The sequence below is a fragment of the Apodemus sylvaticus genome, chromosome 10 (assembly GCF_947179515.1).
Source record: "Apodemus sylvaticus chromosome 10, mApoSyl1.1, whole genome shotgun sequence".
In the NCBI taxonomy this organism is placed as follows: domain Eukaryota; kingdom Metazoa; phylum Chordata; class Mammalia; order Rodentia; family Muridae; genus Apodemus; species Apodemus sylvaticus.
Window position 1 is genome coordinate 13654447 of NC_067481.1, and position 144179 is coordinate 13798625.

The 144179-nt window shown below is 46.9% G+C and overlaps 1 protein-coding gene across 2 annotated transcripts; it reads left to right on the plus strand.

The window, feature by feature from the left end:
- Nucleotides 1-434: 434 nt before the first annotated feature.
- Nucleotides 435-69072, plus strand: Rgs9 (regulator of G protein signaling 9). 2 transcript variants are annotated; one of them, XM_052196377.1, is made up of 19 exons: nt 435-645; nt 14962-15058; nt 19400-19450; nt 20080-20186; nt 20389-20440; nt 20686-20744; nt 22688-22764; nt 26195-26276; nt 34387-34458; nt 44107-44136; nt 45087-45148; nt 45909-46022; nt 47455-47570; nt 52442-52529; nt 53241-53379; nt 55905-55990; nt 57643-57760; nt 66927-67411; nt 68668-69072. In XM_052196377.1, the coding sequence occupies exons 1-19, from the start codon at nt 589-591 to the stop codon at nt 68816-68818; spliced, it is 2043 nt and encodes a 680-aa protein (XP_052052337.1). In that variant the 5' UTR covers nt 435-588; the 3' UTR covers nt 68819-69072. The 2 variants fall into 2 exon arrangements, with proteins under 2 accessions (XP_052052337.1, XP_052052338.1); XM_052196378.1 differs by having other exon boundaries at nt 34387-34449.
- Nucleotides 69073-144179: the final 75107 nt, after the last annotated feature.

A 144179-nucleotide genomic window follows, 5' to 3' on the forward strand; every position in this document is an offset into this window, starting at 1 on the left:
TGCCTCCCAAGTGCTGGGATTAAAGGCGTGCGCCACCACTACCTGGATGGACACTTCTGTTGGATATCATGAAACTGTTTAAAATTTTTACTTCTTTCATAAAGAAATTCTTAGCGCTAACTTACCCAAAGATGCCCAACTCTTCTCCAAGCTGGCACGGGAAAGCCCCGTTCCCGCTGTGCTCTGTCTCACTTCTGTATATAACTTCTCTTAGGTTAACAGGCTCACACACCTTGGGGCAGACGCTCTAGCTTCAGCATCCCTGATCCGGGCCTTCCTACCTGAGGTTTGGTCCAGGTGGGGCCGGACGCCGCCCCCTGGTGGCAGGTGGGAGCCCGCGCAGTGGATGCTAATGAGCGCGCAGCGCTGCTCGCTGATTGGTTGGCGCGAATTCCAGCTGCTTTGCATGTCGGCGGGTGCGAGGGAGAGTCGAGGGGCGGCGGGCGGCTTTCTCGGCCCTGCGCGCTCCGCTTTCTGTGCCTCCCGGTCCACGCCCAGGCTGGGGCGGACCAGGCTGGCCTGTGAACTTGGGGGTTTCCCCTTTCGCTCCCGTTCGTGTTGTGGTCGTGAATTCATCCAGGGTCCAGAATGACGATCCGACACCAGGGCCAGCAGTACAGGCCGAGGATGGCATTTCTCCAAAAGGTACCCCGGGTGTCCCCACCTGGACTCTGGCAAGTGGGCGGGGACCCAGTATGTGGACTGTCCAAGGGAAGACTGGGTAGGGGCAGAGGGCGTCCATCTAGGTCGGTCCGTGCTGCCCAATTCTACTAAATGACTTCTGTGTTGCTATATGTGCTGCATTTAAAAACCATAATGATTGGGTTTTCTCGTAAACTGTTTATAGTGGAGAATTCGAAGGCAGCCGTGATGGTCTGCTGCAGGCCAAAAACAACCTGTTACTCAGGAGGGTGCTTGAAGCTGCGCAGAGATTTGAGACAGCCGATATCGTTACAAGGAATCGGCTATCAAATGCACGTTTTGAACATTTCCTCCAATACCAAACAGCAGGATTTTAAAGTGTGTGTATGCGTGTGTGTATAAAAAGACCAGGAAAATGTGATTTGTGGGATTGAGAGCCTCCCCCAACCCCAGGGTGACAATCTGTGTGTTTTCTGTACAGTTAGAACCTTTTCTTGCGGATGGCAAATGGCCAGCACAGGGTGTCCGTTCCCGATGGACGTGTGGGAGGTGGACTGTACCTATGGGGTAACGTGTCTGGGGACAAGGTGGTTCGTTTTGTTCTGGGCTTTTAAGTTAGAAAGTGTGGGAAGAGTCATTCACAGGATTAAATCTCGGGTCACTTGTCTGCCCCACCTCTGACTCATGCCACTTCTCATGGGATTATCCTGTTGAGGAGAATTAGCCTGATGCTCTGTGACAAGCTGGCCCCTCCCTGCCCAGAGCCCCCTGGAGCTTAGCCACTGGGTGCAATTGGTGACTAACTGTCCTAATCTACAAGATGTTAAAAGCTGGATGGACCTGGGCACACCAGGACATTTGTCACCCCTGGTCATCTCCCCGAGAAGCCAGGTAGAAGAGACGTGAGGGCCATGCCGCAAACGGGAGGGGACACTGTCTCACTCAGAAGAGTAGACAGTGCAGCCCCAGCTCCTGAAAGGACAAGCTGCCCGAGTCTGGTGGTCACAAGGCAAACACCATCTTCAGACAGTGTCTAGGACGGTCTTTGCCTTCTGTGCAGAATGGCCCTGGCTTGGAGGCTTAGAGTACCTCTCTGTAGCACTCATGCCTTTATGGTTCCCACACACCCTTCCCCTCGGCCTTCTGAGTGCTGGTTTGCTCTCCAGCCTCCCCCTCCTCCCACATACCTTACCCCCCTCCCCACAATCTTCCTCAGCTCCTTGGACCTCTCAGCTCCTCCCCCGGAGCTCCTCACTTCCTCCCCAGCCTGTCCTCTTCTCCTCTTCATCCTAACCTTCTTCACCTCTACCTCAGCCTCCCCTTCTCCACTCTGTCTGGTCCCATCTATCCCATCCTGTCTCCCCTTTACTCCCAGCCAAGCCTCTTCTTCCACAGTCTCTGCACTCACCCTACTTCATGGTCCTCACTGACTCTCCCTTCCTTCCTGACACTCTTCATACACGTTGGTTTTCTTTCCCAACATGAATGAGCTCTCTCACAGGATGCTCCCCCGTCCCCCACCCTATTGGCTTCCTAGGCCCACAGGACACTGTCCACCCTCTGCAGGCTGGCCGCTCAGGGCCCGGCTTCCACAATCTCCCTGTTCTTCCTCTCACTCTCCTCCCATGCCTGCCCTCCAAGGAGAACAAAGCAGCCGAGGCACCCTGAGCTGTCACTCAGAATGTCCCCATTTCCCTAGGACCCCATGCCCTTCCAGGACTATCCTTTCTCCCCCTGGGGCCAAATTCCTGCTCCTCCGTGAATCAGGCTTTTCTGATTCCATGGGGAGAGCAACTTCCCTCCTTGGGTCTACAGACTCTGTCCTCTTCACCCACAGTATTGTTTCCTTATCTGCCTTGCCCTGGTAAGGGTCCTGTCTGCATCCCATCTGTGCCCGCTGGGGTCTTGAATTGGATCACAGAACCCCTTAGGTCAGAGGAGAGAGCAGAGGTCTACAGAACCTCAGGAGCCTATGGTAGAAAATCCTCAGCAGTTATCCACTTGAGCTCCATAACCAGGCTTTCAGAAAGAGGCCTGGACTAGCAGAATGTGGGCCCAGGTGCAGGTACATTCCCCACTCCTTCAGTGTCTGAGGTGGCCAGGGCTCTGCACGCATTATCTTGTTTTGTCAGACAGTTGTTATTGTCCTTTACAGAGAGAAGGGTACTGAGGCTCAGAGAGGTTGAGTGACTCACCAGTCACACAAGCATAGGTGGAACCTGGAAACAATATAGGCATGGCCTTGTCTGTGCAATTGTCATACAACAATCAGGGTTTTCTTATGGTGTGGGATACGTGAGGGGGTTGTGAGAAGGCCTGTGTGCTTGGGGGACATGAGTCTGAGAATGAAAGGATAAGTGAGAGAGTCTAGGGGGAGAGAGAGAGAGAGAGAGAGAGAGAGAGAGAGAGAGAGAGAGAGAAAGAGAAAGAGGAGGAGGAAGAGAGAGAGACAGAGACAAACACACAGAGACAGACAGAGGCACAGAGAGAGGAGGAGGAAGAAGAAGGAGGGGGAGGAGGGAGGGACAGAGGGACAGAGATTGCAGGTAGAGGGGACAACATAAGCCAAGGTACAGAAGTGCAAAGACACATTGAATCTGGTGAGCTTGAGGGTCTGTTGGCCCTTGGTAGACATATTCTAAAGCACAAGGAAACAGGCAGAAAAGTAGAGGGGGCAGGGGAGAGAATAATGAGCCCTCAGAATGCCTTGAAGGCGTTTGATTCCCCCATCCACTCTAGGGAATCATTGCAAAGTTTGGAACAGACAGGCAATGTGGCCGATTATAAACAAAGATGACCACCGCGGTGAACCAGACGGGTAACACGCTATCTTCGTTTCCTCTGACTCCAGTGAGTCAATTTGAGGGTCTCCTGTACCTGCCCCATGACTCCAGACCCCCTGGAAATGGAGGGAGGCTCTTCCCAAAGGCGGGAGACCAATCCTGCTCAGTGGGACCTTGTCTCACAGGCCTCCACCTCAAGCTCAGTGCAGTGCCTGGAGAGGACGCCCCTAAGCCAAGTTGCTGGTCATCTGGAATAGCAGAGCTTCTTCAAGATATTGATACCCGGGCATGTTTAGGAAGGCCTGGATTCACTCCTCAGTCCACGCACTAGATATGGTGTGCATATTTGTAATCCCAGTGCTTGGGAGGTGGAGGCAGGAGGATCAGAGGAACGAGGCCATCCTTGCCTGCTGTCTTTAGTTGGGGTTACTGTTGTTGGGATAAACACCATGACCCAAAGCAACTTGGGGAGGAAAGGGTTTGTTTTATCGTATACTTCCAGGGAGCAGTTTGTCATTGAGGGAAATAAGTCATGGCCAAACCCTGGAGTCAGGGAGTGAAGCAGAGGCCACAGAGGACCACTGCTGACTGAATTGCTCCCCAGTGCTTGCTCAGCCTGATGTCTGATAGCATCCAGGACCACTAGCTCAGTGGTGGCACTGCCTACTGTAAGTAAGCTGGGCCTTCCCATATTAATCCTCAATCAAGAAAATACCCTACAAGCTGACTCACAAGCTAACCCTATTGAGGCATTTTCTTTATTAAGATTTCTTCTTCCAAAATGACCCTATCTTGTGCCAAGCTGACATAAAAACTGTCTGTTACAGCTACATAGTGAGATCTTGGCTCAAGAAGACAAGTGTTACAGAAAGGTAGAGGCCCCTCTGCCAGGGCTTTGCTGTGGGATTAGCTGGTGACACATAGCCCCATAGACCCTTACTCTGGTGCTAGTCTGCATATCTCAATGGTAACATGGCCACTATCCCGGCCATTGTAGCTATCAGTGCCCTGGGGAATTTCTTGATGCCATAGGAAGGAGCCCTCTGTTACGTGACTTGACTTTTCTATGGGGCTTATGATAGTTTCTATCTGCTTAGACAGCAATTGAGAAGCAGTGGTGTTAAGGAGACTTGGTGCAGAGGGAGGGATCACGCTCCCATACCATCCTCTTTATTTAGTATACAAAGTGCAGCACTGGGTGCGGGGTGCCAGGTGCACCAAGGAGCTTGGAGTCCAGTGGGAAAGCCATACTGGGTAAGCCATGAGACACATGCTACCTGGTTGTGACAGGCATCGTTGGAGGATGCACCCAGTGTGGGAGAAGTATGCTGTGCTCAGGATTGGAGGAGTAAGGTTTCACAAGGAGGCTTGTAACTGAGTTATGAAAAATTATTGATCTTTTTCCAGGAGGAGGGGAAGATGAGCAACATCTTAGGCGGATATAGAATGCATACATGTAGGATAGCCTGTCCGTATGGAAGACTCCATGAGTCCAGATCAGCAGCCAGAGAGGGCACGGGGTGGGTGTTGAGGTGGGTGGATGGGAAGGCCGAAGGTACGATAGGCTGACGCTGGAGAGCCTCCCATGATGCGGTGAAGATCTGATGCTTTCTGCATTTGATGAGATGCCGTTTGATGTTTTTTAAGACCGGGGATGAATGCTGTGGGTTAGTTTACATGCTACAGGGGTGGTTCTGTTGAGACTGTGAGCTTCTTGATGCTGGCTGCATTTTGGAATCGCTGATACCAAGCTAGGAACTGAGGTATCCCAGGCTGGCCTAAGAATTCCTACGCAGCAGAGAATGACCCGGGCTTCTGACCCTCCCACTCCACTTCCCAAGTGCTGATACTGAAGATGTGTGACACCACACCCAGTTTAGGTGGCATTGGGAATTAAGCCCAGTGCATCACCATGGCAGACGGGCGCCCTACCACCCAAGCTGCATTCTGCCCAAGCATTAGACTTTCTAGAAGAACTTGTTAGGTGGTTTGAATATACATTTGAAACAATAGCCTCTGGGGACACTGGACAACAACTGGATATATTATAGGTACCCAACGGTGAATTTTACCAGCGATGGGATACTAATTAATAATCTACCTTGCACCGGGCAGATCCCCAATAGATAATGTCCACACTCAAAATGTCCACAGGGCACTCTTCCTTAATTTAAGGGGCAGTATGGTCATGGTGAGTGGATGCTAAACTCATCACTTAGGAGGATGAGCTGGAGAACACACTGAACTCTGTGGACCAACTGAGGCAGAGACCGTCGTCCAGAGGACATCAGAGGACTGCCCAATGGGGTTGGATTTAGTGACCAGGGATGTGCATGACACAAAAGCAGAATCTAACCACAGTCCTTAGCTGGGGATGCCTGCTATGCCTTGCTGAGCAAAAAATAGGGTGGAGAAAGCAGATTTTGGGGCAAGACCACCATGTAGTGGCAGAGAGCTGGGATGTCTTTAATCCGTTGAGTTGAGCTGACCATGGCTTATTTGTGAGGTCACAAGCGCCTCAGTTAGAAAAACAACCCTGTGGTTTTGGGTTACTTGCCCCATCTCAATATAGGAAAGCACTAATTACGATTGTCCCCTTGGGAGCCTTCTTCAGTGTTAAGGAAAATTCCAGCCCCTGAGATCTTCCACTATGAGTGACAGCTCCTTAATTTGGGGAGCAGCGTGGGTGTGGTAGGTGGGATGTTGGAGCCATCAAAGCCATCTCTTCTGATCCCTTTATGAGGCTGTGGGTCCCTAGCTCACCCCGAGTCAAGTTTCAGCCAGGAACGTGCATCTAGGAGGCCAACATGGGGTCATCCAGGGGCCCAGCAGGGGCCTGGTTTTATGGTGTTTTTTGTGTGTGTTGCCTGGGAACCCGGCTGATTCTTTATCTTGAGAGGAGCTAAAAGCTGGTCTTCTTGGGAGCAGAGTGGGGATGGTTGCAGCTATTCTTTACCTAGGGATGATGGGTAGTGTGAAAGTTTATAGCACAAGTCCCAGGAAGGTTGAATGGTTTAAATAACAAGAAACACACTTTCTTATAGTCCTGGAGATGGAAATCTGAGTTCAGCCCTTGGCAGGGAACGGCTCCTGAGAAGCCTTGGTGGCTTGGATTGTAGATAGCTGTTCTCTGTCCTCACATTATCATCTCATCTGGGGTCTAATGCATGTGTGCGCATGTGTGTGTGTGTGCATGCTTGTGTGTGTGCGCGCGTGTGCACACGCGCATGCACGCATGTGTTTGGTGTCCCTGGGGATTGAATTCAAAGCTTTATGAAAGCTAGGTCCTGCTCTATCTACCACTGCCTCTTGGCTTGTTCTTCCCATTAAAAATGCTTGTTTTTAAAAATCTCACTTTTTAGTTTATTTGTGGATGTGTACTTACCCCACCACACATGTGTAGAAGTTGAAGGACAACTTTTGAGAGTCAGTTCTCTCCTCCCACCATATGGCTCCCAGAGACTAAGCCTTGGTTGCAAGTACCTTTCCTCACGGGGCCTTCTTGCCAGAATCAGCCCTTGGCTTTTTAATACAGGGTTCTTGCTGTGTAATTCAGGCTAGTGTTGACTGTTTGAGTCTCTGGCCTCTGCTTGTCAGGCAATGGTAGGATTGCATGTGTGTCCCCACACACTTGGCTCTTACCACGCTTTTCTCTTTTTAAGACCCCCCTCTGCTTCTCAAAACACCTCTCTTCAGAGATGCTGAGGCTGGTATATACATTTGGGGAACACTTTTCAAACTATAAGAGTCTCTCAGAGATGGCGCCTTGAGCTTAGAATCCCGTCAGTTTTAAGTGACTGGGGAGACCCCCTCAGAGGGATTTATGGGGGGGAAAGCCTGAGAAAAATTGGTCGGAATCCCAGTGTGCCGACTCCCTCACAATGTTCCCCTAGCTAAGTGTGATGAAACCCCCTCCCACAGGCTTCTCCTTTTTGTGAAGGCTGACACACCTGTTAGAAAGAAATCTGACTCCCTCATTGTAATTTTTAAAATAACTCTCATTATTCCTCCTCTGAAGGTTATTTTCAAATTCTTAATAACCAGGTTTTTTTTTTTTTAATTGCAAAGACAAGGAATCAAATCTGCTGACTTTCTCTTGGGGAAACTCAGAATTTCTAACTTTTAAGGTGGGATCCCGTCTCTTCTCCAATATATGGCCCCCCATTTGCAAGAAACATTGTTTCATCGAACAAAACAATTTTGAAGGTGGAGAAGATAACTCAGTAAAATGCCCAGAGCACATATATATTTAAAAAGGGTCCATGTGTGGTGGTTCACACTTGTAATCCCTGTGCGGGGGAGGCAGACAGGTGGAACCCCCAGACACTGTATTCAACCTGCTTGCAGAATGAGGGACCCTCAGAAACAAGGCAGTGGCTTGAGCGACAGGAGAGAGGTTGTCCTCCAGCCTTCACAGGCACACACATACATACACACACATGCACACATGCACACATGCATATACACATTTATACACACATATACATATACACACATACATACACAGACACACACCACACACACATGCACACATGCATACACACACACACACACACACACACACACACACGCACACATGCATACACACATTTACACACATGTATACATATACATAGACACACACAGATACACACATGCACACATGTATACACACGTGTATACATATTCACACATACACAGATACACACATGTGCATACACACGTACACAAACACACAAAAACACATTTTAAGTGAATTTATCCTTTCAGATTGGTAGCTAACATGAGAAAAAGGAGTATTGGCTTTAGTTTCAGAAAGTCAGGTACTTCTTTATGTCTCTGAGACACAGCTGAGAACTCTTGGAAAGTTAGCATAATAAGAGCGTTGGGCTGGATGTGACGATCCCCTTCCAGATAATCACTCTTTCCTATTCATATGGTGTTCTTGGTCCCTTGGCCAGCTCCCTGGCTGCAGCTGTCACCCAGCTCCAGCTTCAGTCTCTACTGGGCCCTCTGATTCTGTGTCTGCTACTTAACCCCATGGATGACCTCTGACCTGAGACATTTTTAAGCTCTTATCTCACAGAAGGCCAAAAATTCTGAAGCTATAGGTGTGTGTGTTCGTTTGTGTTATGTGTGTATGTGTATAGTTGCAAATGTGTTTGTATATATGCATATGTGTATGGAGACCAGAAGTCAAGGTTGGGTGTTAGTCTTCAGAAACCACCCACCTTGTTTTTGAGACAGGGCCTTGCACTAGGACTTGGGGTTCACCAGTTAGAATAGGCCAGGGACCTTCCTCTCCAGCTTTGGGATTCCATGGATTACACCTGGCGTTTTACGTGTGTGGCAGTGCTGGGCATTGCCCTGGGGTTCTCCTCTTGGTTTTGTGGTTAGCACTTTATGGACTGAGCCACCTGCTCAGACCCTGAAATGCAATTTCCGATCCTGATGGAACTGGGAACTGGGAAAGACAGACAGGAGTAGTAAATGAGGCATTCCTGGAACGGCTGGGTTCCAGCTTCAGGCTGACCTTTGGCCTGCGTGTGGGAGCCTGGATCCTGAATTAGTGGCTTAGCTGCAAATGCTAATGTTGCAACAAAGATGAATACTCCCCAGTACCTCTCTCAGGGCTGAATGAGGACAGCGCCCACGCTCAGGAGAAGGTGGGAGCCCTCCAGCTTCAAGGCAAGGTGGGTGAGTGGGAGGGAGGCAGCAGGTAGGACCTTCAGTTCAGGGCTTCCCCGAATGATCTTTAACCTCCGCAACTGGGTTAGCCTCTCTCTTTTAATTTTAATTTTATTTTATTGTGGTAAGACTTTAGCATGAGATCTAACTTGAGAGTTTTAAGTGCACAGCTCAGCATTATCAACTAAAAAACAAAAAGACAAAAACAAAGACAACTCCCCCGCAAAAAACCCCAATATTGTAAGCATGCTTCTAAGATTTACTCCTCTTAGCTGAAATTTTATACCTCTCAATTAGTAAATCCCCCTTTCTCCTCTTAGACTCCGCCCCAGTCAACCAGCTTTCTTTAAGCTGATTTTGCTTTTAAAGAGCACTTCCTATGAGCAATCTGTCTAATTATGTGTCTGAAGTATTCCTCTACCAAAGTGAATTACGTCCACACTGCTCATCCATATCTTTGAATATTGCAGACTTATCTTCTGGCATATATACATGTGTGTGGGTACATGCATACTATGCATGCATGTGTGTGGGTGCATGTATGCATGTGTGCATGTGCTTGTGTGTTTGTGTGTATGTGTGTGTGACATATTACTTATCTCTTTACGTGTTTATAGCTACACTGCACATTCTTCCCACATCTTGGCCATTGTAAATAATGACGAAGCTAACTTGCAGATGCAGATTCTTCTCAAGATTCCAATTTCATCTTCTTTATATGAATGTCTGAGGGTCAGATGGCTGGATCACATGGAGTGTCCTTAATGTTGAGTTTTAACTTCTTTGAGCAATGTCTCTAGCACCGTCTATTGTTGCATACACAAGAGTGCACGTGTCAGCCTCCCTACTTCCCTGTGTAGAGAGAGAGGCTCAGTAGGCTTCCACACCACTCCCTGTGGAAGTACAGTTCAACTCTCGGGGCAATTCTACCCACCCTCCTCACAGAGTTTTGGGGGTTATTTTAATTACCTTCCCCTTCTGGCTTTTAATACTACAAGCATTGTCCTTATTTATAACTCAGTGTGTAATTTGGGTCTCATAAGTACTACGGCTTATCTTAACGCTTCAATGCCTAATCTCATGTTTAATCTTCACAGCATCCCCATGACGACGAAGGCCACGAGCTCCAGTTTATGGAGATTTGAATGAATCAATAAAATGTTCAGCTTCAGCTCTCTGTTTCTTTGTTTGGCCTCTGGGTGTCAAACTAAGGGCTCCATGCATGCTACGTGTGTGCTCTTCCTCTGAGCTATGCCACCTGCCCCTGCCTAAACTTCACAGTTTAAGGTTTCTCAATTTTAGCTTGGAGCAGAATTTTGAATTGAGCTCTCCTGGCACCCAGATTCCTTGTTTTAAACTAATTTCCATACCACTCTCTGAGGACTGGGCTATGTGTCTGAGTACTATGGGTATATGTCTGAGGACTGGGAGTATATGTCTGAGGACTGGGGGTTTATTTCTGAGGACTGTGGTATATGTCTGAGTACTGGGAGTGTATCTTTGAGGACTGGGGGTGTATCTTTCACTGTTTTGTGCCATCCCAGTACTCAATAAGTACCTGAATTTGTTTCAGTGATGGGGTTGAGTTTTCACCCACAGATGTCTAAACAGATCAGTTGCTGAGTTCCACAGATGCATTAATTGCATGCATGCTACTTTCTTAAAGGGATGTAAGCGTGACAGCTTATACTCCCAGAATTCCTAATGAAAACAATCTAAAAACCTGCAACCAAACATTCCGGAAGCCAGTTGAGTATCAACCTGATGCCACAATCAAAAGGGTACACACACACACACACACACACACACACACACCTCCCTGTAAAGCATTCTAACAGTCACTTAATTAGATATCAAGCTATTATCCATCCATATAAATTAGTGAGACACATGTTGCTGTTTTGGAAAAGGGGAAAGAGACCCCATAAGCTCAAATGGGCTGCCCCAAGTTCTTCAGTTAAGAGAGAAAGGAATCCCAGGAGGGGGGGCTGAGAATCTGGGGCTTATTTTGCCTCTGACCACAAGCACCTTCAAGGTGCAAAAGGACTTGTCTATCAGAGCAGCTGCTGAGAGTCAGAGGCACTGTGCTAGCATCAGGCTTGTTAAATTGAGAAGCTACTTGCCTTGGGTGTTACCGAGGATGGGTGTAGGCTAGTCCTGAGGGTATATCCAAGTGTGTGCAGCTCACAGACTTCAGGATAGAGCTGTGGACCAGGGAAAGACAGAGGGGTTCTTTGTTCTCATTTGTTGGTTCAGGTCCCAGGCCTTTGATCTAGCTTCCCTTTAGCCTAGAGACACTGTATCTTCCATCTGATCTTCCTATTACCCACCTTCTGGGTGTCTTGTAATATTCACTCTGGAAGCAGAGCCTCCCCAGCTCTCTAAATGGCTTGTGTTCACATGATCCTTTGGACTTGGTCTTCATCATATCTTGTTACAACATTTTCTCCTTATCAGCAACTTCAGTTCTCTTCATTGCTAACCTGGGATCAACCTCAGTCCAAACATGATAAACAGGTAGTGGGAGAGAGAGAGTGGGGGAGCGGGAGGGGCAGGCAAGGCAGGATGTAGCTTGCAGGGACATATCTCCAAGGACTCTGCTCTCCTCTCCACCCTCCCCCAAAGTTCCCATCACCCCCAATAGTCTTTTAGATTATGAACCCATAGATGAATTAACCCGTTGGTCAGAATCCTCATGACCCAATTGCTTCCCCAAGGCCCTACTTCTATAGACCAAACCAGATGCAGGCCAGAATACTTCCTGTGCATTCTATATAAATTCAAGTTTATCATTGCAATGTATGTTTAGGATAAATGAACATATCCTGGATGTAGTCTGTATCTTTAACATCTGCTGGGATCTTGCAATATCTTCCCAGAGGATAGAGATGATTGTCCAGTGCAATCTTAGACGTAAGAACTACCATTGTTCTTTGGTTTCCCAGCATTCCCCAGGGATATACCTCCTTGCTAAACAATGATAGCCACTAGAATCATTGATGGTCTAGAGAGAGGCTGTGGTGGTCTCCCTATTAATGGGAACTTCTTGAGGAGGTGACTCCTGAGACTTAGTATCCCTGTACATGAGACTTAGTATCAACCATAAACACCAAATAGTAATAGAAACATCTAGGCCATTTCTTTTGCCCATAGAAAACATCTATTCTGCTTAAAACTATCTCTCACCTGATTTTATTTCCATTTAGTTCCTCTCCCCCAGTGGAAATATTACTTTGTTGCATTTGTTGTCATATTTTTGTTTGTTTGTTTTTTGAGACAAAGCCCTACTATGTAACCCTGGCTGGCCTGGAACTCACTATGTAGAACAGTCTGGTCTCAAACTTGTAGCAAACTTACTGCATTCCTCTTCCAAGTGCTAGGGTTATTGTCATGTGTCACCATATTCTGTGGTGAATATTATATTGACTTGTAAGGTGTAAACACGTTCTTTGTTACTTGTGGGTCTGTGTGTTGGGTGGGGTGTTTGGTATGTGCGCCACAGTACATACATGGAAATCAAAGGACGACTTGTAGAGCTGATTCTCTCCACCCACCCTTTTGAGGGGTCTGAGGCTCAAAGCCAGGATCAAGTGTCTTTACTTGCTAAACCATTTTTCTGCCCCTGCCCCCTATTTAAGTTTTACTGGGACAGGGTCTCACCATGCAGCCGTGGCTGGCCCGGAACTTGAAATGATCCTCCAGCCTCTTAATTCCAGAATGCAGGTGTTACAGGCATGTGCTCCCAAGCCCAGCAGAAGATAAGAGTCTTTTTAACAAAAGTGAGGCTAAGGCCTCTCCCTGGGATGTCTTCTCTTCCCATGCTTCTAGTTTCCTTGGACTGCTTGTCATTTTTCTTTGGCTTCCACGCTCTCCTGTCTACTCATTACCTTTTGTCTCCTGACTCTTGCCTTTTTAGTACTCAGGGCAGTCATCTCCACACAGTGCGAGTCTCTCAGCAGCCCTGTGTAATCGTGCCAAGGCAGAAGCGATACATTTCTCTTCTCTCCCCCTACCCTCCCTCCATCTTTCCTCTGGGCTCCCTTTCTTCTCTTCTTCTCTCTCCTCCCCATCTGTGCATTGGGGTTAAACCCAAGACCTCCACCATACTAGGCAATGCTCTTACCCAGAGCCATATTCCTAGCCATTCTTCGGGATTTTTCTTTTTCTGGTAATTAACTGCTCTAGTCAGGTAGGACCCAAACCTTAGCATCATTACCATAAGCCAGACACTCTCACTCAACTATCCAGACACTGCAAATGTGGCCAGTTTTCGCTTTGTCAGAGTGTTCAGAATCCTGTCTCCTTTCCGTCTTCCTCAGGTTGCCTTTGTTTGCTTATTAATGTACGTGTCTCATGCTTGTTTAGCACCAGCCCTACGTAAGACACTCCTTCAGGCATTTGGAATACAGGAGGAAGCATCAACAGAGAAAGACCAGTCTCCAAGAGCTGAGTTTCTAGGTGCAAAGGGGAGACACTCAATAAACAACAGACTGAAGTAAATTGCTCTGTGTGTTAGGAGGTGAATGCTATAGAAAAGCAGCCAGGGGTCAGGAGATCTGAGGATACTGAAGTCACAGCTTTGAGTAGAGTGGTCAGGGTAAAGCTCCTGGAATATTAGAGGAGAAGAAGAGAAAAGGATCCCAGGAACTTGTAGCTGCTCTTTGCTACTTTGTGGGTTCCTCTTTTGCCCACCTTTTATCACTCTCTATCACTAGATAGGAGAAAAAGAAGGATAGAGGAGGGAGAGAGGAAAGGAGGGAGGGAGGGAGGGAGGGAGGGAGAGAGAGAGAGAGAGAAAGGGAAGAAGGGAGAGAGAGTCCCTTGATCTTAATTTCTTTCTTCTTGTTTCTTCTTTGAGCATGATTACTAACAAACCACAACCAACCCCCAGCCCCAGTGACTAGCACTCACCAACCCTGCCTCCCCAGGCCCTAGTATTTATATATTGCCTGAAAGATTCCCAGACTTCCAAATGATACATAGTTGCAGACACTATCTACAGCTGGGAAAACCATGTCTCTGCTAGAGTATGAGGCAAATCATAGTCAGACACTTCAGACAGTGCAAAGCAGCCCTGCATCCTTACACCTGGAGTTCTTATAATATTGCCTTTTCTATCTCTGTCTCTGTCTCTGTCTGTCTCTGTCTCTGTCTCTGTCTCTGTCTCTCTCTCTCTCTCTCTCTCTGTTTTAAAGAAATCAAAATCCCAGAATTCTCACTACAGGAACCATTCTAGTTGATTCAGAAGCGCATCAGCTTTTATGCTGGTACAGCTTGAGGGCGTGGTCACAGGGGAGGAAGTCCCATGATTTTTTTCCTGGACAGTTGCAGTAAATCTGAATGGATCAGGGACGACCTCACCCCTTTCTACCTTGGAAAACCTCTTTCTGCTTCCTTGTCTTTGTGATGGACACCCTGCTCTCCAGTAACCACTGCTGTTCCAAAATCTAACTCAGGAGCAGCCTGTGAGGACCACTAGGACCTGGTCTCTACCTGCCATTCCCATTTCAAATAACACTTCATCCCTTTCACTTCTCAAAGTCACGGGCACTGCCTCCCACAGTCTCTGCTCATGGTGTTCTCTCATTTTCTGCCCACCAACGTCTTTCTTGTTGAGGGCAGTCTGCTCCTGAGCCTCTGCACATTCCCCGGGCCAGAATCCATCTCTCTGGGTTCTCCCAGGCAGGGAGGCATCTGTCTACAGAACACACATGCGGCTCTGGTTGTACTGTAGCTGCTTAGAGTCTGTTTGGCTCCTGCACCAGGTTGGAAGCCTCTGGATCCCCTTTGCATGTTTGGATCTTGCTCCTGTTATGAAAAGCTCCTGGAACAGTCCGATTCAGCGGGTTCTTCCTGTTCTGTTTTTCAGATCGAAGCGCTCGTGAAGGACATGCAGAACCCAGAGACGGGGGTCAGGATGCAGAACCAGAGAGTCCTGGTCACCAGTGTCCCTCATGCCATGACAGGTGATGTGGCTTGTGGCTTGGTTGTGACTTGAAACAACCCCCCAGGGGGCACTGGCAAACTTGAGCACACAGGATGTCCTGGTTGCTTTATCATCATCACCACCACCACCACCACCACCACCATCATCATCATCATTATTGTTTTGTTTGTCATTGTCAATTTGACTCAAGCTAGAGTTAGCTAGAAAGAGGAAAGTCAACTAAGAAAATGCCTCCATCAGATTTATCACAGCAATAGAAACCTATCCAAGACACAGCCCAACGGCCCACAGCCTGCCTGGGTGTGTGAGTGAAGTTTTATTTCTGTTACATGCAATCTACGGCTGCTGTGTCATTCCAGCTACAGGGCTGGAATTTATGGCTGTGCTCAGACAGCATGAAATCTACCAAACTAAGATATTTACTGCTGTGTGGCTGGGAAATGGGGCTTCTGTCTTTTTCTTCACCCTTCCTCTAATCCACACCCAGACTCTCCTGAGCTTTCCTGATGGAGTCAAATCCTTAGTCCCTCCTTGTGTGAAGGTTTAAGGGCACTCCAGAGTATCGCTTGGGGACATTTGTGTGTGGGGTGTGTGTGTGTGTGTGTGTGTGTGTGTGTGGTGTTGGGTGTGAGCATAAGGATGCATTTTGCTTTCTCAGTTACCCATGCTTTGTGTCACAGCGAGGCATGTGACCCGCAGAAGCAGATGGCTTCTTGGGACCAGGGATTTGTGAGCCTGTGCTCTTGACCTATCCATGACCTCACTGAATTTCTCTCTCTTTTCCTCTCTTCCCCCTGCACATGTATGTAAAGGATCAAGCTTGGTGTTGTTCCCTAGACATTATCTACTTTGTATTTTGACACAGGGGCCCTAACTTCCTTTGAGCTTGCCCATCTGTCTCCACACCGTGCCTGCCACCACACTTGGCTTTAAAAACAAAACAATCAGTCAAACAAACAAAAAATCCCAGGTCTTCAAGCTTGTGTGCAAAGCACTGGACCACCTGAGCTGTCCCCAGCACTGTACCACCTGAGCCGTCCCCAGCACTGCACCACCTGAGCCGTCCCCAGCACTGCACTACCTGAGCCGTTCCCAGCACTGCATCACCTGAGCCGTCCCCAGCACTGTACCACCTGAGCCGTCCCCAGCACTTGGCCTGTGTATGCATTTGTTCACACAAGGTGCCTTACATCGCAGAGTCGGGCTGTTCCCCCATCATCCCTCTGATCGCTTGGAATGTGCTGCGGTTTAAAATAAAATCATCACGGCGCTCGTATCTATCCTGACTTTCTTACAGGCGCTAACGGACATGAGAAGGGATAGTTCAGGCTTTTACCACCCATCAGTCATCGGCTGCATGCCCGGCCCCTGAACAGCACAGGTTCATTCACTCCTGTGACATTTCTCTCAGACAGGGATCACTGCTCATGCCTTACAGTGAGACAGCCAAGACAAGGGTACCGCATGTCAACGACAGGGTAATGCCTGTCAAGGGTTCCTCCCAGCAGGATTAATGGAAGACCCACTCTGGCTCATTGAGGGAGAGATAGGAATTAATTGGAGTGCTTCAGAACAGCTCAGGGACATACAGGAGACTGGGACTCAGAGTGGCCCTGGGCATCCAGAGAGTGGGGGACGTCTGGGTCGGCTTTTCCCAGTGTTTAAGAGGCAACTGTCCTGAAAGCCTGTCTGTCATTTCTGCTCTGAATTTGTTCACTCTGGACTAGAGGTCCCTCCAGTGGGAGGCTCTTACGTTGCTTGTTGGTAACCCCAGGGACTGAAGTGACCACGCGCATAAGGATGCTAATAAAAAGATTTGTTATAGGAATACGTGAGTCGGTTTTGCGTTAGCTCTGCAGAGAGCCCTAGACATGAGTGGAACACCTGGGGTTTAATCCCTCGAGCACCCTTTGCCAGCCATGACCTCATTCTCTCACTATCAAGTGGCAACAGAAAAGCCCGCTCTGAGAGGAAGGTGGCAGGGATGAGAGAGACCATGCTTGCTGCTCAAGGGCCCATCGTGTGGCAGATGTGTCACAGCTTATGAGAGCTGGCAGTTCCCTCCCTTGTGTCTGCCAACACCCAGGATAAACTCAGGGGTAGGTATGACAGCTCCTGTTCTACAGACGGGGCTATAGCTATGTAAACACACCCAAGCTGGAGCTGTGGCTCGGTGGTACAGCTTCCCTAACATGCATGAGGTCCTAGGTTCAATCTCTAGGATTGAAACAATAAAGAGGCTGAGAGCTACTCTCTATGGCACCGAAGGTGTTCAGGAGTGACCTTGAATTTGAGTCTGGCGGGGAGACTTAGACTCCATCTTGTCCCATGTCAGTGTGTGTGTGTGTGTGTGTGTGTGTGTGTGTGCACCTTTTCTCCCTTGCACATGGGTTATATGTGATTTCTGGATTTGGGTGAGATTGCCCATCTGCCCTGACTTCACTTGAGTTCCACCTTCTGTAGAAACAGACTGCGAGGGAGGGAGCCCCCCTCCTGCCAAGGCAGAGCCAATGATAACAAATGTGCGTACGTAGGGCTTCTTCGATGGCAGGAGCCAGGGCTTCGGCTGTGGTGCCTGAACAGCCAGCCTGCCTTGCTGCCAGCACAGTCCCCTCGGTGCAGATGCTGGCGGCACCATAAATTCATTTGGGCTATTTCAGGAAGCAGTTAAGTGGATGAGAAAGCCCCGGGCTCCTCAGTGGAGAGGGCCAATCAGTCTGATGTCTGCCTGAGGCGGTCTTGCAAGCCTTATGCCTTTAAAGAGAGGCACGGCGTGGAATGCTGCTTGGCATGCAATGGGCCTAGGATTTTAAGCAGAATTTTAGATGGAGAATCTTGCTTGGGAGCAACCAACTTAGGGTGAGTCAAAGCTGAGAGGCACAGGAGGTGAGGACGTTCGGAGGCAGCAACATGGCGTGTGGGTGCCGACAGAGACAGTGGCTGGGCATACATCTCAGCCGACAGAATACATAAGGGAGAGGTGCAGGTGTGTGGGCACAGGTCGATCATGCTCAACCACAACTGTATCCGGTCATTATGTCCCGGGAATATAAGGAGATCATAATCAATCTCTTTGGAAGGCTATAAAAGAAATATCTTTTCTCTATCTCCAAAGAGGAAAGTATCATTTAGGACTGCTAGCTATAAAGACACAGATGATAGGATCTCAAGCTGTGACCTACTCTGAAATGTTTTAGGGATCAGTTCCCAGGCGGGCAGGGACCAGATTCTGCCTTTGGGAATCAGACTGAAGATGTGGAGAATGTGACTGTCTGAGCTGGGGAGTTCAGTTTTGGGCATCTCGTCTTTCTTTGGAGATGCCACTGCTCTTGCACAGAAAGCATCTGCTTGTGAGGCCTCTAGAGGCCCCAGGCCAGGAAATAAGCTCAGAACCCCCGCAGGTTCTCTGGCAGCCTGAGACTTCTCTGGGCTTACGTCTCCACTGTGAGATAAGCGGAAACGCTCATGGATGTGTAGCTGACTGCGCCGACTCTCTTGACCCATCCCTGCCTTTTGTTTTATGCAGTCTTAGCTCTGTGCAGTTCCCTGGCCAGAACCTAAGATTTGCAAGGCCCAGGGCAAAAGCACAAAGGGAGCCTACATTCTATGTTCCAAAGTTTTGTGTCAACCTACAAGATGTTACTAAAATAGGTTCCCTCCTCCACTCGGATAAAAGCACCTTCGCAGCAACCTTAAGGTTTGAATTTGGATTTCTCTGGCTCTTGACTGTCATATCTGAAGACTTAAATACAAGAGAACCATCCCTGTCTTCAGCCGTCCTTTAACTCCAATCCTCCGTTCTGGTTCACTCTCGTGTGGTTCTGGTTTACTCTCATATGTCCAAACTCCATTCAGAACCCTAGCTGGCCTAGAATCAATTGTTTTCTTCATGCTTAGACTCAGCCTGTTTACTGTTTACTTGATGGGTGGTGTTCTTTAAACCATTTTATGATTAAAATGATAAATACAGTGACTGAGGTAAAGACTGAGTATGGCTACTTAGGAGATGGAAACAGAATTATGGGTTCAAGACCACCCAGACTGTATAGGGTGATTTCATGCTCAGCCTGGGCAACTTAGTAAGGCTCTGCAAAAGGCAAGCAAGCAAGCAAGCAAGCAAACACTGAACACGCTTATCAATAAAAGACAGTGTACAGTGCAGGAGAAGCTGCGGATCTGGTGGGCTCATGCCAAACTGGATATTAACTGTTTTGAATTATTTGAATGAGTGGGAGGGGGTCACTCGGGGACAGGACCACCACCAAACAGTGAAGATGGATGCACTTTGTGGTGGTCATGGTGGTCCTGGGCTGGGTTAAGAGGTGATGAAGTTGATCAGATCTGTCTTTGTTTTTTGCAGGAGGTGATGTTCTGCAATGGATCATCCAGCGCCTTTGGATCTCAAACCTGGGTGAGGCCTTTGCCCATGTAGTTGCCATGCATGCAGTACTAAAGTCAAAAGGAGGCTTTGCATGCATCACTAAGAAATGCGCATCTGAGTTGGCCAGACAGACCTTCATGGATAAAACAGCCTGAGTCAGAAGCAAAGGCATGGGCTGGGGATATCGCTAAATGGGTAAAGTGCTTGGTATGTAAATGCAAGGACCTGAGTTCAAACTCCTAGCAGTTGCATAAAAGGTGGCACAAGTCTCTAATCCCAGCACTGGGAGGAGTTGGAGGTAAGTCAGGAGAGATCTTGTGGGCTCACCAGCCTGCCACTTTGGCTGAAACCGTGAGATCTAGGCTCAGTCTGAAAAAATAAAGTAGAGATGGACAAAGACACCTGACATGACCTCTCACTCACACACATGTACATGTTCATGCATGCAAACCCATATACTACATACACATCCAGGTACATGCACATAAGAAATCAAACAAATCTTAAAAAAAGAAAAAAGAAGAAACTCTGTCCCGGGCCTCACAGGTCCTATGCCGTAAGGATGGGCTGTTCTCTTGGAGTGTGGCGGTCACACACTGAACCACACATTCTTGCTTTGGTTCTATTTTAACTTTTATCTGGAAACTCTTTCCCCCCAGAGGCACAGAACCTGGGCAACTTCATTGTCAAGTACGGCTACATCTATCCTTTGCAAGACCCCAAGAATCTTGTCCTCAAACCAGACAACAGTCTCTACCGATTTCAGGTGAGCTTTAATCCTGACCTTCTGTGGTAATGTGAAGTACATCTTCCTTGGGAAGTTAACTAGCTGGCTCTATGCCCTCACACATCAGGAATCTAGAAATGGTGCAGAGGTCTAAGGGAGGGTTATCCTTCTCATCCCAGGCTAGGGATCCACGAGTTCCCAGCTCTGTAGGTAACCATGGTTTTCCTGCTTTCTGTTGTAGACGCCATATTTCTGGCCCACTCAGCAGTGGCCAGCTGAAGACACAGACTATGGTAATACCTCACTTCCTCCATGCCTTGCTCTTGCCTAACACGCTGCTTATTTCTGTGCTGCATTTGGGTGACATTTGTCTAGCTGTCATCCTGACCTTTACGGCAGCTCACATCTGTATTGGAAGTATCCCTGGAGGCGTGGGTGGGGGGAGAGAGAGGGAACCTAGTTAGCTCTTTTCTGGCTACCTAAGGGGAAGCCATTGGAATATGACAATGATGGAAAATTCCATTGTTTTCCTTTCCAGCCATTTATCTAGCCAAGCGAAATATCAAGAAGAAGGGGATTTTAGAAGAATATGAAAAGGTACAGAGTTTTTATAATGAAGTAGAGTGTAGTCATGAGATACTTTCTTTCTTTTCTACATTACTACATCTATCTATACATCTTTATCTATCCATCTGTCCTCCATCTATGCATTTCATCCTTCCATTACCCACCATTATCCATTCATCATCCACTTATCACCCATCCAACCATCTATCCATCATTTATCCATCCATCTATCATCCACCCACCATCTATCCATCCATCTGCTATCTACCTATCATCCATTTACCCATCATCTATCCATCTTCCATCTATCTATCATCTATCCATTCATCATCCATCCATCTTTCCATCCATCTATATCTACCTATCATCCATCTATCATCTACTTATCATCTATCTACCATCCATCTATCCATCCATCCATCATCTACCTATGATCCATGCATCCATTCATCTACCATCCATCTATCTATTCATCATCCATCCATCCATCATCTACCTATCATCTCTCTATCCATCCACCTCTCATCCATCCATCTATTCATCTATCCATTCATCCATCCATCCATCATCTACCTGTCATCCATCCATTTACCCATCCATCATCCATCTATCATCCATCCATCTGCCTGTCCATTGATCTGTTTACAGCTTACTGAAATATATCCTGTTCTATGTATAGCTTCAGTTCTCTCCTGCTGTAACGTAAGCCCTTGCCTTGGTGGTTACTGGGGATATTGTATCCATCCTTGTCCTTTGGTTGCACTCAAATGAGATAACTTAATATACATAATAGCACACAGTCCTGGGATAACATATTTAAACTTAAATTTGTGATGTGAAAATAATAGGAAAGACATATTTTTGGCTGAGTGAATCAGATTTCCCAAAGGACATGCTGGAAACTTCAGAAGGTATCTTAGTTTCATTCTATTGCTGTGATAAATGTCATGAATGAAAGACAACTCTGGGAAGAAAGCTTATACTTCCTGATCACAGTTACTGAGGGACATCAAGGCAGAAACTGAAGTAGAAACCACGGAGGAATAATACTGTCGACTGACTTTCTCACTGGTAATGCTCGACTATATAGCCTTCTGTATAGTTCAGGATCACCTGCCTAAGAATGGTACTGCCCAAAGTAGGCTGGGATTCCCATATCAATTAACAATCCCAGAAGACAATGCCCTACAGATATGTGCTGTAGCCATTCTAATCAACTGAGACTCCCTCTTCCCAGGTGACTCTAGGTTGTATAAAGTTGACCGCAAAAGTTACCCAGGATACGAGGCTGACATATCTGGTAGAGGGCAATAATCTTTATGGGTTTTAATTCTTTAAATTTGGTCCACACCTATCCACATCCATCCATCATCTCAAGTCAGGATTCATCTTTGCAAATTCTTTATTAGGATATGTTAATAGTGCAAAATATTGTATTACATTGTGATGGTTTCATACACACTTTGAAGGCCTTCTTTCCTCCCCTCTCCTCCCCTCCTTCCCTCCTTACCCCCATTCTCCCCATCCCCCTTCCTAGTAGACTAGTGTTCTGAGCCATACCCTCAGTTCGTTTAAAAACCTTTTTCTTTTGAGACAGTGTCTCGTTGTATTATTCAGGCTGGATCCTCCTGTCTCAGCCTCTTGAGCAGCTGGGATCCCAGGTCTGTGCCACCAGGCCTGCCTCATTTTCTAGATTCTTGAGCCCCATGGTCGACTATAGTTTCCACCCTCCCTTCCCCCTCCCTTCTTCCCAATCAGATCTGGGATGCAGTTATTTTAAACAAAGCCAAGGAGACCCGCTGCAAAGGCATTTGAGAGTTCTGTCTGTCCCCTTATGAGTGCTGTTTGGAGGCGGTGGGTGTTCCTGGGCCGTGGGGAGCCATGGGTATCCTTTGCAGGCTTGATGCCTTCTGCCCTGCCATTTGTGGCCTAACCTGTGAGGCTGACTGTCTCGTTTTGTCTTTCTCCTCTAGGAAAATTATGATTTCTTGAACAAGAAGATTAATTACAAGTGGGATTTTGTCATCATGCAGGCCAAAGAGCAGTACCGGTGAGTAGGGAGCGGCCCCCCGGGTTGTCTCCTGGCTGCCCCTCCTCTCTCCTTCCTGGCTCCTTTCTTTTATTTAATTTAGTCTTTTGGTGTGTGTCCGTGCTTGTCTCTGTGTGTTCTCAGGCTAGAAGATAACTTTGCTGCTCCCTCAGGTGCCAGCTCCCTTATTATCTGAAGCTGAATCTTCCATTGATTTGGAACTTTCTAGTCCCAAGTCGTCCAGGCTGGCAGGCCAGAGAACTCCAGGGATCTGTCTGTCTCTCCCTCTCCAATGCTGGAATTATAAGTACATGAAACCAGCCTAGCTTAAAACATTTATTTAACTATTTTTAGATGGGAGTTGGAGGATCCGACTCAGGTCCTCATGCTTGCCAACTGATAGGGCATCCCATTCCCCTGTTTCCTTTGATCACAACCAGCCTATAATGAACATCTGTGCGATGAACGCCAGGCGAGGGCTAGGGAACGAAGGTCACAGCCCTACAGGTCAGGCAGGTGAGGGAACTGGCCAGCGCACAGTACTGTGACATCAGGGTAGAGGGAGCTATGGAAATAGATTCTCTAAGCTATGAGGATGCTGGTGGTGGGTGGAGGGGAAGGAAGAGGAGGAGGAAAAGGAGGATGTTCTAAGCATGTAGAACTATGGAGGTAGGAGAGCGTCCTGGGTGGCCATCTTTTGTGGATAGAGCAGAGTGTGAAGTGTAGGCTGGGCAGCACCTTACGCCTCTGAAATCATGGCGCAGGTGCATGAGGTAGCCGGTCCCCCTGTGGCCGCCCTCAGGAAGCAGAGTGAGATGACTGTGTGCTCAGCCTGCCTTGACGTTTCTGTTCAGTCCAGGCCAGGCAACGGTGCAGCCCACACTCAAGAGGGGTTTTCCCACCTCAGTCAAACTTCTCTAGAAACTCTCTTGTGGTCACGACCAGAGTGTTGCCTCCTAGGTGATTCTAATCCAGTCGAGTTGACAATAAAGATTGACCGTCATGCTCCCGTGGGGGCACTGGTAAGAGATCTGTCACGGCTCTCTTAGCCACTAACCTGTTCCTGTCTGACGTATTTGAGACAAAGCAACGTGGAGGGGACTTTCTAACATGCCATTGACATCTGTTTTCGGGGCTTCATTTGGTGTTCACGGATGCCATCTTATTTGAAATTGGTGTGGCAGAATGCTCAGGGTCCTAGTCATTGTCCCTTCTGATCATTGGGAAATGGAGGCTCGGAGAGGCTGACGTTACTTGGTCAGGGTCGCTTGGTTGGGCTAGAATGATTACATTCTATTAAGCACAACACTTGTGTTTCTAGTGGGTTCCAGCCCTAAACTGGGCCCAGGAACACCGAGATGGAATTGTGTCTCTTTTCCCCAGCCCCCGCCCCCATGCCCTACTCTACTTCTGCGCTCTGAGTGGGACAATCCCAGCCACCCGCACACCCTGACAGAACCCTTGCAGGAGCTGTCGCTCAGAGATGTCTCAGTGGTTCCCACTTGCCTCCTCCAGAAGCCCTAGATATGTCTGAGAACCCAGACTCTTTGGAGGATCCTCTTCTTTCCTCTCCTTGCACCAGGCACCACGGGACAGGGAACTCCATGACCTAACTCCTGGATTTCAGATTTGGGATCCCACCACAAAACTAGATGGACTGAGTGGGTTTGCCTGTGGGGGTAGTTTTTGTTGCACTGAGCCCCTTCCACTGTGCGTGTGTATGTGTTCTTCCTCTTCCTTTTTTTCCTCCTCTTGTGGCTATGTGACTTTTCTTTTGTGGCCCAGCCTCATAAATTACACACGCTGTGCCCAACACTCTAGTGGTGGAAGGCAGCACAAGACTCCACCTGGTTCTAAGGGGGAGGGGAAACAGACCCCTCCATCCACAGGAAGGGCGTGGAGACACATTTCAGAATCACCACAGAGACCAACCATCCTTGTTTTTGCTTTTGTTTCTACAATGTTTCCTCACACTGTGAGCACAGCAGGCAAGTCTGTATTTACTTGTGTACTAACGCTTAGGCTAAAAGCCACTCGAAGGCTGGAGGTATGTTTTGACTCCCAGTAACTGGAACTTAGTAGGGGGATCAATAAATCCATGAATGAACAGGAGACTAAACAAATGGAACTGTGAGAAAAAAGTCATATGAGCAACTAAATGAGTTCCTTATTTAGTGGCTGCTTGGGACGGCAGCTGTCATGGCTCTCCTGTCCTCTGCACAGAGTTGCCGATGAGCAAATCCAGAGAGGCTCACTGGGCTCATTAACGATGGCTCTATTTACAAGACTGACGAGCATTATAGAAACCACGCAAACCTCAGGGTGCTTGCGGTCCGTCCTCCTGAGGACTCCTGCTGGTTAAGCTGGTGGAAAATCCATTAGGTGGTTAGGGGGGGGTCGGCAGCAATGTTTCTATTTGATTTCCAGAGGAGATTGGTAGAACACCCTCCTGGAATGGCACTGCTCACCCATCTGTCTCTCTGGATGCTATTATGTTCTTCACAGAACATTAATGGGGAAATAAATCCACCACCTCTGTCTCGAGGAGGGTGTGTGCGTCATCTCATGTTTCCCGTTGCCTGGGAAAACAGACGTTAATAAATGTGAGCACAGCTAGCCTTGGAAGTGGGACTGGTGCCCTTGGCGTGATAATGAGTGCTTTTCCCCTTCCGGACGGGGGAGGCCCAGCATCACTTCCTCCTGTGGTGGCAAAGGGGAGATGGTTAGACAAAACAGGATAACCTTTTATAGTCCCCAGCAGGACTAAGAAAAAGCTATGACTTGTCACCGACTCACCGACTCACCGGAGGGACAGAGAAGGACAAACAGGAGAATATAGGATTTCCTGAGACCCTCATTGCCCCAGCACAGTTCTGGTATGGATTGATACCTGCCTGTCCAGATGTTGATCATATTGTTTACCAAAGCAGGGAAACCAGTATAAAGCCAGGGAGGCCAAAGATAGGGTCACATGATCATGTCTGCTAGTTCCACAGTGACTTTGGTGACATATCTGATTCTGGAGCTGGTCATGGTGACACCATCTAAATCATTGCAACCCAGTTCCATGAAGGAGAAGTGGAACACACCCTCGACTTCCAGAGAGGACGTAGCCCCTGCAGGGCCTTCAACTCCCACTCTTCCTTCACCTTTTGTACTTAGCACTGACGGACAAGCCATAAGGACCCCACCAAGACAAGGGACCTCACCAAGTTGTGAGGTTGGGAAGGTCCCTGGGAGAACTAACTAGGATGCAGTGAGTCCACGCATGTTGGTATGGTGCCTGGAGCGTGAGTGAGATGTGGTATTGGCGGTATTTGCTGTGTTTGTTACCATTTGCAATCTTTGAGCAGGTGGGGAAAGCGGCCCAGGTCATCCTGAATGGAGACCATCTTAGGTCTAAAGAAGGGCAGCTCTGCTGGCCCTGAGCATAGTCTTTGTTTTGTTTTAGGACTGGAAAGGAAAGGAACAAAGCCGACAGGTATGCACTGGATTGCCAGGAGAAGGCGTATTGGCTGGTGCACCGAAGCCCTGTGAGTATGGGGTCCCTCCCTTCCCTGAGCTCCCCGCCCCCCACTCTCCTGTACTCACAGGGGCACAGCTGCCTCTGACGTCTCACATTCTTGTTGCCAACAAGAATTGGATTAGCTGGAGGGTCTGTCCGGTGTGGGCTGCTTTGTGCTGCGTCTCCTCGGTGAGGTCCTTACAGTTTGTCTGTCAGCGTTAAGTACCAAGCAACTGGAACCAACTTGTCTTTTGTGAGGGTTTGGAATTTTTGTTGCTGAGGTTTCTTTTTTGGGGAAAGGAAAATACTATCCTGGTTCCTGGTGAGAACGAAACAAGACACTGAGGTCAGACAGAGATGCCTCGCGCGTCTCCTGCTCTATCTTTTCCTCCCTGGTCCAGGTCAGCAGCTGGAAGGGGGAAGACAGAAGGACTGACTGTGCTTGCGAGCTTCCCATTGCTTGGAGCATCTTGCTTCTTTGGCTTTTGGACTTCTTTTTATTTTATGTGTATGAGTGGTTTGTGCTCACGCATGTATGTGAGTGCACTAGGTGTATGCCTGGTGCCCCCAGAGATCAGAGAAGGGTGTCTGATCCTTTGCTGCTGGAGTTACAGATGTTTCTGGATCACACCTGTGTGTGGTGCTGGGAGTGGAACCCAGCTCCTCCGAATGGGCAGCAGTGCTGTTAACCCATGAGCCATCTCTATGACCCGAATTTGGGCTCCAACTTGGCCTCCAAGAGACAGGCTGGCCATAACGGATGTAACCTGTCCCAGCTCAGTACAGGAAATGACAGTCCCATTTCCCAGCATCCCACTAGAATTATCTCAGCTGCCTCAGTTTCCCTCTCAGCTACAGGAAGTGGGAGAGGTTGACAGAGACTCAGAAAAGTGAAACATTCAAAACAAATGTTCTTCCTCCTCCTCTTTTATTGACTTTGCCTTGCAATGACCAGAGATGCTCAGAACAGGAAGTGAATTGAATCAGGTGTGGTGTTAAGGCCTGACCACTCTCCATTCAGAGTCTGGCTGGCTTGCCCATCCTTGTCTATTTCCAACAGGTTTTCCTTAAGGTGTAACCACCATGGTGCATGATTTTAATGTTGTGTTGCTAAAGTGGATGTTCTGACAGAGTGGAGAAGGGGTCCTCATTGTGCATGCAGAGTCCGTGATAGGCACCCATGTGGCTGCCATTTTTACAACATCCCAGTCAGGCTGCTCAGTGAGCTGTGTAGGACTCCCCAGCTCCCTACCTTGGTCGCCTTATCCAGAAGGCCCAGAGAAAAGAATTGAGTAACAGACCATCCCGTTCTCCTTAGTTTTCCTCTTAGCCTCCATCGGGAGAAGTGACTGAGTGGTTCTTCATGGCCGGATAAATGAGTTCATAGGATGTGGAGTCTGCACGGCCACCTTTCCCCGTCTCTTCCTCTCATCTCTAGCAGCATGATACCGACTCACCTCTATCACCTCCTTCATTTATGTTTTCACTACTGATGCCATGATTACCATCACCATCACTACCAGCATTAGCATCAGCATCACCACCACTGTCACCACCACCACCACCACCATCACCACCACCTTCACTACCACCACCACCACCACCACCATCATCACCACCAGCACTACCACTAGCACCACCACCAGCACCAGTACCAGCACCACCACCACCACTACCACCACCACCACCAGCACCACCACCATCATCACCACCAGCACCACCACTAACACCACCACCAGCACCAGCACCAGCACCACCACCACCACTACCACCACTACCACCAGCACCACCACCACCACGACTACCAGCACCACCACCACCACCACCAGCACCAGCACCAGCACCATCACCACCACGACTACCAGCACCACCACCATCACCACCAGTACCACCAGTACCACCAGCACCACCACCATCACCACCACTACCACCACCAGCACCACCACCACCACCACCACCACCACCATCACTACCACTACCACCATCACCATCGCCATCACTACCACCACCACCATCATCACTACCACCACCATCACCACCACTACCACCACCACCACCACCACTACCACCACCAACATCAGCACCACCACCACCATCACCACTACCACCATCACCACCATCACCACCACCACCATCACCACCACCACCACCTCCACCACCACTATTACCACCCCCACCATCAGCAGCACTACCACCACCACCACTACCACCACCATCCTTGCATCATCCTTTGTTATCAACATGCCCAGACTGAGTTGAAAATTCACACCTCACTAAGTCTTCTGCTCCTGTTCCTTTATCCACCCTTTGTTGTTCCTCATGGAAAGTGGTGTTGTTCCATTTTACTGACAAACCTACTGGTAGCTCAGGATGTTGTAAGTTGCCCAGCTACACATCTCATATGTGCTAGAGGATCTGAACCCACACCCTTAATGACTATGCAGCCCTCTCTCTTAGTCCCTGTGCTTTTTTTTATTGCTTTTGGTGACAATGTCACCTGATGTCCTCTGTATTCTAGTTTGTTTATAACCTTCTGAGTCACCGATGCTCTATAAACATAAAGGTTTGTGTTTAAATAAGCTGGCTGCTTTGATAACATGGGGGTGGGGGACTAGTTTAGAGCGAAGCTTTGAAATGCTTGGGGCAGTCTTAAAATGTGGAGAACACAGAACTGCTCCCCCTGCCTGGTCTCCCTCACTGTTGGGCTCCTCAGTTGAAACCCAGGTAGCATCAGGAACAAGGCAGGACTGTATTGGGGTCTGCTGTCACCACCTCTTCTCAGATATTCTTCACGTCTCGCTGGACAGGACAGGGAAGATGGTGTTCTGTCTAAGGAACATCTCTGCCTGGAACAGAGCAATCTGTCTGACAAGCTGAGGGAGCCCTGGAGCCCACAGACTGCCAGACTGTCTCCAGGAGACCCAAACAAACCTCAGCGCAGTGGGAAAAGAGCCAGCTGTAGCAAGCCAAGCATTTGGCTTGGTGGATGCTGAGCGGGAGCTCTGTGGACCTACTGTGGCCACCTGTTAAAGTGTGACATGGTCACAGTTACCAGATGATCTGCTAACTTGGTCATTTGTCATGTGTGTGTTCACGTGAGTGTTTGTGTGTGCATGTGCATGAGTTCATGTGTATGGGTGTGGGTGCGTGTGTACATGCATGTATGTGTGTGTATGTTTGTTTATGCATGTGTGTGTGCACATGAGTGTTTATATGTGTGCACATGCATGCCTGTACATGTGTGCATGTGTGTGCATGTACATGTGTGTACACATGCATGAATGTATGTGTACATGTGTGTGCATGCACATGTATGTGTGCACATGCATGTGTGCGTATGTGTGTGGGTACATGTATGTGTATGGGTGTTTTACACATGTGTATACATGTATGTACATGTTTGTGCATACATATATGTGTGTGCACATGTGTGGGTGTGCATGCATGTGTGTATGTATATATGTATGTGTGTATATGTGTGTGCATGTGTGTGTGCATACATGCATGTGTGTGTATGTGTGTGTGTGTGTTGTATATATGCATGTTTGCTGTTTGTGGGTACACACGTGTGTCTATATGCATGTAGAGGCCTGAGGTTGATGTCAGAAAGCATCCTCTCTTGGTTCTCACCTCACTCATTGAGGCATGTTCTCAAAGTCAAACTCAGAGCTCACTGATGTGCCTAGTCTCACTCTCCAGCTTGCCCTGGTGTCCACTTCGCTGTTCTCCAAGCCTGGGATTACAGGTGGCCTGTTGCAATCCATCTATCATTTATGTGGTTCTAGGGCTCTGAAATCTAGACCTCAGGCCTGTACAGTGAGAGCTTTAACCACTGAGACTGCACATTTGTCTCGTTCTTATCAGAGAAATCCTTACTGACCCTCGACTGCCAGAAAAATAGTGTTGGGCACATAATACCAGATAGTCAACATTGAGTTTGTGTTGTGTGTGCATCTGCAAAGAAAGGACTCCTGTCTGATGCTGTATCCAGAAAAGCATCCCAAGTAGAAGGCATTCAGACATGGGCAGTAGTTGTTCAGTCATTGAGTTTGACCCAAATGGATCAAAATACAGATCTAAGCATGATACAAACAATATAAATGAACAAGGGAGAAATGGTTTCCTTATATAGCTAAGGATGACCTTGAACTCCCCATCCCCCTGCCTTTATTTCTATACCCAGTTTATGTGTTATTGGGAATGGAACCCAGGGCTTCATGTATGCCAGGAAAGCACTACCAACTGATCTATACCCCCAGTGAGACAAGATTCTTGGAACAAAACATTTTGGTGTTTGCCATGACTTTGCTGAGCCTCCTGGGCAACACCAGTGACTTGGTGTCTTCTGAGGGTCCAGTCCATCCCCCAGGCCTGGATTTCTGGGGAGAAGGCAGCTTCTGGCCTTCGTTCCCAAGGTCACGTGAATGAACACTAAGCAGTCTTCACTACAGTCATGTACAGAGACATCAACAAAGAATGTATCTGCTCTCCACTTCCTGCTGAGGTTGTGCTAAATGCCCCGCAGTGGAGAACGGCAATGTAGTTTATATCAGATGCAACAGGCCATTGTGAAGCTATTAAAACAATATAGACAAAGACCATTCATTAGCCTAGAAAATAGTCTGAAATGTAGTGTTGTGCCACAAAACAGTATGGGACCCTTGAAAGACACTGATGGTAATTTAACAGAATCAACATAACTTTTGGATGCTTATTTTTATGGTAGATGATCTTGGGGCAATAGGGATATTTAGCTTTCTGAGTCCAGGACAAACACGATTCATGATCTCAAGGAACTTACGATAGGACAGTGGAGTAAGCGATGACTAAACCATTATGCAAATGAGCGAATGGCATACAGAATGCCACGCAGTCTTGTAGAAGAAAGGCATCTTGCATCAGACCGGGCGCCAGGAGACACCTCCCCACAGAGCTGACACTTCGAGCTGTGCTTGGAACAGACTTTACCTCTTCAACCTAAAATTGTCTCCTCCATTCAGCCTCATTTTCCCTCCTCCCTCTCCTCATTTTGCTATGTTTATAAAACAATGTACTGTTGTGTTTATCCTCTCAGACCGATGGGCCAAAGGGTCTGATGCTTTAGGGAGCAGAGTGGTGACCAGGAAGGGGATTAGAGTGGATCCTGTGACTGGTAGAGGACTGGTGCCACCCTGGTGTGCCGGTTCCTGCTGATGTCACTCTCAGATTACCAGGCATTTAGCAAATTGCCACTTTTGCTTATGCCCAAGGGATGTGATGGTGACGTCATACCCTGGTGCTCACAGTTCCTCCAACTGAGGGAAGTTCATAGCTGGCACATCTCCAAGGGGCTTTCAGTGTCAAGACACCAGGGTAGAGGTATCTGTTGGTGGTACCTCAGTTGGTTATCTTTATTTATTTATTATTTATTATTGACAGTTGGCTCTGGGTAATCTTCAATTAAGTACTCACTTGTGCACCAGTAGCTCTGGTGGTTATTACAGTAGGATAAAGGTTGTACTGATTGCCTGATGGATGAATGAATGAATGAATGAATGAACAAAACTTGGAATTTCTCATAATTGTAACCATCTGGGGAACTATGGATAGGTCAGTGGTTGGGATTATAGCTTCTTCAACTGGGACTTAACAAACTGCTACCCACAGAGAGACCAGGATATGAAGGCACAGGTAGAGGAGGGTGTAGGGCTGGCTGTCCCCCAGAGCTGGTGAGGAAATCCTCAGGGGTGGGGTGGTGGCAGTGAGCTAGAAGTGGAAAGACAGTGGAACAACAACACTCAGAGATGACTGTGAGTCTGGGTAGCAGAAGTGGCCTTGGAACTAGTTTCAACTTTGCACATAGTACAATTGAGGCCCAGGACACCTCATTTCTGGAGTCTGTGGGGTCAGCTCTACGGAACAGCTGAACAGTCAACTCAAGCCTGGAGCAGGTGACCCCACGGAGTTGCTCAGGCAGCTAGGGCCCATGAAAGGAGCAGGACAGTGACTGTAGGGAACTGGGGGCTGAGGGTGGGGGTGGGGTCCGAGTGTGCGATGAACATGGATGAGTATGTGTAAATGTGTGGGAGCCTGTGAGTGCATATGTGTCTATGAGTAGGCATGCGTGAGTTGAGAGGGTGTGTAGGTATGCTAGACAACACAGCGTGAACGTCTGTGTGTGTGTGAAACTCCTCTTCAGTTGTGCTGGTGCGGCTTACTCTGTAGCAGGCATTGGGGGAAATACCTGGAGCCCATTTTAGGTGAAAGCACTTGTCTGATGGCCACACCCTTCTCTTCTCTTTCATATGAGGTTAGGCCGTCTTGAGGGCTGTCGGGGACTTCTGCACTTCATGACAGTCACCATGACACTTATCTTGTTGTGACCACTAAGGGACTTCCCCCTCCCCAAGACTGGAAATAGTTCCCTATGTCTTCTGGGGGATGCCACCCAAGTAGGAGTCTCACATCATATTCAACAGTCTCTCAAGACTTAGCACGGTGTCTGGCGCATGTGTAGTATTGATTGAGGCCCACAGGTAACAGAAAGGGTGAGGTGGGAGCTTCCTCTCCTCATCCTCCTCGCATGCATCTCCTGGATAGCTTTCTATCTCTTCCTTTTGCGGCTAGTAGGCCCTGCCTCTAAGGCAGCCTGCTGACCTAGGCTGTCATATTTAGCAAACTGGATACCTGGTTTTGCTTTTAGACAGGGTCTCTTCTTGCCCTGTTGATTACTCTAGACTTGCTGGCCTGTGAGCTTCTCCTGACTGATTCTCCTGTCTCTGCCAACCATCTCTCTGGAGGAGAGCTGTGATTCCAGATGTGCACCAGGCTGTGATTCCAGATGTGCACCAGGCTGTGATTACAGATGTGCACCAAACTGTGATTACGGATGTGCAGCAGACTGTGATTACGTATGTGCACTAGGCTCTGTCCCCCACCCTCCATGGAAAACACAGAAAACAATCGCAAAAGCAAGCAAGCAAACAACAACAAAACCACCAACCAAGCAATTTATATCCTCACTCCTCCTAAACTCTATGGGACATGAATTACTTGTGTTTATCTGAAGTTAACCAGATGTCCTAGATTTTAATCTAGCAGCCCTACCTCTAAACCAGAACTGCTTTCCGTGCAGGTGATGGGACTGGGTCTGACGGAGAGCGAGCCTTGTCTCTGCTGTTGTGAAGTCAGCCTTATTAATAGTATGTGCTGACACTTGCCTGTCCACAGGAAGTGAAAAACCTCAATTGTTGGCCTTGAGTAGGTGAGAGGGCCCAATTGAGACTGGGTGCCGGGTGGGGTTAACCGGCAGAAACGGGAACTGACAAAGAGAGTCAGGTAGGTTTGGTTGCACTTTTGCATGTGCACGGGCTTGGTTACACCTACACGCATGACCTTAAAAGAGCCTAGCTCTTGTTCAATGATAACTAATCAATTCTGATGGTGGTGTACTTCGTCTTGCTAAATCCTCAAAGTGCCTGTTAGGTAGGAGGCATTATCTTTGCTTCTCAGGTGGCCGGGCCAGTAAAGACAGGGAGAAGTATCTTCTAGGATGTCTGCCACCTCTGGAAAACATCAAAATCGGGGCAGGGATGGGTTAGTGCCTGCCTGAAGCAAGGCTGGCTTCCTTCTTCCAACTCAGGCCTGGCAGCAACTGAAGGGTGTGGTGGAGGAGACCTGTAGGAGGAATCAGGAGTCCCATCAGTTGCAGTGACGTCTTATTGAGCTTTAGCGCCATTTATCCACCCAGCCGATTACATCTGTCATCTGTATGTCCATCTGTCTGTCCACGGTGCATCCCATCTCTCTTCCATCCTCCTTCTCCCCTTCCCTCCATCCCCCCTCTCCTCCTCTCTGTCTCATTCTCTTATACTGAAGGAGAAGCATTCATCTGTCCCTTCCTCCCTCTGTCCCCCCCCTCTCTCTTCCTTCCACTACATCTAGTGCTGAGGATCTGTGGTAACAGACTAAAGAACAGTCGGAAAGCTCTCTGGCTCATTTGGGGGGGGGGGTTACCTCACCTTTCTTTGTGGGCTAGACCACAAGCCCTTCTCAGCTCGACCTCTCAATCAGCAGCTTGGCCAGATCCGAAGCTGCTCAGAAGCTAGAGACGTCCTGTGGTGACCCTAAGGAATTGTTCTTGTTCTTCTTCCACTCAGCCCGGAATGAACAATGTGTTAGACTACGGCCTGGACCGCGTGACCAATCCAAACGAAGTCAAGGTAAACCAGGTATGTCTGCTGCCTTCTGAGGTTGGGAAGGTGTCCACAGGTCTGGCTGTGTGTGTGAGGCAATGGTATCTCTCCTTGGAGGCTGCTGTTGACACCAGGGTCTGTGGTATCAGAGTCAGGGGAAGAGGAGGCTGCGGCAAGGGTCCTGGGTAGAGAGTTGTCCTGGTGAGTGAATGACGAGTGAAAGGCAGGCCACGTGATGTCCGAGTCATCTCACACTTGATTTCTCTACCCAGTGTCCCATTGTTAGGACTTGACCTCGAGGCATAAGTGAGGACCTGGATGGGTGTGTCTGGGTGAGAGGAAGATGGAACTGCTGGGGAGCAGAGAAAGGAACAGGATGGGGTCAGTAAAGTAGCACCACTGTGGTGTACAGAGAGACTTAGCATCTCCAGAGAGCATCACCAGGGGCGTCATCTTGTCCATGACAACCCTCCCTTTGATACGCTGAGGGCGCGTCAGCGGGCTCTCAGCTTACCGTTCCCCCAGCAGCCTCTTCCACGCTTTCTTGTCAGATAGCAGATCAGTGCCAAGGTCTTGTAGGCTCAGTTGCTATGGAGACAGAATCATCGAGTAAAACTCAGAACCCGGGTGGGAGAGGCTCTTTTTTATTTTTTAATGGATAATGTACTGCTCTGGAAACCTCTCTCCTGTGGAGGAGGGGGAAGTGGAGGCAGTGCGGTCGTCACCAGCTCTGACGAGCCTGGGTGGGGTGTGGGGACTGACTGAAGCTCGGCTGAGGGTGCGTGGGCTGTGTGGAGGTCAGAACACGACCTTCACTGAGTCAGTCTGGGAGAGTGGACTTGGAGCTGTGCTGTTCCATCCATGCTGTGGATGGATGACTTCTGAGGAGTGCGGCCAATAGGCCTTCTCACCGAGGAAGCATCTTCATGCGCCCCCGGCCACCCGGAAGGAGGCAGCTTTGCCTTCTAGCGTTCAAAACCCTGAGTGTGCCAGCTGCTGGCAATGCTAGTAGGGAAGTAGAGGATAGACCGGAAGCGAGGCAGAACGCAGGCACGCGGTGGTGGGTTCTGCGTGGGCTGTGTGGTCTTTGCTGTATACTCACCTCTCTCTGTCTGTCTGTCTCTCTCTCTCCAGCTCTCTTTCTCCTATGTGTGTGCACACTGGCCATTGTGAAGCAGTAAGAAGAAAAAGAACGCAAGCTGCCCCCACCCCCCAGCAGCACAGTGCCCAGCACATCCCCTGCGCAGGGAGGGGTTGGGGCAGGGGCAGGGGCAGGGGCTGGGGCAGGGACAGGGACAGGGGCAGGGGCAGGGGCAGGGGCAGGGGCAGGGGCAGGGACAGGGGCAGGGGCAGGGGCAGGGGCAGGGACTGTGGCTGTGGCTGTGGCTGTGGCTGGGGCAGGGGCTGGGGCTGGGACTGGGGCAGGGGCAGGGGCAGGGGCTGGGGCAGGGACAGGGACAGGGGCAGGGGCAGGGGCAGGGGCAGCGGCAGGGGCAGGGGCAGGGGCAGGGGCAGGGACTGTGGCTGTGGCTGTGGCTGTGGCTGTGGCTGTGGCTGGGGCAGGGGCAGGGGCTGGGACTGGGGCAGGGGCAGGGGCAGGGGCTGGGACTGGGGCTGGGGCAGGGGCTGGGGCTGGGGCTGGGGCTGGGGCTGGGGCTGGGGCTGGGGCTGGGGCTGGGGCAGGGGCTGGGCTCAGTGTCATGGCAGCATTTCTCACAACCAGGAGACCCTATTTCTTCCTCTTCCTTCCCTGAGAGGAGAGGGTCACAGAATGCTTGGAGTATCTTCCATGAGGCCTTAGGAAGGCAATGATTTGATATTTGTCTCAGCTCAGGGAACTCGTAGAGTGGAGAACAGGGTCATTGCTGAGAAGAAGGAAATTCTTGAGCTCCGTTGTCCCTAAGCAGAGGCAAAAGCCCATTGAGTGTGAAAATGGAGGCTGTTAGGCCAGCAGATATCCAGGGCCTCGGGCTTCACCAGATGGTGGCCACTGGTTGGTAAGGCTGCCCAGGATCTAGTCTCAACTGGGAGCCAACCCTAGTATGTATTTTTCTTTTAGTTCCTATACTTTGAGGGCTGCCATACAATGTCACGCCCACCCTTGCTGACAAGGAGGACGCAACACCAGGGAGTTTCTTCCTTCTTATGGTTTATTTCGGGAACCTTGAATTAAGCTTATTTCTTCTTTTGGCGGCCCCCAACTCTCTCCCTGCCTGACCTTATATAGCCTACTCAGCCCCATCTGCCAAGAGAGATAGCCAGCCGTTTCCTCATTGGTGAACTAAGTGAGTTCTTCATTAGCATGTAAGTGTGATAACGAATACAGTACACTGCACATGTACTAAAGTAATTTACTACCAGGGAGCTGCATCTGGCCAGCGCCATCTTGTAATAGAGATGAACAAAAGGTGGCTTACTTCAATACAAAAGATCAAGTGTGGATGCCTCCCCACTACCCTGTTTTATTCCAAGAATATTTGGCCCTACAAGGAGAACCCTGGATAGCGGCTGGGCTCTGGTCTGGTTGTCAGCCCTGTCTTATTCTGGACCTGATCCTCATTTCCTCCACCCCAGGGCAGGTTACACTGCCATCTAGTGGCGCCATCTCATGGCCGGGTCACACTGTTACCCAATGCTGGGGGCGACACTAAATGCTGAAAAGCATGAGCTCAGGCCCTCAGAAGGAACACAGCTCTGCCACTTTTGGCCAAGCTCCCAAGCCTTTCAGAACTCAAGTGTCCTAATCTATTTCTTTCTATTTCCTACACCTCAAGTTTCAGTTCCCACACCTGGTGTTAGTTCCTTAGGAGATTAAGCAGGATCATATGTAGAAATGTCCAGGATGATACACGACCTGTGAGACACTCGCCGTAAGGGTAGCTGTTACTATTATCTTTAGAAGATGTCATTGTATCGTGAAGGAGGTGGGTTATGGGGGCCTCGCCTTCTTATGCATGTCTTTATTATTCTATTTAGTTTCAGTTAAGATTTAAAGTTAGCATACAGAGCGATGGGTTTTATTATGATACTTCCATATATACAGTATATATGTATATGTATGTATGTATGTATGTATGTATGTATATATATGATATCCTTATACTATGTTCTTATATATCACCTCTCCTATCCTTCCATCCCCCTTTCCCCATTTCATACTGGTCCCCTTCCTCTACAAAATAGTTCCCCTTTGTGCTTTCATGTCCTTACAGACCTCTGACCCTATTTTGGGGATGGGTTTGGGCCACTCTGTCCTTAAACCTTCTCATGCTTCTAGCCTAGGAAGAGGTGGGGAAGGTACAAGAGGAAAGTCACACCATCCCGTCCTCTCTGCCTCTAGTTGAATACTCTGTCGTGGGAGCAGCATAGGGCACATGGGTGTGCATGCTTGCTTTTGAGAACCATATGACTCTTGGGTATTAGATGCTATGGGTTGCAAGTCACTTAGCCCAGAGTCTCCACTGAGCAAGACCCTCGTGTTCCTACCGACGGAGACTGCTTTCTTCCCATGACTCTCTCTGTGATGGTGGCCAGCTAAGGACAGTGCGGCCCTGATGTGCGCTGGTGCCCCCCTAGGCCATGCATGGGGAGAGTGCTCCTCACCTATCCCTGGCTCAGCGTGTGCTGAGGGCGGCACAGAACAATGAGGCTACCCCGTTAGTAGATGATGCAGTTCACAGGGAGGGAAACTCATGTAAAGACGCATAGCTTGGCCATAGTGACCTTGGGATGGGAACCACCCAAAACCTCTCCCAAGTCCTGCCTGCCTGGTGAGCTCCGATGCCTAGCAGGTGGGTTTTTAAAGAGGCTTTATTGAGGTCTTGATATAATATCAGTTTCATTTCTCATATGACAACCAAAACAGAGAAATCTAGCTCTTTGTCTAAGGCTAAGGTTGTAATATAGAACTTACTAAGTACCTCATCTAACTCCTCCCATCACCCAGCCCAAGTACCTCATCCAGTTCTTCCTCCCATCACCCAGCCCAAGTACCTCATCCAGCTCCTCCCATCACCCAGCCCATGGACTGCATCCAGGATCACCCACAGGTAGGGTGCCTGATGCCGGCACCAAAGTCCTTATTCTCAGGATGGCCTTGGCTGATTTAATGTTCTGTTGCCATCTTAAAGTTCTTTACTCTCAGGGTTGGCGCGATAGCTTGGCTGTGCAAACATGGTAATGTGTGGTTGTCATCTCAGCGCTAGGGAGGCAGAGACAGGAGGGTCCTGGGTCTCACTGGCCAGCCAGGCTATTAAAGTCCCTGTCTTAAAAAAAATCAAGGTGGATGGCCCTTGAGGGATGATACTTGAAATTGATCTTTGGCTTTCTCTCTCTGTCTCTCTCTCTGTCTCTCTCAGTCTCTCTGTCTCTGTCTCTGTCTCTGTCTCTGTCTCTCTCTCTCTGTCTCTCTCTCTCTCTCTCTCTCTCACACACACACACACACACACACATACACATTTCTTTACTGTCTTTGCCAGGAGAAGCATTTTTATTTTGCACCTGGCCCTTCAAGTTCTGAACGAGTTATCCTGCCTCTCGGTGCTCAGGAAGTACCAGGTAGACCAATGTCTGCTCACATGATCACTGCCTCAGATCCTGGATCCTCTGACTGTTGCCCTCTCTCCCCTTTCCTGTGTGTTTTATACTAACAACTCCAGTTTCTGGATTTTCCTGTTTGCAATTTCTGCCCCACCCCCACCCTTTCAGTGCCTGACCCAGGTCCTCCCCGTCCTCCCGGGTAGTGTTCCACATCACTTCTGTTTGCGGACTCCTACCAGGCTGCCCCACCCCTAGCTTGTCTGTCTTCTGGCTGCTCTCTTCTGTCTGGTAGGGACCCAGTGCCTCCCTCAGGCATAGCTCTGACCCCCCTAACCTCCTCTGGCAATTCGTCCTGACCTCTGAGGGCCATGAGATGTATAAACAAGTCTGTCTCTATTTGGGAAAACCCCACAAGAAGAAAATAACAAATTGTTAGAATTTCAGGAATGGAGAGTTTGCAGAGTCCGCAGGCAGAATATTCTTAGTGTAGGGAAGGGTACCCCTGTAAGTGAGACTATGATTCACTCTAGAAGAACCCATTTCCAAGAGACAAGTAGCTATCTGTGTGAATTCCAGGGTTAGAAAGAAGAAAAGATTGCTTCACCCTATTCAGTAACCAGGTGGTTTTCACTGAACTGCAGAGTGCGTGGGTGTGTGTCTATTTTCAATAACTTAAGCATGATGTTTTTATGACCTTTTTGGCTAAGTAATAATAATATTGATAGTGGGCTTGCAAGTTTAGCAAACAGAAAACGATTTCTAGTTAAATTCAAATTTCAGATAAATGGTGATCATGTCTTTAAATATAACTAGGTCCTGACTATTGCCTGGAACTGTATTTTATCTTGTAATGAGAGCGGACATCACATCCTTCATGTGTTATATTCAACAACAGCATGTTTAACCCTAATTAGTGGCCACTATATAGTGAGTCTCTGAAGTATGCCAACTGCCTATGTGAATCATCCCACTTACACCTCCATCTTTGGAAACAAAGGGCTTTGAGATGAAAAAAAAAAAAAAGCCCTACCTGTTCAAGATCATGTAGCCAATAACATACAAAACCAAGATTTCCATTTTTGCCTGGACCCAAAGCCCACCTGCTTCCTCCATCTGCAGGTCAGATCCATACTTTAGAAAAGTCTAGAACCTTTGCCCAGCGCTTCCTCATTTTGCACACATATCATTATGTGCATATCTCAGTATACACACAGGATACACGTGTATCACTCATGAGGTGACTAATCCTATGGGCAAGTGTGTGTAGAGCTAGAATTAAAAACAGATTTGCGTGGAGAAGCCAAGATAGAAATTAGGATGCCTGGGTTTCAGCTAGATCCTGTCATAGGCTGAGCACCCCCAACTCAAAGGTCTCCCAAGTCTGAAATGTAGAGTGCCAGCGTGATGCCACAGGTGGGAGAGCTTACACAGAGAAGCTTTGTTGGGGATGGACATGGTGGTGTGTGTCTTTAGTCCCAGCACCCTACAAGATTGAAGCCAGCCTGGTCTACATAGCACATTCTAGGTCAGCCAAGGATATATCTATCAGAGGACCCCGTCTCAAACATACTAAGTTTGTTTTATGTTGAAACTATCCTCTAAATTATCCTGTAAAATTATGCTCAGGCTATGTGTAGAAGGTCTAGGTGGAGCATAAATTGATTTTCTGGTTAGACTTGGGCCCCATCCTCTAGATGTCATGTCTGGGTAAATTTCCAAAGATCTGAAAAAATAATCTGAAGTCAGAAATGCTTATAGCCTGCATTATTTAGAGTATGCAATCCCTACCCCGTGTTACAGAGTACACTGAAGGCTGGACCCCCAGAAAATTACTGGTAGTTCTGGGAAACTCGAGAAAGAAAAATAAGCCACGCCAGGGGTAGAGTTCTGAAAAGATAGTAAAAGCAAAGAAAGCGAGTGAAATATGAAAATAATTAAAGGTCTGAGGATGGAGATGGTGTAATGGGTAAATACGTGAATCCACAGGGAGATCGGCAGAGGGAGAAACACGCGTGCACACATGGCTGTCACTTCCAACAGCTCCCTGTAGGGCTTAGAGAATGACAGGACAGCCAGAGCCCTGCTCCTTTCTTCTGTGTTTGAGCACTGAGGCCCCAAACCCCAGGGCAGGCTGTGGGGCAACAGAGGATGGGCAGTTTGAGGTGGGTCCGAGGTTCTCGTACGATGACGTCTAAGATACTGGCCGCTGAGCATAGAACTAGCCGCCGGTAGGTCTTTACCTCATTATGGTAATGAGTTGTGTTTCTGTGTTTCTGTGTCGTCTCATGGCTGAGGCTTTTGTTCCCCATGTTTTAATTATAAATTAAAAGTCTGGGCAGCCACACCTCATTCTGTAGTATCCCTAACTCATGGCAAAGGCAGGCAAGGCTGTGGTGCAGCAGAGCAGGCGAGGTGGAGAGGCGCATTTGAGTTTTGGTTGAGCCAATGATGGGCCAGCAGCAGCTGCCCTGGGGCAGGGCATTAACACCAACAACCGCCCTGAGCTTCGGGTCTCCTCAGCACAGAATCAGTCGTCCAATCTTTCCCCTTTAAGCTTTTTGACAGTTCAAAGGAAGCGTGAATTGCTTTGCGTTTGCTGAGGGCTAATTACTATGCGAGTCCAGCTCCTCCTTCTGCAGAGGTTCTAGATCACCAGATCCTATTACTAGCATCTACTTCAACAGAACTCTGAACAGAGGCATCTGATTATACTAGATTTCAATGTGAGTCTACTCTGGTCCCAGGGTCCCTTTCTATCTAAAATATATGTCTTCTAAGACAAAGCCGTATGTTGAGAGAGAACGGGCGGGGGCGGGGCAAGGATAACTATGATCCCCAAGACTCTACATCAGCGCTTCTCAACCTGAGGGTTGTGAGCCCTTTTGGGGGGGGGGTGATTGTCAAATGACCCTTTCACAGGGGTCGAATATCAGATATCCTGCATATCATATATTTGCATTACAATTCATAATAGCAGCAAATTCACGTTATGATGTAGCAATGAAAACAATTTTATAGTTGGGGTGGGGGGGCTCACCACACTGTGAGAACTGTATTAAAGGGTCCCAGCATTAGAATACTTGAGAACCATGGCTCTAGACTATCTGTTGAGTGTTTCCAGATGTTTAAGAGGAAGCTTATAAAATGTCTATCTTTCTTAGCTCCCAAGCACACCAGAGCCATCATTGAGTTGGTATTTGTCAAGGATCTGCCCTGGGTTAGGCAAGATTCTAAAGGAAGTGCCTGTGTTCTGGGGGTGGGGGGTAGTGGTATGCCATTTATATTGTAACATATAGTCACGTAAGTAAAACTTGTGATGATCTGTGAAAGAGAAGGTCCGATATGGCAGTAGAATAACCCCCTCCACCTTGTGCTGCCGCAGTAACAATTCGTAGATTTCCTGTGAAAAGCAATGGTCTAAAATCACAACGAGTCAAAGCGATATCCTGCCTGAACGAGAGGGGAGAGCTGTGTTCTTGACACCCCGTATTGGCCCCTGGGAGATCCTGTGCCTCTGAGGCAGTGGGACACTGCCTCCCTTTGCAGTGTCTAAGGAGAAGCAGGGCCCTTCTAACACATGCGACCCTATTCCTGATGAAGACTTGGTTTAACTCGGCAACATCAATAGTAGGCAGGCAAGAATTCTGAGGCTCAGCTTGCAGGATGAGAGGCAGCACCAAACAACCCTTGAACATAACCGCACATCAGAAAACCAAGACTGAGATACCCACAGTGCCAACCTCAAAGGATGGCATGGGGCAGAGAGGTGGACCCAAGAAAGCCCGCTCCTGTGGCTTGTAGCCTGGGAGATTTCAGCTGGAAAAAGGCAGGGAAGCCTCGGAGCCGTCCTTTCCTCGTGTCTACTCAGAAAGTCCAGACAGAGGCTGGGGCTGACCCTCAGTGTGAACGTGCTTTGCTAGCAAGGGCGCAGAGCCCAGTGTGATCTCCCCACATTACCGCCTGACTCTTAAGTCCAGGCTGTGGGGTTTATTTTTTTACTTTTTGTCTTATGCTTTGGTGTTGGGAACACGACTATGTTATTTTCTTTTCAATTTGTGATGTCAGTCAAATTGTTAGAATGCCTGAGAGTGAATCTCACAATCTATTCAAAGCTCCTCCTGGTGAGAAGAGAAACACACGCTCAGGGTCCATGCTGGTTTCTCAAAGATAGAGATCTTTGTCCCTCCGGCTGTGTATCACGGAGAGGTGGCTTCCAATTATCCCGTTTTTATCTATCTTTAGTGTGTGTGTGTGTGTGTGCGCGCGCGCGCGCGCATATGTTGATGCATACTTTCCACAGTGTCGTAGGGTTCCTATTGCTGTGACAAAACACCAGGACAAAAAGCAACATAGGAGGAGAAGGCATGTTTCAGCTTATGACTCCTGGATCAACAGCCCATCACTGAGAGAAAGCAAGGCCGGAATGAGGAGGCAGGAACTGAGGCAGAAGCTTGCTTCTGAGGGTTGCCCAGCTGACCTTCTTATGCACAGGGGTGGCACTGCCCTTGATGTACTGGGCCCTCCTACACCAGCCATTATTAGTTAAGGCTTACAGGCTTATCCACAGGGCAGTTGTATAGATGCAGTTTCTCAGTTGTGGTCCCCTTGGTTCAGATGACTCTAGCTTGTGTCAAGTTGACAAGCAAACACATGGCGTATATGTGTGGGTCAGAGAGCAACTTTGTGGAGTTAGTCCTCTCCTTCCATCTTTACAGGAGTTCTAGGGATCAAACTGAGGTTGTCAGCCTTGCAATAGTAAGTACTACTGAGCCATTGTCTACTGAGCCATTGTCTTAGCCCAGGTTACCCTCTTTATCTTCAATTTTCAGCTCTTTCTGATGGGACAGAATGGGAGAGCAAAGCCAATGCCAAACTTGGTCTTTAATTCACCTTAGGCTTTAGGAATAAATCTATAGTGGTAAATTATATCCCTTCCCTGGCCACTCATTTTGCTGTTAGTCTTCTTTGATGGCACAGAGTAGGGTGGAAGTGGTAGAGACAGTGGCGGGAGCAGGGTCCTGCCTTTTGAGTATGAGGAGAAGAGCAGTTTCCTCACGGGCAATGTTTTTTTAGTTTTCAAATGGACATTTGAACTGTATGGGTTTAATGGCACCGAGTTAACGGTTCTTCTTCTTATTTTTACAGAAACAAACTGTCGTTGCTGTCAGAAAAGAGGTAATTAGTCTCACAGCTCCAGTGAAGCTTGGTTTTAAGGTCTTCTAACAAATTATGTGTACTCTTGCTTCATGCTCCACACCGAGTAATGAAAATGAAATCCATGTGTAATGTTCAGACAATCGTTTCCCAATTAATGGACAGCAAAGGATCCTTGGTGAGGTCTGAATGGAGCAGATGCCGTGGCCTGGGATCTGAGGTGTCCCTCGAAGCCACACATCTGAGGGATGGTCAGGGAGGACTGTGGGAGTGAAGGCTGCACATCCTAAGCTGGACCCTGCTCTTACAAATCCATTTGGAATCCGAGCAGGCTGACAAGCTGTCTACTTTGGCTGGTCTCTGCCGGACTTCAACCTGTATCTCTGTATCTCACTTTAAAACCCCTTTGGACAGTCTGTCCCCCAGCTGCTGGCTTTTCTCAAACTGACATGTGATGGGTTAAGGAGGATCCTGACTAGAAGCCTGAGGTGTGAATGGGAGCCCTGACACTGTTAGTATGGATAAATGGCCTCGGGTCATTGGATCCCTGTGTAATATCAGAGTTAATCGTACTCAAGGGTGGGGAGTTGGAGATTATATTCCTTATCTTGTTGCCTAACCAAAGCAGCTTAAGGGTGCAAAGGGTTTGTCCGGCTCACAGTTCTAGGGGATACAGTCCACCATGGTAGAGAGCGGGAATCACAGCAGCACAGCAGGAGGCAGCTGGTCACAGGGCACCCGCAGTCAAAAAACAGACACGAATGCCGCTGCTGCTCAGCTGACTTTCCTGTCTTCACTCTGGGAGTCCAGCCCATGGCCTGGTGCTGTTCACCTTAAGGGCGGATCCTCCCATCACAACCCAATCTAGAAATCCCCCTGGAGGTCTGTCTGCCAAGTGATTCCAGAACCTGTCCAGTTGAGAGTCATGATTAACAATCGCGCTGTCTTCTAACGGCCGTCTCTCTTCCCAGATCATGTATTACCAACAGGCCTTAATGAGGTCCACGGTGAAGTCTTCTGTGTCCCTTGGAGGGTATGTCTTTGATTTGTTTCGCTAAATCACAAACAATAGGTGTGTAAGAGAAAGTCTGCTTTAAATCAAATGTAACAAGTCACGTGAAGACTGACTTTAGGTTCCCGTGAACCACATTTTGTCACTGCTGACTTCCAATATTAGGTTAGGGGTCAGGTTCTCGTAAAAATCTTCAGATAGTCTTTATACCTTTCCAAATTAATATTTTTTTAAAGTGAGCCATCCTCCCTAAAAGAATGCCTACAGCTGTGGGCAGCATTCGTGGCAAGAATCTGTGGTTCTTCCTCGCACACAGATAAGAGCATTGCTTCTGTCTCAGACGTCAGGAAATGCATTAACTTAGAAGGTCCCACTTAGCTTGAGGCCAAGGGTTCCAGCAGGGCACTGAAGCTCCCAAACACAGACATTATCTGACCAGAGGTGGAATCCGGAAGATCAGTGGTCTTGGTTCATCTGTGGCAAGTGTAGCTTCCCAGGTGGACACCAAGACACAGATTGAGTCAGCTTTGGAATGTAAAATCTTCCTAGATGATTTTCCTAGATGAAATCATCCTTCCTGGATAAAAACAGCACCATTTCCCAAATATACTAGGACAGAGCTTTCCAAATCGCTTCCCATCCCAGGGGCTATGGCGTGTCTTTTCCGAGAAGACGGTGATAGGCGTGTAACTAAATCCATACCAGAAGGGAGGCCAAGCCAGCCAAGAACTCCATGGAGTTATCTGGTCTCTAGGAATCTCCCTTTCTATCTGCTTTTCAGAATTGTCAAGTACAGTGAGCAGTTCTCTTCCAACGACGCCATCATGTCCGGCTGCCTTCCCAGCAACCCTTGGATAACAGACGACACCCAGTTCTGGGATTTAAATGCCAAATTGTATGTATTTTGAATGTTTGGATTTTAGCAAATCTGGTTTTGTTTTTTTGTTTTTGTTTTTTTGTTTGTTTTTTTTTTTTGGTGAGTGTATGTGTGTGATGTGTTTGCATGTGTGTATGAGTGTGTCCATGTGTGTGGGTCCATGTGTTCATGTGTATGGAGGCCTTAGGCTGATATCAGGTGTCTTCCTTCACTCGTTAACACTTTATTTATTGAGCCATGGTCTCTCACTGAGCCCATAGCTCTCTAGGTCTGGCTAGTCCAGCTAGCTAGCTTTTCCTAGGGGTCCCATCTCTGCCTCCTGAGGGAGGAGATTACAGGAGGCTACCATACCTGCTAGGTTTTTACATGGGTTCTGGAGACCCAAAGTGGTCTTCACATGGCAAATACTTTATCCAGTGAGCCATCTCCCCAGCCTGAAATGTGCTTTATTTTAGAGTGGTCTGTGGTTCAGTTGGTGGAGTGTCTAGAAATCTTGAAGCCCCAGATTTGATCCCCAATACAATATAAGGGTGCATCTGTAACCCTAGCACCTGGGAGGCAGGAGGATCAGCCATTCAAGGTTCCTGAGCTACATAGCAAGTTCAAAGCCAGACTGGTATACACCAAGCCCTTTATCAAGTTTGAGGGGATTTTTTTTAGTTATAATTAATATATCATACAATTTACCCATTTAAAGCATACAATTACATTTTTGTTATATTGACAGAGGGATGTAATCTCTATCATAATGTTTTAAAAGAAATCCATACCCTTTAGCTGTTGGTATTCTCCTAGTCTAGATGTTTCTTGTAGATGACATCACAGGATATGTGGTTTCTCGGCAGGCATTTTCCACTTCCTGCTAAGCTTTCAGAGTTTATCCACACTGCAGCAGGAGTTAGCATCTTGTTTCAGTTACGTATAAACCAAGCTGTTTATATGCTTCACGCACACCCATCTGCCTGCGGAAGGACATTTGGGTTTTTCCCGGGTAGTAACTATCATGACCAATGCTGTCACAAACTTTCTTGTACGATCAGGGTGAAAGGGAAGGCTTGGTGAGTGACAGGTGCTGATGGCAGCTGTGACCACAGCATCCAGGGATCACTATGTCACGGGAATTCTAGCCTAGCTTGAAGGTGGTGGCCTGACCCTTCACAGATTGTTTTAGGACTGGGATCTTTCCCCTGAAGGGTTTTAGGACAGGATCCACTGGGTTGTGACTTTCCCTCAGCTCTGGGAGGCCACATCTCTGCTGTGAACCCCAGAGAACTTACTGGCTGCATCCTCCTAATAAGTGGTGACTTGGATTGTGCGTCTATGCAGAGGCTGGGGGCAGGGGAGAGCAAAACCGATCAGGTGGAGACACTGGTCAAGGACCTCATGAAGGTTGGTAGACCTATCGATCCCACCCAGGCCAGCACAGAGTACTGTGTCATCATCCTTGCAGGGTGGAGGTCCCAACCAAGATGCGGGTGGAGCGATGGGCCTTCAACTTCAGCGAACTGATTCGAGACCCCAAGGGTCGGCAGAGCTTCCAGTACTTTCTCAAGAAGGAATTCAGTGGTGAGTTCTCTCTCTCTTTCTCCCTCCCTCCCTCCCTCCCGCCCTCCCTCCCTCCCTCCCTCCCTTCTTCCCTCCCTCCTTTCCTCCCTCCCTCCCCTTATCCCTTTCTCTCCCTCCCCTTTCTTCCTCTCTGAGACAGGATTACATGTAGCCCAGGCTAACTCTGAACTCTCTATGTAGCTGAAGATGATTGCTAACTCTTGGTTCTTTTGACCCTCTGTCCCAAGTACTGGGAAAAGGAATGAGACACTCTGAAGACTGAACCTAAGGCTTGGTGGGTGCTTGGCAAACACTCTAGGGACTAAGCAGCTTCTCCAGCATGATATCTATCTATCTATCTATCTATCTATCTATCTATCTATCTATCTATCTATCTATCCAACATGTATGTCTGTATACCATATGTATGCAGTGCCCATCGAGGCCAGAAGTGGTGTCATATTCTCCAGATCTGGAGTTACAAAGGGTTGTGAGCAACCATATGGGTGTTGAGAATTGGACCCAGGGCCTCTGGCAGAGGAGCCAGTGCTCTTAACGCTGAACCATCTCCCTCCATAGATATGTTTAAACTCGTGTTTACCTGGACCCAGACCAGGTAAATTGGTTAATTGGATTGAGTTGCAGTCACTGTGGTCTTGAAAGCTCCCCGGATGATTGAAGTGTAACCTCTTGCCCTGGTTTCTTCTGAGCCTTCAGAGGATGTGGACTTTAGTGGAGGAGGTCTGTTTCCAAGTGTCTCATCCACTGAGAAACATCCCGGAACACAATGAGGCCAGATTAGAACCAATTACACGTTAAATTTCTTCACCACCTTTGCCAACAAATTGGCTTTTATTCGGTTTATTTATCTGTTTGTCTAGTCCCATCCCTGGGGGGAGCTTCATGATTGGATTTGAGACTCCAAGGCTTATTATCCTAAAGCAGTTAGTCTGGGGACCTGCTCCTGAAGCAAATCATACTGGACATGCTTTAGTCTGGATGGCGGCCCGATACAGAGCATTGCATTAGAACATTGCTTGCTGTAAATCATTCTGTCTAAACAAGCCGAATTGCATAAATGTAATAACCCTCCAAAAGATGGATGAGCAGGGGCAGGCTAAGTGCCCAGTGACTAAGTGGAAATGGTGCCATCTAGTGGGCAGTAGATAGAGTAGCAGGTTGAGTTTCAACCATCAAGATGCTTGATAAAAGGAGGCATCTAGAAAAAATTTCCTTGCATCTCTGAAACTATATTATATAGTCATTTTCCTGAGGAGATTCAGAAGGATTCATGTGTGGATAGGGAATATAAAGCATCAGTTATCTTATTTAATTAAAAACTTAAAATTTAGGTATCACCCATATGAGATTCATCCCCACCCCACCCTATCCCACCCCACCCTATCCCACCCCACCCCACCCTACCCCACCCCACCCCTGTCTTTAAACTGAAGTTTCATATAACCCAGGCTGACCTCAGATTCACTATGTCATTGAGGATGAACCTGATGTCCAAATCCTCCTGTCTCTGTCTTCCAAGTATTCTTTTGTTGTTGTTGTTTGGTTTTGTGACAGCAGGTCTCTGGGTAGCCCAGGCTGGCTTCAAACTTGTGATCCTCCTGCTTCAGTTCCTGAAATGATAGAATTGTGTAGCCCACCACCCTGGGCTCAATCCAGTGGCTTTGCTGTCTTGCTTGGTCTTATATGTTCACTGAGCGATACAGCTGCCAATACTAGCAAATTCTGTAACAGCTCAGGGAGAAACGCTTTACCCATCGTAAGTCATTTCCAGCTCTTCCCTCGCCCCAGCATGCTGCCCCCGCCTCTCCCTTTGGCCCCGTGGATTTGGGTACCCTGCATGCTTCTTGCAATGGGGACCGACCGACCGTACAGCGTGCGACCTTTTCTTAGTGTTCTGCATTTTTCTTTATGGCTGCAGCCGGTTCCATGGTATGAGCATACCACCTGTATTCATCCATCCATTAGTTCATGGGGCCTTTAGGTTAATTTTTTTAACTTATGTGCATGGCGTTTTGCCTGCCGGTATGTATGTGACTCTGTGTGCATGTCTAGTACTCACAGAGGCCAGAAGAGGTGAGCAGATCCTCTAGAACTAGAGTCATAGATGGTTGTGAGCCACCATGTGGCTGTTGGGACTTGAACCTGGGTCCCCTGAAAGAGCAAAAAGTGCTCTTCTTACCCACAGAATTATCTCTCCAACTCTTGAATTTGGATTGTTTCGGCTTCGGGCTTTATGAATATGGCAGTGAACATTCTTAGATGTGTTTTAAGGGGTTTATTTAACGTTTAGAAACGAGTGTGTATAAATACTCCTGTGTGTGCATAGATGTGTGTGTGTCTGTGTGTGTGTGTGTGTGTGTGTGTGTGTGTGTGCTTGAACACATGTCTGCCATTGAGTGTGGAAGCCTGAGAGATTGACCCCAGGAGTCTTCTTTGGTCTTTCTCCATCTTAGTCATCAAGTCAGGGGCTCTCAGTTGAACCCAGGTCTCACCGACATGGCTAATCTGGCTATCCAGCTGTCTCTACCTCCAGAAGGGCAGTATCACAGGCTGGCTCCCATGGCCACCTTAACTTTTTTACTTACTGAAAAATATATAACACAAAATTTTGCCATTTTAACCATATGGGTGTATTGTTCAGTGATCAATAAGTGTATCTGCATTTCCAGAACATTTTCATCATCCCAATTTGAAACTGTGTACTCAACCTCCTATTCCACCCACCCCGAGTGACCACCATGTCACTGCATGCCTCTCTGAGTTTGATGGCTCTAGGTTCCTCATGCAAGTGTAATCATAGGATTAATCCCTTTGTGTCTGGCCTGCATCACTTAATATAACCTCTGTCTTACTCAGTATGCTGTTGCTGTGAAGAGACACCATACCACAGCAACTCACAAAAGGAAGCATTTAATTGGCACTGGCTTACAGGGGTTTAGTTCATTGCCAATATGGTGGGGGGCATGGTGGCATACAGACGTGGCACTAGAGAAGTGGCTGGGAGTTGTCCCAGGCAAGAGTTCAGTCAGCCACTGGGTTCGCATTCAGCAGAAATCTCAAAAGCCACCCCCAGAGACATACGTCCTCCAACAAGGCCACACATCCTAAACTTTTCAAATAGTAACACATCCTGATGACCAAGTATATAAATGGATGATGCTACAGGGGTGGGACATTCTCATTTAAACCACCACCATGTCTTCAAGGTTCATCCATAGAATACCATGTTCTAGCTTGCTTTCTGCTACTATGATAAAAAAAATCACTAAAAACAACCTGGGAGGAAAGGTTTTATCTGGTTTGTATTTTCAGATCACGGTCTGTCACTGATGGAAGTAGAGGCAAGAACTGGAGCAGGAGCTGAAGCAGAAACCATGGAGAAATACTGCTCACTGGCTTGCTTCCTTATACAGTCCAGGCCCACCACAGTGGGCTAGGCCCTCTTCTATCAATAATCAATCAAGAAAATGGCCCACCTATATAGCACAGGGCAATCTGATTGAGGCAATTCCGTCCTCCCCTGTAGACATTCCTTCAGATTTCCAGTTGGTAGCTGAAGCTAAGAGATTCTTCCATGGCAGACGTGTCTGTATACCACGGGTGTCCCTCCTCCGTGCCATTGTTCATTTAATTTAGTTATAAGTGATTAACTCTCTATAAGCAAAGGGTATGGGCATCTGATCAATAGATTACTAAAGAAAATCATTGGCCTGTGATTAATGTCCAAAGGATATCTGCTTCTGTCTTTGCAGGACAAATTCTAGCTAGTATAGAGTTGTGCAGCCTCTATGAGTCTGACATAACTGGGGGCTTTCAGGAAATACTGTGGAAGCAGAGAAGGTCCTCTTGTCCACTAATTGTCACTACAGCACTTCAGACTGTGAGTGTGTATGTACAAGTACACACACACACACACACACACACATGCACCATTATGTTACTTGAGTACTGATGACACCAGCTTTATTTCCTCAGGTATAATTGATACAAGGCTTCATTAGAATCCTGATGCTTTTGGGGTTCAGCTAATCACTGGGGAGTGAATGTGAAATTGGGAAGAGATTAAGGATTTTGGGGGGTCTGGTTTTTTCCTCTCTCGCTCTGGTTCTCATGATACTAAGCACCCCTAATAGCCAGGTATCTTCTAAGCATCTGCTATCAGCTTTCAAATATTCCAAGGACTTTTGGGCCGGAAGATGCTGGCATGATGTGCAGGAGGTGGACATCGGTCAACTAAGGCAGGCAGCCATCACATGGGCATGAGACACAGCAGAGTGTAGGAAGCAGTAGAGCGGAGTCGTCCATGCTCACGAGCCTGTGTAAATGGTTCAGGAAGTGTTTGCTGTAGATAAGTTCTTGGCCAGAAAGAATATGGGAGCTGGTAAGATGGCTCGGTGGGTAACGGTGTTTGCTGCTCAGCCTGAGGACTTCAGTTCAATCCCTGGGACCCACATGATGGAGATGACCAATTGCATAATTTGACCTTTAACCCCTACACCCGTGCCCACCAATAAACAAACAAATACCAGTTTAGAAAAAGAACACGGCAGTTATTAGGTTGTATCATTGGAGGGCGGAATAGTGCATCCACCTAGTGAGTGGATAATCTCTGTAAACATGGTGGCAGACAATCCAGTTTACAGCTCATGAGCCCCGCCATTGCTGGGACCCAACGACTCCCTCACTGCAGAGGTGAGACATGGCTCCTTCTCTCCATCGACATGTAGTCGTTTGATGTCCCAGTGCTCAGTGACACATATTGCAGGAAAATGTCCAACACATCAGTGGAGCCCACCTGACCTTTCTCTCCTCTTCTCTCCTCTCATTTCCTGCGTGGTTGTCATCTTCGTGGGGCTGTCTCCCTCATTCAGGGGAGAACCTAGGATTCTGGGAGGCCTGTGAGGATCTGAAGTATGGCGATCAGTCCAAGGTCAAGGAAAAAGCAGAGGAGATCTACAAGTAAGGCCTGGCTGAGTCTTGGGAGACTCTCCCTTGCATGCACCGGGTGGAATACCATTGGGGACAGTCCCACACCCTGGGGCTGCTGAGCTCTGGCCAGCAGCAGCCCTGGGACCTGCTGTGACATAAATGTCTCCCCGATATTTAGGAGGTTTGAGGGTTTCTCTGAAGGAAGCCATCTGAAATGGATGGTGGGATTTCCTATTCCCATTGGCTTGTGTCCAGGGATTATGAGAGCAAGCCACCCTGAACCATAATGCAATTTGTGTGTGTGTGTGTGTGTGTGTGTGTGTGTGTGTGTGTGATGGGGAGGGAAGGTGGGGATAATCTATTTCACAGGAGTTACTGGCAGTTGTGAGCCATCCAATATGGGTTCTGGGTATTTAACTCTTGGTCTTCTGCAAGAACATTAAGTGCTCTGTTGAGCTATTTCTCCAGTCTCTCTAGAAGTGGATTCTACCCTAAATTGCAAAGGTCTCACTCACCTCCGTCACCCCACCAGCTTCTGGCTTGCTCTCCTGGAACATCAAGGTTAAACATTCCGTTCTCAAGTCTGCCATGGCCATATTCTGGCATCTGGGAAAAGTTGATCAACAACCTCTTCAAAGTGTAAACTCTTCAGTATCTCCTAACCAGTCCAGCTGGGCCTGTCTGGGGGCTCTTTACCTTCGCATCTGTGCACCTTTGACGGACATTTCCCTTCCTCTGCAGGCTGTTCCTGGCCCCGGGTGCGAGGCGGTGGATCAACATAGACGGCAAGACCATGGACATCACCGTGAAGGGGCTGAGACACCCCCACCGCTATGTGCTGGATGCAGCGCAGACCCATATTTACATGCTCATGAAGAAGGTAGGATGCCGAGGATACTCAGTGGCCAGGGAGCCCCCTTCACAGTTACCAGGAAAGCTCCTTGGATGTGGGAAAGGGCAGGTGACAAGTAGATACATGTGTATACTTTGTTGCTAGTAGTATGAGACAGGACGGCCAGCTGTTTCTTCCTCTTAGCTACCAGCCTAGACCTCCTCGAGCGCCCCAGCTCCTCTGGCCCCATAGAAACTGTATCTGTGGGCTCCTTGTACTGAAGGTATGTTGTAGGTAGTATCAGTAAGACAGATTAGGGTAATTGCTGAGAGCTGTTGAACGCTTATGGGGCAGAGTCTCTGAGTAAAGCAAGACATTTGTCCTCAAAAAGATCCGAAGGGAGGTCCCTCCAGAGTCCAGGCTTGTCTAAGGTCTCAGCACGGGTGGAGACAGGAAGCCAGCTCCTGGTCTGACACATCCCGATGCCTGGCTCTTGGTCTTTATTGTAGATGGTCACACTTCTCATGGCCCCGGTTAAACATAACGCAGGAGGGTTTAATGTCTAGACATCAGTACGGTTGAAGTTAAACCTTGGGAGAATCCAGGTAGTTTCTGGGTCATTTTGAAATGGAAATGGGCTAAGGGCTTCCAAGGACTTATCATGAATAAAATAAGAGAAACCTGAGAGAAAAAAATCACTTTCTGAAAAATATTCCAAGAAATTAATTTTGTGTATGTGTGTGTGTGTATAGGGATATGTGTGTGTGTATAGGGGTGTGTGTGTATAGGGGTGTGTGTATAGGGGTATGTGTGTATAGGGGTGTGTGTGTATAGGGGTGTGTGTGTATGTGTGTGTGTATGTGTGTGTGTGTATAGGGATATGTGTGTGTGTATAGGGGTGTGTGTGTATGGGGGTGTGTTTGTGTATAGGTATGTGTGTGTATGTATAGGGGTGTGTATGTGTGTGTGTATGTGTGTTTGTAGGCATGTGTGTGGGGTCGGAGAACAACTTCATGGAGTCAGTTCTTCTCTGTTGCCATGAGGGGATTCAGGTTATCATGCTTGTTGGCAAATACTTTGTCCACTAAGCCATCTTCCTGGCCTAGATATGCCTACTTTCCTTAAATTTTTAGTTAATTGATTAATTGTATGTGTGTGTCTCTATGTGTGATATGTGTATTTGTGTGTGTCTTTGTGTGTGTATGTGTGTGTGTGTGTGTGTGTTCTCTCCTTTTACCATGTGACTCCTAGGACCAAACTCAGGTCGTGAAGTTTGGTGGTCAGCACTTTTACTAAATGTGACATCTTGCTGGCTACACAAAATCTCAAGACAGGGCTTTTGTGCACTTCATTGATTTGCCACTATGATAATTATCCCCTGTGGCACGGTACCTCCAACAGCTGTGTTACATGATATAGATTGGTGGGAATGGCTAAGTATTTATCACCGTCCTTCTTTGTACCTTGTCTCTTCCTGTTATAAAGCAGTGTGTTTACTTTGAAAACATCATCACTTACAACTTTCAGCAAACTACGTCCGCCAATTTTTTTTACCATTGTTTTTTTCTCATCAGTGTGGTCTCTTTAATAATAGTCTCCCTTAAATTTTTTTTTTTTTGCCTCTTAAAAAAAATGTAGCTTGCAGGAACTTAGGAGGGGCTTAGTAGGTAAAGTGCTTTCTGTCCAAGCATGAGGATTTTAGTTCGTACCGCCAGCACCCACATCAAAAACTGGAAGACAGAGGCAGGAGGAGCCCAAGGGTTTGCTGGCCGGGGTAGCTGAGCGAGTGAGCTCCTGGCTCAGCAAGAGCCTGTCTCAAAAGTAAAGTGGAGAATGGCCGAGGGAGGCACTCAGTGGACTAGCCGGGATGAGGCAGGGGCATCTCGGGAAAGGAATGCTGTATGTCTGTAGTCACTAGGATTTAACAAATTTTTGAGACTATTCTCAGTTACTGAGTTGTTGTGGTGGGCATTTCCATGTTAGTTGTGAGTGGAGTTTCCAGCTGCCTCAGAGGTTGCAGACAATTGGGGAGAGACTTCGCTACCCAGCTCAGATCCTAGGAAGCACCGCCCCCATAAGAACAGCCGAAACCCTGGTCCTTTCAGTATTTTACACAGTATCATCTTCCTTTCTAACCCCAAACACCAGGCAGATGTGGTGTGAATGGGGTTAGAAATGGGCTCTATCTTCGTGGCAGCTAAAGATGGGAAGTTAATGCCATCTTACTTCCTGTTAGCCTCAACACAGGGAGGATTTTAGTGTTGGGGGATGGATATGAATTATGGGCCTAAAGACACAGGTGGTTGTCCCATCCTTGGGGTTCATGATTAGGTAGGACCGGGGTGGTCCCGAGAATGTGCATTGGAGTTCTCTGGGAGAATTTGGCATTGCCTGGTCTTGGGTACCACACGGCTCTCCACACACCTCTCCCACACCCGGCATTCAAGGAAACAGATGTCCCTAACGTGGCTGTCCTACCAGGGAAAGAGCTCAGAAGCCACAGCACACTGTGCTCTGCCCGACGCACCCCTCCTCCTGGCTCACGGCTTCTGCTCTCCTCTTGTTCCCACCAGGATTCTTACGCACGCTATTTGAAATCTCCGATCTATAAAGAAATGCTGGCCAAAGCCATCGAGCCCCAGGAAACCACCAAGAGAAGGCAAGTGGAACAACTTTAATCGCTGGCTGCCTGCTGTTTGCTTGAGAGACTTGAGGCTCTCTTTCCATGAAATGGCTAGAGTGGAGCGATTTGCTTGATGACAATGTTGGGGGGCTGGAAAGGCTTGTGCTGGCAGAATGAGTGCCTCATTTGCTTAGAAATTCCCTCCAGCAAGATTTCCCTAGTAATTGTCTCCAGTAAGTTAAGTTTTGTTTCTCTGAAGGGCCCTGATTATCAGACCGATAATTATGGAGTGTCACAAATGGAACATCTGAGTGTTTGTTGTTGTTGTTTTGTGTTGTTTTATTACCCCACCTCTCTACCACCAAACCTATGCATAAGAATTAATTAAGGTATAGGCCCTTGTATCGCTATTGTTTCCAGACCAGAGAGAGGGGTGGGGAATTGCATTCAAGGAGAGAAAATGCCTGAGAGAAAATGCTAGGCAGGAGAAGCAGACCAGAATATTTCAAGTGTTGGTACCTCTGGGGACTACTTCTTAGAAGTCCCTCAACTAGTTGGAGATTTCTATCACCTCATCACCAGGACCCTGGGACCATGATGCTGCCACATTCTGAGGAGCAAATTGAACTTTTTTTGTGGGGAACATAAGAATGATTTAAAGAGGAAGGAATGAATAACAGCTTGAACGAAGCTGTAAAACTCTGCCAGAGGATTTTTTTCAAAACAGTCATTTGCAGGCCGTGTCCTTCCCCCACCCCCACCCCTGTGGTTAATAAATATTCTTGTTTGTTCAACCGATGCTGGGGCCAGTTCCAGCATCTTCAGTCAACTGAGACATGGGGTATGGGTGGGGTGGGGTGGGGTGGGAGTGAGCCAGACTACGAGAGAAGCTGCTGAGAGAATAGGCCACCTTGTCCTTGAGGATGACAGTCCTGAATAAATCCTGTTCTATACTATACCGTCATCATTGTATGCTGGTCCCTTAAGGGGAAGGGGTGCCTCAGCATGGGTCTGCAGGGGCAATCCCTCCCCCCACACCATACCATACCTCCACCACACATATCCCTGACCTGCTTTCCTTCTTCTTCTTCTTCTTCTTCTTCTTCTTCTTCTTCTTCTTTTTTTTTTTTTTTTAAATAAAACACAACACTAACCACCACACTGGGTTTTTTGTTTGTTTGTTTGTTTGGGTTTTTTTTTATTTTTTTTTATTATTATTTTTTTATGAGTTCTGGGGACCAAGCTCTTGTCCTTACCCTGTCAATGGAGCTAACTCCACACCCTTGGAGGTTGGCTTTTGAAACAAATGCTGAACCCTTCTTCTTCCTCAAGACTCAAGCTCTGGGGCGCCAATCACCCAACCCCACCGTGCCCACTTCTTTGAAGATCTTTCAGAGATCACATTGAGATCTTGAAGATCTTGCACTGAAGTAACATATTGATCGCTCATCACAGTAGAAGGTGTGTCTGTAACCATTATCATCATCCAAAGAGTCTTTCTCTTGCCTCGCCTGAAGTCAGGTGGCAGTTGTATTCATTATGGTCCCATCCTCTGTTGGGCCATGGTTTTGAAGATCTTGGAAGGCCACCAGGAAAATGAGGGGACATGTCCAAACTTTAACCCAGTGGGTGTCACTTGGGCAAGCGATATGGTTTTCTACCAACCACTCACCTATCTTTCTTTGTAGCTCCACCCTCCCATTTATGAGGCGTCACCTGCGCTCCAGCCCAAGCCCTGTCATTCTGCGGCAGCTGGAGGAAGAAGAGAGAGCTCGGGAAGCAGCCAATACCGTGGACATCACCCAGGTCATGAGCAAGCTGGACCGCAGGAGCCAACTCAAAAAGGACCTGCCTCCTAAATGAATGTCTGATTCCTGGGGTCGGGGTGGGAGTCGTGCACTTAGGAGAGGCACTTACACTTCCCCCAAAGGGAGTAGCATTTAGAAGGTTCATTCTTTACCAGCAAAATATAGCGTTCAGAGGAGACTTCCAGATCAAGAGTTAGCTGGCTTTGCTTTCCTACTCCGGGTCACCACATTAGTGGCAGTGCCGGGCCACATTGCTGTAGGGAGCACATGTGGGAGAAGCATAGGAGAAAAGACATTGCGTGCTACCTTATCAAGAAATTGACCCCCAGGCTAATTTTCCGGGAGTGTGTATTTAGAATAGCTGTGTGAAACTTCTCACCCCCATATCTCTCCAATTTAGATGCCACTTCTGAAACAACTTGTGATCTTTCTACATGGCTCTTATAAGGCCCTTCCCGGGTCTCCCCTGCTACATCTGCCTAGGGAGAGAACCTTTCCTAGAGAGCTTGTTCTTAGCCATGGTTACTTCTTTTCTTTCTATCTTCCCTTGGGCATCATGTATGGATAAATAGCTTATAGGAATGAAAGACTCAGGCCAGAGGAGACAAGGAGAAATGTCCTGTTGAGGGTATCTTTTTGGTCAAAGAAGACAGAAAGGCAATGATGGTCGCAACTAGGGGGAAGGATGGTGGATATCAGATATACTTCGGGCAATATTTTCTAGATTTTGGAACTACCTTTCTCTATAGCTATAGACTATGCTATCTCAGCACTCGGGGGAGAGGGCATCTCAGTCCATGATTCTGAGATCCTGCAAGGTTATTTTTGAAGATAAATACCCCCCCCCCTTAATCATACCTGCGTGCAAAGGAGAAGGAGACCAGTGTAAGACATCGGTCTTCTAAAGTAGGAACACTCACACATTCCACACCCTTCCCGGGTACCTACAATGTGCAGGGCTTGAGTGAACAGAAGCAACACTGTTCTTCTCTTATAGAGCTTGTGGTGTCCAGGTCTGACAAAAGAAGTTAAATTATCAGGTAGCGTTGGTGGCACAGCAGAGGGCCACAAACTTGAGCATATGGATGAGGGTCCTCTCTGCGGCCCTATTGTTCTTGGCTTGGTTTCCCCCATGTCTGGAGTTTGACTTACAGAAGCTGCAGCTGGAAGAAACAGGACATGTCTGCTGTGCTTCCATTCCTCATCCTCCAACAGTCCTGTCTAGGCGTGGTCTTAGGGTGGTGGCAGATTTACAAGGGACAAAATAGCATGCCTATGGCTTCCCATGGTCTCACCATCTTTTCTTGGCCAGAGAAAGCCACGAAGTCCTCCTAAGTTAAAGGAGTGAGGAATCAGAGCTGGGGATTCAGATGGCTGCTTACAGTGCTTGCCTTCCATACATAAAGTCATGGGTTCAATCCCCGGCACCATATAAAACCAAACATGGTGGTGCACACCTGTAATCCCAGACCTTGGGAGGTGAATGAAGGACTGTTATGAGTTCAAGGTCATCCTTGCATGTATAATAAATTTGAGGCTAGCCTGGGCTACATGAGACCCTGTGTCCAAGCAGGGAAAAGGAATATGGAAATGGACTCTACTCTTTTTAGTAAAAATATGTCAGAGTCCCATTGAAAAATACATGGATGCAGGAAGTGTATAGAATTGTGTTCACTGTAGTAATTGTTAAGTAAAAACAGGATAAAACTCATTGAATAGGTTATGAAGGGAATGAGTTTGATACCATGATAAGGAAGCTGTGTTCCGAGTAGACTTATACGCCTCTTTGAAACAGTTCCAGAGAGACTGTTCCACAGAGAGAGGGACTAGAAGGACAAAACCCAGGTGTAGAAAACGATTCAGAGTGAACTGAAAAGCCAAGAGGATGAAGTCTAGTGAATGAGGAAGAAATGACCCAGGGCAAGGAGAGGTGGGCGGGGTAGAGAGAGATAGGAAGGGCTAGCCAAGAGGTGTGGGTGGAGCCGAGAGGTGTGGGCGGGGCCAGATCACTCAAACCTGTCTAGGCAGTTCAAGTAGTTTGCAATCATTGGTTCCATGCTAGCAAGATAATCCCATCCCCAAAGAGTAGAATAAGTATTTCCAAAGTTCACAAGTTACTCTGAGATGCCACCAACCAAGAAATGTGTTTTTTAAATATTCTTTTGGATATTTGTATCTGCATTCCCCAGCAGAAGCTTCAGGTTATAAACTAAGTGGTATGAGGAGAGGGACAAATATCTAGCTTCCCTCTTGGAGTCTAATGTCCAAGACGTAGCAAGTTCTACACATGTGTGTCACATGACTGGATGAATGGATGGATGAATGAATGGATAAATGAATGAGTGAGCAGATGGATGGATGGATGAAAGAATAAATAAATGAGTGGATGGATGGATGGATGATGCATGGATGGATGGATGATGGATGATGGATAGATGGATGAAGGATGGATGGATGGATGATGCATGCATGGATGGATAGATGGATGGATGATGGATGGATGGATGAATGATGGATGGATGGATGATGCATGGATGGATGGGTGAATGATGGATAGATAGATGGATGGATGGATGAATAAATGAGTGAATGGATGGATGGATAGGTGGATGGATGGATAGATGGATGAAGGATGGATGGATGGATGATGGATGATGGATGATGGATAGATGGGTGAATGATGGATAGATGGATGGATGGATAGGTGGATGGATGGATGGATGATGGATAGATGGATGGATGGATGAAGGATGGATGGATAGATGATGGATGGATAGGTGAATGATAGATAGATGGATGGATGGATGAATGATGAATAGATGGATGGATGGATGGATAGATGATGGATGGATAGATGAATGATAGATGGATGGATGGATGAATGATGAATAGATGGATGGATGGATGGATGGATGGATGGATGGATAGATGGATGGATGGAAAGAGCTATGGATTCTGAGATTCTTGGGCCTGGTCCCAGTTCTAACTAACACAAGCCATATAGTCCTGAGTAACTCACAGGCTTCTCTGCTTTCTACTCATTTGTGGAAAGAGAGGCTGTCTCAAGATTACTTTCCAAAACTGGGATGCCAATTTTACTTGAATATTTAGAATAGGAGGAGGAAATTTAGGTAATTTTTAAAAATTTACATTAAAACGACCATAAATATATTATGAAATAGAATGCAAGATGCGCATGAATTTTTAAGGCTAACGTTGGAGACATCAAAGTCATTTCATGCTTGGCTATGCAGGTTCAGGCGCTGCCCCCCTAAGACTCCTGGGGGATGCGTGTTTACCCGGCTCTCCTGCTGTTTGGCCTACTTAAGTGGGAAAGTTGGAGAAGCTTGAAGCCAAAGAATGTTTGCCGTCCCTTCTAATCAGTCCACATGAGCTGAGATCACGCCAGCAGCATGGTGGAGCCGATGAGGTTGTCACGAACTCCTCAGGGCACCACTGCCTAGGTCCTGCTCACCTTCGGTCTCTCTGTCTGCCACCCTGCGCCCTAAGCTTGTGCTTCTCAAATCTGTCATTCTCTGAAGGACAACAGTGTGCTGTTTCGGGTTCTGTCCCACATATAGGGGAATTTGCTCAGTGCTGGAGGTACAAGGTCTTAGGAATCAGTGAGAATCATGGGCAGTAGAGTAGGTGAGCATTCTCTACTCAGTGACTGAAGATATAGAGAGAGGTCTGAACATTATCCAGAGGACAGGTACGAGAGGGCAGCAATTAGCAATCCACAGTTAGAGGAGGAGGAGGAGAAGGAGGAGGAGGAGGAGGAGGAGGAGGAGGAGAAGAGAGTGTGTGTATGCAAGTAGAGACTAGAATGTATATGTATACACACACACACACACACACACACACACACACACACACATATATATATATATATATATATATATATATATATATATATATATATATATATACACTTAGTTTTGAGGAAAGGTCTTAATAAGCATCTCTGGCTGGACTAGAACTCCCTATGTCTACTGGAGTGGATTTGAACTCACAGAACTTTGCTTGCTTCTGCCTCCAAAGTACAGGGACTAGGGTATGTACCCCCCACAAGTGACTCTTTTTTTTTTTTATTGTTATTTATCTTTTTAAAAAAGATTTATTTATTTATTTATTTGTTGTATGTAAGTACACTGTAGCTGTCTTCGGATGCACCAGAAGAGGGCGTCCGATTTCATTTCAGATGGTTGTGAGCCACCATGTGGTTGCTGGGATTTAAACTCAGGACCTTTGGAAGAGCAGTCAGTGCTCTTAACCGATGAGCCATCTCTCCAGCCCCACAAATGACTCTTTTTGTTGTTGTTGTTGTTATTGTTGTTGTTGTTTGTTTTGGATTTGTTTTTTGTTTTTTTTTTTTTTGTTTTTTTTTTGTTTTTTTTTTGAGACAGGGTTTCTCTGTGTAGCCCTGGCTGTCCTGGAACTCACTCTGTAGACCAGGCTGGCCTCAAACTCACAAATCCTCCTGCCTCTGCCTCCCAGAGTGCTGGGATTACAGATGTGCGCCATACCACCTGGCCCCACAAGTGACTCTTAAAGAACATTTTTTTTTTAAAAAAAAAATAAGGATCAGTAGAAGATGGGGAATAAAAATATGCAAAGTGGTCTTTGTCCTCAGGAGATTCATAAAGATGCATGGGTGTAAATGGCTGTACTATGAGCCAGAGTGTGATTAGGGATTTGTCTGTGTTTAAAACTTAAGGCAGAGTAGGAAGAGGATCGTTTGGTCTGAGAGAAATTTTCAGAAGATGTGTCAGGTTTAGGTCAGGCATGGTAGTACATGCCTTTAAACCTAGCACTTGAGAGGCAGAGGCATGCAGGTTTCTATGAGTTAGGGCCCAGCCTGCTCTACATATGGCTTCCAGGATGGCCAGAGAGGCATAGTGAGACCCTTTCTCAACAAACTCAAAGGACAAACAAGGAGGAAGAGGCTCGGGCTCCGTCACCAGTTTTCTTCCGTGTGTTACAGCCACCCAGCCTCCCACAATGCTCTCCAGTCTCTGTGACATGCCAAGAATTGTACAGGCACTGTGGTCAGGGACTGGGGTGAGGGGAAGAGAGCAGAGCATGCACAGTTGACTTACAGGGAAGCCCCATGATGCTTTGGGAGGTCATAGTAGGAACCACTAGCCTGTAGAAGAGTAAAGACTTTAAGGTGACTAGAGGGGCCTTAGGGTAGGTAGTTGGTGTGCGTGATTAGGACCAGTGGGTAACCTGGACTACCCATCCTGGAAGGCCCCTTTAATCATCCAGCTCCCAGGACTTCACATGTCTGTGTGGCCTCGGTGTACCTCACCTATTAGCTTCAGCTCTTCCCCTCTCTCACTCCCGCCTCACCCCAGTGTCAGAGCCTGAGTCTGATGGTGTTGTCTCAAGGTCTATAGAACATTCACAGGCTTGGTGGAGGAGCGGCCGGATATTCCTTTCTAGTTTTTAGGTGTTGAAAGAACATCTGTGGCTGCTGTCATGGCTCTAGAGGGGGCAATGGCTCCTGCTAAGTTTTTACCATGAGCAAAGCTAACAGCAGCCCCTCAGGGCCCATCTGTATCTCACCTAGCACATACTCAGATAATGATATTACTGTATTTAAATCACTACAATAGCATTTATTGTGTCAGGTTCTCAGACACCCTCTCGATTTCTTAATGGCAGAATTTAGCCACACCATGAGCTTCTCTGCCCACAGGGGCTAACTACACTGGATTATATTATTTTCTAAAGTCCTAGCATTTCCTTTGTAGAATCCTATTTTCCTGTTTGGCCTTTACAGAAGACATTGGTTTTGTTATGGGTATTAAGTCAAAGACCCAAGAGCCAGGGGCAGGAAAATCAGGGTAAAGTACTTAGAATCATAGCCAGCACTTCAGAAATGCTCAACAAATGCTGGTCACTGCTACGCTGTCACTATCAAAATTATTACCCTTACCATCACTACTGGCAACATCATTATCACGGCTATTACCACCATCACCATCTTGTTACTGTCATCATCACCACCATCATCATTGCCACTCTAATCACCATTGCCACGCCAATCACTATCCCCATCCTAATCACCATCACCATCCCAATCATCATCACTATGACAGTCACCACCAAGTCATCACCATGTCAATCACCATCCCAATCATCACCGTGCCAATCTCTATCACCATCCCAATCATCATCACCATGCCATCATCATCACCATGTCAATCACCATCACCATCCCAATTACCATCACCATCTTCCTGCCATCATCATCACCACTAGCATCATCACCATCCCAGTCACCATCACCATCAGTACCATTCCATTGTCATCACTATCATCACCATCGTGGCCATTGCTGACATCATCATCACCATCTCCTTGTCACTACCATCATAACAATCCCATTACCATCACTCTCCACCATCATCCTCACCACCCTCACCATCAGAACCAACATTACCACCACCACCACCACCGTCACTACTGCCATCACCACCACCATCACCATGATCACCACCACTACCCTTACCACCATCTTTAGTACATTACCTGTGTGCTTCACTGTCTCCTTGTCTGCTGATTTCTTCTGACAATGCTGTTCAACATGGTGGCCCGCCATTCTTTCTGGTTTACGTATAAACTGAGGCATATTTAAATCATTATCATCCCAAACCATCTTAGCTCTCTGCTGCCTCAGTGTCCTCTGCGCTCTCTAGATAGCATTAGGTTCTGTTTGAGGTATTAACCCCCTAATTACAGTTTCTAAGAGAGGACCCATTAGTAATAATGTCCGGACCAGAAGACCTGTTGTCTCCAAGTTCTATGGCTGAAGTGAGGGTCAGTCCCAGCTAGGATGGTCTTGCGGTAGACTAGCCAAAGAAATGATGTGATCACCTAAGTTGTCTTTTATGGGACCAGTTTTGCTTGCTCTTGGAGAAGAAGGGAAGGGGACAACAGGGAGACACTGGGGGGCTGGGTCCTTGCATGCTGAACGCAGCCACCGGTCTTTGATTTCTCAGCTAGATTCTGACGGAACAAGAATGAGTAGAGGTGCTGAGCCATCTGCTTTGTCTTCCATTAAAAACTCTGTGATTGTGTCTTTCTGTTAATGTGCCACCTCATTCCACGCTCCTGCCATCCCTCTCTCTCTGTTCCCATGCACAATAAAGAAGAAAACTGCTCGCACCAGTTCTGAACCAGGTTCCACTTTGTCTGTGTCCTGTCGCGTCCCTGCGTTCTGCACCGCCTGTCATGCATGCCACTGCTTTGCTGCTCATATCATTGGTAGAAGGTGCGTGAACTGGAGGGCAGGGCTATAGAGCACAAGCCCAGGCCTCCATGGGAAGGAACAGAGTGGAAACTCATGGCTTCCTTGTGAGAAAGAGCCAGGGAGAAAAAAAAAAAAACTGTCCAGCATCCACCAGGGAAGTGGCCATTTGCTCAGAAGAGACCAGCTCAGGCCAGGTAAGTGACGAAGGGAAGACAGTGGCGGACTCCCTTATCTGTCTTGTCCTCCATCCTGAAAGGAAGAAGGCTCTAGGGAAGGAGTGAGATGGGGGAGGGGGAGAGAGGGAGGGGAAAGGAATGGTCAAGCCACACAATCTTGGTGAAGTCCCCTTATCTTCAGGAGCCTCAGACTTCTTATCTGTAAGATGGGGTGATCTCAGGAGTTCACCACACATTCCAAGGCCAGAGGTTCAAATGCTCTTAGTAGGCTCCTTACTCCTCCCTCTCTCCTCTTTCCTCATTTACTAAGTTCTCTTTCCAGGATATAGAAACCATAGAGGCAATATGATTGCAACACGTGTTCGTAGGCACAGTGGGGGCTTTTGGGTCACACACCTAGACTCTGAAGCCTATTCCGTCATTGTCTTAATTCTCGATTGCTGTGTAACAAATGAGCGCATTCTGCTCAGCTGTCCTCGAGTCCAGCTGACTTTACACTGGGCCTGGATTGTTCGAATGACCTCGAGTCCAGGCCTTACTCTGAATCCAGTAGCCTCCTGCCCAGGGCTCAGGCAGCCTTCTTCAGACTTAGGGTCTGAGCAAGCCATCTGTGTGGTTGTTGCAGAGAAGGTCTGTTCCTTATTGTAATTCTTTCTAGGCCTCTCTTGGAAGCAGTAGTGGTTCAGTTGCTCCTTAAGACACCATCAGCTCTCCTCAGGTGTCCATGCCAGGCTTTCCTGTGGTCAATGACTATAGCAGGCCTTTAGAAGGGACCCGGCAGCCCACACAAATTGACCCTTGTGACCTACAAAGGAAGAGGTGACAACGAAGAGCTCAGCGAAATCTCAGCTTTAATTTCCTTGCTCAACTTGGGAAAAGCTCCTTTGGGTTCCCTGAGCTGAAGAAATGCCACACCCTCCCCTTCTGCCCAAGTACTCTGGGCTCTGAGGCCGCGATGGCCCAGACAGTGAGATCCTTCCCTTTTCTCTGCTGAGTCACAGAATCAACTCCTCCTGGAGAATTGCTTCTTTCCTGTTAACTCCTCAGGTTCTACACACAGCCTTTTCCCTTCTCAGTTTCCCCTGCCCAGTCTGAGGGGGTACCTGGGCAGGTGCTATGGTTGGAGCCCCTAAAACATTGCCAGGGGCGACACAGGTGAGCGTGGTCTCAGGCATGGAGGCTCAGCAGGGCACCAGTTGCAGGCCTCCCTACTTGCACTGACCAGTGAAACTGTTGAAGTTAAATGTCTTTGGTTAGGGATGTCTCCATGGGAAAGCACTTGCCTAGCATGGGCAAAGTCATAAGTTCAAATGCCATCAAAACACCTCTCCCCACCCCACACACCAAACAACAACAAAATAGTGTGAAATGCTCCAGATCTAAAGCGATGGTCTTCAATGAAGAGGTGACCTGCTGTAGGAAGGACAAAGGGCAGGCACCTGGAGACTTGTTTTGAGGGGTAATCAAGTTTAGCTTGGTTACACTCCAGCGTCCCAGGACTGGAAGAAGGTCAGTTTGTGGCCGATGGATCCTGGCAAGAGGTCTTTGTATGACTGGCTGTGCCAGTGTCACAGATACCTCGGGATAACCTTTACAATCAGTCCCTCCAGGAGGTGTCCAGGACAGCTCAGGATCATTGGAAGGAAACTGAGTTAGATGAGGATAGCCCATCAGCCCTGGTGGCCGGGGACATGACTCCTTACTGAACTTCCTTTTCTCCTTTCCCACAGCCAGGCCAGCACTTGGCTCCCAGCCCTCACCTGGCTGTGTATACAGGGACCTGCGTGCCTCCCTCTCCCTCCAGTCCCTTCTCTCCATCCTGCCGCTCCCCCAGGAAGCCTTTCCCTTCCCCAAGTCGCTTCATCCGGCGGCCCAGCATTGCCATCTGCCCCTCGCCCATCCGAGTGGCCTTAGAGGGTTCTTCAGGACTGGAGCCCAAGGGGGAAGCCAGCTGGTCTGGTGCCAACTCTGGGCCCCTGGTTGCTGAGAGCAGCGAGCCCTCGGTAGACCACTCCAGACCACAGGGCCAGCCCAGAGCCCCTCCCAAGGCCCGGGCAGCTCTGTCCCTCGGCAGGTTCCTGAGACGGGGCTGTTTGGCATCGCCAGTTTTTGCCAGACTCTCACCCAAGTGCCCCTCTGTGTCACACGGGAAGGTGCAGCCTCTGGGGGACATGGGCCAACAGCTGCCCAGGCTGAAACCCAAGAAAGTAGCCAAGTAAGAAGCCGAGGGGCTGGTGTTGTGTGCATGTGGACAGTGGGTGTGGGTGTGGGTGTGGGTGTGGGTGTGGACTGTGGCTTCTTGGTGATGACAGAGACATGGGGCTGAAATGAGGATTGTGGGGACCAGTCAGTCACTAGCAGCCCAATCACATCCCTAAGTGTCTGAATGCCGCACCAAAACCCAGTCCCTTCATCTTTCTTGGAGATGGGAAAGAGACAGGAGTCTTTTTATTTCTTTATCTGTCCATTTTCCTTCACACATCTGCCCCCTCCCAAGACTGTTAATCAAGTAAAGTCACTGCATTTCAAAAGGGCTTTAGCACTTACCACAGGCTATTGTGTTCCTAAGACATGATTCCCCAGGGACTCCAGCCCTTTCCTATACCTTAGGTATCTCCTTGGTCCTCTCTGACACCTGTCTGCTCTCCTAAAGGTCCTCAAAAAGATACTTGTTCCCGCAGTGGTTTAAGATCAGCTTCCAAGTCTGAGATCCGAGGACCCTGAGTGCCCTGAGGCAGCCACTGTGTGCACAGCAAATACCTAGATGAGTGTTTGGGAGTGCCTGGATTCACAGCTGAGAAGCAGGACAGTCAGAGGCACCCCCAAATCAGTTGACACAATCCTACATTTGATCCTGCCTGGTTCCAGAGAAAGAAATGCTATGCAGGAGCCTTAGGTTGCTATGGAGACCCAGAGAGCGTGATCTCTGCAGTGCAGTGAGTGTGGGGACAGCAGGGAGCACTGGCTACTGTCCCCTTCTTGCCTGTGGCTGGAAAGGGGTTAGGCTCTGTTGCTTTAAGAAATGATCAGGATGAGTTTGTTAATTCTCCTCAGCTGGTCCTGCTGGGAGAATCTTCTAGTCCTGCAGCTACTGTCCCAACTTCATATGTGGGCATGGGGCCTTGAAAGGGCTTCCTTCCCAGTGTCCCCAAGGGATAGTTTAAAGGGGTTGAGGATTACATGCTGGTATGTCAACATGACGGGGCAGGCTACAGTAATCAAAACCATAAAGATTGAAAAACTAAAATAAGGCATATTTGGGATTGTCTTTGATTCAACAGAAAGATATAAATCCCAGTCAAAGGAGTCTGCAGAGCCGGTGGCTGCACATGCCACTCTGGGTCAACGTCTGTGGCATGTTCGCCCTAGGGACTGTCAGGATCACGTGGGCATGATTACCTGCCGTCCCGCGATCACGTGGGGGATTGCCTGCCCTTCTGTTTCTTCACTGTTCCCTTTTTGTGTCTGAAGCTTTTTCCAGATCAAAATGGAAATGCCTACGGATAGTGGGCCCTGCCTGATCGACTCGGATGACCCCGGAGCAGGAGAGTCTGGTGACCAGACCACAGAAAAGGAAGTCATCTGCCCCTGGGAGAGCCTGGCAGAAGGGAAAGCGGGCTGAGCAGGGCCGTGGGCCGGGAAGATGGTCCTGGCAGACGCCATCAGACCTGGGGCACACTTGCTCTCAAACCCAAGTGCATTAGGATGATATTGGAGGACTGGAGAACGCAAATGGGGTGGAGTGCAGGGACGTGTGCTCTGGCTGACTCCCAACGGCCACCTTTTCCCTTCCCTGCTGCCTTTCCCTCGCTTGGCCAGACAGGCATGTGGGCCAGAAGACATCCCTTGCTGCCTTAAAACCAATAAAAGGGTCATCTGGAGGATTTTCTTGGATTGGGAGCACTGACATATATATCCCTGGGTTTATTAATGTTCTTTTTGTTTGTTTGTTTTTGTTTTTTTGTTTTTTGTTTTTTTCGAGACAGGGTTTCTCTGTGTAGCCCTGGCTGTCCTGGAGCTCACTCTGTAGACCAGGCTGGCCTTGAACTCAGAAATCTGCCTGCCTCTGCCTCCCAGAGTGCTGGGATTACAGGCGTGCGGCACCACCACCTCCCGGCTTTATTAGTGTTCATAACCTATGACTTGTGAGTTAAACTTATGTCTTCAGTTTTGTGGGCAAGGGGCACCGATTCACTTCAAAGTGTTCCCTCTCTGTCAGAACTGATTTGGACAGGATGATTTGGGTGGCATTGCCCAGAAAGGACAATAGCTAAGCCAAGGGTCACTTGGAACACTGTATTCTCAAAGATGTTCACAAGACAGGGTTTGTTTGGGAGAAGGTAAAGCATTCAACCTTCCTTCCTTTCTTCCTTCTTCCTTTCTTCTTCCTTCCTTTCTTCCTCCTTCCTCCTCCTTTCCTTCCTTCTCTCCTTCCTCCTTCCTCCTTTCTTCCTTCTTCCTTCCTTCCTTCTACCTTTCCTTTCTTAAAATTATGTGCATCTGTATGGGACTCTGTTGGTGTGCGCACATGTAAGTGCAGGTGCCTGTAGAGTCCAGAAGAGGGTTAGATATCCTGTATCTGGAGTTATAGGCGTTGGTGAGCTGCCTGACATGGGTACTTGGAACCAAACTTGGGTCTTCTGGAAGAGCAGCCAACAGGTGCTCTTTACTGCTGAACCATCTCCCCAGCCCTTAACCACTACTCCTGTTGCTTTGTCAAAACACCAGTCAAAAGCAACCCAAGGAAGAAGGAAGGGTTTATTTTGCCTCACGGTTTGTAGATGCTTGTGCTGGAGACATCATGGTGGCCAGAGTTTGAGGCAGCTGGTAGCATTGTATCTGCAGAGAGAGCTGGATGGTAGCACTCAGTGCACCCTCTCTTTCTATTTAGTCCAGGACCCTGACCAAAGGGGTGGCACGTTCATATGAACACTCATATTCAGGATGGGTCTTCCTTGTTCAATGCAACTTCCCTGGGAAATGGATAAACACAGAGGAATGCTCTCCATCCAATTGACAGTGTGGGTTAACCATCCCAGAGTGGGGCCTGGGTGAGAAGGGAAGAGCTAGTGGTCTGAGGTGGAGAAGGGTCAATTTTAAGAGTGCTTTGGACAGGCCATCCGTAGGGAATCCTCAAATCAAAATCATTGTCCGAGAAGTCATACGGGGCCTGAGAGCGGTCCTACTTCAGTCTTCAGCTGTGCACAGTTACTGGCTGGGACCTGCAGGGTTGTTGGAGGGACCTGTGACACAGCAGCCAGATCTGCAGTCCTCTGCTCCTGGCATCAGGAGTGTGGAACACTCATTCTTCTCATCTACTGCACACAGCCAATGTGTGCACCTAGCACACGTTGTTCACTTTCCCTGTAGGTATTCATCCAACAGATATTTGCGGACTGGGTCCCTACTGGGTGCCTGGCACTGTGCCAGTTCTGAGGAGATAAATGGTAAGGCTTCATGAATTCATCTACTGGTTCTCAACCAGGTCAATTTTGTCTCCCCCTGTATGTTGGGCAGTGCAGGAAACAATTTGGAAAGTTGAGATTGGGGTGGGGAGTGGACATTGCTACCAGAGGCCAGTAAGTAAAGGCCAGGGACACTGCTTGATGCCCCAAACTCCTAACAAAAGACTATCTGTCCAAAATATGAGAGTCACCACTACTGAGAATTCTTGGTTCTTATTGGATGGTGAGGAAGGGACACCATAACACAATCTCTTTATCCCTCTTCCCAATATGACTATATCGAATAAGTCTCCTTTTTTTTTTTTTTAACATTTTTCACCAGGAAAAAAAAAGAGAAAAACAAATGATCAAAGAAACAAATTTGGGAGTTTGGGCTGTACCCCTGAGTTTGGTTTCTGCCAGCTCTGAAGCACTGTCCCACTGGGACCTCCAGGGACTGTGGTGGGATCTGACCACATTGTGGTGGACAGAACTAAATGCTGAATAAAACAGCTCTTGACCTCACACGGAAAGTCCTTGAAGGAGAAGAACTTTCAGTGGTTTATCAAACCACTCCTTACTTACTCCCTTTTAGCCCTCAAGTGCAGCCGAATCCAGTTAGCAGATGAGAGTCCTGGACTTGCTTTCAGTCTCTGGCAACTTATCATATGGGAGACACAGAGAGTGGAGCTGCTCAATAGTCTTTCTGCCATGAACTTCTAAAAATGAATATTGGGCAGGTATGTGAGCAAGACGTGGGCTTGCCAGCCCCGGCAGGGGAGCTGCTAGTGCTTCATCTCCTGGGGGCCACTGCTCATTTTAGATTCGACTAAATCTCTACCACCAGACGCACAAGACAGTCACTCCTTGCCTTCTGTCATTGAAATCGTGGAGTGAAGGGGGGAGGCTGGTTTATTGCTTTGGTTTGTAGAACCGCCTTAAAATGAGATTGTAGGTGATGACGATCCAGACTCATAGTCCACCCTCAACCAGCGTCCAGAAACAAGGGGACTCTCAAGTCTGGATGTAGATATCTGTGCTTACAGGACAATACTTCTAAGCCTTCACGATCCTGAAGAGAACTGAGCCATTCTGGATGACTGGAGACCTAACCACAGAAGGCTCCGGAATCCACCGATTGTACCGGTAACATCTAGTCTAAAGTTCAGTAATAAACAGACCCCAGAAGGTAGGAAGTGGTTCATGTCTGGAGAGTTTCCATCTTAGACATGTAGCTACCTGTCCAAAGACAGGAGGGTCCAGTGCAAGTAGAGTCAAAAGAAGAGAAGACACTCAGTTTGTGTCATGATGACAAAACACTAACCAGCAGAGCTGGTTTTCACTGGCTTAGGTAGCATAAAACCTCAACAGCTGACAAACCCTGAGAGAGGTTCCGAGTCTAATCCCAGGAGTGGGGCTGCTCTCCTTGCTCTGGGGTCAGCTGAGGAACTGGGTCCCTGAAGGAACACAGACAACCTCTTCCCACCTGAGAACATTACTTCACTTCACTCATCTATGCACTGTGTTGTGTCTGGGATTGCTCGGGAGCATATAAATGGTCTCCTCAGCAAACTTAAGAGAGGGTAGAGCACCTTTCTCATTGGATGAGTTTGTGAGTGACTTCCAGACCTCCATCTTGGCTAGGCCTGCCCATTAGGGGATAGGTGGCCGGTACCTCCAGTGGGTTCTTGCTTTTTAGGTCACAGCAGAATTAGGGGCAGACTTTGATCTCAGCAACTAATCTCATTTTCCAGAGCCTCATAGAGATACTTGTTTTCCTGCTCTTGACAGTTACAAACACAGAAAGATTATCCAGGGACCCCTAAAGCAATTGCCCCTTTGCCCTCTGGGTATTGGACCTCTGGATGGCCCAGAGAGAACTCTGAATTCCTTGAGCTGAGTGGACGGTGTGCTTATTTGCTAGAAATAAGGGAACTATAAGGAGTCTGTGGTGGCCATGTTTTGGGGTCTCGGGGTGCTGGATGGGTTGCCTCAGGAGGGGGAGGGGTATGGGGATCTCTAAATACTTCTGACTCAGAGGCCCAGCCTGCCACGGTGGTGTCTGTCCTCACAGTTCACCAGAAGAGGGAGTCTCAGGCTCACAGATCCCCTAACTCTTAGAGGCTGGGAAGTCTCCAGAAGAAAGGAGACTTCTTCCATCTTTGCCCAGTAGTGCCCCAGCCTTGGAGAGATGGGTAGTGTTTCTCTGTGTCCAGCAGGAAAACCCTGTGCTGAAGATCAATAGAGTCTCATTCATGGTTGACTTTCCAGCCTGAGGGCTTCATGAGCTCTTCTGTTGAGAAGGGAAGGGGGGAATTGGGAGAGCCAGGCCAGCCAGGCCAGCATAGGGCAACAAGAGCTGCTTTTCAGCCTCTCAGCGAATGGGAGGACTCTCTGTATAAGAGAACGGGGACACTAGACTGTTCCGCTCTCGGGGAGGAGGATTCAGAGCCCCTGCCAAGCCCCAGCATTGGGGGAGTTTATGTACACAGGCTCTCTGGCCGTGCATACATATCCCATCTATCTGCACGAATGGCGTGTTGGTGTGTTCCATGTGTGGGAGTGTGTGCCTGTGAACCTGGCTGGTTCTGGCCTCAGCAGAGACACTGGGCTCTGCTCTGAAGAAAGGACTCATATGATCTCTAGAGAGACCAGAGAACCCCAGAAGACAATAATAACTCAGTGGTAAAGTTGGGGTCTGGATGCCCTGGGTGAACATAAGCCAGAAGTCTGGGAAGCTCACGGATGGCTCGGTAGCTGAGGTAGCTACCACAGAATGCACAGGAAAGAACGGTTGTCAGTAGTCCATCTACTCGCTTCTGTCCCCAAAATTCTTTCTATAGGTAGTTATCAAGCAGTCTTGTTCTGCAAGACTTGGTCTCCAGGAGTTAGGAAGTTGGCCACCCACAGATTGTAGATTCATGGAAAGAGCCCCTTGTGAATTCCCATGCGCATGCCTTTATTCCTCACTCTAGTGTGGGACAATAGCATCACTGCCCTTATGCTGCAGATGTGACCTCAGCATCATCAGTGATAGAAAGTCTCCAATTTCACAACTGCCTGCAACCCCAGCTCCAGGGGATCCAGCATCCTCTTCTGGCTTCTGAGGATACCTGTACACTTATAGAGCGCAGGGAACACACACACACACACACACACACACACACACACACACACGCATGCACCCACGTGCATGCACTAACGGGCACACACCTGGGGGTGAGGGCGGGAGAGAAAGAAAAAATAAAAATAAATCTTAAAAAAATTCCTTAAGCGGGGCATGGAGATCTGGCAGAAAAGCAGGGCAGAAAGAAGGTAAAATGCACACATAAAAGAAGCGAGATTGGAAACCCTTCCCACCTAAGGCTGACCTGTGACAGAGCATGCGCAGATACAGCTGGAGCGCTATACAAATGATCCACAAGGGTCACGGTCAGAGAGGTGGGAGTGCTGAACTTCCAAAGCTCCCTTTCCGCTCTAACCCATCTCCGTCTTTGGAAGCTCTCCCTGTCATACCAAACTTCACCGGGTTTTACCACTCTGTGGATCCTTGTCTAATTGTCCCAGGAAACAAGACCTGAAAAATCCCAGTGGGCTCCAACCATACTCTGCAATCTTACCTGCAACTGTGATTCATGTCTGTGGTCCTAGCACTTGGGAAACTGAGACAGAAGAGTTGCTGTGAATTTGGGGCCAGCCTGGGCTACGCAGCAAGTTCTGAGTCAGCCATAGCTACATGGCAAGATGCCATTTTTCAAAATAAAACTTAAGGCAAAAGCTGAATTGTTCCCAGGTTTTCGTGAAAACTAACAATGAGGCAACAAGCATCTCTGTTGATGCTTCTGAGTCTTCCAGGACAGAAACTACAAAGAGGCATCAGGATATCTGTGTTACAAAAATGCTGCCTATTTTAATCAGCCCACTACAAGGGACTGGCTCTTTGGAAATCCGTACTAATTAACATTCTCCCAGTGATGGATATTTGTTATCTTACATCTTGGCCAGAACTGTCACCAGCACATCGACAATGTGCCAGCATCTACTGTAACATGCAAACATCTAAGGTCTGGCATGTCCCTCTAGATGCCAACAAGGCTTAGGTCCTGCTCCCTCTGTCAGTTTGTAGCCTTAGGAGGATGTGGTGAGTGGAGATGACCAGAGAGACCTCCAGCCATGTAACTCCCTGCCGGTCCTCTGGATCCTTTAGTTTCATTTTGTTATGGTGGTAAAATACTCTGACAAAAAACAAACAAACAAACAAACAAACAAACAAACAAACAACAACTTAGAGAGGAAAGGGTTTATTTGGGTTTACAGTTCTAGTGAGCGAGTCCATCATGGAGGGGGTAAGCACGGACAGGCAGGCAAGGTGTGTCGGCAGAAACAGGGGAGCTAGCTGATTACATTCTTTTCCCTCACGGGGGTGGGGTGGGGTGGGATGGGGGAGGAGGAGCGTGAGCAAGACCCCGGTTGGGGCGGGGCTATAAAAATCTCAGAGTCCACCCCTAGTGACGTACTTCCTCTAGCAAGGCTCCACTCCCTTATGCTTATATAACTTTCTTACTGAGCGAGGCCAGCCTGGGACGACATGTTAAACACATGAGTCTTTGGGGGGACATTTTACTTTGAAACCACAAGAGCATCTGCACCCAGGGAGGTGACCCAGCCTCAGTGGAGTTCTGGCTGTTGGTTTGTTGTCGTCATCTCCGTTCTCAGCACAGTCAGAGAATCATTATGCCATAGGTTACGCAGTCTGTTGTCTGTCTCCCAGAGTGTTGTGTCTTTGAGGTTGGAGACTATGATGACCCTACAGACATAGAGGAGCCTGTGTTTGAGGAGAGGGAAGTGGCATCTCTACCAGTCTCTTTATTCGGGTTCTGCCTCTGAGGCTGCTAATGCCCTGTATCTTCCCTAGTAATGGTGTGTCTCTGGAGATATAAACGAGATACCACTCCCCTATCCAGGCAGGCCTCAGATGTCGGCCACAAGGTGAGCTGGCCTGCCCTCCAAAGATGCTTCAGATGCCTGGGGCCCACCCTGACCCTTGTTGTGGGGAGTCCCACCTGGAGAGGCTGGCTCTAGGGCTGCTGAGATTGAAGAGACTGTTCTGCTGGTGACTGCTTAAAATTCACGTTGCCATAGCAGCATGGCATTAGGCCGTGGTGATCCTTCCTGCCTTACAAAGCTTTGATCTCAGGAAAGGCAGGGTTTCTTTTGCTCTTTGCTGGTTCTAAGGGGACGCTGCCTTGGGACCAAGCTCTGCCTTTGCTCTGGGGCCGGAGGATCATCCCAGAAGCAGAAAGCTGAGGACAGAGGAGCCGCTCAGAAGTAGCCTCCGCTCTGAGATTCTAATCTGAAGGAGTCAGCTCAAAACCCTTGAGGGCAAGCGATCAGGGTTGAAGGAAGAGGGGTCAGATGGCTCTGTAATTAGGGGATGTGCACACACAGACTGACATCCAGAGGCAAGCTCAGATGAGGTGTCTGTGTGGGCCGTGAGGAGCGGAGCTGAAGAAGAGATAGGTTTATAAATACATGTGGGTTAGCTCAGCAAGTCTCAGCCATCACTAATCATTCAGCCATAGAGTTCAGAGTCCCAGCACCAAGGTAAAAGCTGGATGTGGTGGCATCTGAAATGGACTCTGGGGAGGCAGAGACGCCTGTGGACCTGGAGCTCGCTGGCCACCCAGTCTGGAAGAATCCGTGGATTAGATGTTGAATGAGAGAGGTGAAGTCTGACTGGAGACTGAGGAAGATGGCCAGTGTCAGCCTCTGGTCTCCGCATGAATGAACATGTGCACACATGAGTACACAAGTCACATACAGACACACAGGCACGAATACACACATACATACACAGACACACAGGTACATACTGATATATAGGCCCACACACATGCATACAGACACATGCACACAGACAGACTGACAGACAGACAGACACAGCCACATATAGACACACAGGCATACGCATACAAGCACACAGGCATACACAAACTCATATGCATGCACACATACAGACATACACATATAGACAGACACACATGCACACATAGAAGCAGACACACACACAGAAACACAGACAGACACACAGACACACTGATACACATGCACAAAGACACCTACACTCATGCACACACCAACACACACGCATACACACAAAGACACACTGACACACACAGACACACAGACATAGGCACACACATATACACACACATTGACACACATGCACACACATATACATATAGACACACACACACATGCACAAAGATACCCAAGAAAACACACTCAGACCCACTGACAGACATGCACACACACATATGCACACACAGAAACACAGGCATACACACACTGACATACATGCACACACATACATACGGACACACATGCACACAGACAGATACACATATATAGACACACACATGCACACAGATATATATGCACACACAGATACACACACACACACACATACATGCATGCACACACCAACACACATACATACACATACAGACACACTGACACACACAGACACTGACACAGACATATACAGACACATAAACACATTGACACACATAGACATACTGATACACACAGACACATACAAAGAAGCACAGACAGACACACACTGATTTATTCATTCATCCCTAACTCATTAGTTAAGGACACATTGTGTGATCAGTAGTGGGGGGTGGGTGGGTGTGTGCAAATGTCTCTCATGATTCTGACCTTAACCCTCAAGGACTTTCCCAGTAGCCATGAGAACTAAAGTGTATTTTAGAATGATACAATACAGAGCACAATCATTTGCTGGAAAATATAGCAACTCAGCACAGGGAACTGACGCTTCGGTGTGGCTGGAGTCTTTACAGGCAAAGTTGGGTTGAAACATCAATGACATTGAGAAGAAAGGGGGGTGTTGTGCTTATTCAGAACCACCTTGGCTGTGTTGTAATCAGGGTTTCTATTCCTGCACAAAAACATCAGGACCAAGAAGCAAGCTGGGGAGGAAAGGGTTTATTAAGCTTACACTTCCACGCTGCTGTTGATCACAAAAGGAAGTCAGGACTAGAACTCAAGCAGGTCAGGAAGCAGGAGCTGATGCAGAGGCCATGGAGGGATGTTTCTTACCGGCTTGCTCCCCCTGGCTTGCTCAGCCTGCTCTCTTATAGAACCCAAGACTACCAGCCCAGGGATGGCACCACCCACAAGGGGCCCTCCCCACTTGATCACTAATTGAGAAAATGCCTTACAGCTGGATCTCATGGAGATATTTCCTCAAGGGAGGCTCCTTTCTCTGTGATAACTCCAGCCTGTGTCAAGTTGACACAAAACCAGCCCATACAGGCTGGATTGGACAGGTGACAAGGAGCCACAAGAGGCTTCCAGTCACGCAGTGACTGGTGAGAAGAAGGAAGCAGAAGGGGAATGAGGGAGAGGCTGAGAAATGAAGAGACTGTAAGCTCAAAGCCTCCAGAGAAACAAATATGGAAGGGATCGGGTGCCGAGACAACCCTGGAAAGGAAGAGGCAGGCGAACAGGGGGGGGAGTGTAGTATGGGCTCTGTGAGCAGGAAAGCATGAAGGCGGGGTGGGGGTGGGGGTGGGGGTTTGGGGAGATGAGGCTGAGGCCTAGTCAGTCAGGGACTGGTGCTGCCCTTCGGGGGAATCAGGAAAGCGGAGAGGAGGAAGTTAGGGAGATATATTCGTGACCCCGAGTTAGCAGACACTGAACTGGCTTCCAGGATGGAAGATAAAGCTGGCGTCAGAGCCTCGGGGGACACGGAAGGACAGAAGGAACAGGGGAGAGCCGCCGGAAGGTTGTGAGGAGCTGAGTAATGGCAAAGAGAAGACACACAAAGCTCGCGGGGAAGGCCATGGCGGAGAAGGCCAGAGAGGACCGATAGAAGCTCACAAAGATTCAGTCTAGAATCACCCACTCACGCCTTGCATCTCCAGCGGGGAGGGATGTCAAGGGGATGAAGTTAGAAAAGGCGACTGGTTATGCGCACCTCAATCTCCTGTCACTTGGCTCTCGCTGCCTTTGTACAAGCTGAGAACTGGCAACTGTGCCAGGGATGCCTTCCCCTAGCGGGCGAGAGGCGTGGCAGGAAGACGGCTTGTATTCGGATTCTAGAACACCAAGTACCGACTTGAAGGGAAGGGAACATTAGAAGGGAACTGGGAAAGGGAGAGGAGGGGCAAGCATTATGAGTCTGGCTGAGTGGCCTGGAAAGACATCTCCTAGAAGACCCATTTGAGATGTCCTGGACCCAAGGGGAGGAGAACCATTGAGAACACTCTTAGGGGAAAGCCATGCCAGCTGGCCTGCAGGGCTGCTCTCCTCTCTCTCCGACTACTGTGCTGAGACCGATTGTGAAGGTGGAGTGGAAGTGGTGATCAAGCTAAGGGGCTGCCGATGCCAGAGTGAGAGATGATGATGATGATGATGATGATGATGATGTGACAGCAGAGTGAGTGAAGGGGCAGGGTGTGTGTGTGTGTGTGTGTGTGTGTACATATGTACCCATGGATATGGATGACAGAAGACAACTTCAAATGCAATTCCTCAGTTATTTCTCATGCTGCTCTTTAAGAGAGATCTCTCATTGGCCTGACGTTTGCCAAGTCATCTAGACTGTCTAGGGTGCCTCAGGGTCTCCCCGTCTCTGTCTCTCTAGCGCTGGAATTGTAAGCATGCACCACCACACGGGGGTTTTCACATGGGTTAAGGGGGACGTAACTCAGGTCTGCATGCTGGTGTAGCCAGCAGCTGATTGGCTGAGCTGGCATCGCACCTCTCTGCTTTGATGTTAAATCCCTTGGCGAGTTGGTTATGGGATATAAACACAGAGCTGGCTGAGGAGCAGCTCCACAGTTTGGAGGAGGAGCAGAGAAACAGGCACACTTGATGACATGGCCCCCTGTGGCTGGTGGGAGTGGGTCAGAAAGCACTTATTGAGAAGAGAGGCTCAGGCGTTTCCTGTTACATGTAGGTCTCTAGGATACACCTAGTAGAGAAATTAGTATCAGTCTAGGGCTCAGGGGAGTCCTTTGGACCTGAGTTAAAAGCATGGGAATTTTCCATAGGTAGGCAGGATCATCAGTCGAGTGCTGGTTGGCTAGAAGGTCTTTAAGGTTGTCCTGAGGCACTCTGTGGAGGCCAGGGAGCACCAGCCAAGAATATTGAGAAGGAGCACTAATGGATGAGGGGGACCCACGAAAACAGAGCACTGGGGGCTCAAGAAGGAAGTGTTTCACAGAGAGTGACAGCCATGTTCAATGCTCTTTTAAAATTGTTTTCATGTTTTAAATTTTTTTTTTTTATGTGAGTACACCATCGCTGTCTTCAGACACACCAGAAGAGGGCATTGGATCCCATTACAGATGGTTGTGAGCCACCATGTGGTTGCTGGGAATTGAACTCAGGACCTCTGGAAGAGCAGCCAGTGATCTTAACAGCAGAGTCATCTCTCTAGCCCCCCCCCCCCCCTTTTCATTTTTTTAAGGCGGGGTCTCATGTGTCCCAGGCTGGCATTCAACTCACTATGTAACCATTGGCTTTGAACTTCTAATCAATGTTATTGTGCCCGTGCGTAAAGATTATCCTTGTGTCATTCAAAAGCTAACTTCTGTGCTCCTGTGTCTGGCTGCAATCCTTATTCGAAGAATCTCCTCTCTCAAAGTTGTGCAAGCAGCAGTCCCCAGTTAGTTATTCCCGATTGGTCAATAACACTAGTTGATCAGCCAATGACTGAGCAGGGGAGAGAATAGGGCTGGACTTCCTGTCAGCCGCAGGAGAGAGGGGGGAGGGGAGCAGGAGAGAGGGGGTAGAGGGGGCAAAAGAGGGGGAGAAGGGGAGAGGGGGAAAGGGAGTGAGTGAGGGAGAGAGAGAGAGAGAGAGAGAGAGAGAGAGAGAGAGAAGAGAATTAGCCAAATTAGCCAAGGGAAGAGAGTCCAAGAGACAGCATTAGAAAAATATCTGGAGCAGCAAAAGCCATAAAATGCAAGTATGATAGGGATTTTAGCTAGGGGATAGTCAGATTAGCTTAAAGGATTAAAATAGAGTAACACTGCTCAGTTGTGGTGCCCTTAACGCTTCATATACTGGAGTATAATACTCCAGTCTTAATTAGTTGGGTAAGAAGAAAACTGTAACACTTTTTATCAAAACCTATTAACATGCTGGCCTCTTGTGTGCTGGGATTGTAGGCAGGCACCACCACAGTAGATGCTCAGGATTGAATCCAAGGTTTTCTGCATTTTGGGTAGGTATTCTATACACTGAGCTGTGCCCTTAGGTCTGCCCAATGTTTTTGATAGGTCAAATAAGGTATGGCTTTGGTGATGTAGAGGGCACTGGTGGCCTTGATACTGGCAGCTGCAGGTGGACTGAGGGGCTTGCAATGGCCAGAGGACTTTTTGATTTAAGAGATAGAGAGGTAACGTGAGGACGGGGCATCAAGAAAACTTTCAAGAAGTTTTGAGGATGAAAAAGAGAACATCACCCACCGGACTGTGGAACCAGGAGAGGTTTCAAGGTGGGAGGAAAAAAAAACAGCTTGCTTGTAATTTGGTGGGAAAGATCCAATAATTAAGTGTGAGATGCAGATAGAAAAGGAGAAAAAAGGATGGGTAACCATGTCCCTTACTGTGCCAGAGGGGATGAGACCTTCTGCATAAAGGGTGACCGGCTTCTGTTGGCGCACAGAGAGATTGCCTTCAAGAAGAAAGAAGGGGGCCGAGCTCACGGGCATCTCTGCAGAAAGCCATGTGATAATGTAGCAGGATTCTGGGAGAGCTCTCTGCCTCTCTGGTGGCCTCTGTTTCCTCAGAGAGGAGACATGAAGGAAGGGTGACTGATGGGGCAGGGAGAGAGGATATGTAGGCAAGTCTTGGAGGAAAGCAGGAGCCAGGGCAAACAAGGTAGCTTCTGGGATTCACTTGTAGTTGGAAAACATGTGCTTATATTCTGTGGGATGACACTGCTGTGTCAACAATTTCCACAGGCAAATGCCTTGGCCTAACTCCAACAACCCCACTCCTCAGCAGGGGACACATTCCAAGACCATCAGTAGGTATTGGACATCATGGATAGCATCCCTATACCCTCAATACACTGAGTTTTATTCTATATATGTTATATACACTGTGGTGGTTTGAATAAGTTTGGCCCCCATAGGCTCATGTGTTTGAAAGCTTGGCCACAGAGAGTGGTACTCTTAAGAGGTGTGGCCTTGTTTTAGAGTGGGTGTGGCCTTGTTGGAGGAAGTGAATCACTGTGTAGGTGGGCTCCTATGTTCAGGCTGTACCAGTGTGTAGAATCTAGTTTCCTCCTGGCTGCCTGCACAAGTCAAGTTTCTTCCTGGCTGCCTTCAGATCAAGATGTAGACCTCTCAGCTCTTCCAGCACCATGTCTGCCTGGATGCTGCCAAGCTTCCCTCCGTGGTCATAATGGATTAAGCCCTCTAAAACTGTAAGCCAGCCCCAGTTCAATGTTGCCCTTTCTGGGAGTTGCCTCAGTTGTGGTGTCTCTTTATAGCAGTGGAAATCCTAACTGAGACATACACCTAACATGATGTTTCAGTGAATGGCTTCCCTTTAGTACATGTGATTGAGTGTCGCTGTGCTCACAGGTTGGGTGTCATTAGAAAATAAAAATAAGAGATTTATTTTAATTACATGCTTTCTTTGGTGATTCTGCATATAACAGCCCACTAGTTGCAAACTGGAAAACATTCAGAAAACAACGGTACCTGTTGAACATGCACAGAATTTCCCTCTTTTTGTCATTCTTCCCTAGGCAGCATGGTGGACAAGCTCTTCCGTAGTATTCATGTTATATTAGGAAATAGAAGTAACCAAGATGAATGAGCCAGACAGAGGTGTGGATGAAGACACTTTTCCAGATATACAGGGCAGAGTAACTCACAGAAACTGGGGCAACATTCACAAGACCTGAACAAGCTCAAGCCAGCTAAAATCCCAGCATGGGTTGGGTGTGACTGTGGGTAATGAAATCACAACCCTAGTCAAGAAGCTATTCACAAGTGATTCCTGTAGGGAAAGGAAAACAAAATGAGTTTTCTTCAAAGGAGGACGGTAGGTATATCCACCACCCAACAGAGCAGGACTCATGCCCAGAAGGGGTTAGGCAACACAAACTGAACACGATGTGTATGATCAAGGTGTATCGTATTGCTAAGGCCCACCCCGAGCATATCGGCAGCCATTTTGTTCCACGCCTGCCAGCTATTTCATATTGTTGCTGTAATATACCTGCCAGTCACTGACGCAGAAAAAATAACTTGACCCGGAGCAGGGTCATGCTGACCACATAGCCTTTTATGTTCTGTATGTTATGAGGTTATAAGAAAAAATCCACATCCATAAGCATCATGTAGGACCCATCAAATTAAAGGTCAATAAGAACCATTATGTCTAAAATGGCTTGAGTCAGGGCTGACCACTGGGCAGCACTTCCAGCACCTGCATATGTGCTCATTGAATGTGGATTTTGCCGTTTTAGCCTTTAGAAGCTGACAGAAGAATGGTCAGGGTCTTAGCTTCTGCCTCAGAATTCTGAGCTACTGCCCTGATCGATCAGTCTTAGGCTGTCTGTTCAATAGACCATCCCTGTCTGACTGAGATCAGTACCGTGATCTGCGGGGTGACTCCTGGACTCCTAAAGAGCACAACATTTACAAAGAATAAATAAAATCATTATTTTAAAAAGTAACCTAGAGGTGGGTTAGGCTTACTTAGGGTCTTGAAAGATGCATGTAGGCGCCGTGCAGACCGTACACTACTTTATTTGAGGGACAGGGCTGAGAACAAGTCCTTACAAAGTAACAACAAACAAACAAACAAACCAGAATCATAGCAAGCATATATGGGACTTGAACACTCATAGATTTTGGTATCTTGGGGTGGGGGAGGGGCAGGTTCTAGGATGAATTCCCTGCAGCTATTGAGGGAATGACTGAACGATTACCCAGTGCACTCTGACCCCCTCTTTCCCTTCCCTTTCCTCCCCTCCCCCTCCAGTCTTCCCTTCCTGGTTTGTTTGGATGGTTCACTCTTGGATGCTAGTTCAAGATCTCATTCCTGAAGTCACCAAGTTCAGAATCACACTGGCAATCTGGGAATGAGGCTGTTCACTGGGAAGCCAGTGAGTTGCCGAGGGCACCCAGAAGGCTTAGAGTGGCGTGAGGGCGAGGGCGCCTCTGCCTCATTGAGTTTCAAATGGACACTTCTCATCAAGAGGCTCCTTCATTGGTCTCTGCTGACCATTTTGGCACGAAGCCCAGTGGAGACAATGGTGCCCTTTTCTCTGAACAGTCCTTTGGGTCACCTCAGAGAGGGCCAGGGCCGGGAACTGAGGGTGGGGAGAGCGATTAGGAAGGAGGAGATGTGGATTTTCAAAGGTCAGCCGGAGTATGATTAACGTCGCCTGGAGATTTATTCCGAGTGCCTTTCCTGACTAGAAAAACAACAATAAAAGGGAAAGAAACCCACCCGAGCCCACAAGTGGCGTAGAAGTTGAAGAACACTTTAATTCATGAGGAAAAGGGCTTGAATAATTGATGCTACCGCCCTGCCAAAGATAATTTCAGCCCAATCCCTCTATCTCACAAAGACATTTAGCATTGATGGAGATCAAAGTATCAAGCACCCCCGCTGCTAGGCTGAAAGGCAAAACTCGCAGCGGCCTTTCTCCGCTCTGATAATGTCGTCTTTATGTAGTTAATAAACTGCGCACTTCAGTCAAACTATATCATTACAGAAGACTTAGGGAGCTAATAATTTAAAAGCAAAGAATTGCCTCTGTTCCTCACTTTGAACTAAACAACATTCTGTTGAATGAGGGGGACATCAAAGTCTTGTCACTATTACCCAGTGTGGCTCTAGCAGAAGGCCCCACAGAGTGGGTACTTCAGTCATCAAGGGGAAAAAGAAAGACAGAAAGGAAGGAAGAGATTAAAGACATTGGCTTACCCACCCAAAGGCGGTACCAGGTGTTTTGATTATCACTATTTGTCCTGGGCAAGCATCAGGTGGCTCTAGTGTCAATGCGTGTCCTTGTCCAGCTGACATCTATGAACCCAGGTCAGACAGTTCACTTTTCACCTTGGCCTTGCTTTGAACCTTGTCCTGATGCTATCTCTGTTCGCCTTTAGCCTGTCAGCCCTGCAAAGCGCCTTCGCTTTCTTGGGTCCTGTTTAGGTGGCGTGCCGCTTGGTTTCTCTTTGTACAGGGTCCGGCAGCATCATAGTCTCCATCCAGCGCTGGCGTGCTGCTGGTCATTAAGTGACACACAAGCTCCCATTTGGCTGGGTGATGGGATCTGCTGCGTATCCACGTGAGGATAAGCAGGTAGTTCTGAGCTAGACAACCTCGGGCTTGACAGGGAGGGCCAGGTCATTGTTTTAACCTCACGCATTTCCCCAGGAATTGTTCTGAGAATGGAATCACTCAAAACAGGGATTCTCATGCAAATGGTTTGAGAGATAACTCTGGGCAAGAGGCTCGAATCAACATAAAGGAAGCAGATAATGAAGAGAGGCCTTTGCAGAAGCCAGGTTTTTTTTTTTTCCTCTTCTGCACCGGAGCTTTGTAATATGAATGATGGCTCCGTTGGGGCAAGGAAGCTGTCCTATGCATTCTCTATCCACTGACTGGTTGTGGCTATAGTAGTGGGGGTGGGGGGTACTGATATTTAGACAGATCCAATCTAACTGGTTCCTTAGGCCAATGCCAGTTTTGCAGATGACAATTGGGGCTGCTCTGAGCCCTTTGCTGTCAGTTCTCACAGCAGCTGGGAGATGGAGTGCCAGCCTGCAGGGGGCATCTGGGCAGCATGGGTCTGAGGGCAAAGCAAATTATCTCCCAAATACAACTAGAAATTTGCAAAGTATAAACCTGCATCTCAAGGAAGACGTACATGTATTTAAAAGAAGTTCTGCTGTCCCCTGGGCATGGTGGTACTGATGTGTTTATAAAAAGAAAAAGAGAGAGGTGGGGATATATTCTATGGAGGAATAGTCAGGTGTGGGGGAAGGGAGTGCCTCTGTGGGCCCGTGCTGAGGCATCCCTTCCCCCTATACTATATTATACTTCCCCCTATACTATAGCCACAACTATAGTATAGAATAGTTTATTATAGTATGTAATATACTATATTATTTCCTCCCCATGCCCTTAATAAACTCTATTCTATACTATAGTATATATTATAATATAGAACTCTATTCTATACTATAGTGTATATATATACTATAGTATAGAACTCTATTCTATACTATAGTATATATATATACTATATATATATATATATAACTCTATTCTATACTATAGTATATATATAATATATATATATAACTCTATTCTATACTATAGTATATATATATATATATACTATAGGGTAGTAGAGGCAGAGAAAGGCAGAGAGAGGGAGAGAGTAGAGAAGTAGAGACTGGCCATGAGCATGTAGTGGAGGGAGGGGAATGGGGAGAGAGGGGAACAGAGTGGGAGCAAGAAGGGAAGAGCAAGAGGGCAAGAGAGGGAGGAGGGGGCAAGAAGCCCCTTTTATAGTGGGTCAGGCCTCCCTGGCTGTTGCCAGGTAACAGTGGGGTAAAGTTTAGACAGAATGCTAACAGGTACATTCCTAGTGTATAGGTAGTAGAATTAAGAAATCACCAAAACTAGTCTTAGCTACATGGTGAACTGAAGGCTAACCTGGGCTAATTCTGGCTCAAGGACAAAATAAGACACGTTCTATTGTTTGTATTCTCCGTCTTAATCTTCTCCAGCACCCTTGGTCAACCACGCCTCTTCTGCACACCTTACATCTCTCGTCTCATTTCAGACTGAAGCTCGCTGAGATTCTGAACTGGTTGAGCAGGTCATGTCCAGGGATGTTAAGTGCTGTGTTGTTTATAGCCATTGAGGTTTGGGATCAAGCTATTTCTCCAACACTGACACAGCAAAATAAACACTGCCTCTATAGAATGTCATGATGTGCAGTTGGTAAGGATTCTATGATGACATGAGGGGTGGAGCCATAGTGCATTATGGGATGGAAAACATAGGCCTTTGAGCTTCATGATAGCAGTGTGTGTCAGTGGGTAAGGTGCTTCCTGAGCAAGCACGGGACCTGGATTTGGCTCCCGTGCACCTACATAAGTGCTGTATGTGTGTGTGTGTGTGTGTGTGTGTGTGTGTGTGTGTATGAGTGTGTGTGTGTGTATGTGTGTGTGTGTATGTGTGTGTGTGTGTCTGTGTGTGTGGCTGTGTGTGTGTGTGTGGCTGTGTGTCTGTGTGTCTGTGTGTGTGTGTCTGTGTGTGTGTGTCTGTGTGTGTGTGGCTGTGTGTGTGTGGCTGTGTGTGTGGCTATGTATGTGGCTGTGTGTGTGTGTGTGTCAGCAGCCTGTAATTCTGCTGCTTGAAAGGCAGTGGCAGAGAATCCTCAGAGCAAGCCATGTAGCTAAATCAACCACAATGAGTGAGCTCTGGTTCAACTGAGAGACTCCACCCCCATGGCTAAGGTGTAGTACCACAGAAGCAAGCCTCCTGATGTCAACCTGGGACCTTGAGATGCACCTGCACCAATGTGTAGACGTGCCCTGCCATGCCCCATGTGCAAATGCACACATTCATATCTGCACACCGCCTGTTGTCAGTGTGGATGTGAGTCCTGGAGCAGCTGTGAAGTATCCAGATGGGAAGGAAATCCCCAAAAGGCACTGGGCCATGAGCCACAAGACCAGTCACAGGACCCTGACATAGTACCCGCCCTTCCTTCGTTCATATAGCATATACTTTTCCAGGCATGCTCTGTTTATTGTATGAATCCCAGCTGGGGAAGGGCATCTAGTGTTTTGCTACTAACAGGTTTCTTTCATATGTTAATACTAATGCAGCCTTTCTCTAGGCTTTAGTCTCAAGCCACATACATACATGCAAGAAAAAGAGTGATTAGTGGTGTGTGTTTGTGTGTGTGTGTGTGTGTACACATGTAGGTGCACATGTGTATGAAGGTGTGAATGCCAATATGTTTGGAGGTTAGAAGGCAACCTTGGGTTGTTATGCTCAGGAATGTTGTCCACCACATATGTGTGTGTGTGTGTGTGTGTGTGTATGTATATATGTGTGTATATACATATACATATATGTATATATGTGTGTATATATGTACACATATACATATGTGTATGTGTGTATTTGTGTGTGTGTGTGTGCCCGGTGTTTACAGACGATAGAGTGTCATTTACCCTGGAATTAAAGCTACAGATGGTTGTGAGCCACCTTGTGGGTGCTCAAAACTGGGTGCTCAAAACCAAACCTCAGTCCTTAGGAAGAGCAGCAAGTGTTCTTTGCTGCAGAACCATCTCTCCAGCTCCATTTACCTCTTTTGAGACATGGTCTCTCTCACTGCCTTAAAGCTCATCACTCAGGCCAGTGTGGCCGCCCAGGGCACCCACTCCATGGATCTGCCTGTCTCCTCTTCCCTGGGGACTGTGGGGTCAGTCCCTGGGGTACTGTGCACTGCCCAACTCAGTAGTTTATAAAGGCTCTAGGGATTGGACTCAGACCTCTATACTTGTGATGCAAATGTTTAATTAGCTGAGTAGTCTCTTCAGCTTTTTTTTTTAATGTGCATTTTTTTCCCCAACATAAATTTTGAAGTTTGGAGGAAAAAAGCTAATTTAAAATTTTTCTCCTCCTCCTACTCCATTAAGGGGGACAGTAATAATGCTAACTTGTGTTTGTTAAGGACTCTTCAGATGGGGTAGGTGCTGAGAGAGCAGAGGCTTGGGAAAGTCAAACAACTGATCCAGGGTGGCGAGAGTCAGGCAGCGTGAGATTCGGAGTCCTGTGATCTTTCTGTTTCATCCACTGTCTATCAGCGGAACTTTATCTGCTAACCTCGCCAAAGCGTCTGGGGAAGGGGTTAGAGGCTGCATATAAGCATAGGTACTGAGCAGGGCTGGCCCCGATGATAAACAGCAGAATGCACACAAAGGCCTGGTCAGCGTGGGGCCCAAGGCCACAGCTGTCTGTGCGGTGGGAAAGACGGACATGCCTGATGCATGACATTGATGTCACCATGAAAGGACCATTTTCTGAAAGAATGCAACTGTTATTAAAAGGCAAAGGCACACGAGTCACAGAAGCATTGATCTGCTCCGTGTACTTTTTGAACAGGCAGTAGTTTTTGAAAGGTACGTTGTCATTGAAGTCTGACACAAATAAAAAAACAGTGCATAGAGCGCCCGGGGTACAGCTTGGTGGATCCTTCACAAAGAGAACTCGTTTGTGTGAGGCCTTCCAGCTCTTCTCTCTTCACCCAGTGATGTTCCCTTTAACAAAAGTAGCCATGACCCTGGTGTCTAATACTTTAGATTAGTTTGGTGTGTTTTTTGAATTTCATGAGGATCAGACTTCTTGAATATTATCTAAATGGATCACAAGGTATGTTATCAAGATTTATTCATGATATCTATAGAAAGTGTTGATTCATGCTTAGTGAGCAGATATTTGTCTTTCTATCATCTATCTATCTATCTATCTATCTATCTATCTATCTATCTATCTATCTATCTATAATCAATCTATCATCTGCACACACTTAAACACATCAGAATAGAATTTGATATTCCATTGAGTGGATACATGTTGTGTGTGGTGAGTGTTGAAAATAAAATTTACAAATTCTGTTACCTATCTCCCATTCCCTCCCCTCCCCTTGTACATTGCCTAGGGAACAGGTCTGTACACTTCTGAGGAACAGAATGCTCCATTGTTGGGTACATGTGTGCTCTACATGATCCATTACTATCAAAAGTATTGGACCAAGCTAGGAGTATGTACTTCTTCTATTTTGACCCTATATTATTTTAAGGAATTTAAACACATAATTTTTTTGTGGTAGTATTGGCTGCTTGGACATTCTCTTTTTATGAAGTCCTATGCAAGTCTTTTGTAGACAGTACTGTTTTTAAATTTTGAGTCAGAGTCTCACTGTGTATCCCTGGTTGGTCTGGAACTCACAGTGTAAACCAGGGTGGCCTCAGACTCACAGAGATCCACTACCTCTGCCTCCTGAGTGCTGGGGTCAAAGGTGTGTACCACCATACCCTGTGACAATATTATTTTAAACAATACTTCATCTTTTTGTAAATGGTAGAAATTCAGCTTCCTCTATTGATTCTTTTTTTTTTTTTAAGACACTGGTCTAAGTGAGTTTTCTCCCTTGCTCAAAAGTTCATGTGGGGATCCCTGTCACGGCTCAGTGAGTAAAAGTGACACCAGGCAGTTTAAGCCTGACAACATGGATTTGATTGCTGGGACCCACTCCACAAAGTTGTCCCATGACTTATACATGCATGCCATAGCGTATACTCCCATATCACACAGCATGCCATGGTGTATACTCCCATATCACACAGACACACAGTCAGAACTTAAAATTATGATTTTTGGGTGTGTGGGTCTTTTGCCTGCTTGTATGTCTGTGCACCAGTTGCATTCAGGATCCTTGGAAGCCAGAAGAGGGTTCGTGATCCCCCGAATCTGTAATTACAGGCAATTTGGGTAAGTACTGGGAATCAAATCTGGTTCCTTTGAGTCAGTGCTCTTGAGTGCCAAGCCATCTCTCCAGCCCTCCTCCTCTCCCCAATTAAAATAGCACAGCTACCCATTTTCGCCAAGGTACAATGTGTCTGCATTGACTTCCTTCGCACTAGGACATTAGCTATCTGCCTAAACATGTGCATGATAGCAGGGAACAGAATGAAAACCATGGCAGGTCCCTTTGAGTAGTATGGACATGAGGTATGTTCTGGTTACCACATTTAAGGGAGTTTGATATAGGGGCATAAAGGCAATCTAGAGAGACAAGAGGTATCTCAGCAGTCCCAGCCAGGCCTCATGAGAGTCAGTCGTGACATCCTCCAGTCTGCCAGGTGTTTTGACAGCAGCTCCTTCGTCCAGCAGAGGCTTGGCTGTATTGCTGCCTCTGAGCTGAAGATGTCTGTGGTCAGCTGCACAGCTGGTGGATGCCTGCAGCTGTGATGCTCTCCTCCCTCTGGCCAGATGCTCCCACAGCCTCTGTAAAAAGTCTGTGTCTCTCCAGGTTGTCCCACCTCATCTGTTACATCTTTCCATTTCTCTGTAAGCCTTGATTTCAGCAACAGCCATGTACGTGCATACGCACTTCCCCAGCGTATCCTTTCTCACTGTATGTCCTTGGCTAACCTGTCAAATCAGTTGGGAGGCTGAAGCAGGAGTATACTTACGAGTTCAAGGCCAGCCTGGGCTACAGAGTGAGCACCAGATCAGTGTGAGTTACAGTGTAAGACCCTGTTTCAAAAACAAACAAATACAACAAAACAGCCCCCCCCCAAAAATCAATACCCAAACAAAACAAACCAAAAACCTACAAAAGCAATGAAGAAGAAGACAAACAACAATAACAAACCCAACCACATATGTGTGATTTTTCCATGTTCCTGTTCTGTTTGGTTAGTTTACTAATCTTCTCCTATGCTAATATCATGGTTACTTTTAATTTATTCTTTGACAATTTCCTCCATGTAATGGTGTCTCTTGATCATATATATCCGTGTCCTAGTCCCTCCCCCTCCAGATGTTGCCTGCCTTTAAGCCTTCCCTTTTTGTTTTGTTTCTTTGTTTCTTTGTTTCTAACTCACAGAATCCAATTAGTGCTGCCCACATACACGTGGGTATGTGACTATCCACTAGGGTATGGACAACCTACCAGGGTTTATTCTTCTAAGAAAACCTCTCCCTCAGCTGCCTCAATCTCCTTAGGTGGAAGTCAGCCTCAAGTGCCCCTCCCCCATCATGCTGACTGTTGACAGCTTGATCTTGTGCAGGTCTTATGCAGGTAACCACAGCTGTTCTTCCCCACCCTCTGCTCCCCTCCTCTTCTGTAAGGCAAAATAAATTCTTCCTTTGATTAAGTCATAGTATAGAAGTCTTCCTTCTATGAAGTCACAGCTTCAGTTTCTGCGTCTGGATTCCTGGCCCTGCTTCCCTCAGTGACAGGCTGTAACCTGTAAATAGAAATAAACCCTTTCCTGCCCAGGTTGCTCTTGATCCCAGTGTTTCTTGCAACAGCAGAAAGCAAGCTGGAGTAGTTCGCCTCTGTGTAAGAAAGACCTGGTAACTCCCCTGTCAGGCTGCATAGCCCTGTCTGGCTCCGTGAAAGCTAGCCAGATGGGAGTTTCCGGGTCTGTTTGATTTCACTATGTCCTCCAAGCAAACTGTGTGCCATCTTCAGGAGCACAGTCTTTTACCTAGTGATGGCGGGCATCTAAGCATGCTCCTGGCTCGCTATGGCTTTAGACTAGTTTTGTACTGAGTCTGAGATCAGAGAGTGTGGCACTCCCAGCTTTATTCCTCTTCATTCAGATTCCTCGGACCAGTCAGGAGTTTGGGGGTTACAACCAAATTCTATGATTACTTTTTCTCTCCTTCTACCGAAAATGCCATTGGAAGCTGTGACGAAGAGTGCACTGAATCTAGAGATCACTTTAGGTGTCAGTGTGGACATTGTCACAATACGGCGTTTGCCAGTCTGTCTACACGGACTGTTTTGCCATCCATCCGTGCCGTTAACTTTCTCTGCCAGTTTTTAGTACGTAGGGTTTTTTCACCTTCCTGGTAGGCTATGCGTATCCACTGGAACCCAAAGCAACAGGTACACTAAGTAATCGCCTTACCACGGAGTTAGATTCTCAGTGCTTTTCAAAGTATTCTTACGTCCTTACATTTTTTATGAAGGCGAACATATCCAAGAAGAAGTGGAGGGAAACATATGTGGTCTGTGGCAGAACAGATAAGTGACTGTAGTAGCCAGAAGGCATTTTTGTGCCCTTCCCCCCATATTTTTCCTTCTGGGTGTAACATCTTCCCTCTCTCATCTTTAGAGTGACTCCTCGTTCATTCTTAATCAACTGTCCATTGATTGGGTCTGACCAATCAGAATACTCCCTCCAATTTTCTCCTTGTAATGATTGGCTCAGGAACGGGCACCTGATAGACCCTGGTCTATAGGGTCAGTGGTGAGACAGAAAACCGCCAAGAAAGACATCTATACTTTTCTCCATGGTCATTGGCTGAGAGGACTAAATGATTCCGTGCTATTTGCTACAAAGTATCTTTTATTGTTGTTTCTTGAGACAGGGTTTCTCTGTGTAGCCCTGGCTGTCCTGGAACTCACTCTGTAGACTAGGCTGGCCTTGAACTCAGAAATCCGCCAGCCTCTGCCTCCCAAATTCTGTGATTAAAGGCATGCGCCACCACTGCCTGGCTGGGCTGGAAGTATCTTTTTAAGGCTACCATTTTAACAATCTACCAGAGAAGCCTGCTAAAGAAAGAAAAACACATGTGGTTGTAGGGAGAGAGTGAGTTTGCTCTTTAACTTAAAAAAGAAAAGAATTCTGTTTTCTCCTGTATGGGTGTTTTGTCTGCATGTGTATCTGTGTAGTCTTTACAGGTCTGGTACTCAAGGATGTCAGAATACAGAGGGGATTGGGAACCAGACTTAAAGACAGCTGTGGGTGCTGAGAATCACACTCAAGTCTTCCGGCAGAGCAGTCAGTGTCTTTACCCAAAGAGCTGTCTCTCCAGCTCCCAGGGTTTGCTCTTTAATTATTTATCATCACGCATTAGTTGTGCATATCAATCTGCTTCCGTGGAATATTTCCACATATGCAAACGCTGTGCATTGGTCAAACTCAGCTCTCCTTTTCTACCCACCGGAGAGAGTAAGCTTCTGACTGTGATGTTCACAGACTTGATTTCAGCCACACAGGAAGCCAACTGACCCCTGGGCTTTTAGCTTATGTGCACTGATAAATTCATGTGGCTTCAGCAAGGCTGAGTTATCTCCTATAACCCAAAGCGCTCTGATTAATACAGCACGCTGTCCACATAAACATTCATGTGAAGACGGTTGATCAGACGTTGCTATATTCTCCTTGGAGTATTTTCAAGGTTTTGAGAACATAAAAATTCTCGCGTGTTCCTCCTCTGAGTACATGGGGTGGACCAAGGCTGGGCCCTGAAGGAAGAGAGTTCTGGTTGAGCAAGACTTTAGATGAGGCATCCTGGGTTGGTTCCCCCTTGTTTCTGACAGTTAATTCTCCTCAATTTTGTCATCCATCCAATTGTCTCAGTCCATCTCTGGCTGCTACAAGAAAATATTGCAAACCACGTGGCTTGTGAATACTGGAAGCTACAGTCCAAAATCACAGCCCCAGCAGATTTGATGTGTGGTAACTGTACTTTCTGCTTTGTGGACGGTGCTTTCAAGTTTGTCCTTGAAATGGTGGAGGTGGAAGGGGCAGGGCTGATGTTTGAATATTCCACAGGCTTCCACACTCAGGATCCAAACATTTCCCAAAGGTCCTGTCACTGATGGATAGTTTCAACATAGGAATGAGGAGGAGGGAGGAGGAACAGCTGGGAAGAATAGAAAACACTTATCAAGTTGGATAGTGTTTTTTCCACCCACCCATCCATCCATCCATCCATCCATCCATCCATCCATCCATATGCCTATTAACTAAAAATTTCCTGAGTTTAAGGGCTAAGTATAAGGCTTCCTGAGAGATTTTGACTGGGCCACAGGTCAAACTGATTAGACACTTTTCTGTCTAGAAGATGGGCTTCATTCGGGTGCCCTCTTTATTGCTTGCAAAGTGATGAATTCCAACTGAGTTCGTCAAGTTGAACAGCCCTTTGAACTCTATTACTTGATGACTTACACATTTTTCAAAACAGGTAACACCCGGAGGGCTGTCTGGTTCAATTTCCTCCCGAAATGCAGACTCGGGGATTTCCTTAAAGATCCGCTGTTTTCTTCCTTCTTGTGGTGAGCGATTCATCAGTGGCTGAGGAGCCCAGACCGATCATGGACAAACGCCACAGATACAGGCATCTGGTCCAATTAAGATCGGAAGGAGCTTGGGTGGGCGTGGGAAGTGGGGGGGGGGGTGAAGGGGTGCAGGATATCTGCCGCTGTTTTTTCTTTTTCAACAGCGAATCTTCAACAATTTGGGTAGATTTAGAGTTACCTAGGAGACACACCTTTACGTGCGCCCGTGAGAGCGGTTTCAGAGAGGTTTAACCAAAGAGGCACAATGGAGCGGGAATGTGTGCCGTCCTACCTCATAGGCTGGTTGGGGTCCTGTGGCTGAATAAAAACGTAAGGGAAAGCTAACTGAGAACCAGAATTCATCTCTCTGACTCCTGACTACAGAGGCAGTAACCAGCCAAATGCTCCTGCCGCCACGCCTTCCCACCATGAGGATCGCCTCAAACCCACGCAGATCCAAAAAAAAAAAAAAAAAAAAAAATGCTTCCTTCAAGCCGCTTTTTCCATCATGAGTGCGTCATAATGATCACCGAATCTTTTCTCCCCCGCCCTCTGCCCTTCCGTCGCTTCCTTCCCTGTCTCTGTCCTTTCCCCTTTCCCCTTTCCCCACTTCCTCTCCATTTTCCCCCCTTTTCCATCTTCTTCTTTCCTCTCTTCCTTTTCCATGCAATTGAAAGACAAGTGTGTGGACTTCCAAAGGAACCAGGTCCAGCTGCCTCGTAGAATGCTATTTCTGAGCAATGTCTCCCGAGCATGTGAACGCAGCCTCCCAGAGGCTCCGGGCGCTCTATCCAGTAGCTGTTTCCCTGGCTTCCCCTTTCCAGAGAGGAAATGGCTGGCGTGTTTCTGTTTTGCTCAGGACCAGGGATTATGGAGTTTAAACTCTCTCCTCCAAGCCACGTTCAAGTTTTTGACTTAAAAGGGAAATGTTTCATTTTCGGCCAAATGTATCCCCCTCTTTCCCCCTCTCTGGAAAGAGAACAAAGCAATTCAAATCAGAAAACACAGGGAACTCCCTGCACACTGTCCACAGGGACCAGGCTCCCAACTGGATCCCACGGAATTTGATTGAAGTGCAACTGAACCCTCTGCGTTTGTTCAAATGTCATTTAAATAGAAATGTTTCAAATCTCTGCCAAGGAACTGCCCAGGGGGTGACACTGGATGGAGTCAGCTCTCTCTGCTCTGCAGGCAGCTGTAGGCCCAGACTGCAGGGGCGGGACCCAGGCCAGGTGGGCTCAAGGAGTTCACAGGGGAAGAAGCAAAGTGGTGGGAAAGAGGGGAGAGAGGAGGCGGGGAGAAGGAACCGAGATAGGAGAGGACCCTGGGCAATTTATACCCTGAGGATACCAGCTACAAAGGAGGTATATGAGATGCCTGCATTCTGGCATATCCGTTCTCTCGGTCTCTGTCTCTGTGTGTGTTTCCATATCAACCCTTACTCTTTTCCTTCTTTTCTTAAAAAAAAACAAAACAAAAAAAACGACAAAAAAAAAAACCCCACAAAAAAAAAAAAAAACAAACCAAAACCAACCAACCAAACAAAAAGCCCAAACAAACATGACATACATACTTTCAAAGCCTAGGTTTGGTGAGCAAACCCTTTCGAGGTTCATCAAATCATAAATCACTCAAGGCTGGTGCCCCTGCTCAGCTATGTTGTTGTTGTTTGTTGTTGTTATCATCTACCTTGCCAGGGCTTTGTCAGGGCAGATGTATTCCTAGGATATGGTTTGCAATTGGGGCTGAGGGTCCAGGTATAGCCTCCTGACTCCGTATGGTCAAGGTGACTGACTGACTATAGGGTCTGGCATCTGAGATGCTGCTGGTACTCATTCCTGGAAACCACTGGCCAGCCTTGTCAGTTTCCTAAGATGTCTAACAGGAAGTGTCAGGTAACTCATCTATTGTCCACTAAGTTGTGGGAAATGATTTTTTTATTGTTTTGTAGTTCTGATTAAACGTATGTGGGAAGATCTGGGGACATGGCTCAGTGGTTAAAGTATTCTTTAGGCAACGGTTAAGATAGGAGTTCAGGACTGCAGAACTCCCAAGTGGGCATGGTGGCCTGCTATTAACCCTAACACTCAGGGGCTGGAGCTGGGGATCCCCAGAGAAAATGGGCTAACCAGACTAGCTGAATCGGTAAGCTCCAGCTTCAACGGAAAGACCTCGCCTCAATAAATAAAGTGGGGAATAAAGATCTAGGGAGATACCTGTTATCAACCTCTAGCTTCTATACACACGGAGCCTCTATACATGCAAACATACTTATGTGCATACCACTTATATGTGAGAAAAGTATAAATAGTAATAAAGGTACTTTAAAAAACTTTATGGCAAAAAGTTGCTACTAACACAATCACTGAAGTAGATATTTCAGTGTCGATAGTTACAATTCAATAGAGGTAGGAGCTGTGATGGCCAGTTTTGACTGTCAGTTTAACATGCTAGAATCTCATGGAAGACGTTTTTATTGAGGGACTGTATAGATCATGTTAGCCTGTGGGCATGTTTTTTGATGGATTATCTTGATTGTGGTTTTTTGGGGGGGATTGGAAGACCTGCCCACTGTTGGTGGCACATTCCCTAGGCAAGGTATCATGAACTCTGTGAGAATGGAGAAGTGGGGTGAGTACACATAAACATGTGTGAATCCATTACACTCTGATACTGACTATGCATGTGATGTAACCGGCTCCTTCACATTCCTGCCGCCTTGACTTCCTGCCATGACGGACTGTGACGGGGCTTTCTCCTTTAATTTGCTTTTGTTTGGGTCTTTTTATCACAGCAGTAGGAAGGAAACTAAGAGAAGAGTGGAGGACGTTCCTTTATTTCTGAGGCTCCGTGCAAATGGGATGGGGTTGATCTGCTGCATTAGGAAGTTCCCAAGATGGCCGCAGTAGGTCTGCCTGGTTGCGGAAGAGCTGAGTGCTGACACCATGAAGCGTAGAACATCTCTGTCTGCAGGTGTGGTCCACATCAAACCATTGCCCTGCGATTACATCAAATGCCTTTCTTTGTCTCCTTACCTTTTCCCACAGGAAGGCCCTAAAGCAGTGGTCCTCTGTATTTCTCAGAATAAGAACAGGTTTTGAAATAGCAGAATGTTCTTGTGGAACTTTACAGATTTGGTAGTTGGACTTACTTCCTCTGTGGACCAAGATTTTATATATATGTGTATATGTATATGTATGTGTATTGTATGTGTATATGTATATACATACATATATTACATATTGCATATACATATATTATACACACACACATATATATATCACTCTGAATATAATAATTCTTCAAAGCACTCTTCCATGTTGTTCCTATATCTACTTGTCCTTGAAAACCATTGTAAGCTTATGTAATGAAGACAGACAGGTACAAAATGCTCCCCGTGGTGCTGATTCATATAAAGCCACTCACACCATTCGCCTGTCACTGTGAATCAGAGCCCTGTTGGCTTCGTTAGCCTCAGAGAGAGCATTGCCTTGAAGGACAACTGAATTTCAAATACCCACCAACTGAGGAATTAACAAGGTGAAGCATTATCTATAATGAAATGCTTTTAAGTTCTAAGAAGGGAACGAGGGCTGAGGAGATGGCTCAGTGGGTGAAGTGCTTGCTGCTCAAGAGTGAGGTCCTGGGTTTAGATTCCCAGAATGCATGTCAATCTGCCATGCACTCCTTTGGGGAGAGGGAACAGAAGCCAGGAGGACCTCTAAAAGTTCATGAGCCTGTAACCTAGACTGTCATACACAGTGGTAAACAAGAGACCCTGTGTTAAAAAGGTGGAAGGCAAAGGCTCACACACACACACACACACACACACACACACACACACACACAGAGAGAGAGAGAGAGAGAGAGAGAGAGAGAGATGCTACTGCTTAAAAACATCATGAAAAGTTAAGAATTCAGACCCAACAAACTACATTTATAGGGAAGGTCCAGATTAGGTGAATCCCCAGGAACTTAGAGGAGATTAGTAGTTTCCAAGGGCTGAAGGGTTGGTGGCAAGCCAGGGTGACCACTAATAGATGTAGAATGTCTTTTGGGAGCAATAAAACAGTTCTGTAATTATTAGAAGTTTCATAACCTACTGTATACACTCCAACCTGGGAACTATATACTTTCACCTACCAAGTTTCATTGTCACAGTTAAGGTTTCTATTGCTATAAAGAGATACCATGACCAAGGCAACTCTTATAAAGGAAAACATTTAATTGGGTCTGTCTTACAGTTTCAGAGATTCAGTCCATTATCATCATGGTGGGAAGCATGGCAGCATGAAAGTAGACACAGATGGTGCTTAAAGAGTGGAGAGTCCTTCTACTTGATCCCAAGGCCGCCAGGGGTAGAGTGATCTCTGCAGGCAAGCAGGAGGAGGCTCTCTCTTCCACACAGAGTGGGGTTTGAGCACTAAGAGCCCTGAAAGCCCACATCCACAGTGACACTTCCTCCAACAAGGCCACACCTCCCAATAGTGCCACTTTCCATGGGCCAAGCATGTTCAAACCACCACATCAATGGAGTGTGAGTTATGGATAGGTGTCTTAGTCAGGGCTTCTATTCCTGCACAAACATCATGGCCAAGAAGCAAGTTGGGGAGGAAAGGGTTTATTCTGCTTACACTTCCACATAGCTGTTCATCACCAAAGGAAGTCAGGACTGGAACTCAAGCAGGCCAGGAAGCAGGAGCTGATGCAGAAACCATGGAGGGATGCTTCTTACTGGCTTGCTTCCCCTGGCTTACTCAGTTTGCTTTCTTATAGAATCCAGCCCAGGGATGGCACCACCCACAAAGGGCCCTCCCCCCTTGATTACTACTTCAGAAAATGCCTTACAGCTGGATCTCATGGAGGCACTTCCTCACCTGAAGCTCCTTTCTCTGTGATAACTCCAGCCTGTGTCAAGTTGACACACAAAACCAGCCAATAGGTTTAAAGAAGAAACCATGGAAACAGATTTGGGCAGTGACTTTAGACCATCAGCAGGAAGATGCTAAAGAAGCATCAGGACTTAATATGAATCACTCCAGGATTTTTTTTTAATCGTCCGATGTAAGCGGTACCTGCCAGCTCATTTGTCAAGAGTGTCCTTGGTCTAGCTCATGCTCCTGTGCTTTGCCCTCTATCTTTCGTGGCTGGGTGATTTTCATGTCTCTAGACATCTGATAGAGAAATGTTCATCTCTCTCTTTCCTTCCTTCCCTCCCTTTCTTCCTCCCTCCTTCTCTCCCTCCCTCTTTCCCTCTGTGTGTGTGTGCATAAGTGCATATGCATGCACACAACCATGTTTGTGTCTGAGTGGAGGTGCACACACGCCCAGGACCACCTTGGGCGTCAGTACTTGCCTTCCACCTTGCATGACACAAGGTATTGCTTATTATTCTGTACGGCAGGCTCCCCAACTGTCACCCTTCCCCCCTTCCATGTTGCCTGAGGACCATGTTCTCCCTTTTCTGTATCGAAAGAAACAATGTGAATCCCAGAATCTCTGTGTTGGACTCTGGTTCTTTCTTGGCTCACCAGGAGACTTTGGTCTCCCAAACTCTCAAATTCATATCTGTGACAATGGTGGTGGGCGGACTTGGTGGCGAGGGTGTAGAGAGAATCTCTTGTGCAGTGAGAGGATTCTTGGAAAGAGGCATTGGAAGAGGATTCAACTCCTTGACACAGAGGAAAATGATCACATGAAACTGAGAACCAGGAAACCAGCCACATGGCAGAACTTAGAATAGAATAACAGGATTATGGAGATAGTTGGGAAACTGAGCACTTGCTTTTGGTCTAGGTATTTATTCATATACAAGAAGTCTCAGGGTCATTATTTTGCAGAACAAAAGGGCTGTGTGGAAAGCACCTGCTTACACCAAGCAGGTGGAGCCTATGGCTGTTAACACCTTGCTTTCCCCTTCTTCTTTTCTTCAGGGTGATAAGCGCTTGGTGTCCTTGAATGAACACAGGTGTTGAGGGAAGCTGGTTGAAGACGTAGCATTCATCTCCTCTACTCCCTCACACAGCATGTGGTCACAGCCAAATGCCGTAGGTCCTGATTTTGTCTGATGACAGTCCCCCGTGGGCCTTCAGGGTGACCAACATCTTGAACCAGAAGATGTGGAACTGGATGAATTTCTGAAGCCAGCGGTTCTAGTTTCAATTCTGTTGTTCTGCTAAAGCACTCAGACAAAAAAGCAGCTTAAGAGAGAAAAGTGATTTTATCTGGCTAACAGTTCCAGGTTACTGTCTATCACTGCAGAGAAGCCAGGGGCAGGATCTAGAGGTATCTAGTTGCATCACATCTACAGCCTGAAACAAAGGGAGATGCGAGGCTTTCTGCTTGCTTGCTTTCTCCTCCCTTACATACCTGCCTAGGGAATGGTGTTGCCCACAGTGGGCTGGGTCTTCCTATACCAATTAAAAATCAAGGCAGTCCCCCTGCTGGCATGCCCACAGGTCAACTTGATCTAGAAAGTTCTTTAATTATGACTTTCTCCTCAGTTACTTCTAGGTTGTGTCGAGTTGACACTTAACCAACCATCACCCTAGGTAATGACAACAAATGTCCCCACCTTGATGTCATCCCTTTTCCTTGAAATATGGAATGCTTGCAGGACTCCTTGGTACCTTCATCATTATGTGGGTGTTACCTGAATTACCTAGGGACTCCCTTTGTCCTCAGTAAGAAAGAGAGGAAGGAAGGAAGAGAGAGTGAGAGAGCGCCCTCAGCAGAGGCAGAAATCAAGTGAGACACTTTCTTCCAGAAGCCAGCCGCGTCTCTTCATCCTCTCTCCTTGCTCTGACCTGCAAGCCGACTTTTATTCTTTCTGTCTCTCAAATCCTTCCTAACACTTGTCAAAAATTAAAGTGGGACCTCCCTTCAAACACTCTAACTGCCTTTGCCAAGAAGGCAAGTCTGTCACCAAAGAATTTACATTAATATTCCAAATTTGCACCGCTCAGAGACGAAATAACGTGTTCTGCTTTCAAGCAGGGTTTGGGTGACCTGTGCGCTTTAATAGTCTCAGCAAAGTGTCATGTGGCAATTCAACTGTATTCAGAAGGAAGAGAAAGTGAGCGTGCCCTCGCAGACGCACCAACTCTACTGCAAACGGGGTGGATGGGATGTAGCTCAGGGCCAAGTCCTTTATCCTTTTTCTTTGTGATTTCTGCTTTGGCTAAGCAGATCCACACGAAGCTGTGTGTGTGTGTGTGTGTGTGTGCACATGTGCTCATGTGCATAGGTACACACACACATATATATATTACCATACAAAAATGGAGGACAGAGTATAATTTTGGGTGTCAATCTGCTTTGAGACAGGGTCTTTTTTTGACTGACACACTGTATGACAGGTTAGCAGGCTTGCATGCTTTTAGGAGTCACCTAAAACTTGTTCCCATTGCACCATAAAAGTACTAGAATTATGGTTGCATGGTACCACATCCAGGTTTGTGGGTTCTGGGGACCCACACCAGCTCTAAGTGGGCTCTTGGGACTTGAACTCAGATTCTCACAGTTGCATAGCAAATATTTTATCCGTGGAACCAGCTCCAGAGCTCCAACACAAGGGACACATTCAGACACACAGAATTAAGACTAAGGATTCATTTCCACATACAAAAGCATCCCAAAGATGTTCTCCCTCTCCCCTACCCCTTCTCTGTCTCTCTCTCCCCCATCCAGCTTAGTAGCCCAACATTACCTCGTACCAGCCCCCACTGTAAGGGAATCTCAATGCAGCCAGGCCACCTTAGCCTTGCGAGAATGAGGAGTCTCTGCTTCCTAGCTGTAATAAAAAAGTGGTGAACAGTTAGGATTAACTGGCCCTTTTCAGGCCTGGGTCATGCATGCTACCCTGGGCCAGGGAGCTCAGAGGTTGCAGCTTAGAGTGCAGTCCCTCCAGACGCCAGGAGGGGGGTGTCTTGTGCTTCAGAAGTCCCAGCAGATGGTCAGCTAGTCCTCCTTGCTATCCAATCTTCCCTTGACTGGAAAGGCTCCTTCCCCGCAGAAACACGGCATTTGCTCCGCGGACAGCCTGCAGATCCGCTTGCCACAATAATCAACTCTGCCCTAGGCTGCGCCACCCAGGTCTCTTTTTACTTAGAAGTTAGACGAACTGCGGGATTTCTTGCGATGGCCTCAGTCATCACCCTGGCAGGCCTGTGGGCATGCCACTGGGGGCAAGTTTACACAGATGCCTGCATCCTGGCACTCAGAGCAGGTGTCCACTAACCCCACTCGGACCACCCTCCCGGAAAAGAGCCCCCCTTGGGTTTGAGGGATGACAGGTCAGTCTTTGGAGTGGCCTGCAGGGAAATCCACTACCTGCCTGTCATCCACCAGTGAGCCTGTGTGGGAGGCTTTGAGCAGATGCTGGGGGAGCAGAACTCTGGCTTTGGTTGACTCTGGGAACTTGATACAACACTGCCCTGATTTGTCATGACGACCCTGAGGTACTTCAGGGCTGCTCAGTTGCATATAGGAAACAGGCTCAGATCGATGACAGGCTGTGCCAAAGGTCACCAAAGCAGCAGGTGGCAGAGCACTGGCTTGCTTGGGGGCCCTCAGAGCCCTGGTCCACGCTGGTGAATCTGCCCCACCTGCACAAACAGATGGGACCTTGGAGGCTGGCGAAATATCTAGCCCATCAATGCTTTAAAATGTTTAGGACTTTTCCTGTGTGCCTCTACTTCTCTTGTTTTGGGTTCTCCCAACAGATCGTTACTGGTATGAACAGGAGGGACATTAGACCTGGATGTCAACCATGTTAGACAGGTCCTCCTTCATCAACCCCTGTTTCCCACCCCCCAGCCCCCACACCAGGCTTCATGACTTTTATTTAAACCCTAAAGGTCAGAAACTCGCCCATAATGAACAGGAATGCAGTTGAATACACAGAAAGGCCACCACTTGGCACATAGTTCTTAAGTCTTGGTGCTTCTAGAAGCTTCCACCTCTATACCTTTCACCCAGAGAGGAGGGATGATGTCTAAAGATTCCTCGATATGTGCTCTTTTACTTTTGTAAGTTTGTGGAGGACTGGCAAGATCAAGGCAACTGTTACCAAGGCTGGCGACTTGATCCCAGTCTCCAGATACCACAGAGTACTGAAAAAGTTATCCTCTGACCACAACGGGTGTGCCATGGCTCACATGTACACAGCACACAATCAATCAGTCAATCAATCAATAACATATTTAAAAATTAAAAATTATGTTCTGTATCACAAATCTTTTCCTTTTAAATGTAGCAAAAAAATATGTGTTATATAACATTTAACATTGTAACCATTCACAACTGTATAATCCCACAGCACTAACTACATATGTACACAGTCATTTGCTGTCATCTACCCACAGAATTCTCCTCACCTGCCTAATAGAAACTCTGGCTTGATTAAAGAGTAACACCCACTTCCCATTGCCCACTCCTAAGACACCGCTCTACTTTCTGTCTGTAAGAATCCTTACATGTAAGACTGCATGTGTCTCGTGTGCTTGGATTCAGACCAGCATCTGTCTCTTTTGTGGCTGGCTTAGTTCATTCAGCAGAGTATCCTCAAGATTTTGTCCACGTTGCAGCCTGTGGCAGGATTTCCTTTCCCTTTGGGAGTGAGTAGTATTCCACCATGTGTCTTTATCATATTTCATTAGCCTTTCAACTCGATTTTTTAGAGACGGAGTTTCTCATAGGCTCTAAGCTCCTTGCTAGACTATGCTGGGCTCAGACCTGGTACTCTCCAGAGAACGTTCTATTCAGGACTACTCACTCCTGGTTTTCAGACAGAGCTGAGTCTAAACCCTCTGGCCTCCTTCAACAAAGCTGATAGACTCTCTAGGAACCCAACATCAACAAAGGCATATTGGGATTTTTAAATGTCTTCTTCCCTTGATCTAGACCACCCACCACCATTACTTTAAGCAAGCAGGGATGGGGGAGTCAGAATCCCTAACCTTATCATCAGGGAAATAGTTACTGACTGGTGTAGTAAGTCATTCTGGTCCCTCTCTGCCTTCTGTAGCATACAGTGCTGAAGTTCTAATTAATCTCTCTTCCAAAGTCTACTACAGAGGCATGCCTGGAAGGATGTTGAAAGTGTTTCAAATGTACCTGTGTCCTCTGAGATGAATCTCTTGGTTGGGAAAAATAAAAAATAATAAACAAACAAACAAATAAATAGTCCTACTATGTTGCATACTCAGGCTGGTCTCAAACTCACTACATAGCCCAAGCTGATCTCAGCCTCACAGCAATCCTCCAACCTAAACGCTCCAAAGAGCTGGGATCATAGGAATAAGCCACCAGGCCTGGCTTATCTTCTTTACATGAAATAAATTGCTACTTTCTTTACTAATGGATTATTAACATTATAATCTAGGGTTGGGATCCGCAATCTTATCTTTAAGGACCAGACAGTAAATACTTTAGGTTTCATAGACTGTTTTAGCACCTGTGGCAGTCAAACAATCGGGCAACAGTGATGTGGCACCATGGTTACCACAAAGCATATGTAAATGGATGGGTAGGGCTACCTACCAATACAAATTTAATTACCAAAAAAAAAAAAAAATGGCAAGTGGGCTGGAGTCAGCCCAAGGTCAGCGATCTGCAGATTCTGTGAAGTTGATGAAAGTAGTATATAAAGCACAAGCTTTAGTGTTGGGGGATGAGTAGGTTTTCCTTTTCTCAGTTCACAAAAAATTATTTCTAGCTTGATTGTGACACACAAATGCAATCACAGTACCCAAGAAGCTGAGGCAAGAAGATTGTAAGTTTGAGGCTATCCTTGGCTACATGGTAAGACCCTCATCTCAAAACTCCAAGCAAGCCAGCCAGCCAGCCAGTGAGTGAGCAAGTGACTGACCAACCAACCAACCAACTAACCAACCAAATATTTTCTTCCTCAATAGCCACAATATTCGCCAGGCACCACATTCTGTCCAGGACTACTCACCCCTGGTTTTCAGACAGAACTGAGTCTGAACCCTCTGGCCTCCTTCAACAAAGCTGATTGACTCTCTAGGGACCCAATGCTTCTGCCCAGCCCCTCCATTCCAAGTTGCCCCTTAGTTGAAGGCCTTAGTTCTTACATCATCCCAGATGGGCTCACGTGGGGAGAGAGGAAGGGCATTGAGGATGTGAGTATTGGAAGCACACTGCCACCCTGCCCCAGTACAATCTCTGCATTTGCTTTCAATCCATCCATTTCCACATTTGGAAGACAGCCTTCCTCAAGACACATGATGTTTATGTCTCCCAGAGAAACTGCTCCCAAGCCAACATTTTTGACATCTTATGCCTGATATCTCAGAGTAGGAAATATGAATTTGGGCACCAAATCAATTGTACAACCTGCAAGACAAGGTTCCAAGTTGGGGTTTCCCTTCTATCTAGAGTCTTAAGCCATTAAAAAAATTTACTGAGAAATAATTTACATACAATAAGCTGCACATAAAGTCTACAATTAGACAAATTTTGACTATGCATACTTTATATGAGTGGGTTCATTCAAGTGTTCATGCCATAAAACCCAACCTACTAACTCTATAAATCAATCAATCAATCAATCAATCAATCAAATCTATCAATGATCCCTATTAATCTCCTTATCCATATCTACTTATCACTGATCAATATCTATCATCTGTCTACCATCTATCATCTATCTATCTATCTGTCTATCTATCTATCTATCTATCTACCAAATATATCTCTCTCCCCCTCTTTTTCTCTCTCCTGATCTACCTGTATCTGAGAACTCAGTCCACTAATCAAGATAAATGATTCATCATCTCCTATGATCTATATCTGCCCACTTATTCATATCTACTTATCACCGATCAATACCTATCATCTATTTACAATCTACCTATTTATCTATATATCTATCTATAATCTATCTCTATATTTCTATCATATATTTATCATCTATCTATGCCTATCTATATATCTATCATCTCTATCTATCTATCTATCTATCTATCTATCTATCTATCTATCTATCATCTATCTATCATCTACCTACCATCTCTCTCTCTCTTTATCTACTGGTCTATCTCTATCTGAGAACTCAGCACACTAATCAGTATAGTTGTCTCCTAAAGTTTCCAGGTTGCACAGCCCACTCAGGCCCAGATCTCCCTCTCTACTTTTTCATTCCTTTTTCACCTCAGACCAGGTTTCCAGAATGCAGCGCCTATGTCCTGGAGTCTCTGTGTCCTAGAGTTTATACACAGGCCTCGCTTTGACAGCTTTACACACAGTTCATCCAGGCGCTCCATGCAGAGGAATGGGCCCCGACACATGTTGCTGGGCTTTCTGAAACCTCAACCCAAGTCCCCTTACTCTTGCATCTTGTATGCCTCCAAAGCCAGCACCTTGTAGATGATATCAAAGTCTGTTGCCATCTTGAGATTGGAACATCCATTGGAAGACTGTTGAAGCAGGATCTGAGAGGCTTCCTGGGTGAACCTAAGAGAACATTTCCTGTTGGGCAAGATAAACTGGGGGCACTGCCTATTTAGGTGTTCTCTTTGCAAATGCTATTTTCCACGTGGGCCTGCATTCTTACGGAGCTTCCAATGGATGAGGTCTTTCTTTCTCCTATTGCCCCAGGGCAGAGTGTGAAATGAGAACTCAACTGCACTAGTTTCCAACAATTACACTGCTCTGTCTGACCCTGCGTCCTGGTCTCTCCCTGAAACCTTAACCCTTTACCAAACTGTCCAGTGTTCACCCGACTCTCCCTTTGTGCCACCTTGTGATTTGAATTCTCACTCTATAATTAAACCTCAGGAAATTCAGCAAGCAGCAAACCATGCCATAGCCTGGCTAAGATGCGACACTAAGATTTCCTCGGCCAGATGACTCATCGAGTTACTTTTTCATTCACCTTCATCCCAGACTTTCAGGACATGGGCAGAGCATGGCCAGATCCTTTCTCAGAAGGTAGCATGAATGGCCTAGGGTGCCATGCCTGGCAGAGCCTCTGTTCCCCTGTGAACCCCCGTGAGTGTGGCCTTGGCTTCCTGAGTTTCTTTTGCCATTCTAACTACCCACATGCCCACCAGAGTGGCCCACTGAGCTCTTGGGCCTCACCAGCCTTCCTCTCCATAACCCCTCCACATTCTTCCTACAAACCTGTTCCAAGGACCTATGAAGCACGTGGCCAGGTGTCCCATAGCAGCTTCCCCACTTCTTAGCATCATTTTTTTTTGGGGGGGGGGTGATATTTCTTGTCTGGAGACCAAGGGCACGACACAGACAACACAAGGGAGGAAGGATTTACTGAGTACATTTCATCATGGTGGGAAGGTGTGGTGGTGGCCAGTTCCACAGAGTTGGGAACATGAGGCAGCTGGTTACCCAATGTTAGCAGTCAGGAAAGCAGGGGGACCGGGTTGGAATCGGGCCTGGACCATACTTCACACAGCCACTGACCCACTTCCTCCAGCAAGGCTCCACCTCCTAAAGGTTCCACCAGCTCCACAATAGCCCAATCAGCTGGGGATCAAGTGTCTAGACACGTAAGTCTGTGGTAGACATTTTACATTCCAACCATGACTTTGAGGGATGAATATTTGGGAAAAAAAAGGAGTCTCTGATTACAATGTTGATTGTCTATTTCTTCTTATGGTTTGGTTAGAGTTTGGCTTCGTGTATTTCGAATCTGTTATAAGGAGAGTCATTGTTCAGCGTTGTTATGTTTTCTTGAGATCGCAGTTGATCCTTTTATTGTTAAGAAGTGGTCGTGTTTATCCCTGTTTTCTGGTCCGTAAGACATTATGGCTGCTCAAGTATGCGTTCACCCTTGAGATGACGGTGGACCAGGTGAGTCTGAGCCACTGTGGAGGCTGAGTCACAGTGGAATCCGATCTACTCTGATGGACTTGCAATTTACCATCTCTGTTCTAAGCTCTAGGCTTTCCCCAAGAAGGGAATCGGTGGAGGCCACATGTGTAGCTCTGTAGAGTGTGAGTTAGAGGCCCTGGGTCTGAAACATCACAGTTTATCTATCACTGGACTCATGCTCCAATCTGGTGAAGACCCAGGGTAGCAAAAACATCATGGTGACCTTGTCTAGAGTCTAAATATATATATTTTAAGAGACAAATTTGGAAGCATGGCCCAGACTGTTCAATGTGTTCTAAGACGGTGTTAAAAAGAATCTACTGTACAGGGGCAATGTCCTAGGTTTACAGTTTCCTGAATAATTCCATCATAAAGTTAATTGCCTTTGCTTTGGCTTTGAAGCCCAAAGACTCCCTTGGCACAAGACTCCCTCCTACACACACACCCAGACTCCTGGCAGGAAGTAATGACTCAACATCCAAGTACCAGAGCTCCTTGACTCAATCTCCAAACGGTTACTTCTGCCTGGCCAGGAGCTGGACTTTGCCTCTTCAGGGGGTGATGTCAGGGGGAATCATTCTGCCAACGACACCCTGGTGCCTTTGGAAGTCAATGCTCAGGCCTTGCTACTTTCGACCTCTCTTCTGAGAGCCACCCTGAATGCTAGGGTTTCCAGTCTGTCGTCTCCTCCCTCAAATCCACCCTCTGTGTAGTAGGAGCTCTGCCAACTCTTCCAGATGGCTTAAGCCCTGTTGTTGCTACCTTTGGACTACATTACATTCTCACTACAATAGTGAGAGCCAGGCAATAGTGAACCCTACACCTCTACGGAGAAAGACCCTAAGGATTGGTGAGGATGAAGAAGTTGTGTAGGGACCCACAGCTAGGAAGTCTATGGCCTGGCTGCACATTTGAGTCATTTGATTCCAAGAACAGACCTGGTTCCATTACTCTGTATAAGCGTGTGTTAATTTCCTAGGCCTGCCATCACGAATCACCACAAGGCTGATGGCTTAAAGCAACAGAAATTCATTCTCTCAGAGCTCTGGAGGCCAGACGTCCAAATATTAAATCACTGGCAAATTAAACTGAGGAGACTATGTTCCACACATCTCTCCAAGCTTCTGGTGACCCTGGCGGTTTTGTTCACTGGCTCATAGACACATCTTGGTAACCTCTGTCTACACGTGAGTCTTTCCATGTTCTTTTTTTTTTTTTTTTTAATTTTTTCTTTCTGATGGTAATGAAAACGGAGGCCTGATAGGAAAGTGGTCTAAAGGGAGCTTCTGGTGAGCCTTGGCCAGTCAACCTTGCTTTCATTGCTGGAGCTTCCTCATGGGTGAAAGGAAGATGGCAAAGGTCTATACCTGGAAGGCTCTGGAAGAGTTAAATCTAAGGAAAGCACTTTATCCTATATCTGGCTAGAGCCCAATTAGCATTTTTGTCAACAGCTACTATTGGTCATAGGTCACGAACCTCACCGAACATGCAACCCAAAGCTCTTTTTGGGAAACAATGCTTCTGGAGAGGACACATTCTTCTGGCTCAGATTTTGCACCCAGGTCGTCTGTCCTTCACATTTCGGCTGCCCTGGTTTCTTGCTGGTACCCGCTTGTGTCCAAAGACTTTTTAAAAAAATATTTTCTATATTCTTTGTTTACATTTCAAATGATTTCCCCTTTCCTGGTTCCCCCTCCCCATAAGTTCCATAAGCCCTCCACCCTGTTCCCCAAGCACCCCCTCCCACTTCCCTGTCCTGGTAATTCCCTACATTACTGCATGAAGCCTTTCCAGGACCAGGGCCCTCTCCTTCCTTCTTCTTGGGAATGATTTGATATGTGAGTTGTGTCTTGGGCATTCAGAGCTTCTGGGCTAATATCCACTTATCAGTGACTGCATTCCATGTGTGTTCTTTTGTGAATGAGTTACCTCACTTTGGATGATATTTTCCAGTTCCAACCATTTGCCTAAAAATTTCATGAATTCGTTGTTTTTAATGGCTGAGTAGTATTCCATTGTGTAAATATACCACATTTTCTGTATCCATTCCTTCACTGAGGGACATCTGGATACTTTCCAGCTTCTGGCTGTTATAAATAAGGCTGCTATGAACATAGTGGAGCATGTGTCCTTATTGCATGCCAGGGAATCCTCTGGGTATATGCCCAGGAGTGGTATAGCAGGGTCCTCCATGTCCAGTTTTCTGAGGAACCACCAGACTGATTTTCAGAGTGCTTGTACCAGCTTGCAACCCCACCAGCAGTGGAGGAGCATTCCTCTAGGTTCCCTCTACATGGTCTGCTCTCTGCTGACTCCCTGCCTGCCTGGACACTCAGTTTATTCTCTTGTCTCTTTAAAGGTGGCTTGATATGAGCCTGACCATGCTATCCCTATTTAACAGATGACCTTTGCCCTTTTATGCATTTCTTTCAGTTCCATGAATCATCTTTATTTTAACGCTCATCACTGATATATATTTATTTATCTGATATTTTATGTATGTCTCTTTCCATTAGGACACAAGCTCTATAGGACTTTATTTTTTGCCACATCACGCAATCATTTATGCCTGTAATAGTGATTAGAAGATAGTGTTTATTACAATAACTATTTGTTGAATGAATGAATGACTGAGTGAATGAATGAAATCTTACTGATCCAGTTCAGTTGGTAGTAAAGTCCATGTCTACAGTGATGTCTTATCAGCCTGTGTGTGTTTGTGTGCACATGTGTGTGTGTGTGTGTCTAAAATATATAGAGATGGAGGTGAGAGGTTAGCCTTGGGTTTCACTCTCAAGTGTCATCTTCCTTTCCTTTGTTTTGTTTTTAAATCAGATTTCTCTGCTTCTGTCTCAGTTAGCTGCTGGGTAGAGCCTGTCAGAGGACAGCCATGCTAGGCTCCTGTCTGCAAGCACAACACAGCATCACTAATAGTGTCAGGGTTTGATGGCCACCCACGGATGTGTCTCAAGTTGGGCCAGTCACCAGTTGGGTGTTCCTTTCAGTCTCTTCTCCATCTTTGTCCCTACATTCCTTTAGACAGGACCAATTTTGAGTCAAATGTTTTGTAGGTGTGTTGGTGCCCCCATCCCTTCACTGGGGGTCCTGTCTGACTTCTGGAGGTGGTCTCTTCAGGTTCCATCTCCCCACTGTTGGGCATTTCAGCTAAGGTCAGATTTCTTATTTTCGTGGAGCACAGCCACTAGACCAGTGTGATTCTCAACTTGTGGGTTGAGACCCAGTTGGGGTTGCATATCAGATATCCTAAATGTCAGATATCTGCAGTACATTTCATAATAGCAGCAACATTATAGTTATGAAGTAGCAACAAAATCATAGTATGATTTGGGGTCACCACACCACGAAGAACTGTATTAAAGGGTCTCAGCATCAGGAAGGTGGAGGGCCACTGTGCTAAGCTAATCTGGCTGGCTAGTGAGTTTCAGGATCCACCTGCCTCCATCTTTCCAGTGCTAGGTAGGATTCAACACACGCCAGCATGTCTGGGTGGGCTCCAGGTGTCAGACCCCTGTACTTGTAAGACAAGTATGTTAGATCCTTCTGAACCATTTATTTGAGGAAGTGGTTTGACATGTTTATCAAAGCACAACCATGAGGTGGGCTTTCTGGACGCCCAACTGGCAAAGATTTATGGGGGAAGGTCTCAGTAGGAACCTACTACATGTGCCCCGCACTGTGCACAGCACCTGAGTCCCTCTCCACATCCACCTTGACAGGTGAAGGCATGGCCTCAGAGACAGTCACCCGTGACCACATGGTTTCCAATAGTGAGCTAGAGTCCAGTTCCCACCAGTGCAAGCTGGGGTGTCCTTGAGCTTTGATTTCCAGAAGAGGAAAATCTGGGTAAAGATGGAATTTGCCACTGTCAGGGACTCCATGAGAATTCCTCTAACCTTGGTTCCCAGAAGAGGGTCTCGCCCTCAGAAATTCTTGGCAGGAGTCATAAGACGTGCCCAGACCCTCCTGTGTCTGACCTTGAAGAAGTGTCTTCAGAAAGTTTTTTAATCTAAAATCCCCTGCAGCTTGCAGCCACCCACATCTTAAATCCTGTCAGCAGAGCCCTCTCATATTTGACATTCTTTCTCCAAGTTCCTGACCTCAGAATTCTGTAGCAAAGCTCTCTTGTGTTCCCACCTCCATGTTCAGGGACCCCTAGGGAGGAAGGGGCAGCGGCGCCACAGATGGAGAGACTTGGGCCACTCCACTGGAGACAGGAACAGAGGTTCTTCTACAGCTTGCCAAAGAATGTCCGTCTTCAGGAACATTCCAGAACTCTCTTTGAAATGTTGGGGTTCCTTCTAGAGATTGCTTCAGTCAGAAGCCACAGGATGGTGGCTTAGTGTATAATAGTCCAACCTCAAAGGTAATTGGCTCATCTCTTGGGCCTGCAGGCATTTTCTCGTTAAGTGCAGGACCACCCTCATTCTAGGCTTCTGAGTCTATCCAGTATAGCCTTTCCCTTCAGCAGAGAAAGGAAGAATTCAGGACTAGTGAATCACTTGTCCCTTCATGCCCATTTCTGATGTCTGTCTGTCCACCCATGGCCAGACCTTCAATCAGATCTCACCTCTACTCTGAAGTCCTCTCAGGTTGACTTGCCTAACTTAGATCCCTACAAACCATCCTCCAAGAGGTAGCAAGGGTTTCCCCACAGCATGTGTGCTTAGGATAAAGAAGAAAAGAAGAAGAAGAAGAAGAAGAAGAAGAAGAAGAAGAAGAAGAAGAAGAAGAAGAAGAAGAAGAAGAAGGAGGAGGAGGAGGAGGAGGAGGAGGAGGAGGAGGAGGAGGAGGAGGAGGAGGAGGAGGAGGAGAGGAAGGAGGAAGAGGAGGAGGAGGACGAAGAAGAAGAAGAAGAGAAGAAGAAGAAGAAGAAGAAGAAGAAGAAGAAGAAGAAGAAGAAGAAGAAGAAGAAGAAGAAGAAGAAGAAGAAAGAAGAAGAAGAAGAAGAAGCCTGAGTTCCGAAAATCTCAGTGACCAGTCTCTGTTCTCCTCTAGCTACATCTTTGCCGCTTCTGTTCTCAAAAGACTCTGGCCTCTCTGGTGCCATCTTTGGTCCAGAGCTTTGTTCAGGTCATTCTTTTTGAGTCTTGGGTTAAGTGTCATCTTCTTTAAACTCCATGTCATTCCCAGAACCCCAGACTGTGACCTTATAGAATCATTGCAGATGGGTGGATTGAGTGTATACTTCAGTAGCCTAAGCCTTTGATCCACTATGACAAGAGTCCTCAGGGCATGCAGGGCTGCAGGGGAGGGGGTTGAGGGGAAGGAGGAGGAAGGGATGGCAAAGGAACACTACACAGTCTCTCTGCGACCACAAGAAGCTTGGATGAGGTCGAAATGTCCCCTCCCTTGCAGCTGGCATGAGACCTCTTGATTTCTTATTTCCAGCCTTCGACCAGAGAAGGGGAGATTTGCTACTGTTTTAGGACAACCAGTCTGAGCTGCTTAATGGTAGCATCCCTTGGAAATGCACATCAAATGTCAAATAGAAATGAGTCTTCCTACAGAATCTCTCCATCCCATAACCCCCACGTTCACGCCATCTTCTCTCACCTGCCCCCTCCTCCTGATGATTCTACACCTTCCCACGAGATGTTCCTTCTTGACTGTTCTTCCTATATCCTAGTTTGGTTTCTGTTCCTGTAACCAACACCATGGACAAAGACATGGGAGTGTGGTCATTTGGCTTATACTTCGAAATTGCAGTCCATCACTGAGGGAAGTCGGAGCAGTAACTTGAGTGGGAACTGAAGCAGGAGTGGCCGAGGGATGCTAGCTGCTTCTGGTTTGCTTCCCCTGGCTTGCTCAGCCCTGGCTCATCTGTCTGCCTAGGGACGGTACTGCCTACAGTGGGTTGGACCCGCCATCACCAACTAGCACTAAGGAAAATGTCCTATAGTTAATATGATGGAGGAAATTCCTCAGTGAAGGTTTCTTACTCCCACATGACACACCACCAAGAATAGCACATCCCACCAAAGCAGCTCAGGTTTTCCCAAGATGCATCATTTCTTCCCGTGTTATCATGATGTTCTGTTTGCTTGACATGGTCCTCGTATCTCCACCCCTAGCTGCAGCAGGATGTGCGGATCTCAGAGTTGCACCAGATCTGAACATGTGTGCAGAGTACCAACGGAAAGATTTCTATAAGTGGTCTTTGGTTGTATTAGTTCTTCCTTGGCCTTCCTTAACCATATCCTTTTTCCTCCCTCTGACCTAATGGGCCAGTTTTCCTCTTCCAGTGAATGTGTGTATGCACGTGTGTGTGCGCGCGTGCGTGCGTGTGTGCGTGCATGTGTGTGTGTGTGTGTGTGAGAGAGAGAGAGAGAGAGACAGAGACAGAGACAGAGACAGAGAGACAGAGGTACATACACAATATACCACCCCTTCATCTCCTCCTTCTCCCTTCCTTCCTCCCCCTCATGCATGCACACATGCCAGCACACACATGGTAATACTTGGTCTTTTGCATGGGAGCTAGGGATTTGAACTTAGCTCCTCATGCTTATGCGCCCAGCACTCTTACCCACTGAGTCATCTCTCCAGTCCCTATAGGAGATTTTGATAGGTACCCATAAGGATAATTTACCAGTGAGACCATGAGAGAGCTAGGCAAGTAAAGCCTCCTTTTCTATTAGCCTCCTGGGACCCAGTCTGGAGAGATTCTGGATTATCAGTGGGCACACTGCCGGGTAACCTTACTGTAAAGGCATAACACCCATTTCTGGCTTCCTCTCACTTCCCTTCTCTTCCTTGCCCTGCCCTGCCCTGAGCCTGCATTTCACCAAGTGTCAGCGCTTTCTCATCTCTGCAGACTTTGCTTCCCAGAGGGCCTCATCTCAAACAGTGGCCAAATGATATCAGGAGCCAATGTGCTTAGAAGGGGGAGGGGAGTCACCATGAACCTAAACTTCTTACAGGCTCTGCACTGAAGCAAAACTCACACACATCTATAAACATATCACAAAGGGACATTTATCAAATCCTTACTGCATAAACATGCGTCCAAGGGCTTTACACGTATAGCTTTGTTAAAGTTTCTCCTCCAGCCATTTGAGTTAGGACCACTATGTTCTCATTTTGCAGACAGGGAAATGGAATCTCAAGGTCCCTCAGTAACTGGTGAGAGAGATATCAAGGAGAGGTGGCTTCTTTTTTGGTTGCTTTATTTTTATTGGGAGGTCTCACTATGAGGGCCCAGGCTGGCTGTACACAGGGATTTTTGTTTCAGCCTCTCTCCGTGGGGCTGAGATGACAGGTGTGCACTACAGTGCTGGGTAAAAAGTATCTAATCTGGGAGTCTGGCTCCAGACTGAGCTCAGAAGAACTTCACTTGAATTTGGGAATGCCCCTTTTTAGGATGGTTGTTTTAAATCAGGTCACCTGCTAATATCAACTGAGCTGGCTCTACTGGAAAGCAGTTGTTTATCTCGGTTTCCTGCAGAGCTAGCTGCTCAACAGGCCCCGACCTTTCTTACCTTTTTTTTTTTTTTCAGGCCTTTGCTTACCTGATTGCTTATGAGCTAACAGTTTTATGCTGGTAAACATTTGTAGGAAGGAAAGGATGGGGCAGAGGAGGGACCAGTTATCATTAGGAAGGACCAAGGGACCTGCTCTGTGTGTGTGTGTGTGTGTGTGTGTGTTTGTGTGCATGTATATATCTGTGTGTGTGTGTGCGTGCATGTGTGTTTATGTGTGTATGTGTGTGTTTGTGTGTGTGTGTGTATAAATGCAGGTGCTCTAGTATCATACATGTATGCCAGAGTGTAAGGACACCTTTAGGGAATGTCAGATGGTCAGTTTTCTCCTTCTACCATGTAGAATTCAGGGACCAAACTCAGGATGGCAGGCTTACATGACAAGTGACCTTCCCTGCTGTGTCCCCTGGCCACTCATCTTGACAAAACAGCCCTGGGTAGGCAACTAGGCATCTTCAATTCCACTTTCTTGATTATGGCTCCCAAACTGAAAGCTAAAACCTCTTTTCTGTTAAATGTCTGGTCATCGAGTGCTCAACTCTGTGGCCTCTGAATACATCCATGACCAAGAAGGAGGAAGTGACAAGAAAGCTTAGTGCCTTCTCTCTGGGAGTGTCACTGTCACGCACAGTCACATAGGCTGCACACTTCACAACTTCAGGCTGTCCTGTCCCCATTCTTCTCCATCCAACAGTTGCCCTGCACAGGAGCCGCAACGTATAGCGACTGCCAGGACGAGGTCGGGCAGGGTGGTGTGAGGGTAATTGCAGCACTGTAATCGTTGCCGACACAATCTGGCTTATCTGAGTGGCTCTGGGTGTATCCCTGTGCCATATCACAAAGCACCAGGAAGTTCTGACAGTGGCGCCTGGAAGCCTGCCCTGTCTGAGGCGGGTTCTTGAGGGTGTGTCGGCAGAGGCATCGCCCGGTCCACGCAGCACTGACCATCCTCTAGCATTATGGGAAGCAGTGGGTTCCCTGGTGACATGGAAAACTTATCACTCTTCTTTGTGGGGTATCTGTCTTATGAATCTTTCATCTCTACCCACAGGAGGCTGGTGGCACCTTTCATTTGAAAGTGTGAGCATCCAAACTGTCCCGATTGTCCCCAGAGCCTGAGGTTGTTCAGATATGAAAAGCAACCTGTGGAGTTCAGCATACTCTACTGCATGGCCGGTAGCCACCTGAGGGTCAGATCTGGTCCAACCTGAGTTGTGTGCTCTGAGAACAAAATGGAGCCCAGAGTTTGGTCAGCCAGTCTGATGGTGAATGTAACATACCTCAGTGACAATTTTAAAGCATTAATTTACTATTAAAAGGACAGTATTTTGAGTCTACTTGGCTAACTCAAGTATTCTATGATATTGATCTCACCTATTCCTTCCTGATCTTTTGTGGGTGGGGTGTGTGTAGGCATGGGAAGGGCATGTGTACAGCTGCTCAACATGGTTGGTGGGAACCAAACATACGTGGGTAGTGGGAACTGAGCTTGGGTCGCTTGAATTCCTGTGACAGCCGGTTATACAGTCCTCCCTGGTAACTGTCCTAGAGCTCCTCCATCGGTCGTTCAGCCCTGCTCTTCCTTCCGGGATGCTCCAGGCTCAGTGCTCTGATTCCATTAAACCTCCATCAATGCGGCATCCATGGCTAACTCATGATGCCCCAAGGAAGCCCAAACTCTCCAGCCGCATCCTCTCCTCTTAGTGGAACTTGCCTCTAACCAGGGGTGTGACTCTTGGAGATCTGTCTCCATGGGTCTCCCTTCCGGTTTCAGTCAGATGGGCCTATATCCTCTCCATCCAACCCCCACTGTCTTTTTCTACCTGTCAAACACCCGAGACCCTTTAACATCTCTCCCCGGAGACAGAAAGATTATAACTGCCAGAGCTGATGAATGACCCCTGGGAACCAGGGTCTTTCAGACACAAGAGCTCATGAAGACTGTAGTAGCACACATATGGTCTGCATGGGCCTAGGTCTGTCAGGGTCCCCACCCTGAGATGGACAAGTGAGCATGGGCTCCCAGCCCCGCCAGAGAAACTGTACACAACTGATTTCTACTGGTCATGGGGAAATCGGTTTCCTCAAATGGGTAGTTGGCCAATGCAAAATGAGCTTAATGGTATTTTTGGAGATTTTTGCTTCATTTTACTTTTTGTTTTGTTTTGTCTCATATGTGTGTGTGTGTGTGTGTGTCTTGGTTATTTTTGGATTTCTGTTTTTGTCAGGCTTGTGTGTGTGTTTCTTGTTTTGTTTATGTGCTGTTTGTTGTTGGTTGGCTTTTAAGATAGACAAAGAGAAAAAGAAGATAACGTTTGATGGGTAGGGAGGACGGGAGGATCCTGGAGCAATTGGGAGAGAAGAAAACACATGATCAAAAGATATTGTATGAAAATATTTTTTTATTAAAAAAAATAAAATCTCTCCTCCTCCTAGGAGCCTTTCCAGTTGCCATGGTGACCTAGACAACTATAACTGAGAATGTCTTGAGGACAATGACAGGCAGTGGTTCTCCTTTGCTCCTTGGTCTTTGGCTCTTCCTTTTTCTTCATGAAGGACCGTCCTGCGTGTGTCCTGGATCTCTGAATAGCCACTCAAAGCCTCACTACAGGATTCACTTTTATGACTCTGTTTTCCAGCGTTAGACAGGGTGCTCAGAGAATGGCGACCATCATGATTTTCAGCATCCTACTGTTTCTCAGCACTGCTCATGGTACGTCTGGCAGCCATGGATGGTTACCAGTTGGCTGAATGGAGAATGGAGTCCCAGTTAGAAGAGTGAAGCAGACATATTGAAGGTAGTTCAGGATGGCTAGACAAACGGTGGATACTTTTTAGAAATAGCTGCCTATCACACCTGTGTATTATAGCCTGCCTTGGCTCTGATGGCTTTTCCTGGAGATGGAGAAGGGTGATGGGGACATTATTGGTGGCTATGGGTATGTGTGTGATTATTTGTTCTTTGGCAAGGCATCTGGGACACTATCTCCTTGGTTGTCTTGTAGGTTGGAGAGTTCCTAGGGTGTGCCTGTCTCTCTGTCTCCCTCCTCCTGGTAGCTCGACATTGGAACTGTGTTTTATTTAAATTACATCAGCTAACCAGAATGGTGAGACTTACTTCTCCGTGCCACAGGCACTGGGTTCTAGATGAAAGGCTGTAACCTCATCGAGGGGAGGGAGAGAGAGACAGCATGCCCTGGAGGATTGTTGTTCTCTGTTCAGATCACAGCCCACAGCAGGTCAGCCTGCCCTGAGCCATCTTGTTCCTCCATCTGCATTCCAGAAAGTCACCCATTGTTCATCTGTCTGTGAATGCTTCTGCCCAGGGCCTTCTGGATATTTTGGTCAAGCTATGATAAACCTCACAAAGTGGCTGATGTTTTCTCATCAAAGCTGTCCCTTTCCTTTGACTTTTGTCTTCAGGGCAGGTTGACAAAGACCAAGGACAAAGGTCCTCTCCGGTCTTCTTAGCTCAGGTCGAAAATACGGAAGAATGAAGAGGAAGTTTTATAAAACTGTTGTGAAGAACCTAAGTAGGTTCTCAGGGTTTCTGGGCTCTCTGCTTAGGATAGCCAGTAGGTGGCTCTGCTACACAGTTAGGTGACATGAACCAGAGAGCAGGCCTGGAAAGCTAACTCTTCCTGTTACAGGCTGCCTGAGGGCCCCTGGGGCTGCCTTCTTGGGAGAAGGGTGGAAGGACATTTTAAGGTTCAGGAGGAGGAGTGAAGATGAGAAAAGCAAGACACAGTGTAGGGACAGAGTGACGGACAGGCATGCACAGAGGAAAGGAGCCAACAAGGTAAAGAAGCCCCAAGACAGAGCCAGTTCTGTAGGGAACATGGCTAAAGGTGTCAGGGTACAGAGGGAAGCACACACCCGTCCTCAGGAAGGAGGCAGGGTCTGGGTTTGATTCTCCACTCTCATTCTAGCTGTGGGGCTTTAGGCCAATGCCCCACTCTCTCTGTTTCCTACACTGTGAACTGAAGGTCTAATGTCATTACAGGGTTGTTGGACCATTTAAATGAGAGTCCAGGAGACGGGGACCTGCCACCAGATAGACTGTCGTTCGAACTGTCATTTGATATGGCACCTTGTTGGACACATGTTAATTAACACACAAGCTTAGCAGTGTGCACTGTGCTGTGGCAGACATCCTATGGGCACTTAGGGACTCAGTGATCTGCAGGGGACCAGGCTTATCAGGAGACACTGGCTACCAACTTGTGTGGCCTCTACCACTCACCTGTCCCAGCCCCACTAAAGAAGCAACTAGGGAACGCAGAAGCCAGATCCTCTCCAACCGGAAAGGCTGTGGTGATGCGGTTGTGTGGTCACTGAGAACAGGACCGTGCCAGGGCATCAAGAGAAACCACCATTATCACAGGGAAGAGCCGCTGTGTGGGTGGGAATCACTTTGGAAGAAGGGAGGCTGCAGCCTGGAAGCTGAGATTTCCTCCTTCCTGGGAAGATGTGTGGACAGGAAAATGCTCCAGCAGGGGATCTGGCTCAGGGAAGCTCAGGGCCTTAGCCTCCACACTCTAACCCTGCCACTGGTCATGTGACTGTAGGGCAAATGACATTAACTCTCTTTGGCGCTTACTGCCTGCCATGGAGGAGTTTGTAAGTCATCAGTGAGTCAGCCTGGGTAGTGCCAGGTAGAGCAGGGCATGACCATGAGGCAGAGGAGGTGAAGATTGTTAAGATTTCATTGTTCCAAATGATTTCATTTTAATTCACCTTCACTTTCAGGGAGGGTCACAGCAGGTCAAAACTATGAAGGGAATAGAAGACACATACACATGCACATGCACATGCACATGCACATACACATACACATACATACCACCTTTCTCCTGGGCAGAGTTATGACTCATGGTGAGTTGGGGGAGGTGGGGCTTGTCTCTTGGCTTTAAGTCAAGTGTTTCTGAAAATTGTTGTAACTCAGGCCAATGGGATGGCTCATTGGGTAAAGGTAGCTGTTTACTTGAGTCAGATCCTCAATATCCATGGAAAGATGAAGGAGAGAATCAACTTCATAGAGTTGTCCTATCTACACCACAGCAAGAACACTCTGCCCGTCATGAATGCATACATACACACACACACACACACACACACACACCTACCACCACCACCACTACCACCACCATCAACAACAACAGCAACAATAATAAATAAAATGCAAATGTAAAAAGCATTATCACTCTTTAGTCTGATGTTCAGGTTATAACCCCAAACTGCATTTCTCTAAGCATTTGTCAAAGGAATGGCCATGGATTATAGAAATAGAATTTTATAAATAACTAACTCTGGGAAATGTTGAGATAGAAAAACAACCAGAGGGCTCTTTTTATTTATTAATTATTATCATTTTACAGTAGAAATGATCAAAGCTCCAAACAGTTTCTAAGTGTGGTGGCACTCCTAGAGGCCAGTGTAGTGAAAACTCAAAAATTTTAAAAATTACATTGTGTGTGTGTGTGTGTGTGTGTGTGTGTGAGAGTGTGTGTATGTATGTGTGAGTGTGTGTGTGAGTGTATGTATGTGTATGAGTGTGTATATGTGAGAGTGTGTGTATGAGTGTGTGTGTGAGAGTGTGTGTGTGAGTGTGTGTGTGAGAGTGTGCGTGTGTGTGTGTATGTGTGTGTGAGATTGTGTGTATTTGTGTGTGAGATTGTGTGTGTGAGTGTGTGTATGTGTATGAGTGTGTGTGTGAGAGTGTGTGTGTATGTATGTGTGAGAGTGTGAGTGTGTGAGTGTGTGTATGTGTATGAGTGTGTGTGTGTACAAGTGGGCATGTGCTGTGGCACACTTTGAGTGGAAACCAGAGGAAAACCAATAGGGCTTGGCCCTGTCCTTACGCCGTGTGGATCCTGGGGACCAAACTCCAGCTGTCAAGGTCGGCAGTAAGTGCTTTTCCTTCACGAGCCTTCTCTTTGTTCTGAGAAGTCTTTCTGCTTTATCGTTCTGTTTATTTTGAAGACAGGGTCTCACTCTGTAGCCTTCAACTTCCTAGAGCTCCTTATGTAGACCAGGCTAGCCTTGAACCCACTGAGATCTGCCTGTCTCTGCCTCCCAAGTGCTGGAACTAAAGGTGTGCATCACCAAGCCCCACCTGAAATGTTATTCTTGTAGAACTTCAGCAGGGCCCTCCTTGTCTCAGATGCTTCCTGGGGTTAACAGCAGCGAATACAGTTTGGATTGTCCCACATTCGTTGTATGAGGTAAATGCTCACATGTGATGTCTGTGTACTAGTCAGTATTTGTAATCACCTATCTGCTTGTACTACATAATCAAGTCTACATGTAAGCCTGTGGGTACAATGCAAGCCCCTTAGTCTGTGCTGACTAATGCATACATATTTAACATAGATCCATACAAAATGACGGTTCTCATATCTGCCTGATGGGAAAATGCATTATCGTTACTTCCTTTTTAGGCGTATCTGCACTCTCGGTGACTGTTCCCCGATGAACGCACGCATCCACAGCCCCGAAGAGATCACTCTTATTGCATAACCGGCACTGAGCCATCTACTTGAAAGAGGGCTTCTTCTCTAGGGATTAGCTGCTGGGCCCATCTAATGCCTTAAAACAAAAGGATGGGGGAGGGGATGTGCTCATCAGATCTTCACACGACACTAAATTTGGTGGGGCGGCTCACACTCTGGTGAGCCAAGAATAAAATTCCAAACAACCGTGACAAATTGAAAACATGGCCCTACGGAAACCGGATGAAATTCAATAGGACAATTATAAGGTGACATACAGCTAAAAGCAGCAGCCGTATGTTAACGGATGAAAACAGGTCCAACTTCCAATGATCGGTCAGCAACTACCAGGTGAGTCCCTCCCACGGTCCAAGCTCAAATTTGGCAGAGGAACCCCAAAAAGACTGGCAATGGTCATGTCCACAAGCCAAGGGAGATGAACAAGATTGTCACAGAGATCCGTGATTCTGAGTTTGAAAATTTATTCGAATTCTGGAACCTGCTAGAATGATCTCGCATGAGGTATGACTTCCAGTTCACTGAAAGAAAATGTCTGAAACGGAGCAGCCTTCCCCTTCTGGGACTGTCATTGTGTGACCTTACCACGTTAAGATGCCATCTGCTCAGTGCCAGGTTAGGGGAACATTTTTGGGGTTGTAGCCGTGTCAGAGGCACTATGGGACCCCCAGTGAGGGGCAGAAAAGTTAGAACTTCTGCGATGCTTTAGTTGTTTATGGCGTCAGTCAAGTAGACTATTTGAAATCTGAAGCAGCTCCAAAGAGCCTGTCCTAGACAATCCGGGGCATCTGGCGGTAGTCAACTAAGCGCCTTGCCTGCTTCAAAGCTGGCTGGATTCCGCCCACATAAAAGGACCGTGATGTGCCACGAGCCCCTAGTGACCCCCTTTGCCAGTCCCATGTCAGTTAGCTCCTCATTACAATGTTGAGTGGAGTCTGTGTCACCCCCTCCTGAAAAGGCTTGAAGAGGCTGGAGTGGGTCCAGGCAAGAGCCACAGACACGCTCGAAGACATGGAAACTGGGCTCGTGCAGAAAGGCTAAAGGGATGAGAATCGTTCTGTCTTGGGTAGAAAATACGAGGAAAGTCTGAATAACCCATGCAGGAGTGGAAGCGAATAGATATTATCAGACTTTCATCTCATCTGTGACCTGGCCAGGGCTCACCTGGAAGTAATAACCAATAGCACGCATGGATTGGACACTTTGTATGACCTCCTCCAGCTTTCTGTAGAGGACTTAGTGGTCCTATCATTTTCCAGCCTTTCATATGAAGAAGCCGAGGTCTGACACAGGAGTTATGTCGTGGCTGGGGTTCATTTCCCTAGTGGGCAGTAGACACGGGCTTCAAGCTAAGGGAGTCTTGCGGTATTTCAGCTGTAGCCTCAACAGCAAATGTCCTTTATGGGACCAAGTCTTTGAAAAAGCCTTTCTCATCTCATGCTGCACGGAATGGTCCCAGAGAATGCTATTAATAATGAGAACTTTCTTGGTTTTCTTTTCAGTTTTTGGAGACAGCACAGGCTGGCTTTGATCTTGTGACTTTGGACTCCTGATTGCCCTGCGTCTTCCTCTCAAGTGCTGGGATTACAAGTGTGTACTATTATGCCTTGAAAACTTTCTAAATGACTAAAACCCTGACCTCGACCACACTTTTTTTTTTTTTTTTTTTTTTTAGTTTTTTGGTTTTTTGGATTTGTTTTTCAAGACAGGGTTTCTCTGTACAGCCCTGGCTGTCCTGAAGCTCACTCTGTAGACCAGGCTGGCCTCGAACTCAGAAATCTGCCTGCCTCTGCCTCCCAGAGTGCTGGGATTACAGGCGTGCGCCACCACTGCCCGGCTCCACCATACTTTTTACACTGGTACATCTGGTACATCTCATGTAATATCTATCACATAGCTATCCTGCCCCTTTTACCCATCAGAGTTTTGAACTGGATTGCGTTACCTGTCCACATATACTCAAGTCTTAACCCCTGAGATCCCAAGTCGTAACTGTACTTGGAGAGGGAGTCTTTGAAGAGACTTTAATGATAGTCCCTGGACTGGGTCCTCACTGGGTGTGACTGGTATCTTCGTAAGAAAAACACATTATTACAAGTAGATCCTCAGGAAGGAAAGGCCGTGTGAAGTCAGGGAGAAGGTGAGGGAGAAGGTGAGGAGCTAAACCCAGGAGCAAGGGAGTCCAGACTTGGCCAGACATTGGCTTTGGACTTCTAGCCTCAGAGCTACAAGTCAGTGCATGTCAGCATTTAAAGCACCCAGCTCTTGATGGCTTGTCAGGGAAGCCTCAAGCAAACTACAACCTTCTTAGTAACCTTACAATCCACTCCTGTGAGGATAAGACCCGAACCCGGAGCCTTTGAGTACCTTTCCCAGAACCAAGAACAGAGAAACCAGCAAGGCACTCTTGAAGCCTTACATGCCTGTAAGAGTCCAGTCAGCCCCGAAGGGGCACAATAGAGCAGACCAGAGCATGGAAACAAATACTAGCCCATCTTGAACATTCTTGTAGATCAAAGAACAGAGTAGCTATTGTCAGACTAGGGGACATGTGGAGTTTGACTTTTGTGATCAGATCTCTACTTTAGTATATAAAATTTAGCATCAAATTAATGGAACCTGGGGATCAAGTTCTATGGAATCACTGTGGATCCCCATGTGGAGGAAAGAGGAAAATATTCCTAGATGTGAGGAGCTCTGAGGGCCTCTCACATATAATCCTTGCATGGAGTCCTTGGTAGAACGCTGGTTTCTAGTGTGGAAGCAGCATTCAGAGGGGGTTACGAGTCTTGCTTAGCATATGAGTCTTGGATCCGAGCAGTTGTGATGTTTTCTGATTTCTGCCCGTCAAGAGCATGATCCACGCACATCTTAATGATGGCTTTCATCTTTGTCAGCTACTGTGGGTATCAAGAACTTTATTTTGAGGGTTGGTATTCTATTTTACCTGGGAATAAATGGAAGCCCACAGATGTCCAACAATGATCAGAGATGGTAGCAGCCAGCTGAGTCTTCAGGGCAGGTCGGTCTTACTCTAAAGCTCCTGCCTTCTCCTGACAAATGACCGTCTTCTAATCCGCTTGCTTTCCTTTTGCTTTTGAAATTTCTTAGTGTTCAGCTAGCCCTCAGTACCTTGACTGAGTGCCCAATTCTGTTGGATCAGATGACAGGCAGGGCATCTAAAGGAGCCACCTCCCAATTGGACAAAAACATCAATCAAGATGATTGATGAAATTACGGTGACATGAAATGGACTCTGGCCCTGTAAATTCAGTGTGCTTTTTAGAAAAACAAAAAAGCAGTCAGTTTTCTGGAGTGCTCTTGTCACTTGAGCGTGCTCTCTCTAGTGCTCCCTCCTTCCTCCCTGTTTTCCCTCCTCCTTTCATCCCTTCCTACCCCACTCCCTTTGCCCTCTGCATACTCTAAGAATGTGCATGATGACTCTGGACCCATGGGTGTGGAGAGTGGATGTGACATCCAAGAACCACACTGCACATCCTCAGACAAACAGAGTCAAAGGACACCTGAGACACCATGATATCCCAAATCGCCAGTCCAGCATTTGATCTAGAAGGAGCTCAGAAAGTATTTGTGAATCAGATGAGCGGGGGGAAAGTGGATGAAATTCATTTTAAAAACCTGTGTGGTTTAATGAAATATATTCATCTCTTGTAGCTTCTATGACAACATAATAGTGCCTGGGTAGCTTCAACAACTGAAATTTAACTGACATTTCTTTTGGTTCTGAAAGCCAGAGGTCAAGGTTAAGATCAAGTGGGACCGAGTCCCTCCTGCAGAATTCCATATGACTGTCTTCTCACTATGTCCATGTGATTTCTCCCTAGTATGTGTGCAGAGGGCAACAGGAGTGGGGTAGGAAGGGATGGAAGGAGGAGGGAAAACAGGGAGGAAAAGAGGGAGCACTAGAGGGAGCACGCTCAAGTGACAAGAGCGCTCCAGAAAGCTCACTGCTTTTTTTTTTTTTTTTTTTTTTTTTTTTTTTTTTTTTTATTCGATGTAATTTATTTACATTTCAAATGATTTCCCCTTTTCTAGCCCCCCCACTCCCCGAAAGTCCCGCAAGCCCCCTTCTCTTCCCCTGTCCTCCCACCCACCCCTTCCCACTTCCCCGTTCTGGTTTTGCTGAATACTGTTTCACTGAGTCTTTCCAGAACCAGGGGCCACTCCTCCTTTCTTCTTGTACCTCATTTGATGTGTGGATTATGTTTTGGGTATTCCAGTTTTCTAGGTTAATATCCACTTATTAGTGAGTGCATACCATGATTCACCTTTTGAGTCTGGGTTACCTCACTTAGTATGATATTCTCTAGCTCCATCCATTTGCCTAAGAATTTCATGAATTCATTGTTTCTAATGGCTGAATAGTACTCCATTGTGTAGATATACCACATTTTTTGCATCCACTCTTCTGTTGAGGGATACCTGGGTTCTTTCCAGCATCTGGCAATTACAAATAGGGCTGCTATGAACATAGTAGAACATGTATCCTTATTACATGGTGGGGAGTCTTCTGGGTATATGCCCAGGAGTGGTATAGCAGGATCTTCTGGAAGTAAGGTGCCCAGTTTTCGGAGGAACCGCCAGACTGATTTCCAGAGTGGTTGTACCAATTTGCAACCCCACCAGCAGTGGAGGAGTGTTCCTCTTTCTCCACACCCTCTCCAACACCTGCTGTCTCCTGAATTTTTAATCTTAGCCATTCTGACTGGTGTAAGATGAAATCTTAGGGTTGTTTTGATTTGCATTTCCCTAATGACTAATGAAGTTGAGCATTTTTTAAGATGCTTCTCCGCCATCCGAAGTTCTTCAGGTGAGAATTCTTTGTTTAACTCTGTTCCCCATTTTTTAATAGGGTTGTTTGGTTTTCTGGAGTCTAACTTCTTGAGTTCTTTATATATATTGGATATTAGCCCTCTATCTGATGTAGGATTGGTGAAGATCTTTTCCCAATTTGTTGGTTGCCGATTTGTCCTCTTGATGGTGTCCTTTGCCTTACAGAAACTTTGTAATTTTATGAGGTCCCATTTGTCAATTCTTGCTCTTAGAGCATACGCTATTGGTGTTCTGTTCAGAAACTTTCTCCCTGTACCGATGTCCTCAAGGGTCTTCCCCAGTTTTTTTTCTATTAGCTTCAGAGTGTCTGGCTTTATGTGGAGGTCCTTGATCCATTTGGATTTGAGCTTAGTACAAGGAGACAAGGATGGATCAATTCGCATTCTTCTACATGCTGACCTCCAGTTGAACCAGCACCATTTGTTGAAAAGGCTATCTTTTTTCCATTGGATGTTTTCAGCCTCTTTGTCGAGGATCAAGTGGCCATAGGTGTGTGGGTTCATTTCTGGATCTTCAATCCTGTTCCATTGATCCTCCTGTCTGTCACTGTACCAATACCATGCAGTTTTTAACACTATTGCTCTGTAGTATTGCTTGAGGTCAGGGATACTGATTCCCCCAGATTTCCTTTTGTTGCTGAGAATAGTTTTAGCTATCCTGGGTTTTTTGTTGTTCCAGATGAATTTGATAATTGCTCTTTCTAGCTCTGTGAAGAATTGAGTTGGGATTTTGATGGGTATTGCATTGAATCTGTATAGTGCTTTAGGCAAAATGGCCATTTTAACTATATTGATTCTGCCGATCCATGAGCATGGGAGGTTTTCCCATTTTTTGAGGTCTTCTTCCATTTCCTTCTTCAGAGTCTTGAAGTTCTTGTCATACAGATCTTTCACATGTTTGGTAAGAGTCACCCCAAGATACTTTATACTGTTTGTGGCTATTGTGAAGGGGGTCATTTCCCTAATTTCTTTCTCAGCCTGCTTATCCTTTGAGTATAGGAAGGCCACTGATTTGCTTGAGTTGACTTTATAACCTGCCACTTTGCTGAAGTTGTTTATCAGCTGTAGGAGTTCTCTAGTGGAGTTCTTTGGGTCACTTAGGTAGACGATCATGTCGTCTGCAAATAATGATAGTTTGACTTCTTCCTTTCCAATTTGTATCCCTTTGACCTCCTTATGTTGTCGAATTGCCCGAGCTAGTACCTCAAGTACAATATTGAAAAGATAAGGAGAAAGGGGGCAGCCTTGTCTGGTCCCTGATTTCAGTGGGATTGCTTCAAGTTTCTCTCCATTTAGTTTGATGCTGGCTACCGGTTTGCTGTATATTGCTTTTACTATGTTTAGGTATGGGCCTTGAATTCCTGTTCTCTCCAAGACTTTAAGCATGAAGGGATGCTGAATTTTGTCAAATGCTTTTTCAGCATCCAATGAAATGACCATGTGGTTTTGTTCTTTGAGTTTGTTTATGTAGTGGATTGTATTGATGGATTTCCGTATATTGAACCAACCCTGCATTCCTGGGATAAAGCCTACTTGATCATGGTGGATGATCGTTTTGATGTGTTCTTGGATTCGGTTGGCAAGAATTTTATTGAGTATTTTTGCATCGATGTTCATAAGGGAAATTGGTCTGAAGTTCTCTTTCTTTGTTGGATCTTTGTGTGGCTTTGGTATCAGCGTAATTGTGGCTTCGTAGAAGGAATTGGGTAGTGTTCCTTCTGTTTCTATTTTGTGGAATAGTTTGAAGAGTATTGGTGTTAACTCTTCTTTGAAGGTCTGGTAGAATTCTGCACTGAAGCCATCTGGTCCTGTGCTTTTTTTGGTTGGAAGACTTTCTATGACTCCTTCTATTTCTTTAGGCATTATGGGACTGTTTAGATGGTCTAGTTGGTCCTGATTTAATTTTGGTATTTGGTATCTGTCAAGGAAATTGTCCATTTCCTCCAGATTCTCCAGTTGTGTTGAGTATAGGCTCTTGTAGTAGGATCTGATGATTTTTTGGATTTCCTCAGTTTCCGTTGTTATATCTCCCTTTTCATTTCTAAGTTTGTTAATTTGGATACTTTCTCTGTGCCCTTTGGTCATTCTGGCTAAGGGTTTATCTATCTTGTTGATTTTCTCAAAGAACCAGCTCCTGGTATTGTTGATTTTTTGTATGGTTCTCTTTGTTTCTACTTGATTGATTTCGGCCCTGAGTTTGATGATTTCCTGCCTTCTACTCCTCCTGGGCGAAATAGCTTCTTTTTGTTCCAGGGCTTTCAGGTGTGTCATTAAGCTGGTAATGTATGCTCTCTCCATTTTCTTTTTGGAGGCACTCAGGGCTATGAGTTTTCCTCTTAGCACTGCTTTCATTGTGTCCCATAGATTTGGGTATGTTGTGTTTTCATTTTCATTGTGTTCTAAAAAGTCTTTAATTTCTTTCTTTATTTCTTCCTTGACCAAGGTATCATTGAGTAGAGTATTGTTCAGTTTCCACGTGTATGTGGGCTTTCTGTTGTTTCTGTTGCTATTGAAGACCACTTTTACTCCATAGTGATCAGATAGGAGGCATGGGATTAGTTCGATCTTCTTATATTTGTTGAGGTCTGTCTTGTGACCAATTATATGGTCGATTTTGGAGAAGGTACCATGAGGTGCTGAGAAAAAGGTATATTCTTTTGTTTTAGGATAGAATGTTCTATATATATCTGTTAAATCTAATTGGTCCAAAGCTTCAATTAGTTTCATTGTGTCCCTGTTTAGTTTCTGTTTTCCTGATCGGTCCATTGAGGAAAGTGCAGTGTTGAAGTCACCCACAATTATTGTGTTAGGTGCAATGTGTGCTTTTAGTTTTAATAAAGTTTCTTTTACAAAAGAGGGTGCCCTTACATTTGGGGCATAGATGTTCAGGATTGTCAGTTCTTCTTTTTGTATTTTTCCTTTGACCAGCAAGAAGTGTCCCTCAGGGTCTCTTTTGATGACTTTGGGTTGAAAGTCAATTTTATCTGATATTAAAATGGCTACTCCAGCTTGTTTCCTGGGACCATTTGCTTGTAAAATTGTCTTCCAGCCTTTTACTCTAAGGTAGTGTTTGTCTTTGACCCTGAGGTGTGTTTCCTGTAAGCAGCAAAATGTAGGGTCCTGTTTACGTATCCATTCAGTTAGTCTGTGTCTTTTTATTGGGGCATTAAGTCCATTGATGTTAAGAGATATTAAGGAATAGTGATTGTTACTTCCTATCATTTTTGACGTTATTTTTTAAATTTGAATGCTTAACTTCTTTTGGGTTTGATGAAAGGTTACTATCTTGCTTTTTCCAGGGTGAAGTTTCCCTCCTTGTATTGGTGTTGTCCTCCTATTATCCTTTTTAGGGCCGGGTTTGTGGATAGATATTGGGTAAACTTGGTTTTGTCATGAAATATCTTAGTTTCTCCATCTATGGTGATTGAGAGTTTTGCTGGATATAGTAGTTTTGGTTGGCATTTGTGTTCTCTTAGAGTCTGCATGAGATCTGCCCAGGACCTTCTAGCCTTCATAGTCTCAGGTGAAAAGTCTGCTGTGATTCTGATAGGTCTTCCTTTATATGTTACTTGGCCTTTTTCTCTTACTGCCTTTAGTATTCTTTCTTTGTTTAGAACATTTGGTGTTTTGATTATTATGTGACGGGAAGTATTTCTGTTCTGGTCCAGTCTGTTTGGAGTTCTGTAGGCTTCTTGTATATTCATGGGCATCTCTCTCTTTAGGTTAGGGAAGTTTTCTTCCATAATTTTATTGAAGATATTTGCTGGCCCTTTAAGTTGTAAATCTTCACTCTCCTCTATGCCTATAATCCTTAGGTTTGGTCTTCTCATTGTGTCCTGGATTTCCTGGATATTTTGGGTTACAAGCTTTTTGCATTTTGCATTTTCTTTAACTGTTGAGTCCATGGTTTCTATGGAATCTTCAGCATCTGAGATTCTTTCTTCTATCTCTTGTATTCTGTTGTTGAGAATACTACAAGAGCCTATACTCAACACAACTGGAGAATCTGGAGGAAATGGACAATTTCCTTGACAGATACCAAATACCAAAATTAAATCAGGACCAACTAGACCATCTAAACAGTCCCATAATGCCTAAAGAAATAGAAGGAGTCATAGAAAGTCTTCCAACCAAAAAAAGCACAGGACCAGATGGCTTCAGTGCAGAATTCTATCAGACCTTCAAAGAAGAGTTAACACCAATACTCTTCAAACTATTCCACAAAATAGAAACAGAAGGAACACTACCCAATTCCTTCTACGAAGCCACAATTACGCTGATACCAAAGCCACACAAAGATCCAACAAAGAAAGAGAACTTCAGACCAATTTCCCTTATGAACATCGATGCAAAAATACTCAATAAAATTCTTGCCAACCGAATCCAAGAACACATCAAAACGATCATCCACCATGATCAAGTAGGCTTTATCCCAGGAATGCAGGGTTGGTTCAATATACGGAAATCCATCAATACAATCCACTACATAAACAAACTCAAAGAACAAAACCACATGGTCATTTCATTGGATGCTGAAAAAGCATTTGACAAAATTCAGCATCCCTTCATGCTTAAAGTCTTGGAGAGAACAGGAATTCAAGGCCCATACCTAAACATAGTAAAAGCAATATACAGCAAACCGGTAGCCAGCATCAAACTAAATGGAGAGAAACTTGAAGCAATCCCACTGAAATCAGGGACCAGACAAGGCTGCCCCCTTTCTCCTTATCTTTTCAATATTGTACTTGAGGTACTAGCTCGGGCAATTCGACAACATAAGGAGGTCAAAGGGATACAAATTGGAAAGGAAGAAGTCAAACTATCATTATTTGCAGACGACATGATCGTCTACCTAAGTGACCCAAAGAACTCCACTAGAGAGCTCCTACAGCTGATAAACAACTTCAGCAAAGTGGCAGGTTATAAAGTCAACTCAAGCAAATCAGTGGCCTTCCTATACTCAAAGGATAAGCAGGCTGAGAAAGAAATTAGGGAAATGACCCCCTTCACAATAGCCACAAACAGTATAAAGTATCTTGGGGTGACTCTTACCAAACATGTGAAAGATCTGTATGACAAGAACTTCAAGACTCTGAAGAAGGAAATGGAAGAAGACCTCAAAAAATGGGAAAACCTCCCATGCTCATGGATCGGCAGAATCAATATAGTTAAAATGGCCATTTTGCCTAAAGCACTATACAGATTCAATGCAATACCCATCAAAATCCCAACTCAATTCTTCACAGAGCTAGAAAGAGCAATTATCAAATTCATCTGGAACAACAAAAAACCCAGGATAGCTAAAACTATTCTCAGCAACAAAAGGAAATCTGGGGGAATCAGTATCCCTGACCTCAAGCAATACTACAGAGCAATAGTGTTAAAAACTGCATGGTATTGGTACAGTGACAGACAGGAGGATCAATGGAACAGGATTGAAGATCCAGAAATGAACCCACACACCTATGGCCACTTGATCCTCGACAAAGAGGCTGAAAACATCCAATGGAAAAAAGATAGCCTTTTCAACAAATGGTGCTGGTTCAACTGGAGGTCAGCATGCAGAAGAATGCGAATTGATCCATCCTTGTCTCCTTGTACTAAGCTCAAATCCAAATGGATCAAGGACCTCCACATAAAGCCAGACACTCTGAAGCTAATAGAAAAAAAACTGGGGAAGACCCTTGAGGACATCGGTACAGGGAGAAAGTTTCTGAACAGAACACCAATAGCGTATGCTCTAAGAGCAAGAATTGACAAATGGGACCTCATAAAATTACAAAGTTTCTGTAAGGCAAAGGACACCATCAAGAGGACAAATCGGCAACCAACAAATTGGGAAAAGATCTTCACCAATCCTACATCAGATAGAGGGCTAATATCCAATATATATAAAGAACTCAAGAAGCTAGACTCCAGAAAACCAAACAACCCTATTAAAAAATGGGGTACAGAGTTAAACAAAGAATTCTCACCTGAAGAACTTCGGATGGCGGAGAAGCATCTTAAAAAATGCTCAACTTCATTAGTCATTAGGGAAATGCAAATCAAAACAACCCTAAGATTTCATCTTACACCAGTCAGAATGGCTAAGATTAAAAATTCAGGAGACAGCAGGTGTTGGAGAGGGTGTGGAGAAAGAGGAACACTCCCAACCATCTAAATTGATCAGGGACCTCAGAGACTCATGCTTCACAGAAGAAAAATATCTTAAACATTGAAAAATTTCAGTGTTATGAAAAAATTGCAAAATATAAAATAAATAAAGGAAAGGAAACTTTGAGCCTTATGTACCTAGCAAATGCCAGGTCTAGCAAACAGTGCTAGGCCTAAATTACATGATTTAAAACAAACAAAAAACACAAAAAATAGTAAAATATAAAAACAAACTAATGTTTTATATACCTGGGGAAAACAATTTTCAGCAAAGTACAATAATTTAAAGCATCCCTTTCTTTAATCTTGTAATTCTTTACTGTGGAACAGCTTGGGATGTCATTTCTGTCCAAAGGAGAACTGATGACTGAACAAGGAAATGTAATTTGGATTATAAAATTCTTGCTTTCATAAAAATTCCTTAAACAGTAAAAAAAAAAAAAAAAAAAAAAAAGACTGATCCAACCTCCTTGGTATTTATATATCTATTCAAACTTGTTTTCTAAAAAAAAAAAAAATTGTATTTATGTGTATGTGTAAGTGTGTACATGTATCAGGTATGTGCAGTGCTCAGGGCAGCCAGAAGAGGGCATCAGATCCCGTGGAGCTCAAGTTACAGGCAGTTGTGAGACAGCAGTAGGTGCTGGGAACCTAATCCAGGTCCTCAGCAAGAGTGGCCAGTGCTTGTAAGCCCTGTGCCATCTCTCTGGTCCCTAGACAGGATCCTTTTTGGTATGGAATAGCACACTATTGTACTCAGGAAGACACATTTCCAGAAAGGCTGGCGTGCACTGACTTTCCAAACTCTTGGGGCTGGAATTTGGGAAGACTCATGATGTGGAGTGGAGTCTGAGGTTAGGAGTTGGAGAGAGCTATCCAGAGGCTGTTTGGGCTCTGGAAGGTGCAGTCATTGGACGTCTAGGCTTTGGGAAGATACAGGTAGAGTTTGGAGCCATTCTTGGGGCAAGTTTTAAGTAACACAGCAAAGGGTGTATTCTCCCTGTGCTGAGAGGCATCTTCGCCAGCTAAAGCCACAAGGGACTGGGTGGCTTAAACACGGAAATGCACTTAAATGCATTTCAGTTTTGAAGACTGATGAAGTTCACCTGACTCTCCAAAGTCATTAACCTCTGGCCTGAAGAGATGGCCCTGTTGGTGAAGTGCTTGTCTTACAAATACAAGGACCTGAGTCTGATCCACAACTTACATTTAAAAAGAAGACCCATTAGACAAACTGACAAAAACTTCACCAAACTAGGCAGAGTGGGATGCTTGTAATGCCAGCCTGGGGAGGCAGGGACAGGCAGGCAGATTCTTGGAGCTTGCAGGCCGGCGAGTGACCCTGCTTAAAACACAACCAGACAAAACGAGAGAGTGTGAAGATATAAAGTGGTTGAGAGTTCTTGCTTTGCATGTATGAAGGTTATCCGCTGGCCTCCATACACATACGTGTGCACACATGTGCATGCATACCCCCCCATATATTCAAATACATGTATACACACACACATCACAATGGCTCTGCCTTGAACTTTATTTTCACAAAGCATCCCCTGCCCCCGCCCAATCCAATCTCATGACAGATCAGTTTTCAATGTAAGATACTGAAAGGAAGGTCACAGCCTGCAGTCTATACCCAGGGTGAAAAGATCCTGATTTTGTTTTTCTCAAGGAGTGGGGAGAAACACAGAAGTTGAGGGTCAAGCTTAGATATATCCACAGGGACCTATCGAGGTGTGTGACCCCTCCCTTCCTGCCCCCAAGTCGAGGGTAAGAGGCAGAGAGCTCTTTGGAAAAGGCACCAGTTCCTGAGAAAATTGGGAGCCTGTGGAAGCCACACCCCACTCCTGTCTATGTCGAGCCTGTGTAGCGGCAGAAATTGCTTTGCTCGGAGCTCTGCCTCCTCCTGCCTGCTGCAGAGTTGTAGGCTTACAAGCCTGAAAGTTCAGCATCATGGCTACAAAGTATCCACCAGAGCACACAGAACAAAGTATCCACCAGAGCGCACAGAACAAAGTATCGGTCAGAGCACAGTGACTTGTCTTGCTGCAGCACTGAGGCCCACTCACTGCTGGAGGCTGCTATCTGCATTGCGGAGCTCTTGGGCCAAGCACAGACCAACCCAGCTCAAGGATGCTGGCCCAGTTTGGTAGACCTGTCCTGGCCCGCTCTGCTCTCTGTTTTGTTGTTGTTGTTTAATTTGTTGTTTTTTGCTTTTTTGTGTGGAATAGAATGTGTGTGTTCTGTGTGTTGTATATATGGGCTCATGTGGGTGAGGTGTGTGTGTGTGTGTGTGCGTGTGTGTACGGTTGTGTGGAGGCCAAAGGTGGATGGATGTTGAGTTGAATGTTTTCTTCACAGTACTCTCCATCCTATTTTGAGACCTTGTCTCTCCCTGAACCTGGGGCTTATCCCTTCCTCCAGGTTGGTTCTCTGTGAACTCCAGTTGTCCTCTTGTCTTCACTCCAATGCCTCGGTGCTGGGGTCACATATGTGCCTTATACCCATTTTTAAATGGGTGCCAGGGATCCAAACTCAGGTCCTCACATTTGCTTGGCCAGCATTCTAGCCACTAAAGCCATCTCCGCAGCCTCTGGCCTAAGCCTTATGCTGTTTTTCTGCTCCTCTCTACCCTGTTGGAAGGTCCCTTCCAACAGTTGACATAAGTTTCTGGGCCTCTAAAGGGATCTAGGGAGGCTTACGGCCCATCATCCAGGAATCCGAGAGGCCAGAGTACAAGGGAGAGAGTGAATGACACAGTGTCCCCTTCCTTTTTCTGCAGCCCGATCCTGCCAGGCCCATGGCCTCGTGGCAGAGTCGGTTTGGAATACTTTCGTTCCATTCACGGGCCTCTAATGGAATCAAGACTCGGTTATTTATATTTACAGATGGCCCACACGTTAGCGGAACATCAAATGAGCTGCACATTGCTGGGAGAGAGGAAAATCAGCAAACATGCCCAATAGGAGAGCAAAGGGCTCCTTTGCACCCGAACGTTTTCAGGACTGGGATGGACCGGAACCTGAATTCTGCAATTGATATGGAACCACGTGATGCAGGGTGGCGTCGGCAGCCCAGCTAGGCATGTTTATTGCGGCTTGTTCTGCTTGGGGAAAAGAAATGCAGTCATTGTCTCTGCCTCTTGTTCCTTCTGAGACGATGCGGGGGATGAACAGCGGGCGTTTCATCTCCAATTATTTTCAGCCAAGGGGGGAAAACAGATGGTAAATAGCACTAAAAAAAATTTTTTTTTTAGAATTAATATTAATAAAAGATGTGGTGGGGGTTGACTCAATCCCTTGGAAACAAGAGCCAGCCTAGTGTCGGGGCTGGGGAAGGGGAGAGGGCCAGGCCACACAGAGATGGCTGCAGAGGTATGTATGGCCAGGCAAGATGCGCCCCTGACTCTCCCCCAAGGGATCCCCAGGTGTTGAGGATGGCGTGATGATGAGCCTTTGGAAGTCCAGCATCTGCTGCAGAGCTGAAGCCCTGATACCACATGGCGCCTGTGGCGGCTCTGAGCACCAGGGGGAGGAAGACAGTGGGGCCAGGCTGAGGGTTGCCCACTCTCACTTACAAGGCACACTGGCGCCACTGGTCCCCTAGCAGCGGGTGTGGCCCAGATGGCTCAGAGAGGAGGCAGGGGGATGTCCTACACTTCCCGTGCCACGCCAGCCGCTGTCCCTGTCCAGCTCAGCCAGTCTCAACATCCTTCTGTCAGCAAAGGCTATAGACTGTCCACCAGATGCCCAGCTGTCCTGGGAAGGCTTGGATTCCACAGTCAAGAAGAGAAAGAGTTCCAGCTCCTTCCGAATGCATCCACGGGGGAAGAGAGGCTGGCACAATGAGTTCTGTAGAGACAAGAGACTTACTCTTTGGGGCATTCACAGACAAACACAGTTCCTTGGGCACTCATTCTGTTCTTGGGATTATTCTGAGCCCTAGAGAGACACTGAGGGTTAGAAAGATGAGGCTGGACCCCAGAGAAATTATTCTGCAACACAGTGGAGAAGTAAGAGTCAAAGGCACACACAGATGTCTGAAGTCACCACTTACAGGGCCTCTGTGGCGTCTCCTCGCATCTGTTTCCCTTTAGCTCCAAGCTCAAGGAGGCAGGAGCTTGGAGAAGCAGCTGGGAAGAGAGTGTGTGCTGTAATCCGGAACTACAGACACCAATGTTACAAAGAAAAGGCTACTGTAAGACAAAGGTTCTCACTGGGGACCATTCTGTGGTCCTGACAATTCGATCCTGTTCCTTTCTCTTTGCTTCTTATAGCAATGAATACCACCGCACGTTTAGTAAGTCTTTGGGAAATAACTTTATCCCAGCTTTAGAATTTCCTCCCCTGTCATATTTCATCTTTCTCTGCTACTACATCTTCTTTGCATCTTTTGCTATAACTACATCTTTGGGGAAATCCTTTTAGGTCTTTGTGTATATAATTTGCGCATGTACACATTCATGTTTGTGAGCATGCGTGCCACGGTGCCGGTGTGGTCAGAAGATAGCCTTGAGTGTGGTTCTTCAACACCCACCTTGTTTGAAGTAAAGGTTACCTGTTGTCAGACACCGTGTATGCCAGGCCAGCTAGCCCTTGAATTGGGGGCTCCCCTTTCTGTTCCTCTCATCTTGTCTATAGGAACACTGGGCGGAATTACATTTCACTTTATGTAGGTTCTGGGGATCAGATCACAGGTCTTCATGCCGATGTTATAGGCATGTGGATGTTATAGGTTGTTTTGTTTGTTTGTTTGTAATGGGAATGCCGGGGATTTGAACTCAGGTCCTCATGATTTCACACCATGAGCTCTTATTCAATGAGCCACGGCCCAGCCAAAAGTCCCTCCTGAAACCCAGTGCAGGGCATAAAACCCAGAGCACCGTGAGCACTGGCACTGATAGGTTTAGGCCTAGAAGTCACCTTTGCTTTACATGACTGAGGGAGGATTGTGAACACAGAGGCCACTGAACACTACCGCTTGGGTAACCATGGAGTTATAGGGTACAGACTAGAGACTAGAGAAAGTACTGACATATTGGGAATTTCCTAAATTTGGTAATTGATTGTGGGATGTAAGAAAATGGGACCTTGAGAGGCACCTCAAGGCTAAGGGCTCCTGATGTGCAAACATGAGGACCTGGGTTCAAATTATTTTTTGCCTTTGTTTTTGTACAGATCATAAATCTAATGTATTTTTTTAGTTTCTTTTTTTAAAGATTTATTTATTTTAAGTATGTGAATACACTATTACTAAATTCAGACACACCAGAAGAGGGCATCGGATCCCATTACAGATGGTTGAGAGCCACCATGTGGTTGCTGAGATTTGAACTCAGGACCCCTGAAAGAGCAGTCAGTGCTTTTAATTACTCTGCCCTCTCTCTAGCCTCTAGGTTCTTTCTTTCTTTCCTTTGTAAATTAATTTATTCTCTCATATATTACATCCTGACCACTGTTTCTTCTCCTTCCCTCTGCTCCCCACATCCTCTATCCTTTCCTCACCTCATCACTTCCAGTACACATTGAAGGAGAAGGAGGAGGAGGAGGAGGAGGAGGAGGAGGAGGAGGAGGAGGAGGAGGAGAGGAAGAGGAGGAGGAGGAGGAAGAGGAGGAGGAGGAGGAGGAGGAGGAGGAAGAAGAAGAAGAAGAAGAAGAAGAAGAAGAAGAAGAAGAAGAAGAAGAAGAAGAAGAAGAAGAAACATGTCTATGGCCCGAGTACTGGAGAATCAATAGAGAAGCACTGGTGATAAGGAGAGTTTGCTGACCAGTCAGCCTGGCCAACCATGTGAGTTCCCAGTCCAGTGAGAGATCCTATCTCAAGGTAATAAGTAGAGATGTACAGAGGAAGACACACATCCTGTTCTGGCCTCCATAAGCAAGTAGGAGAACAGATGTGAATATCCATCCATTCACACAATCACACACACACACACACACACACACACACACACACACACACACACACATCTTTGTTGTTTGCAAATACATGTCAGAATATGGAGAGGCAAAGAGACAGGGTGCATATAACACACTTTCCAGGCATGTACAGGGTCACATGTTTGTGTATGGCCAGGCCTGTATGTGAGGATCTGGTGACAACCCTGTGGGCTGCATGTTATTTCTCAGCTGTTCCCCAGCTTTTGTTGTTGTCGTCGTTGTTTAGACATGTTTTCTCATTGGCTTGGCACTTGCCCATTAGGCAGAATTGGCTGACCAATGAACCCCAAGGGTCCTCATGTCCACCTCCCCAGTACTGGGCTTGTGAGCGGGCACCATCTTGTCCAGTATATTTGTGTGGACCTTGGGGATCAAACTCAGGTCCTTGTGCTTGTAAAGCAAGAACTTAACCAGTCAAACTGTCACCACAGCTCAGTAAATTAATCTTCAGTCCTCAATCATCTATCTATCAATCATCTATCTATCTATATCTATCATCTATTCATCTATCTACCTATCATCTATCATCTATCTATCATCTGTCTATCTACCTATTATCTATCTGTCTATCTATCATCTGTCTATCACCTATCTGTCTGTCTGTCTGTCATCTATCTATCTATCTATCTACCTATCTATTCATCTATCTACTTATCTACCTATCCATCTATCATCTATCTATTTCTCTCTCTGTCTCTGTCTGTCTCTCTGTCTCTCTGTCTCTCTCTCCTTCTCTCTCTCTCTCAGAGAAAACAGGAAAAAAGGAAAGACCATAATCCATATTTGAAAAAGTAGAAATAGTAGAAATATTTATGTGTCCAAACAGTTTTGCTGCCTGGTTTCTTTACGATGACCCGTGTGTGTGTGTGTGTGTTCATGAAGGTTTAAGTTTGTATGTTTTCTATTGATGTCTGCCTTATTTTTGTGAGACAGGGTCTCTCACTGAACCCACAGCTCTCGGAATGGCTATATCGGCTGATGTGTGAGGTCTGGAGATCTGTCTCTGTGTCACAGCACCCACTGTATGCTGCAGGTGCTGAGGATATGAGCTTAGGTCCTCGTGCTTGCAGAGCACACACCTTTAGCCCTTGAGCCATGGCCCCACTCCTGGCCCACCAGTGCTCCTTTAAAAGGAAGCCTCTTGAAAAGCCCATCCTGTCTTCTAGTTTCCCTTTCAACTCCTTCTTTCTGCCTCCTACGTCCTGGAGCACCCTGATGCCCTACTGGAATATTGATGGAGGAATGGACTCTGGAAGAACTAGGGGAGGAATGTGTTCAGACAATTAGGCACAGTCCACCTGTGCCCCTGGCATTGCTATATACAGATGTCCCATCTAGGTCATCGGCAACGGGCTTCAACTTTTCAATGTTTCTCTTCCCGAAGCTTTTGTTAATCCAGAGGAGAAACAGCATCAGCTTTTTCCCCTTAACCTCAACTTCATGTCCTTTGTAATGCCACCAAGCACCCTGGACTTCAGGGAACGGGAGGGAGAGATTGCCAGCAAGGGGACTCTCTTCCAGAATCATGGGCTACTGCTTCCCGCTGGCTTTGCTCTTGGTGACTTCGTCTGGACTGTGAGTCCCTCCAGGCCAGCACCCCTTCCCCCTCATGCTCTGCCATGTTTCACCCTCTATCCCAGTTAAGGGGTGCTCCACTGGGATCCCCACCAAAAACTGTCACTCCAGACAGCTCCAGAAGGGGGTTGCAGAATCTGCCTGCTCTGTACTTTAATTTGCAATGTGACCAGATGACAACGCAGAGACACCCTTCCAGGAAGGTGCAAAACACACCCGGGTTCCCGGCTACCCAGCAGAACACTCAGGTCTGTCCCTAGGAACCTGTTTCAGAGCCCCGGACCCCGCCCAGGGCGCACACATGTGTGCATGTTCACACACAACCTTGTCTTATGAGCTGCTTTAAGGAAAAAGTGACCTCGTAGGCCTCTTTCCTCAGCAGACATTGGATGGAATCTTTATTCTCCACTGTCTTTCCACTGATGCACGTCTTCCTAGAGAGAGTCTTCCTCCTCGCCTGGACATGATAGGTGAATGGAGGTGAAGTCTTCTAATGGGTGTTTTTTCTAAGTCAGGAAAAGGTCAACACCATTGCCCTGTTTAGTCCCCAGAAATCCTATGTGCTTAGGGCGGAAGGGGGATTTGCCTCCCATTCAGAAGTATATGGAGGGGGTGGGCAGGCAGAGTGGGGGAGGTCAAAAGACATGGCTGCTGCAGAAACTGTGAATTAAAGGGTGACGGCGTTCCGAGAAGTCAAGGGACTTTCCTGGCACCACCTCGCAGAGTGGCCCTTTATCCCAGGCTCATTATTTTGCTTTTTCCAACACTCTTCTTCGAGGCCTTTCATCCGTGCAGTTCAAAGTGTTTTCCCAACTTGAGCTCTTTAATCCAGGCAGCCGCTGTGTGACGCAGGTGATGGTGGAGATAAGGTCTGGAGCAAGAGGCCCAAGCCCCAACACAGCAAGGGAGGTTAGCCAGGAACATGGTCAAGGTGACCTCAGCCATCCCACAGGCTGCTCTTGGACGTCAGCTTGGGCTGCGACCTGGGACAAGTAGAGGCACTTGAGGCAAGTGTGTGTGTGTGTGTGTGTGTGTGTGTGTGTGTGTGTGTGTGTGAGAGAGAGAGAGAGAGAGAGAGAGAGAGAGAGAGAGAGAGAGAGAGAAAGAGAGAGACTGTGTGTCTGTGTGAGTGTATGTATCTGGTGTCTGTGTGTCTGTGTGTGTATTTGTGTGTCTGTGTCTAATAGGTGTGTATGTATGTAAGTGTGTCTGTGTCTATGTGAGTATGAGTATGTGTCTGGTGTATGTTTTGTGTATATATCTTTGTTTGTATGTGTGTTTTTATATGTGTGTGTCTATAGGGGTGAATGTGTTTATGTGTTTGCATGTCTGTCTGTGTCTATGTGTGTGTTTGGTCTGTGTGTGTTTGTTTGTTTGGGGTTTTTTGTTTGTTTGGTTTTTCTCGAGACAGGGTTTCTCTGTGCAGCCCTGGCTGTCCTGGAACTCACTTTGTAGACCAGGCTGGCCTCAAACTCAGAAATCTGCCTGCCTCTGCCTCCCAAGTGCTGGGATTAAAGGTGTGCGCCACCACTGCCTGGCTAGTGTGTTTGTGTGTATATGTGTGGTTTTGTGTCTGTCTGTCTCTGTGTGTGGGTCTGTGTGTGTCTATATATGTTTTTGTGTGTCTATGTGTATTTGAATGTGTCTCTGTGCTTGTGTATCTGTATGTGTCTATGTGTGTATTTGTGTGTGTCTATATATGTGTGTCTGTTTCTGTGTCTGTGTTTGTGTGTCTATCTGTGTGTGTGTTGTGTCTGTATATGTTGTGTGTGTTTGTATCTGTCTCTGTGTATATATCTGTGTGTGTGTATGTGTGCATGTGAGAGTGTGTGTATGCTATAGGTGGGGTAGATAACCAGGTCCTAGACTGAAAGTGGAACCTCTCACCTTCTCTGTCACCTTCGAGCCCGGCTCTGCCCCAGTTCTAGCCTCAGCTCTGCCTGCTTTTCTACCACACAGTCCTTTGTGCTGCTTTCAAACAATCCCTTCTTCAGCGTCGTGGAGTCAGACTCCGGGTCCAGTCCTGTCATCTGCTGACTGCAAGATCGAAGCTTGGTGCCTTTTGTGGTCTCTTGGGTGGAAGACATGGTGGTCTGTTGGGGTACACCGTGTAAACGTGTGTCTCTCTACATTCCTTTGTTAGTTCTGTACCAGCAGAGAGCTAATGGCCTGTCACTGGTCTCATATTTACTTCTTCCTTCTTCACTTGACTTACACAATCTAGGATTGTATCTGATTAGATTTAATAGAAAGCTGACGGCCAATAGCTAGGTAAGAAGTGGGAAACAGAACATCCAGGCAGAGAGAGAGAGGACTCTGGGAAAGAATTATTTTCAGGACAAAGAGGTGAACTGACAGACCAGAGTGGAGCAGAGAGGAAGACCTAGCCATGTGGTGGGAGCTACACAGTGGGTTGTGTTAGGATTAGCTGTGTTAAGAGTAGCTTGGGGACTAGCTGTGTTAAGAGTAGTTAAGAGGCCTAGCAAAAGGCCTAAGCTTTAAAACATTAATAAGCCTCTGTGTCATTATTTGCACTGCTAACAGTCTGTGAGTGTCCCGCAACAGTGGACTAACCCAACATTGGACCATTTCCTCCATGTCTTACTCTTGAATGCATTTGGGGACCAGTTCTCTTGAGCCCTCTGCTCTTGGCCCACAAGCCCACCAACCTTAAGATTGGTGCCTGCTATCTGGAAGCTATGTTTTCCCCTGCAGGTAAAATGACTGCAGCTAATTTAGCCCTTGAGAAAGTTATCAACGTGAGAACTGCTGGCATTTGAGAGGGAAAGTGTTGGGACCATCTGTATCCCCGTCCCACGCCAACCGGTGACCATGTAGTGAGCACTAACTGCAAACCACTGCCTGGCTGACCCTGCCCAAAAATGAAGGAGAGGCTGGTTGGCTCCCATTTCACAGATGAAGATTCCAAGGCTCAGGAGGTTGAGGCTGCTGGGATGAAGTCAAGTGGTTCCTAGATGTGGATATGAGTCTTCCCCCTTAAGTCAAATACACGTCACAGAATCCACAGGATGCATGCGGGGTAGTGTTTTATCCATCCATTTAAAAATAGTAAACCAGTAATGGTGGTTCACGCTGTAATACCAGCACTTGGAAGTCGGAGGATGAAGGATCAGAAGTTCAAGGTCATCCTTGGCTACAAAGAAACTTTGAGGGCAGCTTGGGCTACACAAGACCGTAAAACAAACAAGGAGATAGCAAGTGTTTGCTTTCATATGCCCACAGGCATCTA

What these genes read in the sequence shown, in the direction of transcription:
- Rgs9 (XM_052196377.1), top strand. Translation starts at nt 589, where the DNA reads ATGACGATCCGACACCAGGGCCAGCAGTACAGGCCGAGGATGGCATTT. An exon ending in TCTTCTGTGTCCCTTGGAGG is followed by an intron (nt 45,149 to 45,908) that starts GTATGTCTTTGA and finishes TCTGCTTTTCAG; the next exon opens with AATTGTCAAGTACAGTGAGC. An exon ending in ATACCGTGGACATCACCCAG is followed by an intron (nt 57,761 to 66,926) that starts GTCATGAGCAAG and finishes CCTTTCCCACAG; the next exon opens with CCAGGCCAGCACTTGGCTCC.